This window comes from Alnus glutinosa, chromosome 13 (genome assembly GCF_958979055.1).
Source record: "Alnus glutinosa chromosome 13, dhAlnGlut1.1, whole genome shotgun sequence".
Taxonomy (NCBI): domain Eukaryota; kingdom Viridiplantae; phylum Streptophyta; class Magnoliopsida; order Fagales; family Betulaceae; genus Alnus; species Alnus glutinosa.
Genome location: NC_084898.1, coordinates 8,390,532 through 8,509,106, shown reverse-complemented (window position 1 = coordinate 8,509,106; position 118,575 = coordinate 8,390,532). Strand labels below are relative to the sequence as shown.

At 36.3% G+C, this 118,575-nt stretch overlaps 4 protein-coding genes and 2 pseudogenes across 6 annotated transcripts; 4 read left to right on the top strand and 2 right to left on the bottom strand.

The window, feature by feature from the left end:
- Positions 1 to 26,447: 26,447 nt before the first annotated feature.
- On the top strand, positions 26,448 to 30,477 carry LOC133854064 (LRR receptor-like serine/threonine-protein kinase RGI5). Its single transcript, XM_062290094.1, has 4 exons — positions 26,448 to 27,209; positions 28,067 to 28,327; positions 28,455 to 29,333; positions 29,686 to 30,477. Exons 1-4 carry the CDS (start codon positions 26,780 to 26,782, stop codon positions 30,165 to 30,167), a joined length of 2,052 nt encoding a protein of 683 aa, XP_062146078.1. The 5' UTR covers positions 26,448 to 26,779; the 3' UTR covers positions 30,168 to 30,477.
- A 2,158-nt stretch (positions 30,478 to 32,635) lies between these two features.
- Positions 32,636 to 37,128, bottom strand: LOC133854065 (putative transferase At4g12130, mitochondrial). Its single transcript, XM_062290095.1, has 5 exons — positions 36,389 to 37,128; positions 34,274 to 34,527; positions 34,024 to 34,122; positions 33,227 to 33,385; positions 32,636 to 33,124 (listed from the first exon to the last, which is right to left on the bottom strand). The coding sequence occupies exons 1-5, from the start codon at positions 36,835 to 36,837 to the stop codon at positions 32,877 to 32,879; spliced, it is 1,209 nt and encodes a 402-aa protein (XP_062146079.1). The 5' UTR covers positions 36,838 to 37,128; the 3' UTR covers positions 32,636 to 32,876.
- A 1,440-nt stretch (positions 37,129 to 38,568) lies between these two features.
- LOC133853870 (probable metal-nicotianamine transporter YSL7) lies at positions 38,569 to 51,308 on the top strand (annotated as a pseudogene).
- A 3,723-nt stretch (positions 51,309 to 55,031) lies between these two features.
- On the top strand, positions 55,032 to 57,491 carry LOC133853869 (uncharacterized; annotated as a pseudogene).
- A 14,350-nt stretch (positions 57,492 to 71,841) lies between these two features.
- On the top strand, positions 71,842 to 79,160 carry LOC133854735 (long chain acyl-CoA synthetase 4). The gene is made up of 19 exons (XM_062290998.1): positions 71,842 to 72,277; positions 73,052 to 73,115; positions 73,232 to 73,321; positions 73,427 to 73,483; positions 73,575 to 73,623; positions 73,875 to 73,951; positions 74,443 to 74,482; positions 74,563 to 74,657; positions 75,083 to 75,250; positions 75,440 to 75,550; positions 75,652 to 75,739; positions 75,992 to 76,058; positions 76,608 to 76,683; positions 76,802 to 76,919; positions 77,050 to 77,295; positions 77,389 to 77,528; positions 78,076 to 78,258; positions 78,359 to 78,478; positions 78,915 to 79,160. The coding sequence occupies exons 1-19, from the start codon at positions 72,126 to 72,128 to the stop codon at positions 78,954 to 78,956; spliced, it is 1,983 nt and encodes a 660-aa protein (XP_062146982.1). The 5' UTR covers positions 71,842 to 72,125; the 3' UTR covers positions 78,957 to 79,160.
- Positions 79,161 to 84,997: 5,837 nt separating this feature from the next.
- LOC133854736 (receptor-like protein 15) lies at positions 84,998 to 91,850 on the bottom strand. 3 transcript variants are annotated; one of them, XM_062291000.1, is made up of 6 exons: positions 91,532 to 91,850; positions 90,353 to 90,507; positions 90,033 to 90,250; positions 88,236 to 88,845; positions 86,200 to 86,709; positions 84,998 to 85,104 (listed from the first exon to the last, which is right to left on the bottom strand). In XM_062291000.1, exons 1-6 carry the CDS (start codon positions 91,699 to 91,701, stop codon positions 85,025 to 85,027), a joined length of 1,743 nt encoding a protein of 580 aa, XP_062146984.1. In that variant the 5' UTR covers positions 91,702 to 91,850; the 3' UTR covers positions 84,998 to 85,024. The 3 variants fall into 3 exon arrangements, with proteins under 3 accessions (XP_062146984.1, XP_062146983.1, XP_062146985.1); XM_062290999.1 differs by lacking the exon at positions 84,998 to 85,104 and adding an exon at positions 85,191 to 85,389 and having other exon boundaries at positions 91,532 to 91,848; XM_062291001.1 differs by lacking the exon at positions 84,998 to 85,104 and adding an exon at positions 85,191 to 85,389 and having other exon boundaries at positions 91,420 to 91,552.
- Positions 91,851 to 118,575: the final 26,725 nt, after the last annotated feature.

Genomic DNA, 118,575 nt, shown 5'->3' with positions numbered 1-118,575 from the left:
TGTTTCATCCAAAGGGCATTGCATGAGGCATTTGGCGTCGCATTTCACTTCAAGTGGTGCCTAAATAAACACTACTGGCGGCGGTTGTTTATTGGCGCATGGCTAGCGTCTAATCTCTTAGGGGGGACGTGCCATAAAAGCTTTCTATCATGCATTTAATGGGCGTCATGATGGTGCACTTCTTGGGATGGCAAGGTGCTCGTTGAGTTTGCCCTTGGGAGACGCGTGTCGAGCAAGCGATGGACTTATTTCGAATGTCTTTTATAAGGGAGTAGGGGTCGTGTGTGGCTCAAGGAAAATCTTTCTTGTCTGTTGTTGTCTTCCCCAAATTCTTTCTTGTTTCTTTTTGTCTTGCCCTAGAAGTTTCAGATGGCACGAGGTGGCTGTAGGGCTAATTTTCTGACCATTCATGGAAGTCCACAGTGAGGCCATCCAAACTAAGTAATCAACAGTTCCATCTCCATCTGGAGATGGAGATGTAGGTACCGCAAGCAAGGGAAGGGGAGTCTAGTTCTGTGGCCCCCACCAAAGTTTGTCTGACAATGCACATTCTTTCGGCTAGCTTTTGGCTTCCCATCCCTAGGGCCGCATGTGAAGTGCTCGCTTTTCTCAACTTGGCGCCATCTCTACTCACCCCCGGCTGAAGCTTTTCAAGGATGAGGACCAGCTGTAACTCCCTGAGGAATTAATTAACTTGCAATTAAATTTACGGTTCATCTCCCAATCCCATTCCACAAGGAATAAGATTCAAGGATTTACTACTTCTTAAGAAGATAATACTACGCAGCGAAAACATAGGATATTCTAGCAACAATAATTACAATAAGAGCATCTACCAAGAGTTATTACATTAACTAAAATCACACCATACATATCATCGATAAAAGATCAAAGCTAAACCTTAATATACAGTCGAACCTCAAATGCTAAGCCTAAAACGTCACCCAAAAGTACTGATTACCATGAGTGATCTTCAAAATCTATCAATCAATCCTCAAGCATAACCAAATCGATATCACTACGCCAAACTGTAGCAACTGTTATGAAGTCCAACTCGAATCTAACATCTAAAGGGTCCAACTATAAAACAACACATGTTTCATAGATGAAAAGATACAAGCATAAGTCCACGACTTAGTGAGTAATAATACACATGGTGACATATTATCATGTGGTAAACTCAGTTATTTATAAATCACATGCATCAATGTATAGTTATAATTCCTCATTTCACAAAATGGTCATGGATGCAATATAGATATAATATATGCAATAACAAAATAATCATGTCATAGTTCAATTTCATATGGTCTACCCAGGATTTTAACCATTTTCTGGCAGGGTTGGCGATGTCTAGAGTGTGACGACCCTTTATATATATCTATATATAGAATCATCACAGTGACATGACGATCCACCAAATTGTTAATTGTGCTACCTTTATTGGCAATGCTATTGCCTATTGGTTCTTGCAAATAATGTGAACCCTAAATTAATTTAAATGTAATTCAAAGATCTTACGATCTACCTACAAGGAGCAAATGTCACCTTATAAACTGATATATTTTTTAAATCAAAGAACTTTCTAGATATTAGTCACATTATTATTGTAATATTTGAATTTCCTACACATTACCACTACCTTCAACACATTATGGTAGTGGAGTCATGTTCTGGCCGATTTTTTGGCATGGGGTGAAACACTCAATTCAGTCATAAGTCATCATCAACCTAATACATCTCATAACATATGCATAATATATCAGAGATAAACCTGTAGCAACGGAACTCTATCATAAATATAAAGTAGAGAAATTACAACATCAGAACCATATACCTGTCTATCTGTTTAAGGCTTAATCAAATAATATTTACATCAAAAGAATGACTATACAAAAAATGTGTCACATGGGACACAAGCCATATACCAAATGTCTATACAAAAGGTAAACTATCCACAAGTTCAACAAGAAATGCCAAAATAGGAATAACACTTGATATTATTAGAAATGCCCAGAAAATCTCATATTCGTAAAGTAGAAAGATAGATGGACTACAATGTCACAGGGTCCTCATCAACGTATGTGGTACCTGTAGCCAAAGCATCAACATCTACACGGTCGTGGTGGTAGCCACGTCGGCATAGGTGAAAACATGAGTCCATAAATTCAGTAGTATAAAACTCATTAAGTTTTCACAATTAGCCAACTCTTTTATTTTCTACCTTACATTTACTATAACAGCTACTATTAGTGTGAATCTTCCTTTTAAAATGTTTTGTAGCTGATATGGTAAACATAGGCACTTTGTAAACATGAGAAATCTTACTACTTTATACACACATTTATACATATATCATATGACTGAGCCATACTCGTATCCAAACTTTCTAAACCTTTAGGAAATACAAGTATACGAATACGTTTAAGCAGAAAAAGAGCAGTATCATAACCCAGACATACAGAGACACAAGCATTTCCAAACCATCGGGAAATACGCGTTTCTAAGCACATCTAAGGATGAAAACTTGTAGAACATCATATGCACTCTCAACATGAAATATATAGAGAAATTTGAGAGGTTAAGCTCAAACTCTCAAACAATAAACCATAAATACAAGAAAAGCTAGGGTTTTCAAATATACCTCAAGCTTATCGATGAAAACAATGATTTCACGTCAAGGATCACGTTTCCAGTGTTGGATTCATGTTTGGAGGCTTCAAAATGCTAGAATCTAAGTTTTAGTATCAAACCCTAGGAGAGAGAGAGAGGAGAAAACCGTGAGAGAGAAAGAGAGGAAATGAGATAAATGAGTAGGAAATCGCGTCCAACAACGTAAGTCCCGCCTGTCCGAATGAGCAAGTGGCCCGTCCAGACACGCGTGTATGAAGTCGTACCAATCAACTCTCAGACAAAGCTGTCCGGAAACCAAATTGTCCTATTCGGACACTCGTGTAGCATTGTGGAAACACCTTCTTCAATAATGAATACAAATCCTTTGTCATGTAACAAAGCGATAAGGAATATTCTCCTTGATCTAGATTTAATGAGATTGATTATCCTAAAGCTCTGGGCCGAGTTCTTCAATGGTATTTACTCAAACTTTGTTTTGTGCAAGGTATAACATCCCGCTTTTACAAAAAACATAAGTGAAAATTTTTCGATTTCCACGTAACATTCCGACATCATCAGAGTTATAATATTGTAGCGGAATATATATATAATTATCTAACGGACTTGGAAATAAATAACACATCAGAGCTTCTAATTGAAATACTTCAAAATAGATAGATATAGTGTAACTAAATAATTACACATAAAGATAGTATTTGTGCCACATGTAGCATATACAATTTACAAACCAAAATAACTAGAATATTATAATTACACACCAATAGAAATATAAATGTCGTCCTAAAAATAATATAATATTGGACTAAAACATAATAGTCCACAAATAAGAGGCAAGCTAGCCTCAAACATTGCCATCAGAATCCACGTAAGAGTCTGAGTAATCCTAAAGTTCTTCTTCCTAATATCATGTATCAATATATTATATAAAGAGAAACAATAATACAAAAATACCTAAGCGAGTCCGTTGTTTCCAATAATATAATAAATGCTCATTTATTTAATAAATGCAACACAATGTAATATGGCCTCATAATCACATGTATACGCAATATATAGTCTACGGTTGCGAATCATAGACATAGATTGAATATTGTATACAAAGTTTTAAGCATAATCTTTTTTCACTCCTCTGTTGGCCTAGGCACGATTAGCGCCTTATTTCAAGTCTAAGACTTCCTCACATTTAACTTTTACTTATATTGTTTGAGAGTCTAGGCTCTTGGAAACCTGGGTCTTCCCTGACGATCTAGATCCGCCAGTTTTGTATTTATTATTTTCTTTTCGGGCATTTCCTCATTTACTGCACCTAGGCAACTAGTGAAGCCTCAAGTATCCATTGGTATCTAAAATCCCAGTTTGTTATTAAACAGATTACTAAATAATAAAATATGCAAAGTCACATGCACAAAGAAATAAATAAAGCAGTAATCACAATATTATGCGAAAAATCCACCAGCATCACTCTCAATAAGTATAAAGATACTTACAGTTCTCGCTCCAAAGATTATCTGTAAAAATTGCATAATTATATTTATGCAAAATAATAAATCAATAAAAAGTACTATACGAATATCTTTTGTTATTTTTGTATCTGAGCTTTACAATGGTTATAGTTGTTATATCAACCTCAATATAGTCTAAAAATCTTATTTATATATCTTGTATAAAATTGGACGGCATAATAGTGTTTTGAAAGTATTTTCCTTTTACAAACAAAACCAAGCGTATATGTATATTAACAATCAATTTAAATACATATATTTACCAATACTTGACTTATATATATATATATATATATTTTACAGGAAACCATCAATACTAATATCTCTTGGAAAATTAATTCAAAAGTTCAACATATATCATATATTTATATATTTGCAAACAAACCAAAGTATATATATACCTCATGTTCTTATGTCTTGGCAGGTTTATATATATATAACACAAAACCATACTCATACACTCGGGTTTTTCCTTTCCTATAAAAGTATATGCAAAAAATTATTTTGACAGCAAAGGAAAACAATTCTCGGGTCCCTCATGCAGAAAATCTTAAGCAAAAGCAATGCACTTTTGGACAAGAATAGACTCTCTTTTAACACATGTAGAAAATATTAAAGAACATATGCAGAAACTTTTTGATATATATATAGAACACTTGTTAAATTACATGCAGATTTCTTTTTAAGAGACATAAAGACAGCAAAAACACTACTCACACACATCCACGGCGGCACCTAATGTGTAACGCCCCGCTTTTAATGAAAGCGTAAGTGAATTTTTTTTTTTTTTTTTAATTTTATTTCCACGTGACGTTACGACATCATCAGAGTCATAATTGGTAGCGGAATGTATATTTATCCAACAGACTTGGAATTAAATAACACATCAGAGCTTCCAACTAAACTACCTCAAAATAGATATATAAAGTGTAACTAAATAATTATACATAAGATAGTATTCGTGCCCCACAAGACACATATAATTTAGAAGCCAAAATATATAGAGTATAGCTAATACATACCAACAGAAATATAGATATCGTTCTCAAGATAATATAATAAAAGACTAGAACGCGGCAGTCCACAAAATGGAGGCAAGCTAGCCTCAAGTATTGTTAACAGGATCCATCTAAGGATCTGGGTAATCCTGGTACTCCTCCTCCTCATATCCTGTAATAATATATAATATAAATAGGAAAACAGTAATACAAAATACCTAAGTGGGTCCGTTGTTTCCAATAATATAATGAATGCTGATTTATTTAATAAATGCAACATAATGCAAGTATGACTTCATAATCACATGTATATGCAATATATAGCCCATGGCCGCGAATTATAGACATAGATTGAATATATACACAATTATAAAGTAATAATATGACAGTTTTAGATGCAATGTCTTAATTATTTCCTCTCATAATGGAACCTACGGTCCGTATTAGCGTGTTGTAGGAACCAACGGTCCCTAGAACTTACGGTCTCCTCACTTAAAGCTTAATTATATGGGGTTAGGAACCTATGGTCCCACTGGCAATACCTTCACCCCCCACTGCATTCACCAGCTTTGTTATTAATCAGTTTAGTTAAAATATAAAATATGTAAATTTCACATGCACAAACAAATTAAATAAAGCAGTAAACACAATATTATGAAAAAATTCACCAGTTTCGTCTTCAGTAAGTATAAAGATACTTATTGTTTCTGCTTCAAAAGATGTCCACAAGAAATACAGAAGAGAAAGGGCGTGAGAGAGAAAGAAGGTGTCTTGGAGGTTTCCTCCTGCGACTCCTTCCTCTAATCTATACACCAGTTGAAAGCTACAACAGAGAAGAAGGAAATGCTTGCATCTACAACTATGGAGAATGGGTATGGCAAAAAGGGATAGGTATAACTACTAAAATTTGGTTCTTGATCATTTTGGGTTGTGTTTCCTTGGTTCTGATTGGTGGGAAATGGAGATTATTTTACTGGTTTTTCTTGCACTATGAGGGATGATTTGCAGAAAGCTTCTGCACTAGACTAGGAAGATTACTTAGAGACAAATTTGGGGAAGTTTTTATTTCTGATGGTGCAAAGTAACGGCGTGAAATCTACTATTTATAGAATCATGAACGGTTCGATCAAAACCAGGTGTTTTAGATCAAGGGTTGAAAATATCAAGCTTGTACGGACTACCGGCGGCTGCGGTAAAACATTTAGTCTGCAACTAAGTGCTATTCAGAACATCTAACTTCATCATTTTCCTCATTCATAAGAGCTGGGCCGGTTCTGCTAAGATGGAGGTGGACAATGATTTTTGTTTTAAATGTTGGGCTGTATTTTCTTTTTACGTGGGCTGTAATTTTCTTTACTTTAGGCGTGGGCTGTAATTAAAAAGGGAAGTGAATATAAGTTTTAGTAACCCACGTATGTTATTATATATATTTATAAAAACTAGTTCTCCCCCTTTTTTTTTAAGCCTTTGTAATATTTAGGAGCTAATTGTATCTCTACATAAATTAGAATCATCAATGGAGATGATGATTTGCTAAAATCATTAATAATTAAATTACCCAATATATATATATATATGTGTGTGTGTGTTATTATTATTATTTTCCAGGCGTTATATAATGATAGCTCATGCAAACTTTTTTCATGTGTCTTCACATACTCTTCACTTTAACTCACTCATTGACACTTGGTTTCTTTATCACAGCACCTATCACTTACACCAGTATATATATATATATATATATATATCACAGCAAACCACTTTTTTTTTTTTTAAAAAAAAAAAAAACATATGCAGATCACTTACACCCATGGCAACAACCATTTTATAGCAGGACTTCTATATGACAGCAACATTTCATTTTCACTTTGATTTCTACCTAACTGGTTCTATCCTTCAATATATATATATATATATATATATATATATATATATATTGGTGTTCTCAAATCATTCTATACTTACTAGTTTTTTTGTTGATGATTGGATTTTGGCCTCAAGGAAGACTCCTCTGCTTAAAACAAGAAGAGAAGTAGAGAATGTTATTTACATATACATATTTAGCAACTATATTTCAAAGAAGAGGAGAAGTGTAGAATGATGAATATTGGAAAGGATTACCCACCAAACTTTAGACAAAACAATCTAAAGAAGAGGGGAAGAGTTGTTCTCCAAAATAAAACACTTGATGGTGAATTATGATTGCTGATTTTTGGATAAAAAACAAGTGAAGTTTCTGATTTCTATTTTTGCTGTATTGTCGGGAAATGAGTGATGACTCAAGATCCCATTTCTAGTTTTACAAGTTCTGAAAAATGTAGGAAGAACACAAGAATTTCAACTACACAGTTCCTGCAATCTACTGAGAATGAACAAAGGAATTTCTTGTTGGAATTTGGTTTTCTTTACTGTAATTTTGGCCAATCAATTAGCTCTTTATATAGAACACTTGGAAGGTTAAGATTAAGCCAACAAAAACTTAATCTAATTGCTGGATTAATTGCAGGTGGAAGATTCGGATGGAGACTCGAGACTTGACTTCAAGGGTTTTTATCTATAACAAACCAGATTCGTTCCTCATCAACTAATGTTTAATTTGAACTAATGAGATGTAACTAAGCTTATTACTTCAGTTATGATCCTCTAAAACGCACACAAAAGCTGGGTTAATCGATTTTTAAGAATTTAAAACCACCTAGTTTCTCTAACACGGAACACTCATTTCACACCTTAGTTTCTAAGGTCGGTACCAATAAACCAGTTTCGGTTCTTATTTTAGTTTTGAACCCATACCTAGTACACTAACTTGCATCTTTGAATTATGAAGGGCTAAGATTTATCGTGAGCTAAAATGATCGAAGGATGGAAAGTTTGCATGTGAATGGTGGCTAAATGATGACTTATGTAGTAATCATGAGTTTAAAAATATCTTTTATCTCTTTCTAACAAGAGTTTTGATTCTAACTATACTAACTAGATTATAATTAATTGTTTTACTCTTTATAATTTACTTACATGTTCCAGCTAAGTGTTCATATATAGTTATTTATGCAACATCTATTCAACTATAATATCAATCATGAACACATACGCTTACACGATTATAGGTGCATTAGCATTTAAAGATTATTAACCTTTGTTTATTTTTATTTTCTAATTTTCTGGGCGTTACATCCCATTCCCCTTACAGAAATTTCGTCCTTGAAATTTGCAATTCTAATAAGCATGTTACTAACTAATAGCAATTAAGAAATAAAAATTTCCTTTTTTGTTATCTATTTGTTTTCAGTATTATTGAAGACACTCTCCAGTGGCGACGCAAGAATTTACCATATCATTCATGGATAAATTATTAGCTAAAGTCTACTCAAGCAATAAATATTCTTCCACAGGGTTATTCTGCCCCATAGGAAAAGGACCAAGCATCACTAGCTGTGGAATTGGTGGCTCCACAGGAACAGCAACTGGTACTGGTGGCATCAAAGGGATGTCTGGTGGCACTAGGTTACCCTGCGGGTCTATGCCTTAAAACAAATGTGGGTATTTGTTTCTCATGTCATGCTCAAGTTCCCAAGACGCCTCTTCAATATCATGATTTCGCCAAAGAACTTTAACTAAAGGAATGTTCTTTGTCCTAAGTTTCTGTTCTTTGCGATCCAGAATTTGAACTTGCAGTTCCTCGTATTTGAGATCTTCTTGAATTTGCAGAGGTTTGAAGTCAATGATATGCAATGGATCGTGTACAGGTTTCCTCAATGTTGATACATGAAACACATTATGTATCTCAGACAGAATGGGTGGTAGTTCAACTTTGTAAGCCACAGGTCCTACAACTTCTTTTACTTCAAAAGGGCCGACGTATCTCGAGCTAAGCTTCCCTTTCTTGCCAAACCACACCACTTCCTTCATTGGTGATACCTTTAAATATACAAGGTCACCAGTATTAAATTCCAGTTGGCGGCGATGTTTGTCTGCATAGCTCTTTTGTCGACTTTGAGCTGTCAACATCCTCTTCCAGATAATGGAGATTTTGTCTTTTCTGTCTTGTATCATTTTTGGCCCAATGAGATATTTTTCACCAACTTCATCCCAATATAAAGGAGATCTACATTTGCATCCATGTAGTGCTTCATATGGTGCCATACCAATAGTTGCCTGAAAATTATTGTGACAAGCAAATTCGACTAAAAGTAGATATTTAATCCATTTACCTTTAAATTCGAGCACGCAGAGTCTAAGCATATCTTCCAATATCTGGACGGTTCTCTCCGATTGCCAATCATTTTGGGGGTGGTAGGTAGTGCTAATGTTTAGCTTCGCTCCTAAGGGGTCTTGTAAGCATTTCTAGAATCGCGAAGTGAAACGGGAATCTCTGTCAAACACAATGGAAGCAGACACTCCATGTAATCTGACGATGTCTCTAATATACAACTCAGCTAGCTTGGGCATAGAATCAGTGATATGGAATGGAATGGAATGAAATGAGTACTTTTGGTGAGTCTGTTAATTACGACCCAAATGGTATCTTGGCCACCGGGTGCTTTTGGCAAACCTACCACAAAGTCCATAGCAATCTGATCCCACTTCCACTCGGGAATATTAAGAGGTTGAAGGAATCCTGCAAGTCTTTGATGTTCGGCCTTTACTTGTTGACACACATGACATTGAGCCACGTATTCAGCAACGTCTCGCTTCATGCCATGCCACCAGAACTTCTTCTTCAAGTCTTGATACATCTTGGTGCTTCTCGGGTGTATCGTATATCTAGACTTGTGAGCTTCATCAAGAATTTCTCTTCTTAGCCTTGCATCGTCTGGTATGACGGTTCTAGCATCTTATGTTCTCAGTAAATCGTCATTTGTGAAATAAAAGCTAGAAGCGTCGTTGTAGTTAGCCTTCTCTATAAGTTCTTGTAGCTTGAGATCATTCTTCTGAGCCACTTTGATTCTATCAAAAATCAAAGGATGAATAAATAAAGTTGATAGGGAAGCTTATTCCTCAGTTGGTGTAACATTCAGTTGAATCATCACCATTTGCTGAGCAAGTTGATCCGGAGTGGTCAGAGCATTTAGAACTTCACCTCGTGATTTTCTGCTTAATGCGATGGCTACAACATTTGCTTTACCTGAATGGTACAAGATATAGTAATTATAATCCTTTATAAGTTCCAGCCACCTACGTTGTCTCATGTTCAGTTCCTTTTGTGTGAAAATATACTTGAGGCTTTTGTGATCAATGTAAATCGACCGTTTCTTAGAATAAGTAATGCCTCCATATTTTCAAGGCCTAGATGATCGCTGCAAGCTCTAGGTCATGCATGGGGTAGTTCTTCTCATAGTCCTTCAATTGTCTAGATGCGTAGGCAATTACCTTGCCTTGCTGCATAAGCACGCAACCTAGTCCTTTGAGAGATGTATCGCTATAGATAACGAATTTTTTTGACTCCATGGGAAGTGTAAGGACAAGTGCAGACACTAATCTCTGCTTAAGCTCTTGAAAACTTTCTTAGCATTCATCACTCCAAGTGAAATGCGCATTCTTCTTCGTCAGGACAGTTAAAGGGCCTAAAACCTTAGGAAAGCCTTCAACAAATCTTCAGTAGTATCCAGCTAGTCCCAGAAAACTCCGAATCTCACGCACATTTGTGGGTCGTTCCTAATTCATCATTGCCTCTATCTTACTTAGGTCAACGTCTACTCCGTCTTTGGAAATTATGTGGCCTAAGAATTAGACTTTCTCCAACCAGAACCCCCACTTATTGAGCCTGGCAAAAAGCTTATTCTCTCTCAGAACACCCAGCACTTTCTTCAAGTGCTCTCTGTGATCTTCATGATTGATGGAATATACTAAATTTCATCTATAAACACAACCACAAACCAATCAAAGTACATGTGAAATACCCGATTCATTAAGTCCATGAATATAGAAGGTGCATTAGTCACTCCAAACGGCATAACCAGGAATTCATAATGGCCATATCGTGTACGTATCGCTATCTTGGGTATATCAGCTTCTTTCACCTTGAACTGATGATGTCTCGATCGTAGGTCGATCTTAGAGAAGATTATAGCTTCTTTAAGTTGATCAAAAAGGTCGTCAATCCTTGGCAATGGGTACTATTCTTGATCGTTACGTGATTCAGCTTGCGGTAATCTATGCACAAATGCAAAGATCCATCTTTCTTCTTTACAAACGACACTGGCGCTCCCCATGGTGAGACACTAGGACGAATAAAACCCCGGTCTACTAGGTCTTCAAGTTGCTTATTCAATTCTTTCAATTCAGATGGCGCCATACGGTAGGAGGCCTTGTGAATGGGTTGGGTTCCCGGCATCAGATCAATAGTGAATTCAATCTCCCAATCGGGCGGCAATCCTGATGTGATTTCAACAAAAACGTATGGATAGTCACACACTATAGGTATGTCTTCCAGCTTTCGTTCTCTCCTTCAGGTTCAGTCTTGATGTAAGCTAGAAATGCTGGTGCACCATTTCTAATGCTCTGTCTTGCTTGAATCGCAGAAAGAAGAGGTGGAGTGGCTCGTACCCGAGATCCACAAAATTTGAATTCTACATCACTTGGTGTGCGAAATATAACTTCTTTCTTTCTACAATCAATATTAGCATAGTATTTTGATAACTAGCCCATTCCTAGAATGATATCAAAACCTAGAATATGGAATATTGCTAAATTTGCTGGTAGGACTCTGTCTTCTATAATAATTGGACAGTCCTCAATGAATTTTCTACACGTTGCTACATCTCTAGCTGGTGTTGATATAGTTATATTTTGATTTAAAGATTGGGTGATCATGCTACACAATTTAACGTATATAGATGATATAAAGGAATGTGTAGCACCGGAGTCAAAGAGAGTGCACACTAAGTTACCGAATAAAGGGATGGTACCTGTCACCACGTCTGTGTATTCTTCTTCATCCAGGTGTGAGCGAATATACCAGTACTTGTGTTCCGCTTCCTTGAGGTCTTGCTCCTCCAGTGGCATTCATAGGGCAATCCTTCAGAAAATGTTTGGGCTTACCACATTTAAAACAAGTTGATGTTCCCAGCCTACAATCTTCTTCGTGTGTTCTTGAGCTTATTGCAGAAAGCTCTTTGATTTTTGGTTACTGGCGGAAAATTCTTACCCACGGTTGGTCTGGAACCACTTCATATGGCTAGCCTCTTGACTGGACGTGTCACCTGTTGCTTCGAGCGTTTCTTCAGATCATAAGTCGCTATTGACTCATGTATTCCTCTTTCAACAAGCAATGTAACTTCCACCAATTTGGCGTAGTCTTTTATCTCCAAGCAGATTACTCTCTTCTTGATGTGAGGATTGAGGCCGTTTTCAAATCATTCCGCTTTTAACTCTTCATCGGGAATAAGGTTGGCCGCAAACCTGGCTAATTCCATAAATCTAGCAAAATATTGTTCTACGGTCATATTACCTTGAACAAGATTTTGGCATTCTATTGTACGCAACTGCCTTTGGGCTCTAGGGAAAAAGTGCCAGTTGTATTCGACTTTGAACTGTTCCCAGAAGATCTCTGCTTCGTCGCTGAGCAGCACCTTTCTAGTAGTCCACCATCTTCCTGCTTCTCCTGTTAGTTTTAGTCCAATATATCGGACCCTCTGTTTATCCGTGCAGCCAAGAGTGTTGTACAACACATCTATATTCGTGAGCAATGCTTTTGCTGCGTTTGGCCCTTCAATACCTTCAAAAGAATGGAAATGATAGCTAGAGAAGTCGCAAAGAGAGCGGCTTGCGTATTCGACTCGTTCGATAGGTTGTTACATTCTTGACACAGCTTCAGCGAAGTGCCTGGTTGTATCGGCAAAATGCCTTGTTGTGTCGGACATAAATTGTGCTAGGGCCTTATGCACTCCATTGTTGAACGGTGGAGGGGGTGGCGGAGGTGGTAGCTCTTCGTCACTATTCTCGTGGTTAATGTCGTATAAAGGACAGTATCTAGGAGGCATGATTCTGTATTTAAAAAATGGTTATCCCACGTTCTTTTTAAAACAAAATTAGTGAATTATGAATATGAGTTAATTCTTTAGAAATCGGTTAAGCATTTCAACAAGCATATTAGTACTAAAACAAACAATAATATTAGCAAACAATTCATGTTGCAACCAATAATATTAGAATGCATATACACATATTTCAAACAACCAATATCTCTAGAATGCTTATACTTTTTAAAGTCATAACTCACTACTTCTTTATAGGTAGTAACATATAACTTTAATTTAGTAGCTTATAAATATAGTCAAACAAAAATATTTTTGTATCCTATAGCTCTTGTGTTATACTCACTTTCTATGCTAAAAGGTCAAGTCTAAGGGTTCTCAGAGCAAATCGCTCTAATACCATGCTATAATGCCCCGCTTTTATAAAAAGCGTAAGTGAAAATTTTCCGATTTCGACGTAACATTACGACATCATCAGAGTTATAATATGGTAGCGGAATATATATATATATATATATATATATATATATATATATATATATATATATATATATATATATATATATATATATATATATATATATATATATATATATATATATATATATATATATTTAACAGACTTGGAAATAAATAACACATCAAAACTTCTAACTGAAATACTTCAAAATAGATAGATAAAGTGTAACTGAATAATTACACATAAAGATAGTATTTGTGCCACATGTAGCACATATAATTTACAAACCAAAATAACTACAATATTATAATTACACACTAACAGAAATATAAATATCGTTCTAAAAATAATATAATATTGGACTAAAACATAATAGTCCACAAATGAGAGGCAAGCTAGCCTCAAACATTGCCATCAGAATCTACATAAGAGTTTGGGTAATCTTAAAGTTCTTTCTCTTCATATCTTGTATCAATATATAATATAAAGAGAAACAATAATACAAAAATACCTAAGCGAGTCCACTGTTTCCAATAATATAATGAATGCTCATTTATTTAATAAATGCAACACAATGTAATATGGCATCATAATCACATGTATACGCAATATATAGTCTACGGTCGCGAATCATAGACATAGATTGAATATAAACATAACCATAAAGCAGTTTTATGACAATATTGTATGCAAAGTTTTAAACATCATCTTTTTCCACTCCTTTGTTGGCCTAGGCACGGTTAGTATCTTATTTGAAGTCTAAGACTTCCTCACATTTAACTTTTAATTATATTGTTTAAGAGTCTAGACTCCTAGAAACCTGAGTCTTCCTTGTCGAACTAGATCCGCCAGTTTTATATTTATTATTCTCTTTTCGGGCATTTCCTCATTCACTGCACCTAAGCAACCAGTGAAACCTCAAGAACCCATTGGTATCTAAATTCCCAGTTTGTTATTAAACAGATTACTAAATAATAAAATATGCAAAGTCACATGCACAAAGAAATAAATAAAGCAGTAATTACAATATTATAAGAAAAATCTACTAGCATCACTCTCAGTAAGTATAAAGATACTTACAGTTCTTTCTCCAAAGATTATCCGTAAAAACTGCATAATTATATTCACATAAATCAATAAAAAGTGTTATACGAATATTTTTTGTTATTTTTTTATCTGAGGTTTACAACGGTTACAGTTGTTATATTAACCTCAATGTAGTCTAAAAATCTCATTTATAAATCTTGTATAAAATTGGATGGCATAACAGTGTTTTGAAAGTATTTTCCTTTTACAAACAAAACCAAATGTATATGTATATTAACAATCAATTTAAATACATAGACTTACCAATACTTGACTTATATATATATATAAATATATATATATATATATATATATATATATATATATATATATATATATATATATATATATATATATATATATATATATATATATATATATATATTTATTTATTTATTTATTTATTTATTTATTTATTTTACAGGAAACCATTAATACTAATATCTCTTGGAAAATCAATCCAAAAGTTCAACATATATCATATATTTGTATATTTGCAAACAAACCAAAGTATATATATACCTCATGTTCTTTTGTCTTGGCAGGTTTCATATATATATATATAACACAAAACCATGCTCATACACTCGGGTTTACCATTTCCTATAAAAGTATATGCAGAAAATTGTTTTGACAGCAAAAGGAAACAATTCTCGGGTCCCTCATGCAGAAAATCTTGAGCAAAAGCAATGCACTTTTGGACAAGAATAGACTCTCTTTTAACACATGCAGAAAATATTAAAGAACATATGCAGAAACTATTTGATAGTAAATGGAAACACACTCTCGGATCTTCCTTCAATAAATACTCACACGCGCGCGCGCGCGTACACACACACACACACACACATATATATATAGGAGACTTGTTAAATTACATGCAGATTTCTTTTTAAGAGACATAAAGATAGCAAAACACTACTCACACACATCCACGACAGAACCTAATGACAGCTCATGCCAACTTTTTTCATGTGTCTTCACTATAACTCACTCATTGACACTTGTTTCTTTATCACAACACCTATCACTTATACCAATATATATATATATATCTCACAGCAAACCATCTTTTTTTTTTTTTTTAAACATATGCAAATCACTTATACCCACGACAACAACCATTTTACAGCAGGACTTCTATATGACAACAACATTTCATTTTCACTTTGATTTCTACCTAACCGGTTCTATCCTTCAATATATATATATATATATATATATATATATATATATATATATATATATATATATATATATATATATATATATATATATATATACTGGTGTTCTCAAATCATTCTATAATTACTGGTTTTTTTGTTGATGATTGGATTTTGGCCTCAAGAAAGACTCATCTGCTTACAACAACAAGAGAAGTAGAGAATGTCATTTCCATATACATATTCAGAAACTATATTTCAAAGAAGATAAGAAGTGCAAAATCATGAATCAAAGGATGAAAAGATTCTGATTTTTGCGAAATATTGAAAGGGATTACCCACCAAACTTTAGACAAAACAATCCAAAGAAGAGGGAAATAGTTGTTGTCCAAAATAAAACATTTGATGGTGAATTATGATTGCTGATTTTTAAATCAAAAACAGGGGAAGATTCTGATTTCTGTTGTATTGTTGGGAAATGAGTGATGATTCAAGATCCCATTTATGGTTTTACAAGTGCTGGAAAATATAGGAAGAACATTCAACAACACAGTTCCTGCAATCTACCGAGAATGAACAAAGGAATTTATTGCTGGAATTTGGTTTTCTTTGTTGCAATTTTGGTTGATCAATTAGCTCTTTATATAGAACACTTGGAAGGTTAAGATTAAGCCAACAAAAACTTAATCTAATGATTGGATTAACTGTAGGTGGAAGATTCAGATGGAGACTCGAGACTTGACTTCAAGTGTTTTTATCTATAACAAACCAGATTCGCTCCTCATCAACTAATGTTTAATTTGAACTAATGTGATGTAACTAAGCTTATTACTTCAGTTATGATCCTTTGAAATGCATACAAAAGATGGGTTAGCAGATTTGTAAGAATTTAAAACCATTTAGTTTCTCTAACACAGAACACTCATTTCACACCTTAGTTTCTAAGTTCGGAACCAATAAACCAGTTTCAGTTCTTATTTTAGTTTTGAACCCATACCTGGTACAGTAACTTGCATCTTAGAACTATGAAGGGCTAAGAATTATCATGAGCTAAAATGATCAAATGATGGAAAGTTTGCATGTGAACGGTGGCTAAATGATGACTCATGTAGTAATCATGAGTTTAAAAATATCTTTTATCTCTTTCTAACAAGAGTTTTGATTCTAACTATACTAAATAGATTATAATTAATTATTTTAGTCTTTATAATTTACTTACATGTTTCAGTTAAAGTGTTCATATATAGTTATTTATGCAACAGTTATTCAACTATAATATCAATCATGAACACATACGCTTACCCGATTATAGGTGCATTAGCATTTAAAGATTATTAACCTTTGTGTATTTTTATTTTATGATTTTCTAGGCGTTACACAAGGTAATATGAAAAACTCACAAGGCATAAAAAAGATATGTTATATAATTAAATCAAGAGTATCAAGGAAAAAATGTAGTAAACTAAGTACCGATGTATTGACTTTGGTTCGACTACGGAATGATTCCATAGAGGGGTAATATGTAATAAATAAGTATGTCGCGGAGATTAATTCATTAATTTGAAAATATATACTAGAGTGCAGTCACATTTATTTTGTAGAATCAATTGTGATTAAATAGGTTCGTGTGATATTGTCACATGCCTATTTAAAGCTAATTGTATTTTTTCCTTTAGGTCACTCTTTAAGTTGATATAAATTGACCATTTACTATGAGCCTCGGTTATGTATTTATTTATTTTGGATTGTTTTATTTGAAAAAACATGGGCCAAAGGAATATAATTTCTAAGTGGCTCATGATAAGTGCTAAATATTACACATTCAAGCATCTTAATTCACATATGTTAATCTCTTGGTTTTGTTATAGTTTGATATTTTGTGTTGTTTTTGTGTTTTCTTGCATTTTGCAAGTTTTGGAAAAAAATCACTCAAAATCTATCAAGATCCAACTCCAAATCAATTCTGAATTTGTTTGTTGCAGAATGGAGAAGTCGGTAGACTTATTCTTGGAATGATCCAAATCCAATTCAATTGTGGATTTGTTTGCTGCAAAAAAGAGAAGTCAGTAAAATCTGTTATTTTTCGAAAGATTCCAGAATGAGCACGTCAACCACACGTCAACCATAACTTTTGGCTCAATGATTAGATTATAGTGAAATTAGCGACGTTGGACAACTAATACAAAAGGCAACAAATATCTTCGAAATAGGTTTTCCCTAATTCGGACGTTCACTATGCCAAAATTGCCCTGCAATATAGGACCGAAAATCTGGATAAATTTGGAAAGATTCTAATCATTGCTTGGATTGGGTTTTCAGTTTCCTACTTGAACTAGGAGACTGACTTTTGATTTTCTTAGGATTTTAGGGCTTCTAAAATTCTCCTAATCCCTATAAATAGACATCTAATTCATCCTTTAAGAGTATGCCACAATAGAGAATAGAAATCAATAGGATTAGTGGCTAGTTTTAGGGAGAGAAGTGCTTTAAAGTTCTAGTAGCTTCTTGGGATGAATTTCTCTCTGACAAAAACGATTTTCAGCAACTCCATGAGCGGGTAATTCATCCGTAGGGTATTGATGTAGCTCTTTCCAAGTAATTATGGTGTAATTCTATTTTTCTTTGAAAATTCTATGAACATGAATTATGGTTGTTTAATCTTGAAATTATGTTTATATTCAGTTTTAATCAACCTCTTATCTTGTCTTTAGAAGTTGTTTATTTCTATTGAACTCAACCTTCATATTTTCTGTGATTGTATGAAGGATGATTTTACAACGGTTTTAATGGACACAAAATCAATAGGGTTTGATAGGCCATGCCTAGGAATGATGAATTGCTCTACACCCTAATTAGTTTAATTTAGGTAGAATAAGTCATGCCTTGACAAAAGATGAGTTATGCTTATCCCTTGATTGCTTGTAAGCTAATTAAGAGGTTTGAAAATTCATACCAAGAGAAGACGGATCTATCACATCTTAGGGGTTAGGTGAATGATCCGTGCCAACCGAAGATAGGATATTCTTTTTTCTTAATAAATGAAATCTCTTGACGACATCGCTGAGTGCTTGACAAATACACACGAATCATATCATTCATGTAAGTGAAATTTTCATGTTAAATGCGATTTACTATTATTATGAGGTTAGTGATGAAATCAATTCCCTATATCTTCTCCAAACTATCTTACTTTTACTTTTATGTTTTTATTTAGTTTCAATTACAAAACAAAAATCAAATATCTTTTATGAATTAGATTATAGTTAATTTCAATAACTTAACAACAACCCACAATCCTTGAGGTTCGACACCCTCACATAGACCATATCTTACAAGGATTCGTACTATTGCGAGTGGTAATTTATTATGGATATATTTTTGCTTTAAAAAGATCACATCAGCTCATTACTTAGAAATGATTGGGCTTAATAATTAATTTCCTATGGACTTAAGCAATTAAATAGCTATGGGCTTAAGGAATTAACTTCTTCTGTGGGCTTAAGTATTTAAGAGGTATGGACTTTTGGAATTAATTCTAAAAGGCTTAAGAAGAGATTAAGGGGTATTGGGCCTGAGGGATAAAACCCAAGCCCATGCTGAAAAATTAGTAGCAATTGAGTTGAGATTAAAATCCTAATCCTAGATGCATGGATGGACGTGAGGTGCATGGCCAATGGGAGTGTTTCACTCCCACTTGGTCGTGCACCCTACTAGGAAGGAGAATGAATTTCATTCATCGTATGACTCCTATCCTATCTATGCTACCTAGATAGTAGGGATGCTACAACTCTATCTTATCTTCTAACCCTATCATAAGTGTAAATCCAAGTCTATAAATAGAGAGCCATAGTGAAATATTATTTAGGGTTGGCAATTTTTGACATTACCCGCGAATCCGACATGAACATGACACGAAGTTATAGGGTTTGAGTTTAGGCTAAACGAGTTCGGGTCATAAACGAGTTGACCCGTTTATGACACGTTTATAAACGGGTCTAACAGGTCAACTTGCGGGTTGACCCACCAACCCATTTTATGACCCGATGAGCTAAACGGGTTGACCCGACCAACTCGTTTAGCTAATCGTGTTAGGTTCGGGTTGGCGGGTCGACCCGAACCTGACACGATAACCCGTTTTGCCAACCCTAATATTATTGACCAATTCATTGCTTCAAGTTGTGGGTCCACACTCACGGTCATATTCAGTCATCAGAGAGAAGATCTTGAGGTTGAGTCAAGAACACGTTCTTCACCATTCAACATGCAAGGAGCAAATCAACCAAAGCCAACTGGGCCTAGTAGCCTAGGAGAGGCCAATTTTGATTGCAAGTATCTTAAACATGTTAATTTAATTAATCTATCCTTGTTTATCTTGAAGAAATTTTGTCTAGGATCGATGTTCCACTATGCATATTTTGATGAGCATGATCCCCAACAAAGACTTGTGATTAACCTCTAAAACCAAGCTAAACAAACCTTAAACCTTAAAAGCTCAAAATAGGCTTACTGGCCAAGGGTTGAATGTTTGGACAGAGAGGCCAAACATTCGGCCTTGACATTGAACGTTCTTCTAGTGAAGGATCGAATGTTCGGTGATGGGCAGAGTCCCATTTTCGAACCTAAAAGCCACAACACTACATCTAGGCAAGTCCTAAGGCCTTAATATGGTCCCTAACAGAGTCTTCAGCCACAATAATACCTCCATGCACTAAGTACGTCAAAGCTTATCAAAACACTAATATATCGCTAAACTAGTATTAAGGTCAAAACTAAGCAAAGATGTAAAACTAGCTAGAGATATTGCTTAAACAATAGGTAAGTAACATAATAAATCTACAAAAAAGAACTAGGCTAAGAAGGTTATCTCGTTGTGGTGAAAAGGGCTACTTCATTCTTCAAGAAATCACACACACACAGAAGTATTACTTTGAGCAAGAGATGGTGGAAATAGGCTAAAGGGACGTAGATGTGAGGTATTTATAGGTCTAGATGTCTGAAGATAAGGATGAGTTGTTCTTACACATTCTGCCAAATGTCGAACGTTCGGTCACTTTTATTGACCGTTCAGTTACTTTTGTCGAACGTTCGACGTACTGTTTTATCCAACAGTTTTAAGTTTTGTCGAATGTTCGGCACTTTGTGGTCGAATGTTCGATGTACTCTCTGACACAAAGCATGTTGCTTGAACAGTGACATACATCATAACATTGAATGTTCGTAATGAAAGCTTCAAACATTCAATGTATTGTCTTATCAAACGTTTGGTATCCCTCGTCGAATGTTCAGTCAGGACAAATAAAAAAAAAAATTTATTGTGGTTGGGATATTACATATGCTCCCACCCTGAGTGGAGTTTTATGATCTCTCCTACCTAAAATGAATTATTGTGGCATCTCCTACTTGAAAGAAGCTACACAAATCGTATTCTCGTCTCAAACCAACCTCAGGTATCCATCATAGTGCATTGCACCTCACTAGATATAAGTAATGTACTAATAGTCATGATCGTTAGAAATTAGCATATTATCTCTTGAACATAAATGGGAGACAAGTGATGGACTAACAGTAGATATGCAGTTGGAGGCTAATTGCATATGTATATATTTTGCGAGTATCCATGCAGTTTTATCATGATAGCTCTACCAGCAACTCATTGAAAAAAAAAAAAAAAATACATGGAAAGGGTAAGATGAAACATTAAACAATTTTGGCTAGTCCAAGCTCATGACTCCAAAGTTTACATCTAGTTCCGCCGCTGATTAGAGGGATAGATTTTTCTCAGGTACCTAACCCGACCCTAAAAATAAAGGTAAACCATTTTTTATTTTTTTATTTTTGATAAAAAAACTATTTTTAATGAACCTTGTAAACGGTGAAAGGCAGAAAATTAAGGGTCATAGATCTAGCAAATTTCAAAGAGAGAGAGAGAGAGAGAGAGAGAGAGAGAGGGGTCTTTTGTAACATTTGACTAATTAGGTTAAGTTAGATACCCATCATTCTCATCATCTCATACCAAGAATTCTAGAAGAAAAATTGAATACTAAAACACATCGGAATCTTTTTATTTATTTGAACTTGATCATTTATTAATTGAACCAAGGTCAACACAATCATAAAAATTAATTTTATTTTCCATTGGCCATCAGTTTGATTCCATTAATTGCCGCTCAATCATGTCAATATTCAATAAGGGTGGCCAGATTTTGAAGACCTACGTCATATTTCCATTGAATGCCATCATTTCTCAGAGCTTTTCAAATATTGTATCAGATAATTTAGATATCAGTGTAGCTTTATCTTCTTTTCATAGTTAGAATGCTATAAAACTGCGTCGCAGTGTCAATTTTAGAGCACATACTTTAATAAAATGAGTCGTTATCAATAATATTTTTGATAGCATTCCCACAAGTTTTCTTATTTTCTTTCATACGGATTCAGAGCAGTAAGAAAAGAAGAACCCTCTTATGTAAATTTTTTTTTTCTCATTTTATTTAATTTTTTTTTTTTTAAAAAAAAAAAAAAAGAGAATGCCATCATTTGTTAGTCATGAGTCATAAGGACCATTATTAATTTTCTCCTTTCTTTATTCCCAGCAGCATTCCTACTTTCCCCCTCTCTTTTTTATATTGCTAAAAGTTTAGGAAGCTTTGAAATGTCATTTTCGCTCAAACTTGGCCTCCCCTTTTCAAATTTGAAGTTGGCAACCTACTTTCTTGTGGACCATCATTGAGGATCCACTTAATGTCCTTTTTTTGCAAATTCGGATCTGATCGATCAACTTCGACGGTTGTGGCTTATTATAATGTTCCCACTAACCTTTTCTTTTTTCTTTTTCTTTTTTAATTGTTTTTTTTTTTTATCATTAATTAGTTAGATAAAACTGTGCATAATTTGTCCTTTTCTTCATGTTTATCTCGCTAATCAGGGAGAGCAAAATGACTTTAATAGACATTCCCATGTCCCCTTTCTTTACCTATAAAAGAAGAGAAAATAAGGAGGCCAGGTGTTGTTTCCGTCATGGCCCCATGAAATTCCTCTAGACAAAAACAAGGTGATCTGTCTGCTTTAAGAATCCACTATAAAAAAGTTATGGACTTTTTTATTATTATTATTTTATGAGGGAGAAAGTTATGGACTTTTTTATTATTATTATTTTATGAGGGAGAAAGTTATGGACTTAACAAGCAAAGAGTGCATGCATCCATGCATATCATAAAGAAAGTTAGAGCAGGATTTAAGTATAACACTTCAGTCTTATATCGAGAAAAGATTAGTGATTTATAAAAATACTTATAAATATTAAGTTTCACATTATTTAGTTACTAAGTGAGACTGAACTTTATAAGAGATTCTAAGAAAAACTTCAAATTGACTAGCCATTTTAGGGTAATAGTACAGATCTGATTGGTGTTTTTTCCCAATCGAATTACGATATTTAACTATAAAATTATTTATATACTCATATAACAGTTCATAATTAATAGAAATATACATAATTTTTGGACTAACATATCAATTTATAAATAATTTTATAATAAAAATTATAGTATCCAAACATTTTCGAGAAAATCAAATCCCATCATATGGCGATTGGGAGTGTTAGAAAAACACCTGGTGTACACCCGGTTTTTTTTGGCATTTTTCTGGTGATTGTGCCACTTTATATATTTGTGAAAGAGATATGATTCTCTACTAATTAAATATACAACTTTTTATCATCTTGTCACATAGATAAGATGATCTTCACTTTATTTTATTTTTTATTTTATTTTTTTAAAAAAAACTCTAAAATTAGTAAAGAATCACTTTACCATATACACAAAATAATAAAAAAAATTATATATTTACATAATGAAGAATCCTATCTCATTGTAAAAAGTTTTTGCAAATTTCTTCACGTAGATCGGGACAAATTTTTAGAGAGACCAAACGATCCTATTATCATAGATTTCTAGAGGCATGACAACATCATTACGTCATGAATGGCAGCTGGTAAGGAGGGGGTACGTACGTACCACAAGAGTTAGAGATAATGAAAAAATTAGAATAAAAGGGAATCCGAGAGAAAGAAAAGAGGGATATTTTCGTCCTACGCGCTACTTGAAAAAGTGTTGCTTATTATTTGTGGGACCAAGAATCATTTTCCATGAAGTTAAGTGAGGTTAAGTGAAGGTGCAGATATCGAGAATTGGTGGCAGATATAAAAGTTGCTCTTTTTAGTCGGTGAAGTTGATAAATCAGGCGTATCTGTAGAGCGGCAAATTTTAGGGTAAAACAAAGTATAGATAGAGTGTGAATTGAAGAAATTCTTAAAGGAATTCGTGATATTGTTATTTTAGAACAATCAGCTCTTGTTTTATAGAAATTTAGTCTCTTATTTGTTCCTAGAAGTTTTCTCTAGGTTATTTTCCTATTGGATTGAATGAATATCAAATTTTATGTAAAAAAATATATATATTTTGCATGAAGTTAAGTGAGGCTGTATTTGAGATTGTGATTTTGTATATAAATAATGTGATTTTAGACTAAATCATAAAAAATGAATCGTTTAGAATTGTATTTTTAAATAATTGTGATTTGAAAATGTAAAAAAAAATATGTATTTTCAAATCGCAAGCAATAAGTACTTTTTTGAAAACGCAGAATTTTAAAATGCTAAACTGTCATTTTAAAGGTCAAACTATAATTTTACCAAATATTTAACAGTATTTTTAAAAAATTACATTTTCAAATCCCCTTTTTTAAATCATAAACTCAAATGTTAAAAAAAAAAAAATCAATCTTGTCTTACATTGTTGCTTCAAGAATTTACCGGCCGACATCATAATGGAAAAGAAAAGCAAAAGAGAAGACTTTAAAACTTAAAAAAAACATATATATATATATATATATATATATATATATATATATATTAACAAAATTAAAAATTAAAAATTAAAGCAACATGACGATTATTTACCAAGAAAGTTTTCTTCTAAATGAATTTATCAAACTATCATGGGTCTAAAATACATGGTCAATTTACATATAAAAAAATTAATAAATTATTAACCTTTTTTTCTTTTTTTTGGTTATTAACCCAATTTAAAAATGGTGGAGGCCATCTTGTGGGTTTCAAAGTTAGGCTTCCCAGCATTGACCAAAGTAAGATATTCAATCTAGAGAAAGAATGTCGAGCTGCTAGATTGTCTTCATTCCAATAATCTATATATACTATATACTATGTATATACCAATTCCAAATTGAAATGTATTATTATAAAACAAAGCTGGAAACAAACAAAACTTAATACCACAATCTAAACCAATAATTCTCCATAAACAACTTCACATTTTAAGATTCTGAAGTATGTTAACATTAAGTATATAACAAACGAGACAGTATACAATAATATAAATTAATTCTCTTCTCATAATAAGTGAGACACAACACGTAAAATATTTAAAGTTCGTTTGAATTTTCGATTATAATGGGCATGTCATGTTAAAGTCTTAATTAAATGGTTAAATTTAAGAAAGCGTTCACGTAATCTCTCGAATTATCACTCAATTGATAATGTTTCTCAAACTATCGAAATTGTCAATGCCCCCTAAGGCTAACAAAAAAGACAAAAATGACCATAAAAATTTTCAATAAGGCAAAAATATTTGTATAATTTGGAAAAAAAAAAAAAGGAAAAAAAAAAAAGAAAAGAAAATAAGAAAATCTTTAGAATTTTTAAGAATTTCTTTTATATTTTTTTTTCTCTTTATTGAGGGTATTTTTGTTACGGGAGACATTGACAATTTTTGATAGTTTTGAAGGACACCGTCAATTGGGTGATAATTTATGTGAAGTATGTGAACTTTTCTTTTAAATTTAATTATTTTTAATTAGTTTAAAGTTTTAAAACAATTGGAAAGTAGGAGTCTTCAAGAAAAGGATTGGAAGGGACATTCAAAATCAACCATGAGGCCATTATCTCCCTTTCTCCATATTTGAATAATAAAATAAATAAGTAAACCACGAGGCCATTAACCATTAGTATTAGAGTAGGCACCCCATTTTTTAAATTTTTTGCTCAAATTTTCTTAGATGATTGTGGGAAACCACTTATGAAACCTATCTGATTGGATAACTGTTTGGGCAACCTAATTTTTATTTGGTCAAATAAATCTCATAAGTGGTTTCTCACAAATAACTACCCAAATTCTCTCAAATTCGGATAAAAAATTTGAAAAGATCCTAATCCATTCATTAATAAAGAGGATCAATCATAAAACTTTATGTTAAGACTTAATTATTGATCTCAAAATCTCATCATTGTTGTTAGCGTCATAATAATCTAAGGTGTGCTATTTTATTGTCACCGGCATGATAGTAGTTTTTTTTTCGGATCAGGATTTTCTCAAATTATTTGTTCGAATTAAAGAGATTTAATTTTAAACAGATGATTGTGAAAGACCACTTTTAAGACCTAATTGGATCAACTAAGTAATTGAACATCATAATTTTTATTGAGTAAGGGGGTCCCATAATTTGAACATATCCTGATCCTTAATGAATCCCATGTGAGTGACTCATATTGTCATATTGGAAGGCTTTGGATGGAATATGAATCCACCCCATTTCTTGAACACGAATTTAAAATCAAAGGAGCAGGTCGTTATCGGGTAGGACCGCTCAGCGCCATCATCCTTATTTCAAATCTACAATTGAAAATGCGTTCAATAGTCGCAGCAATCACAGCCAACTGTCATGCTTAAACATTTCTCCCACTGTGGCTCATCCCAAATCCAAATGTGAACAACAACATAAAGTTGTAGTGAAAGTCAAGTCACTGCAGCTTTTACTTTGAGAAATAAGGTAGGGAGAGGAGAAACAGTGTCAGTTAATGTCCGAATTTATTATGGGTTTCTGGGTGAAGGCCAAGAAGAGCTAGAATTTCAGGGGAGGAGAGAGTTTTGATGCAACAGCGGAAATGGGTTTGCCTCAGTTTCTCACTTGTCTGCTTCTTTTGCTCACATTTTACAGTCCACGACCTGTTCATGGAAATGCGGAGCTGAGAGCTCTCCTGGAGTTGAAGTCCTCGCTGGACCCTGAGAACAATTTGTTGATGTCGTGGACCGCTGAGGGTGATCCATGTGGTGGTTCATTTGAGGGCGTGGCATGCAACGAGCGCCGGAAAGTGGCCAACATTTCCTTGCAGGGAAAGGGTCTCTCAGGGAAGGTCTCAGGAGCAGTGGCTGAGCTGAAATGCTTGTCGGGGTTGTACTTGCACTACAACAACTTGTCCGGAGAGATACCCAAAGAGATTTCCAATCTGACTGAGCTGACTGATCTTTATCTTAATGTGAATAGTCTATCTGGTAGTATACCTCCTGAGATAGGGAGCATGGACAGTCTTCAAGGTTAGTGGATAGTTTTATGGGAAAAAATCAGTTTCGCTCAAGAATTTGTGCCTTTTGTTTCTTTGTTTTCTGATGATGTTCTTGTGCCATAACCTATGTGAATTGCATTTTTTTTTTCTTTCCTTTATCTTTTTCGGGGTAAGTTTTGATCTGTATGTTATATAGGCTTTTGTAATTTAGGGGCAAGTGGATGGCCTGTTTGCTAAATAGGAACTAGTATAATTGAGCTGCAATTATGCTTGCAAATTCAAGTTTTTACTTTTTCTAAATTGTAATTGGTTCACATTTATGACGTTTTTTGCTGAGAAAACTGAGGGAAGGAAGAGAAGGATGAAATTTTAAAATCTGGTTTGAAGTTTCCAGAAAAATGAAAGAATCACCTTTTACTGTGGTAAATGTGGTATTGGTGTGGCATTCTGAGTTGTTTACTTTCGGGGTGGGGCTTATTTAGTCTTCAATTATTCATCAGCTTGTCTTTAATTTGATCAAGTTGGCTCGTAATTGCTCAATGGCTAAATGCAATGGAGAGAAGCTTCAACTTTGCTTGTTCTGTGTCCGGCCTCCTTCAATTCACATTTTTTTCGCAGAGGCAAATGCACGAAAGCAAAGAACAGAGTTTGATCTGCGTCTTTTATGTTGTCTTTGTTCACAAATTCTGTACTTTCTGTTTGAAATTTACCTTTCTTTCATACCTTCCCTTTTTTTCCCCAATTTTCTCAGCAACTGAATGGGCCATGAGATTGGGAAGTCAGTGTTGTTTTGCCAAGTTTTCATAAAGAAATGGAATAAAAGATCTATAGTTTCGGACTTTTGTCCTTTAAACTCAGATTAATTCGAAAATTTCTTTGTTTTTGTAGTTTTACAGCTATGTTGTAACCAGCTGACGGGAAATGTTCCTACACAGATGGGTTCCTTGAAGAGGCTAACTGTTCTTGCTTTGCAATATAACAGACTACTGGGTGAAATTCCTGCAAGTTTAGGGAACTTGAGGATGCTAAGAAGGCTTGACTTGAGCTTTAATGGCTTCTCTGGTGGAATTCCTGCAAAACTGGCTGCTATTCCACAGATGGAAGTTCTAGATGTGCAAAACAACTCTCTCTCTGGGGTTGTCCCTTCTGGTATGTCTATTTCTTCCATCCTTGATTTTTTTTCCACAAAAGATTCTCTTTTTGGTAATTTCCCTTTCTTAATTGTTGTTTTGCATTGATCTATACTGAATATAATTTTTGATAAATGAAAATGAAGCTTTCAGGAGATTGAATGGAAGGTTCCAGTGTGGGAACAATCCACGTTTATGTGGAGTTGGGATTTCTGCAGTGAGGGTATGCAGTGAATTTGATAATGATAAAGTGAATGTTGATCCACTTGAACCTGTTGCACCACACACAAATAATACTGCTCCAATAGCCAACCCTGAGTCTGCAAATTTCCATGCTAATTGCAACCAAACCCATTGCTCAAAGTCAACAAGATTCCGAGAAGCTGCAGTTGTTGCAGGGGTTATTACAGTCACAGTCATACTGACAGGGACAATATTTGTGGCAATTATTTGGTACCGCCGGCGGAAACAAAAGATTGGGACTACATCTGATTCTACTGATAGTCAGCTTAGCACTGACCAGGCTAAGGAGTTCTACACGAGAAATGCCTCTCCACTTGTAAGTCTTGAGTACTCGAATGGATGGGACCCTTTTGCTGATCGTCAAAACGGCATTGGATCTGCTCAGGATTATCTAAATTACTTTAGATTCAACATGGAAGAGGTTGAGTCTGCAACTCAGCACTTTTCTGAGGTGAATTTATTGGGAAAGAGCAATTTCTCGGCTGTGTACAAAGGAGTTCTAAGAGATGGTTCTCTTGTAGCTGTTAGGAGCATTAATGTTACCAGCTGTAAGTCTGAGGAAGCTGAGTTTGTGAAGGGGTTGAACTTATTAGCCTCGCTGAGACATGAAAACCTCGTTAGGCTGAGAGGTTTCTGTTGCTCAACGGGCAGGGGTGAATGTTTTCTCGTATATGATTTTGCTCCAAATGGGAACCTGTCTCGCTATCTTGATTTAGAAGATGGAAGCAACCAAGTTCTTGACTGGTCCAAGAGGGTTTCTGTCATCACTGGCATTGCAAAAGGTCGGCAATTCCTATTAATCACGTCATTTTATTTAATTTCATTTTCTCGAATCAGCATGTTGATTGGAGGGTACCTTCTAGTCTAAGGAAATAAACATGTTAGATATGTTGTGAAAAATTTGTACAACCACAAAGTGTGTTGCAAAATTCAAATAATCATGCATGAGTTGAGTATATTTTTAAGGTTAGTTATAGTTTAGTTAATATTAGGTTGTTCTCACCCTTGAAAATGGAGTTTTATTTATGCTTAGTATAAGAAAATCATATGAACTGACATTATCTATTCGGGATTACAAGAAGCTAAAAATATACAGTTGGCTTGTTTTGATATTGGTTTTGCTTTTCCAAACAGGTATTGGGTATTTACATAGCAGCAAAGAAAACAAGGCTGCCATAATTCACCAAAACATATCGGTTGAGAAGATTCTCATTGACCAGCATTTCAATCCATTGATTTCGGATGCCGGCCTTCCTAAGCTTCTTGCTGATGACATTGTCTTCTCAGCTCTTAAAATGAGTGCTGCCATGGGATATCTAGCTCCTGAGTACATTACCACTGGTCGTTTCACTGAGAAGAGTGACATATATGCATTTGGAGTAATTATCCTCCTAGTTCTTTCTGGGAAGCGGAAACTCACCCACTCAATGCAATTCGGAGCTGAATCTTGTAGATTTCAAGATTTCATCGACACAAACCTGAAGGGGGAATTCTCTGAATCCGAGGCAGCTAAGCTGACAGAAATTGCACTGATGTGCACCCACGAGCTTCCCAGCCACAGGCCGAACATTGAGGCCATAATTAAGGAACTAAGCAGTTCTAGTGACACTTCTTGATACTTCTGTGTTCTATCTTTGGAGACTGATGATAGTGACCTCGATCTAGTCCTCTAATATACACACCGTTGTTGAAGTTAGTCCTCTTTATTGTCATATGTTGTCCCTTTGAGGAAACTAAGGCTTACTGGGAATGTGTAAAAGACTTCGTTTCCCGCAAATCTGTGGTGGAGAGCAGGATATCTTGGGAAGAGAGAGTCCCCTGTGATTTTTTTTTTTTTTTGAGCTTGAGTCCCCTGTGATTACTTGTAATAAAACATTTCTAACTCTGCGAGGATGAATAGGAAGAACCTCCTGATTATTTGTTCGACTTCTGAATGTAGTTTCTCATTACATTGACGTGATGCATTTGCAACCGCTGGCAGTATTCTACAGCAGCATCGGCAACCAGCTGTGTGAGTTGAAGATATTTATCAAGCTTTTCTCCGTGCATGTGATGTTGGCCAGTTTTCCTGTTACGGTCTCACAATTTCCTTCATTGTTCTCATCTTCTCTCTTTCCTTTTTACACCTTTTTCCACGGTTCAACAGCTCTGCCGGCTCCTCCTCCACCACTGTTCATCTTCGTTGCATCTCCACTGCAGTTTGTCCGGTTCCATCCGCTCCTAGCCTTGGCTCTGCCCCTTTTTTAAAGTTTTTGGATTTGGTTTTTTCAAAATCCAATCTATCAACTTCAGGAAGGTTCACCTTCAAACGCGCTACTCCACCTTGCTCCTGGGCCTCTCCACCGCCACCAGCCACATACGTCTCCGTCCGGCCAAATGCGTGTACAGCCCTACGCGGCACATGATGCCTCCGTTCCTCCCATCAAAACAAGTGGCTCACCATCAATTTTATTGTATCCGTCAAGCAACTGAGGCCCAGCATTGGGTATTGAAGGTTTTTTTATATTCACAATCTGTTCTCGTTTTAAAGAAATCAGCGTTGAAATTTCCTAAATGACGAAAACTGTGTTTGATTGTTTTTATAACACACAAAGGAGATCACCATTTCTTTTGTCCATCTCTCGCATAAGTAGCCTGATTTCTTATGTTAGTTTTGTCGGCATAATATAAATCAAATGCTAATTTAATAATGTAAGCAGCGGAATAATTGATTATAAATACTTCCAGTCATGCTTTGTTTAAACGTATGAAGAAAGATTCTGCAAAAAGAATTTTAGAAAGGTTCTTCTGATCTATGTCTACTAAACGCCGTACCGATGGAGTAGACAGGCTGAGTATTTAGATCACTCCAAATAGCTTATGTAACCAAAACTCACTTTATCTAATTTAGCTAATAGGTTTAAAAGGCACCATACATCCAATTATTTATACTTAACTCTATATTCTTTCTTTATTCTTTTTTATTACTTTTTTCACTATCGTATTTTTTGACTGTCTTTTTTTTTTTTTTTTTTTTTTTTTTTTTTTTAAACAGTCATATTTGTCGACAGTCGTTTTGTTAAAACGGTCATTTTTTCTCAAACAACTATTTTTTGAACAATCATATTTTTTAATGGTTGTTTTGTTAAATATGTATTTTCCTAACGCAATAATTTTTAAACGATCATTTTTCTAACGGTCATTAAGAGTTGATCCTATCATAATATCACATTAAATAAGACTTCTATGTAACCAAAACTAGTCGACCTAAACCAATCAACTACTGCATGTAGAACGTGGAGGGAAAAAGGAAGAAGAAAAGCGCAGAACATGGAGATAAACAATTAAAAAAAAAAATTAAAAAAAAAAAATAGATATGTGAACACTGCAACGCTACATGTAGAGTTGCACTGTTCATAAATCTAAGAAAAATGTATTACAACTTTTGTTTACATAATTCAATAGAGTGTGTTTTTAAACTTTTGTTTAACTACTTTAGCATAAAGTTGTAAATAGTTAAGTCATTGGAGGGATCCCTTCATTCAAAAAATTGAAGAGTGATGGCTGATTTTTCTCCTCCATCAAAGAGAAAAATTAGCACACTACCAAGATAAATGATTCTCATAATCTGCATGATCTCTCATAATCAGAATACAGTTAGAATATGTCATATTTACTGATGTGTTGATAGAGGAATATATGAAATTTCTAACAAGTTTTTGTTGCAAACAAACAATAATTGATTTAATAGAGCCAATTCTCTCCACCTCACCAGGTGCGATCTCCTTGAGCGTCCTACTCTTTGCAGTTAAATGTTCTTGTGTTTGAACTTTGAAGTGATCATTCGAATCATTAACCTTACCTCTAATTTCCGAAGCTAATATGAGTTGGCCAATCAGATATATTTTGTTTGTTAAACATTAGATAAAAGTAGATAAACTTTTACTACAATTCTCTTATAAATTTACGTCACATTTTATAAAAACAAGTACCACGTGAAGTTGTAAACTGTCACATAACACTTCATAATTTATTGGCAACCGTAAAGTGTCACATAAATTACGTCAATTTGTATATCATGTAATTGATAGCCGACATTTACTGGTTAACGTGTTAAATGTCACGTAAACTACCATATTATTTCGTAAAACTTATAATGAAAGCTATAATACAGGAATTAAATATAATCTAAAAGAACTTGTGGGGCCAAAATACAGAAAAGCATGGATATTATCCACCCTTCAATAAAAGAATTAAGAACGGCCACATTTTATTCCTTAAAAAAAAAAAAAAAAAGGGAAAAATGTAAAGACCAAAGTGGTATTGTTTTCCTCTGAACAAGCACTCTAAGCAACTGCAGTATGCTGCTGTTGATGCTCCAGAAACCATTCGGCAGGCCACCAATCTGGTCTAATAGCCTCCACCTTCACATTTTCCTGTCCTTGTATGCTCAATGTACCTGATCCTTTCAAGGCATCCTCCAACCGCAGAAGACCAAGCCCTCGACACCCAAGTGCAGTCGTCACGCTACCAACCTTCTTGTGGGAGACTCTGCCCATCACCACTGAGCCAGGAGCCACATTTTGCTCCATTTCTGAGCAACAGAAACAAAAGGCTTCGGAATCGGATATACCAAGACAAAGGAGAGGGAATAAAAAAAAAAAACAAAAATCAGATGAAGGGAAGAAAGATTTACCTTCTCCTCTATCATTGAGGAACCTTAAAGGAAGCAAACGCTTTCGGATCACACCCCGGTGATGCGTACGAGCTACAAACTCTTGGCCAACATAGCACCCTTTGTCAAAGCTTATTGCATTCAGACCCACAAGATTGTATTCAAGCGGAATCGCCTCACCTAGACATCATGATAATAATTCCATGGTTTACCCACAAATGAAAAGACAAACAAACATAACATTGTACCTACAAGACATACATGAAGTGAAAATTTTCATAATAAAAGAAAGGAAAAACCCTACGTTTTCATCTAATTTTGGATTTAGTCGTTGGATTTCCAATTTCAAGAATAAGGTCTTTAAGTTTAGTGTAAGTTTCAAATAGGTCCCTCACATTTGATAAGTCAATGTCCACATCAGCAGCCCAATGTGAATGCCGCATCAGTAAGTGCGGCATCATCCATTGAAAAAAAAAAAAGAAGAAGCAAAACACCATCTTTAGTACAAAAAGCCAATCAATCGGAGAAACAAAAACCTGAGAACATCTTTTGGCTTGAAACTTGAGAAACAAAACTTAAGGGCTAAATCTAAATAAGATAAAAACATAAAGGCTAAAAGTGATTTTTCCCTAAAAGAAAAGAGAACAAAAAAGGGAATAATCACATCACAAATACAGTTACAAAAAATGCAGACAAATTGGTGGGAAAAAAAAAAAGGGGGAATATTACAGTCAATTATATTGAATTCTGCAGCCTAAAATACATTCAGAAAAATACTGCAAAAATTGCGAGCATAACATTAAGGAGATAAAATCTACCTTTTGGAATCTCAGTCGACCCTTCTGCAACACCCTTTTGTAACCTCCAGAGCAAGTAATTTTGTTCATCTGTTTCTTTGTCAGCCTCAACCAAAGGTGCTGCAACAGTCATAAAAAGTAAATAATATTTGCAGCTTATCAGTGAGTGGGTCAGTCAGATGATCCATGATATAACCATAAGCCTCTGAAAACCTGGTGATGCTGTAAACATATATAGATCTTAGGACCAGTAAAAGCTTAGAAAACTCACGTGTTGTATCTGATGGGAAGATCCCTCTGAAACCTAGAGAATCTAATCTGGGATCCTTGAACCATTGCCATCCAAGATTAACTCCACGTGAAGCTGACATGGCAGAGCGATCAACACCAGCACCCCAGCCAACACTGGAAGCCTCTGGTTCTTCCGAAGACGAGGACTTTTCAGAGAGGTTCTGACCATAGCGCTGCCAGCAAGAGAAATCTTTTGCCACATTCTCAATCTCAACCTTAGACCTCAACCTGTATCTGCTGCCACAAAATTCAAAATTAAATAAAATAAAATGGAAGTTGCATAAATTTTAAAGCTTATATTGCCATAACAATTGCTCCCCCAAAAGAATCTTGCAGACTCGGTAATTCCAGAGAAAAGTAAATACAAAGCAGATAAAGAGCTAAAAAAACAAATGGTTTTTCACAAACTTGGCAAGACTCAGTAATTGGCCCACTGGTGCCTAGGTGGCTGGTTACATATTGTACAACGTCACATGCAAAAGTGGAACTGATTAATTCTTGCTATGAAACACAATTATACAAATTTAAGAACAAGACAGGAGGAAGGAAAATTCAAAAATTAAGCATGAATTGTCAAATTTCTAGCGAGATATGTGGTTGTAATCAGTAGATAACAAAAATCTACTTAACAAGCAGCGTCTATCATAATCTATCCATAAGCCCAAATAAATCTCTCAAATGGAGATAACTTATTTTTGTCACATAGCAATTTACCAAAGCAATGATTAGTGAATCCCTTTGTCTTCAAGTTAAGATTGGACTACTTACCTAATAAAATCAAGGTGACTGCTCAGTCAAACAGTGAACTTAATTATTCCAAAAAAAAAAAAAAGTGGCACCATATCTCAGAAAATCGATCAGGGTTGAATTGCCCTACCTAGGAAAAATAGCTGCGGGCATCTATGGTGAAGTAGCCAAGTTTCAGTGCTGCTTGAAGGAATCAGATATATCAACTAATGATAATTCACTGCTTGAAAAGGGTACACATAAAACCTTTCTCATATTTAAATCTTTAACAGATCACTGTCACTACTAAAGCAGGACATTGTATTTGCTCCTCTATAGCTAACCAGGTCATTCATCCAAAACTTCAACAATGTTCAACAAGCATCAGTCGTGACAAATTGTTCTCCAAACAAAGCTGCTAAAAGAAAAAACCATTGTTCAGGAACACATTATAAATGCAATGATTCTTTATTCCTGTTAGAATATTTAATTAAATGATTAAATTGCCATTCCCTATAAACTTAAGATTTTGGAACAATTGGTAGTTTAACAAGCAGAGGTTCTGAGTTGACTCTACAGTTAATCCCCAGTTAAATATTTCACGCGTTAGACCTCATTTGTTGAGGGGGAGTCCGAGCCCAAATGTAAAAGATGAGTGTTTTGGAATATTAATTAAATGATTAAATACTTAATTTCTATCAGCTTAACCTTTTAGGATAAATGGTTATTTAACAATCCCAAATGCCTAGCATTCCCCAAATGCCTAGCTTCACGATCTTACAGGAAGGTTGTTGTTTCCACATCTGAACAATAATAGCTCCCAGTATTTCATCCGAGGAGAACCAATATGTACTAGCACTCGCTGGAACATGCTTCATGATTCATATATAGAACACTCAACCGCCAAGGTTAGCAGAAAAATTCTGCAGTACAAAATGACACTAAACTGATCTACAACTTCTTATACTTATTTACCATCACAAGCAACCGTACAAATAAATTTTTGAAGAGAAAACTGAACTCTTTCTAATTCAAAAGAGAAATGTGTATCTGAGGGTTCATAAATTCAGGTGTAATCTATCTAAGTTTCTAACCTTTCTAATCTACTATACGATTTATGTTTGGCAGCCAAAAACCAAGCAAGCCAACACTTTGAATACAACATTTTTGTCTTTAAGGAACAAATGCTAGTATGAGAAATTATGGGTAAATTACTCTCGAGCCAAAAAAATCGAACTTAACAAAAAAAATTTAATTGAAGGTTCCAAATAGACACTACAACTTAGAAAGCTGACTTAGCATTCGCCAAACCCACTTGAGAAATAACCCAAACAACATAAAATAGAGTGATAATTGATTGAAAACTCACTTCTTGAAGGTCTCCAAGAGCTCATCCAATACAGTAGCATCCACATCCGCAAAGAGCTCCAACGACTCGTCCGAGTCGGGCCCGGGCCCTGACCCCGTCCTATCGAGCTTGGCCTCGGGCCTCGGCGGCCTGTACAAGAACAGGTCGTACAGGAACCTTCCCTGTGGGGTCAAGAGCGCGGCGTACATAGGAGGAACGGACAAGGTGGGCAAATTGGGTGTGGGCAAGGTCGAGGTTCTCTCACCCATTGGTTTACCGAACCTCCGTACATCGTTGGTCAGCAGGCCCTGGAGGAACTTCACCGTGTCCGGGCCTCGGAACCGGACCACGGACCGGGACTTGAGGAGTGAGGCCACGGGCCCAGCGGTTTCGAGGTGAGAAAACCGGCTTGATATGAAGTTGTACGCAGTGGGTTTGGGGATCCCAAGGGAGGATTTGAACCGGTGCATGGTGTTTTGGTTCTTTGCGTTCTGAGATGACGAAGAAGGGCTAATGGAAATGGAGCATTCCGAGCTATGGTGGTGGCGAAGTTGGGTGGGTGACACGTGTGTTCGGAGGCTTCTCGGTTTTTGCCACGTGTTGGGAGGGAAGTGAGGTTTGGCGTGCCAGGTGCTCGACGAAAGTTCTGATGCGAGACTTCGGCTCTCGAACAGCAGCGAAAAGAGTAAAGGCTTTTGGGTTTTTGCCACGTGATGGGAGGGAAGTGAGGTTTGGCGTGCCAGGTGATCGAAGAAAGTTCTAACTCGAGACTTCGCTCTCGAACTGGGGATCTAATAAAAGGCATCTTCAACGGACTTGTTACTTTAACTAAAATTGTTAAATTTGATTATTATTAACTTTTTCTCCTCTCCAGTAAAATAGTCACTCTAACTCTTTTTCTTAACATATGAACAATGAATAGGCAACACTGGTTATTCACTATTCAGCAATTACCGAATAAAATAATCAATTTCTCTCCCCTCATCACACTTTTTTGAGATATTCTAAAAGAAGCATTCCTGAATGAAAATGCTTGAGCTTCACAGGGAGAGAGCGGAGCAAGAGAGAGATGACGGAGCAAGAAAGCTAAGCGACAGAGCTGAGCGACGGAGCAGACGAGACAAAGCCAAGCGAGACCTTGGGTAAACGCATTGTTCCCTGTTTTGTTTAATTTGCTATTGTTTTGGTTGTTTTATACGCAATCTACCCCTAGTACAAGATTGAACCTTTTTTGTTCAACCGAAGTTAAGGAGTTCCATAGCACGAGGGAATGGGCTTTAATTCTCGGGTTGTTTTGTACACAATCCCCCACTGTGTTAGTAGCAGATTGTGTATTGTGATTGTCGTTTTTTTTTTTTTTTTTTTCTCTGTTTGCTACTGTGGTATTTTGCAAATTGTGTAATCTGCTCTTTTGGGTATTCTTTTCGGGGGTTTTTGTCCTTGTCTAGAATATGGAATCCAGTCTTTTTTGGAGTGTATTGACTCTTTGTTTGGGTTATAAAGGCTTTAATGCATCAAAAAAAAAAAAAAAAAAAAAAAGAAAAGAAAAGAAAAGAAAAAGATAGCTTCGTGATGCATGTGTACGTGTTGCATTGTGATATTGGGTTGGATTTCGATTAAGTTCCCTGTTTTGAGTGATAATTATATGTTCAATCAACCTTCGATTAAGGTCCCTATTTTGTTTAGTTTTATATTGTTTTGGTTGTTTTGTACGCAATCCACCAAAGCCCAACTTTTAATTATGCACAGCATTGTTCCTTGTCTAGGGACCTTTGCATCCAGTTTTAATTGGAGAGGGTTGTAAAATGCTTTGTTTATTCTATAAAGATTTGATTCATCTTTAAAAAAAAAAAAAAAAATCAAATAGAGTAGAATGCAAATGAGAAATTTCATTTTTGGGAATTGGCATTATTCGAGTAGAATTTATGCTAGAAAGCCCTTTGCATGCCTAAATGGATTAACTCCCCCTTTAATGTATTAAGTATAAAACCTTGTTGATCGGGAATGATTTATTGAATGGATTCTCAAGGGAAAGGAAACACATCTTTCATCAACCTCTTAAATCAGGATTATGATGAATCCATGGAATCTCCATATCTAAGTGTTGAAATTGATGAACCAAAATATGAGATTGCAACCAATCTTAGGAAACCCAGAGGTGGCAACTTTAGCATTGAAGAAGATGTTCTACTTGTAGAATCATGGATACTAGTGTTGATCCGGTGAATGGAAATGAGCAATCAAAGAAGAAATATTGTTGGAGAATTTGGGAGAAGTACCATGAACATAAGACCTTCAATACTAGTTGGAATGAGACATCTCTACTTAATAGATTGAGAGTAATTCATAAGACCGTAAATAAGTTTTATGGATGCTTAGCTCAGGTTGAATCAGCGCATCAAAGTGGGATCACTCAGCAAGACAATTATAATTTATATTGATTATTGTGTCAACGCATCAATCCACCAATTTTTATTAAGAGTATAATTATGTTCCTATTTCTTAATTTTGTAGATTACTGGGGCAAATGAATTGTACCGGAGTTTGGTTCGCATTCCATTTACTTATGAACATTGCTGGAATTTATTGGAAAATTGTCCAAAATAGAGTACTAACAATGATAAATAAGAAAAAGATCATTCGGAAATGCATCTTCTCCTTCTACTCACGATAAATGTAGGGGAAGATAATATCTCTACTAGTAACTTTGTAGATTTGGAGAGACCTGAAGGCAGGAAGGCCGCAAAAGAGCGATTGAATAAAAAAAAGAGCAATGATAACAGTGATGATATTGTTGTGGGGTTACTAACTCAGATGAACGAAAGAGCAATGATAGCAACTGAGAGGAAACTAAAGCTTATGGAAAAAACGAGTGCTTAAGAAAGGGAGAGAAAATTCGAGTTGAGGCAGAGAAAATTCGAGTTAAGGCAGAGAGGATTCAAATTGAGCAAGCTAAGTTACGAGTAGATGAGGACAAAATCATGCTCACGGATACAAGTGGCTTGTCTGAATCCCAAAGAGAATATATTCGTATGGAAATCCTTGAAAGTTGAAGGATGAAGTAAAGTATGCTGGAACTTTTGTTTAATAGTTTTTGTTGGTGTAGAAGTTTCAATGTTGATGGTGATCTATGGATTGTTTATGTTTTAAAGGGATGGTTTCTTTTTGTTCTCTTATGTTCCTGGATCTCGTGTACTGAATCTCATTTAAATTTGGATCTTTTGTACTGAATCTCATTTACTAAATCTCAATTGCTGCAATCTAAGAATATTGGTCAGTTGGTGAATTCATTAAGTTACTGGAAAATCTATACTTGTGTTTAAGAGTATTGGTGAGTTGGTGAATATATTGAGTGGTTGTGAATTCATTAAGTTGCTGGAAATTCTGCACTTGTGTTTAAGTATTGGTGTGTTGGTGAATATATTGAGTGGTTGTGAATTCATTAAGTTGCTGGAAATTCTGCTATATTTTAATGCTCATCAGGATTACAACTTCAGAATGTTAGAGACGAAACCAATTCATGGCTGGCCATGCATTCATGACCACCATTGCTTGGTTGGTTTCCTAAAAAATTATCATCAAAGTTGAGTGTTGACAGCTACTAATCTATGGAAAAACACCTGGAATGCTTTTTTTTCTTCATTATTCTAAAGGAAATTTCAACGCTTACATTGCAAATTAAAGATTCTTCAAATATTTTTCGTCTTGTCAGTTAGCATGCACCAAGAATTACATAAAATGTCTTCCTACAGAACTATCTATAAGCTTTGCCTCTCTTCATTCGTTAGGTCAGTTAGCTTGTGTTTAAGAGTATTGGTGAGTTGGTGAATAAATTGAGTGGTTGTGAATTTATCAAGTTGCTGGGAAATCTGCACTTGTGTTTAAGAGTATTGGTGAGTTGGTGAATACATTGCTTGCATTAAAGTCTGTGTATTAAAGTCTGCACTTCAATACACAGGCGGGTGAATTCATTAACATTCAGGAGCTTTTTTTTGTTTTGTGCTACCACTTCAATACACAAATACACTTCATCTACAACACAATATCTATTAATTCTATAAGAAAAATGCTCCTAGAAGACTCTAACTCTGAGAATGAGTTGGAACTACTTTTTGCAGTTGTTTTGGCACGCAGATATTTCAAAAGAAAGGGAGGATCTAGTTCACATTGTCATGGTTCTATTCCGGGATGTATGTTCATCGATCGTGATTCTTTGTAAGGCCACCAAAGGCTTTTTCTGGATTATTTTGCTGATTCACCAGTATATCCTCCAAAAATATTTCGTTGGAGGTTTTGAATGCATCATCATCTTTTTTGTTGTATTTTGTCTAAGGTAGAAGAGTACGATCTGTACTTTGTCCAAAGAAGAAATTATGCTGGAACAATTGGTTTGTCTTCCCCTCAAAAAGTGATTGCCGCATTTAGAATGCTCGCTTATGGAGTACCAGCTGACTATATTGATGAGTATGTGCGAATTAGAGAAACCACTGCAATAGAATCTCTTCAAAGGTGTGTTAGTGCGGTGGTTTCAATTTTTTCTAATGAATACTTAAGGTCTCCAAACAGCAATGATGTTGCTAGATTGTTAGAAGTTAGCGAAAGTCGTGGTTTTCCAGGGATGTTGGGTAGCATTAATTGCATGCACTGAACATGGAAGAATTGCCCAGCTGCATGGAAAGGTATGTTTACTGGCCATTGCCATGAACCAACAATGATTTTGGAAGCAGTGGCTTCACAAGATCTATGGATATGGCATGTGTTTTTTGGGTTACCGGGTTCTCACAATGACATCAATGTTCTAGAACGGTCTTCTGTGTTTTCCCATATCACTGAAGGGCGTGCTTCTCTAGCCAATTAGGCAATCAATGGCCATAACTACACAATAGGATACTATCTTGCTAATGGTATATATCCACAGTGGTCAACTATTGTAAAGACAATTTCATATTCACAAGGAAAAAAGGCAAAACTATTTGCTGCAGCCCAAAAGTCAGCAAGAAAGGACGTGGAACATGCATTTGGAGTGCTTCAAGCATGATTCGCAATCATTCGTGAACCTGCATGTGGTTGGAGCCGTGAATCGCTCACTTACATTATGAAACTGTTCATAATAATGCATAACATAATCATTGAAGACAAACGAAATACTGACGATGTTAGTGACATTGATTATGAGCAAATCGATAAAACTCCCTATGAACAAATTTCTCACAAACATACCCTTAGATTTTTGGAGTTCATTGAAGGCATGTGAACCTTAGAGATGGTCAAACTCATTCTCAGCTACAATCTGACCTTATCGAGCACCTATGGCAATTGCATGGTCAATCTTAAGAATTATTAGTCTTATTGTATGTTTATAGTTGCTTTGTTTTCCTTTTTGCATTGTTGTTTTTTGTTTTTTTTTTTGTTCTTAAAAAAAAAAATGTAAATGGAATTGCTTTACGTATTTGGTGCAATGTGGCTCAAAGAATGTGTGGAAATTCAATATTTTTTCTTTCATTAAGTGTTGGCAAAATAAAATAAAAAAATGAAAAATAATATTTAAATGCAAGTAGAGAGTTGAATAGTAAATTTGTTGAAGAGAATATAAGAAAAACAGTAGTTAAAGTAAAAATTTGTACTTTTTTAACAACTATTTATAACTTTCATTACTGGAGATGCTCTAAGGGTGGGGTCGAGTATATCGGTGTCGGAAACACCATTTCCGACATCCAACCGAAATTATCGGTAAAGTCAGGTAATTTCCCGACTTTTTTTCCATGGAACAATATTTTCAAAAAATTCAGATAATTAAAAAATTTTGAATAAATCGGTAATTGTTGATCGGGTAAATCGATAATTGCATAGAAAATAAATAGGTAAAAAGAAGGAATGAAATCATTATATGGAATCTAAGGGAGCAAAAAACGACCACTTTCCAAGAAATTAAAATCACATGAAAGATTCTAAAGCGCATCAAAGATCTAATAAGAAAGTAACCAAATTCAACAACACAGACAAGAGAATGAAGAGAGAGAGAGAGAGAGAGAGAGAGAGAGGAAGGAACCTTAGAATTGCAGGAGGGGATACATATTGATGTCAGAAGTGAGATAAAAAGAAGAAAAAAAAAATCCCAAAATCCAGAGACGTAGAAAAGCAAACCCCAAAGAAAGAGAGTGGATGAGTGAATAATTACTAAAAACTCGGCCACCCAACCACCTTGACCTGACCAGATGACCTTCACCATGCCCTAACTCCACAGACCACAGTGACTAAGGCGAGGGAGAGAGATAGAAAGAGAGAGAGAGAGAGAGAGAGAGAGAGAGAGAGAGAGAGACGGGCAGCTAGTGGGCTGGGTGTGGCCCGTAGGCGACTGAGCAAGGGAAAAAGCAAATAGGCGTGAGGCATGAGCGGCGGGGAGGGAGTGATCTAGGGTTAGGTTAATCGTCATCATGTGTGTGTGTGGACCTTCAACAGCAAATGATGAGGTTTGGGGAAAAAAAATCGAATGTATAGAGTACCCAAATTACGTCTTTTTGGTACTCAGGTCAGGTCGGTAACCCACGAAAAACAACTTCTTACCGATTACCGACCAACAACAATTTCGAAAATTATTTTTATTCCGATTTTCGAACTTTAAATTTTACGGTAGGCGGTTGAAGCCGGTTCAGTTGCGGTCGACAGGTTTTCGGTAGTCGATAATCAAATAATTTGCACACCCCTAGGATCTGGCCTCTCCACTTTTCTCTCTCTCTCTCTCTCTCTCTCTCTCTCTCTCTTAGCATGAACCTTGAATAGGGGATGGGAGGTTTCTGTTTTTTTGGCTTTGTTCGTAGGGCCTTCTTAAACGGCGTCAAAAAGAAAATTAACAAAACGTCTACTTCAACAATATTTGGTAAAACAAATGACAACATTTAAGTTAGTTTAAGTTTAGTTAAATCTGGGCTCTTAAATTGTTTAACAGCAAAAAACTACAGCACATAAGCCGGATCCACTCGAACAGGGATTGGGATCCTCTACAATTTCAAAAAAAAATTAGATACTCAAATTATATGAATTTAGGCCTTTTTTACATCAAACAACATGAAAAATGCTACATATTAAAGATATGACATGTTATCAAGGCAACCAAAAAAAAAATTCATTCGAAAAGGCTTTTTCTTCACTTTTAAAGAGACGCTTCTTATTTACTAAACCAAAACACAACTTTTTGCTCAAAGCTATTCTACGACATAAAGTGTAAGAACTTGATAAAAATATACTCAATTTTCATTGTTAACATGTTACATTTTTATTATGTAGCATTTTTCATGTCGTTCGATGTATGAAATTGCTTAAATTCACATAATTTGAAAACCTACAGTTTTAAAGAAATTGTATGGGATCTTGATCCCTCGAACAACAGCGAGAAGAGTAATGCTACGGAGCAACAAAGTTCCCGTAAAGCATCCGTAATTGATGAGCTGCGTGGTAAAAAGAGGGCCAAATTTCTTAGAAATGAAAGGCTCGATCACCACAGAAGTAATGTCAAGGATTTTTTTTTTTTTTTTTTATTTTTTAAGTTGACATGACTTTCAAAAATACTATTGAATCAAAATTCAATAGTAATCCATCTTAAATCTAGTAATAATTTTAAGAGTTACATCAATTTAAGAATATAAGATGAGAATAAAAGAATGGTCTCCAACATTATTCCTATCACGGATTATTCTTATAAATGCACAAAGAGAAAAGGGGGCCAAAGTTCAATTTTTTTATATTCAATGTCCTGCAAAAAATTGAATGAAACTACCTTAGCTTTGGCAGAAATCCAAGATTATGTAATAACTGATAGTGTATTATCATATTATTCAATAGTTAATTTTTTTTATTAAATAGTAATAATCTCTTTAAGGCTTTAATCCTATCTTCAATCTTAGAAACTCGTAAAAACTCATTATCAATTTTTATAATTCCTACCATGTGAACAATAAATCTATTAATTAGGTGAAAACTCCCTAATATATATGACTAAATATATGAACTAATATAAAAACTCATTATCAATTTTTCCTTTTAGGTCTTTTTGGATAAAATACAAATAAACTAAAATGAAATGATACTAAAATAAAAAAAATAAAAAATAAAAAATAAAAAATGTACAAGAACAGAGCCCAAAAAATTCAATGGACTTTCAAGAGTCCTCACAATCTTGAAAAGAACGACATTAAGGATTGCTCAAAACAAATGTGGGTGTGTACAAACAAGGTGCCCCACTGTAGTATGTGTATATTTTAAATAATTTAAATGAAGATGAAAGAGGATGTTTGTACTTTGTAGTGTGTCGCTGGATGATTTTTGGGACCTAAGAAGAGAGCACATATTTGCTTTAAGAACAAAAAAATGCCCCAAACAAAATGAGGTCCCTCAGCGCATGTCAAAGGGCCGGTAAAATAGGGGTCTACCTAGGCTACTATCAATAAACAAACCATTAGAATACTACTGATGCACAAGGCCGCTGGACGAACGCAATCCCACATAATAGCATTAACGAAAGCTTAAAGGATTGATTTTGCATGATAAAAAGGCTGTTAAATGGCCATGATCCCGCCAAACGATGCAAGCGGAGATCTACTACCCAATCAAAGTGTAATTTTTGAGAGCCCATGGTATAGGTAATCTATTACGACTACAAATCTACAAATTATGCTCACAAAACACTATTGTCGATAATTTATGACTCATATTGCATTGTGGTATTAACCAGTATATGGTTATGTACCCCATATTATATTAGGCAATTGGTCAATATATGGTCATGTACCTTGTATTGGATTGAGATATGATCTTTTGCCACTCCAAGACACAATTCTTGACCACTTTGTCCATGTGGCAAGGTGGTCCCCTAACTAGCTTTAGGGTCTTTTTTCTTAAAAAAAAATAAAAGTTACCGCATGGGCAAAAGTAATCAAAAGTTGTGTCTTGGGATGGCAATGTATCATATATCTCTATCAGATTATAATGGGCAATTGGCCAGTATATGACCATATACACAAAAACACATCTTGCTAGGTAACTGATCAAAGCAGAACAGACAGCCAGAACAAGACCATGAGTTTCGATTTCACGTTATCAAATGATCAGCTGCCCAATAATACAAAACAATGGAGATCATCAGTCCCTTAATGACCTAAGAGATTCAACGAACCAATCTTGGTGTCCAAAATCAACCATGCAATTACAATTGCCATGCTAAGCTAACGATTATGTCCATGATCCATCAATAAAGCAGGTGACATGAGGAGAACAATACATCGTAACTAGGCTCCATACTAGGCAGTCCAATTAAACCTAGGAGGCTTAGTACCACCTCTCCCCACCATTAAGAATAAATAAATAAAAAGCCCAAGCATAGCGGCTAATCAAGGTAGCCGCCTCCTAACAACCGAGAAGGCCCAATATCAGCCAAACATTGTGACTGCCCATTTTTTTTATACAAACAGATCATCACAGTGGCATGACGTTTAGCCATGAACCAACATAACATAAATACATCTCATAACATGTACCTAACACATCAGAGATAATACACATAGCAGAGGAAATTGTTTTCATTAACTAAAAAGAGTAATTACAACATCACAGCCATTTGACTATCTATGTATTAAAGCTTCTCATTGTATTAATTACATAACAAAAGAATAGCTATACAAAAGAGTGTCACATGCGACACATGCCATATATATCAAGTCTCTACAGAAGATGGACATCCACGAGCTCAACACCTACAACCATCGCGAAATGCTTCAATGTGTAATTTTTCTGAAAACAAAAACCACATAAAAGAGCATATAAATTGAATATGAGTTGGTTGAAAATTTGATTTTAATGACATGATTAAAGCATTCACTATATTTTTGAATCATGACAAATCAAATAAAATAAGCACTTGATATAAAGAGAGATGAGACGTTAAGGTAGCTAGTGAAGAGAGAGGAAAGGATGAAGTTGATGATCATGAATTAGCTAGTGAAGAGAAAGGAGATGTTGAAGTAGATGATCATAAAGTATCTAGTGAAGAGAGAGAAGACATTGAAGTAGCTAGTGAAGAAAGACGAGACGTTGAAGTTGATGATAATGAAGTAGCTATTGAAGAGAGAGGAGACATTGAGATAGCTAGTGAAGAGAGAGGAGACGTTGAAGTAGCTAGTACTGAAGAGAAAGGAGATCTGGTTGATTTTGATGATAATGAAGTAGCTGGCGAAATGTGAGAAGATCAGGTTGTTGATGAAGTAGCAGCCAGCGAAGTGAGAGGAGATCAGGTTGTTGATGAAGTAACAGCTAGTGAAGTGAGAGAAGATTAGGTTGGCAAGGATGGTAATGAAGCAGAGAGCAACTCTAGTGAAGACATCGTTGTAGAAATAAACGATGGAGACGTCGTGAGATAGTAGAAGTAGAAGAAGGAGACGTTGATGAAGTTGGTGATCAAATAATAGAAATAAACGAGGGAGACATTAATGATGTAGGAGGGAGAAACTCTAGGGAAGAGAGCGAGGTTGATGATGAAGTCACGTTGGAGAGCCTGTTTAAGGATACAGAGGTACTGCCATGGAAGAAGCAGATAACCATAAGGTCTTTGGTGACTAGCTTTGTTTTGAGCATTTTATTTAATTTCGTTGTGTGCAAGCTTAGCCTAACTCTTGAGCTGCTACCCTCAATGTCCATAAACATTTTGGGAGCTTTGTTGGGATTTAATGTTATAAAGGGCTATACAACACAACTACTGGATAGGTATAGTTTGTTGAAGCAACCTTTCACTAGGCAAAAGAACACTATCATCCAAACATGTCTTGTTGTGTCATCTAGAGTAGCATTTAACAATATGTTTTTCAATTTTTTATTTTTTTTTAATTTCATGCATGCAAGTTCTTTACATGTTGACTTTAAATCGTAATCTTATTGATTGTATAATAACTCATGATATGGAATTAGAAATGAATCTTAATTAATTATGATGGTTTTTATTATATTTCTGGTTGTGTAAGAACACTTTTTTCTCGATTCGCTTTTGCCAATTGTATGATTTGAGATTAATTTTATGGAAAAATGTGCATGGTTCAATTCATAGATGGATGTTGGTAGGTGAAGTGAAGAGAAAATGTGGTTAGTTTAGGAGCTATTTTTAGAAGGCCCCAAGCCACCCTCTGTCTTTCTCCTTCTCCCTCTTAGCGACACGTGAGGGCTCTTATTTTTAAGCTCAGAAGTGTAAGGGGCTCTCTTCTTCATTTTGCTACTTGTTTGGTCGACTCGTTGCATGGGCGTCTCGTGTTGTTGCTTGTAATGGCTGTTGCAATGGTAGGAAGGTGCAGCAGCTCTGTGAGGTTGTTACATGAGCAGCACAACATGCCTAGAAAGGAAAGAATATTACATGAGCAACACCACAAGCTTACAAAGGAAGGATACGTGCTCATAAAGCAAGAATCCTACTAGGAGAATAAAGCAGAATTTTAGGAGAGAAATAAGGGACTTGTTTCCCATTAGAATTAGGATTAATATTACGTATTTATATTGATCTCTTATGTACTCATCTCTATATAAGCCTAAAGAGTGATCAATAAAAATATCATAAGTTTATTATTCAACTCTAGAAGTTGATTGGGAGGTAAGGTGCCTTGAATACCCAATTATCTGTCACCATAGGTAAACTTAGGAAGCTATATTCTACGGCTTTGTCTATGTCCAAACCCCAAACACATTCTCAAGCACAAGCCCACAATAAAGGTCGAAGTAGAGTATTAGTAGGATTTATGGGAGATGGGCTCTGATTACAGTGGGTCTTCTGGCGGAGGTTAGCAAACAACTCGGAAGCCTAGGTGGGTGACAAAGCTCCAATTCCAATATTGTACGAGACACCCAGTTGTGCAGTACTACTTGGAAAGGACAAAGAATTCACCGGTTGAAAGAAGACAAAGAAGACAGTTAGGGGTACAAAGGTGGGAAGAATTCATTCCCCAGCAGCATGGAGACCTGGAGGACGATTAGAAACAAAGTTGTACCCAGTACCAACGTCAGGTTGCTGCGCACGTTTCTGGATGATGTAGGAAGGTAACACTCTTTTGGGTTAACTTTCTAGAGATCGTTCCTAACAGAGTCGGGTCAGGGGTGATGATAGGATGGGCTCAGAAAGTACCAAGTTTTAACAAGCCTTATGGAGAGCGTCTCTTCAAGGAGCATTGGACCTTCTTTCTACATCTTATATGTGGGCTTGGTGGGTCTTTTTCACAACTAACAAATTGAGCCCATAGATATGCTTAAGCCCATTTACAAAACAGAATATATTCACAGACTTTTTCAATACAAAACTTAAAACAAAGGCCTTTTGGAGACGACAGGGAGGTAGCGTCTCTTCAATGGGGCTTTGGTCTGAGATTGAGTTTAAAAAGAAAAAGTTTATATATTGAAAGACCTGACCTGATTGGAATAATATGGTCGAAATCCTAGTTGGTGTGGTAGGACAATTTTGGTTAGCTAGGGTGATGTTATTGTTTTCTTTGTTGCATATTGAACATATCTTTGGAATTTTATGAACCAAGTCTTGAGTTTTTTTGGATTATTATAACTTTTTGATAGCTTCAAATCTAACTGTATAAATCTTCTTTTTCTTTCTTTTTTGATGAATAAAACTATGTAAATCTTTTGTAAATGTATAAATATTTGTCATATAATTATTAGGTGGCACTACAAGCAATCTGCTAGGGATGGCTCCTATTGTAGCAAGCCAAGGAGATGAAGCGACCACACCAATCAACGTGAAGCTACTCTCTCTTGGTTGGATGATTGGTTTCCTTTTTCTTGTGAGCTTCGTTGGCTTATTCTCTGTTGTGTCACTAAGAAATGTTATTGCTGTTAACATAATATCTAATTAATCTAAGATAAATTAAAATCATTATCATTGCTTAACTAGTCTTATCTTCTCAAAATGAATATATGTCTTGCAAATGATGATCTTAAAGTACAAATTAACCTACCCCAGTGGGACTCTCACTGCACACATCATCAACCATTTTCACACACCCAGAGGAGCCAAGCTGGCAAAGTACTGAAAATTCACATAATATTTCCATTATTGTAATCTTTAATTTGTACGTATTAGCTTACCTCCTTGCTCGTCAAATGCCTTCATCTTCATGAATACAGAAAATGAGTTGATGCGGCTGCTAGAGTTTTCATCTTTAGCTTCGTAATTACCTTTTTCCAGTGGTTTTTCACTGGTGGCGATGGATGTGGCATTTTGAACGCCCCTACCATTGGTTTCCAAGCCTATGAACATAGGTAAAGTTTTTTCCAATTACTTAAAAAGACCTTGGTCATTGTGTGCCATGTCAAATAAATGTTGTTAGCGCACTAACTTTGTTTGTAAGTTAGAAAGATCGTTATCTTAAATCTTAACTCTCTCGCAAGTTCTACTTTGATTTCTCCTCACCATGTATTGGTGCTAGAATGATTTATCTTTACATGGTAAATATATATTTGCTGGTTGGAGCCTTAATCTCGTGGGCAATTATGTGGCCATTGATTGAGCACAAGAAAGGTGACTAGTACAGCGCTAAACTATTTGCAAACGATCTCCACGGCATTCAAGGATATAGGGTGCTCTCTCACACTACTGTTTTTTTTTTTTTTTTTTAATGAAACAGTACTCTTATATTATAAGTTGTCATTTCTCTCTCCTGTTCATCTTGATAGGTTTTTATTGCTATTGCCATGATGTTGGGTGACGGTCTTTTCCTCATTGTCTTTATGCTAATCAAAACTGAAAGGAGTCTTGCAGCACATAAAAAACAATCATCTTTAGATATTCCTGAGATTGTTGTAAACTACGATGAGCAACGATGGACAAAGTTTTTCTTAAAAAACCAAATTCTCATTTGGATAGTTTTGCTTGGTTATTTTCTCCTCACACTCATGTCCACTATTTCAATCCCCTTCATCTTTCCCCAACTAAAATGGTATACCATGTAATGGTGGCTTATTGCATTGCACCAATTTTGGGTTTATGCAATGCCTATGTGTGTGGTCTTAGCGATTGGTCTCTTGCCTCCAATTATGGCAAAATTGATATCCTAATATTCAGTTATTGGATTGGCCTTGAAAATGGAGGATTTATTGCCGGTCTTGCTTCTTGTGGTGTCATGATGAGCATTTTTTCTACGGCTTCTGATACCATGAAGGACTTTAAAACTGGATATTTAACTTTGAAATCTCCTCGGTCTATGTTTGTTGGTCAAACTGTTGGTACAACAATGTATTGTGTCATGTCGCCTTTAATATTTTAATTGTTTTACAAAATGTACTATGTTGGCAACCCGAATAGATCCTATCTTGCGCCTAACGCCTTCCTATACCGTGGGATTGCACTTCTTGGAGTTGAGGGTATCAATTCCCCTCCCAAAAATTGCCTCAAACTTGCTTTAAGATTTTTCTGTGCTGCTATCATCATAAATATGCTCAAGGAGCATCTAAAGTCTTATGAAACAAAGCATGGGATCTATAGATTTGTTCCAAGCGTAATGTGCTTCGCCATTCCGTTTTATCTTGATGGATTTTTTGCGGTTGACAGCTTGATTCTTATCGTATGGAGGATGAAGAACAAGCAATTAGCTGATGATTTAGTATCTACCATGGAATCCGGCCTTATATACGATGATTCTTTGTGGGGAATTCCGGTGATTATACTCTCCTTTGCCCATGTTAAAACTCCTTATTGTGACAAGTATTTTCATGTTTCTATGAATCACAAGATGTAAGAATTTTGAGAGAAGATTAACGTTTTTTTTTTTTTTTTTTGATGGAATTAGCGTATTGTCTCTTAAGTACTTACCTGTGGCCATTTCTAGCTATGTTGGTCGAATGGCTTCCTGTCTATTTAAAGATGATCTATTTCAACTCTCTTAAATTCAGAATTTCTTCCTGTATGTTTTGGAATCTTGTATATATGAAAACATAAACCCATTTATCCTCTTCAATAAGCCCAAACTCTGGGTCATTATACGTCGCGACCCTAATTGGAATTCCGGCTAAGAGGATGATTACGAAAAGAGTCATCTGAAAAGTTTACAGGGGATCGAAAGGGGTAAGTAACAGAACATAACAATAGCAGTATAACCATTAAAATTGGATAGAACTCAAACCTTACAGATAAAGAATTTATTAGATCAAATAAAGAAGAATATAATTATTATTCCTTTAGCATGTATGTTTTAATCCCTTTGACCTAACTTTGTTTTTAACCATGAGCGGCGCATGTTTGGCTTGTCCCAAAGGACCCATATAGGCTCATCCTGTCATTACAAGGGAGAGCTTTACCGGGATGGGGGTTTCCCTATCCCATTATGACTATCTTCTATGAAGAAGCAAGGACTCTAAACTAGTTTACAATTGAAAAACTAAGTGAATAGATTACATAAACCAAAGAAACTTGTTTAAAAGAACAATATAGTACTTTATTAGAAAATATCAAAAAAGGGGCAGTATAGGACTCTCATTAGTTAAGTTGGGTAGAATCATTGTAGTAACAATGTAACTCTCCATTTTAAAGAAGATTATAGGTCTAGATACACAACTTTACACCAACAATTACAATCTAAAACAACAAGTAATTTAGAGGGAAAAAGATGGAGTCCACACAACATGCTAGAATATCTCTTTATAAACAACGGAACCATTCACAAAGATAATAATCCCCAATATTCAAAAATTGCAAACTATTTAAGAATGTGTTAGGTAAATAATCTAAGCACTTTCTCTATAGATGATAGATGAATACAACATGTAAATGCATTAGTCTATAGCTTAGCCTCATTTATACTCATTAAAAAAATAACACATGGATTTGATCTGTATAAAATCGTAATAAGCACAAAGTTTTAAGAAAAATCTCCTGCCAACAAGATCATGACTATAATATTCACCCAAAACAAAACACCAACAGGCCATCACTAAAAAATATATTAAGAACACTCGCCATTCAGCCATCCTAAAATAGCCCCAAAAACCACTCTAATGTCGGCTAGCCAATACACAACATCAAAAACAACCCAACCAATATACTTCAATCAAAATCACAACAAAAGAATCTGTCAACAACAAAAATCCACCAAGTAAAATACCCCCAAATTTGACCACAACATAGAACCTGAATTATTATCAACAACTCATCTCCAACAATCTACAAACACCCACGATCAAGACCTCACAATAGCCATGAATCAACACAAAACACCCAAAAACACTCACTGGTTTCGGTCACCCAAGAACCCTTTGATCATCCACAACAACCCAAAGAAGTAAGGACACAACAAACCCTCAAGAATTAAGCTCAAGCTTAGGAGTTTAAAATAAGAATAAAGACTAATGTTTAAACACACTATAAATGCAGTGATAAACCAGAGTTAAAGAGTTTCACCCAGTAGTATAAGCAGAGACAATAAGTATAAAACTTACTGAGCTTGAACTACAAATATTTTGTAAATGCATATTTGTGATAATGAGTCAAGATGTTTTATAATTGTGCTTGACATGTTTTAAATAGAACGTATAGATCAGGTAGAACGTCATCTACCATAAAGTTAGGGTTTTTAATGAAAAAGTTTACTCCTTTTTCATTCCTACCCTATTTTCAACATACACACACATACTCACAGGGGCGGAGGCACGTTGGAGGGTGGGGGGGCCATGGCCCCCCCAAAAAAAAAAATTGACTTCTAAATTTATTTATTTTTTTTTATTAATGCACTAATGGCCCCTGCAAAAAATGAATTCAACCCCCCCTAATTTTTTTTTTCTTAAAAAAAAAAAAAAAAAATTATCTCAAGCCGGTAGTTCTGGCTTATTAAAAATAATGTCTGATTAAAAATAATGTCTTAAAAATAATGTCTGATTATTATTATCATAATAATAATAATTAAAAAAAAAAAAAAAAAACCAACAGCAGCAACAGACCATACCAAAAACAAGGAAAAAAAAAAAAAAAAAAAAAAAAAAAAAAAAAAAAACCACAGCTACGCAGCAGATAGGTCCTAGGGAAAAAAAATAATCAGACATGAGACAGCAATCAACCTCTCCACACGGCAAATGTGTAATCACTGAAATGTCAATCAAAAAAAAATTCACACTGCACAAGAGAAAAGGGGGCAAACCAAATTGCTCTTCAATTTCTAACTTCCTCAAATTTTTCTCACCAACTCTCTGTCAAAAGTATCACCCAAACCCCAAAAAAAGGAAAAAAAAAAGTTGTGGTGCAGTCCTAAAAATACCGAGGCTTAGAGGGGAGAGAACTGAGATCTGAGACTGAGAGCCTGCGCCCCACCACCACCAGCGTCCAGCGCGCGGTCCAGGGCCTCCAAGTTGTCCATCTAGCCTCGAGACACTGTCTTCTATCACTGTGAAACACTGAGACGTCACAAACGTGAGTTATCTGCTCTAGCCTCTAGTATTTATGCCATTTTTTTTCTATGCTGTGTTTGAGAGAGGCGTGAGATGAGAAAATATTGTGTTTGACAGTTTTAGAGTCTGAGACTTTGAGGGAGGCGTTAGGCGTAGGAAAGAAATGAAAGTGAGGAAATGACTCAAATGAGGAATAATGATTTGTCTTTTGTGGAAGCCAGAAGGATCCAGAAGGATAGAGTTTAAAAAAAACCACTTGAGTCTTTGACCGAATGATTTCAAATTTTCAATGCTCTGATGAGTCATGCGTGGCCGTGGGACTATCAAACCAATGAAACCATTAAGGCATTAAGTCATTAACCATGGTGGGACCGTGACTGTGAGGATTGGGGAGAAATCAGACATGGAGAGATTTTTTCAAAAAGCCCAATAATTTTTTTTCAAAAATGACCAATAGCTTTGTTAGACACTTTTTTTTTTTTTGTTTTTTTTTTGAACTTTGTTAGACACTTAGACGTTCTGGAAGGTCTGATTTTATATATGAGATTTTTTTTTTTTTTTATTTCTTTAGGAATCAAATGATTAAAATTTCAAATATGATTATGTATTTATGTGATTAATGTAAAAAAAATAATCAATAAATCAAATATGGTTTGTTAATATTTATCTTTGAATGATAAAAAATATATATATTTGTTTTTATTATTTAATTTGTTTTTTTTTTTCAATATTTAGCCTAGATAGAATTCTTAAGAAGCTTACAAAATAAATACACAAAAAAAAAAAGAAAATTACGTATGCCATTTTCTTTTTTTCTTTTTTATTGTGTTCCATAATTAATTTTCTAATTTATTTATTTTTATTATTATTGGTTTGCAGCATTCAGCTAGCACATTATTGTCTTTGATTTGTTTTTAAGAAACTCCTTAAGCTCAAGATAACATTGCTTCACTGAAAGGTACTCATTTTTCTTGGACCCTATTAATTGTGCTTAGTTTATTTGACAAGTAGTTTATATTTTTTTTGTATTTGTTATTTTGGCTAAATTAAGATTTTTAATAGTTACTTTGATTATTGATTTTTTTTTCCTTATAATTTGATGGGTTTTTTGATTTAGTTAATTTTTTGTTGCTTTTTTGGTTGTTAATGCTAATAAGAACTATTATAAGTAAAAAAAATTCTAATAAAAATCTTATATTTCTAGGTACTTTTTGGTTGATTTATTAATCTATAAATTTTTCTTACAGCTTAGAAAAATATGAGCAGACCAAAAACAATCGATTCATTCTTTAAGAAAAAATGTGCGAGTCATTCAGAGGTTAATAGTGATACACCTTTAAATAGACCGTTAGCAACGGATCTTAATGCTTCAGTGACTAATGAACGGCCTTCCAAATGTCCAAGAATCCTTCCTGAAGAAATTGATGCCACCTCTCTGCAACGTGATCCAGGAAAACGTCCGCAAATATGGGAATTTCCTGTAAACTTACAAGATGAAATGCGACGTGCTTATCTTAGAGCTGGCCCATGTCAACCTATTCTTAAACCTACAGAATATCCAGTTTCAGGACCGGAGAATCATCGTCGTCGATTTCAAGCTTCTTGGTTTCAGACATACTCAACTTGGTTGGAATATTCGGAATCAAAGGATGCTATCTTTTGTCATCCATGTTACATTTTTGCTAAGAAATCAACAGGCCGTCCAGGATCAGATGCATTTACAGTGAAAGGTTTTAAGAATTGGAAAAAGGTGAACGATGGAATGCATTGTCCTTTAATGGGGCATGTGGGGACAGATCCCAATTCACCACATAAAATTGCTGTGAAATGTTGTGAAGATCTGAAGAATTATTCACGGCATATTGGCAAGTTAATTGAAAAACAGTCATCACAAGAAATAGAGAATAATCGATTGCGGCTCAAAACCTCAATAGATAGTGTTCGATGGCTAGCATTTCAAGCATGTGCATTCAGAGGTCATGATGAAAGCTCCGACTCAAAAAATCAAGGTAACTTCATTGAGTTGATAAAGTTTTTAGCAACTTTTAATGATAAAGTTGATGGAGTTGTGTTGACAAATGCTCCACGGAATGCCAAATATACATCACCCCAAATTCAAAAAGAAATTTTGCATATCTTTGCAACTAAAGTACGAGATGTGATTCGTAAAGAAATTGGGGATGCTAAATTTTGCATTCTTGTTGATGAAGCTCGTGATGAGTCAAAAAGGGAGCAAATGGCAATCATTTTGAGATTTGTTGATAAAGATGGTTTTATTTGAGAGAGATTCTTTCATATTGTCCATGTCAAAGATACTACTGCATTAACTTTAAAAAAGAAGATATGTGATGTCCTTTCTTGTAACGACCTCAAAATTCAGAATATTCGAGGTCAGGGATATGATGGAGGTAGTAATATGCGTGGAGAATGGAATGGGCTACAAGCTTTATTTCTTAGAGAATGTCCATATGCATATTATGTGCATTGCTTTGCTCATAAGCTACAATTAGCTTTGGTTGCAGCATCTAGAGAAGCAAAATCTGTTCATCAATTCTTTGAGAATTTGAATTTTATTATCAACATTGTTGTTGGTTCTTCAAAACGCAATGATGAATTGCAATCTGCTCAAGTTGCTGAGATTGAAAGTATGATTGCTTCTAATGAAATTGAGACTGGAAGGGGGGCCAACCAAATTGGTACTTTGCAACGACCTGGAGATACTCGATGGTCTTCTCATTTTAATTCTGTTTGTAGCTTGATAAGAATGTTCCATGCTACTTGTTCAGTTCTCGACACTATCTCAAAGGATGGAACCAACTATTCTCAGCGCGGTGATGCTGAAGCGGCTTATATGGTATTAACATCATTTGAATTTATTTTGATATTACATTTGATGAAAGAGATTATGGGATTTACTAATTGTCTTTGTCAAGCTTTGCAACAAAATTCTCAAGACATTTTAAATGCCATGAAATTGGTTTCAACTACAAAATCACTTCTTCAGAATTTGAGAAATGAAAAGTGGGAGCATTTCCTTGATACTGTTAAATCATTTTGTGAAAAAAATGAAATTGATGTTCCTGATATGAATGCTCGTTACACTAGAGCTCGAGGTAGATCATGTCGCCAAAATGAAGAATCTTTCATGACAATGGAGCATCATTTTAGAATTGATGTATTTATTGCTGCAATAGACTTCCAATTGCAAGAACTGGATAATAGATTTAGTGAGCATGCAGTGGAACTTCTTCGTCTTAGTGCCGCTTTAAGCCCTCAAGATGCATACAAATCATTTAAGATCGATGATATATGCAGCTTAGTTGAGAAGTTCTATCCTCAAGATTTTACCGAGCAAGAGAAAATCATTTTGAGATTTCAATTGGATCATTATAAGCTTGATGTGCCAAAACATTCAGATTTTCAGAATATGTCCACTTTATCTGAGTTGTGCAGAGGATTAGCAATTTCAGGAAAATCAAAGATTTATAATTTGATTGACAGGTTGATTCGTCTAGTGTTGACTCTCCCTGTTTCTACCGCTACTACTGAACGAGCATTTTCTGCCATGAAACTTGTAAAAACTAGATTGCGTAGCAGAATGGAAGATGAGTTTCTAGCGGATAATTTGGTGGTTTATATCGAGAAAGAAATTGCTAAGGATTTCACTACAGAGATGATAATGGATGAGTTTTATTCCATGAAAGACCGTCGACGTTGAGCACAATTCGAAGGAGATGTGAAGTTTTTTTTTTGATTTTTTTTGTACATGTCTATAGCAAACTAGAACGCTTTTGTATTCGGATGAAAAGTTATTTTTAAATATAATTTTATAGACATGTAACTTTTGTATACAGTTATAACTTATGGTTTACTATGAAGTTAAGTTTAACTGTTTATTAAGACTTGTTTTTTTTATTATTATTTTACAAGCGGGCGCACATTGGACTATATTTATTTATTTACGTTCGGCCCCCCCTTAAACTAATTCCTGGCTCCGCCCCTGCATACTCATATGTTATTAACCCTACTAAAATATAAAGGCAGTAAGTTTATAGACTATATAACTAAACTAAACGTCAGGGGTTACTTCTTGGTGCCCTTGGAGTTCCAAAATCTCCAAGAAAACTTTCCCTTTCCTTCTTCCTTCTCTCTCTCTCTCTCTCTCTCTCTCTCTCTCTGTGTGATGGCTCTAGACGACAAAATGGTCGCTAGGGTTTTGAAAATTGGTTTAAATAACTCTTCCTTCCACTTCTAAAACTTAGACTTATCTTAATTGCATACAGTTTGTCACCTTTAGAACAATGCTTGTGCCGTTTGATCGCTAGGATTTTTCAATTTATCATACGTGGCCTTACGCTATACCATTCGAATGATTACTTTATATTGTCTAAATGATAATACGATTAGCATGGAATCTCCCCACCGTTACAACGGTCGCAAACATATTTCACTAAGTGTTTCATGGACCCATTTTTCCTATTTGCATCTCGTTCATTACCCTTATTATTCTCTCTTAATGTAACACCTCATATTTAATTAATTAGAATAATTAACTTGGAGAGTTACTAGCAATACTTCTAAAAAAACTACCTTATAACACCTAATAGAGTGAAGAAAATAGCGAAAATAATTATTTGACCTACAATTAATACCTCATAACAACTCTTAAATAAATTAAAAACCAAAATCTATAGAATAGAACCACATCCAACTAACCACAAAATATATCACCAATAAACATCAATACTAAAATACAACAAAGTGCCTATGGCTGTTGCTCCATATCTCAAGCTTGATGAAAAAATCTAAGCTCCAATTCGATCTAGTACCTATTAAACTGTGAAACAAATAAATGTTTCATAGATGGAAATGTATCAATTGTGTAAGTCAATGACTTAGTAAGTAAACATCATATAGAAGTAAATCATGAAATAAGCCCTTTGTGATAGACTAAAAATGACTTTTATGATACCATGCCCTTTAAAAGGTTTTCACAAAATGTTTTAAAAATATTTAATTGTAAAGCAAAGTGGAAATTTTATAAAACGTGGCATGATTCATGAATCATGACAATTTCACTTTAAGGTAGAAAAACATTTGAATTTAAAACATAACATATTTTCACATATCATTTACTTTATCACCATGATTATCGTCTCATCACACCATATCCTTACTTTAAGACACGATCATAACTGTGTATATATATATATATTACCTTTATACAGTAGAGATTATCTTACCATATCTTGACCCTATTACAAGTGATCCGTAACATACCGGTACAAGAGGCACAATAATAACCTGTACTTTAACCCTCGTACAATGGAGGTAGCATATTGTATTGAATCCTTATATAGGTAATCTATAACATATCGATACCATTGCTACAAGGCACCGTAACATACCAACTATGTCATCATACGCCACTCCATTTGAAGTAACTATAGCTCATACCGAAGACCCGTAATCGAGTGACCGTAACTTATATTGACACCTCATTACAAAGGTAGGCGTAACTAATATCGAAAAGCCCGTCGCCAAGTAATCTATAACGCATACCGACTCCCCCTTCAAGGTAATCATAACTCATATTGGGACATTCATTGGGTAACCATAAATCTCATACCGACTCCCTATTCAGGGTAGTCATAAATCTTATTTGCATACCTCTTAACATTTCCATTGATAAAACATGATTGGTAAATTAGAACATAATTTAGCAATTTAAATGCATTTAGGGCTCACATCATGTTTAAAAATAAGATTTTTTTTCATGCTTTGAGAATATATCTAGTTTTAATTTACAATCTCATGAAAGAATATTTTTATTTACCTCAAATGCTTAGATCCAATCCCAAATTGCTGGAAGATCTAATTTCTGCTATGCAATTTCTAACCCTCATATTAGCCGAACACTAATCACATACCCTAAAACACACTTAGAAAACTAAAACGCACTTTGAAACCCCTAATTTAGGTATCTTGTAACACCTTGAAAAATAAAATCCTAACGGAGATTCTTGCATCACCAAAGAACTACAATGAATCTGATAGTAACCCCACAGAAAACAATTCCACCCCGAATGATATTGGACACATTGATCGCGCTAGCGCACTTGGTCATTGCTCCTAAAAGTGAGCCATGCAAAGGATTATCAAATTTGGGGCCACAATTCAGCACTCAAATGTAGATCTAGATCCTTAAAGATCAGTCTAGAGAGCTTGTCCATAGCTGGCCTCCTGCCCAGATCCCCAACCATCCTTAAAAGAATCAACAGCTATATAACATAAATGTTTTATAGGTGGAAAAGATAAAGTGTAACTCCAAGCCTTAATGAGTAGGATACACAAGGATTACATGTTATCATGTTTGTGAACTTAGTTTATATAAAAGGATCATTAAATCCACAAGTAATATAATGCAGCATTGTTCCTTTGGATTATAAATCATGCAAATGCAATATAGATATAAGATACGTGATAATTGAGTGAACATATCATTGTGCACTCCATATGGTCTATCCAAGTTTTTAACCCCTTTTTGGAATGACGCTGTCTCAAGGAACCTTTAGCATAACACTAATGGCCCGATTTTTTAGCATACCGACATCGTTAGTAGTCAGACCGGATTTAAACCTCGAGTGATTCACACCATTAACGATACCATCATTGTGACCACCAATCAAACATGGTTGCATCGGTCACATATAAAACCATTGGATCCAAGATCGAACAATAAATATAAATTTCTAGACTACAGGGATTAGCCCGTATAATAGCAGCTCATGGTCTTCATCCATACATGAAACACCATGTCATACAATGCAAATTAACATTGTCTTTTATATGTATGCATTTACAAACTGCCATAAATTCCACATTAATTATTCATCTCATACTTTCACAAAAATATAGTTCATATTGTTCTAAAATATATTTTATGTGAGTTGTAAATATGCACGTTTATCATATAAAGTAATCATGTTATGAAGTAATTGGAAATAACATGTATCCGTGTGAGTTTACTCAACGGGATCACAAGACTCTTTCAAATAAACTTCGAGAGACTCACCACCCTCAAAATCTGTGAAAGAATGGCCTATGAATGAGGCTTCACAAAAGGTGAGATGGAGTAGCTCTAGGAGCCATGAGATTTTGGCATCACAATGTGCAGTAAAAATGATGGAATTGCATTGGAACTTATAGTTTTTATACATGCTCTGGCGCACACTCTTTCAAAGTTATAGTGACTTTAAAAGAAGCCCAAATTTTGTACAAGCCAACTAAGAATTTCCATCACATTTCTTTTTACACATCTCCTTTTTCTTCTTTCTTTTTTTTCCTTTGTCAATGAAATGCACACAAGTTGAGGTAAAAAGCCTCTCATATTCAAACTTTTTTTGTTTCTTCACGAAGATCAATGGCCAAAAAGACAAACTGGTATTTTTTATATAGATTTTTATATTATCCTCAAGATTGCAAAAGCAATGAGTTAAGAAGTCTGACAATATCTTCTCAATAGTAGTTTTATTAAACAAATATGATTGTTGCCAAGAATTAATCTAAATAAAGTGTCAAATGCTACAAGTAAACACATGGGAAAGTAGAGCATGAACTTATTTCGTATTTTTATGATGGCAAAACCGATTTGGTGTGCATGAACACAGATCCGATACCATCAACTGTGGATCTACTATAAGCAAACATAGATTTGTGTAGATCCACTATGGATGAGTCTACATCCGTATATCCGATGAAGGCCAACACTAATTTGGAGTAGTTGGACGTAAATTTATGACAGTCAAATGCATATCTGAGATATATGAGTATAAGTCTGTACATATATGCTACAAATGAGTGTCGGTCTGTATATGACTAAAAGCTTGGAGAAGGAAACACATCAAAAGTCCTAGCCATGCTTTTAGGAAGATGACAAACCATTGTTTCTCATAGATGGTGTCAAATTGGCTAGACCGGTGATGGGTTGCCTGCAAAATAAAGAAAGTCATCATTAATATGGTTCTTAGGAGGATTGGGGATACTCCGATGCTTAAGTTAGCATGCTTGTTTGGAGTGAAAATAAAGTAATGAGATTGGGTTTTTGGGAGACCCGGAGTCCCATTTACATGATGCATTGTGTCCCTTTTATAGGATTTTTAATAGCTGATTCCTTGTAGAACTATGTGTTGTAGGGGAGATCAAATATCAATTGTTAGTGGAGTCCTTGATCTCTTGAGATCTGTATTTCTCCTCAAAGGGGATTCTGCAATTATTATACGTATAGTATTTGTATTGGATTTGGATTCTCTCTCTCTCTCTCTCTCTCTCTATATATATATATATATATCATGTTAATTGCTATATTAATATTTTGTTTCCATGTGGAGAAGTTCATAATTTTTTCTTTTTTGACTGCTTGATTATCTTCCATGTAGGGGCAGATTGAGTAGGACCCACGAGAAATTTATTCCCAACACTTATAATTACCAATGGAACTATAATTACTGTTTTTAATAAAGTCATGATTATCATTACTAATGCAACTAAATATAATAACTATTGATTGCAGTCAATGGGCATTCTTATCTTATTGGATTTCGGGCTTGAGTCTTTTGTAGGACTATAGCACCCCATTAGACGCTAGCTTCCTCAATGGGCATGAGTTTCAAGCTTGACTAATTCTCTAACAAACTCAAGCCCAAAAGGGTTGTCCACCCGATTTCTAACCCTTACATAACAATCAAAAAAGTGCTCCAACATAGTGCAAACTTAGTACCTTTTTTTTCTTTTTTTAAATGGCTTAAAAGCTGCAAGATCAGTGTCAAGATGGCAATGTAATTAAGTTACACCCACTAACAATCGAAGAAAGGATTTGAAAACTTAAAAGGTCCATTATTGAATTAACACATTAAGTTATTTGAAAATTTAATAGATTTTTAGCGCCTTATAATTATTAAACCTATGGGGTGGGCATTCATTTCTTTTAAAAGAAACTAAAAATTCTTAAAGCCAAGGAAATATGGATTCCGACCTCCCTAGAAGGGAACCATATTCCTAGTAAAAAGGGGTTGGGAGGGAATTCACATTCCCTTGATATGTGGATTCCCTCCACTTAAATACAACGAATCAGGATAATCTTTTAGAATTCTCAAATCCTAAAAGATAATCAAATGCCCCATATTAAAATGGGTCATTGTTATGTAATAAGGAAAGTGCAAAGGTTCCATAAACGTGGCCACATGAACATTACTAATGGAATTAGCTTCCTCTCTAGTCTAGAAAGGTTTGAAATTAAACGTTTTGAAAGATTAGCAGTCTTGCCACTGGTATTCAAAATGATAGGATTGTGGTTTGAAAATGAGGTGGAGGTGAACAATAATAGCCTTAAGCAGTGGTAAGGGCAGAGTGAGGGGGGTCCCCCCCCCCCCCCCCCAAAAAAAAAAAAAAAAAAAACCCCAAAATTTTCCTTACCTAGGTAGAAAATCCACCTAATGCCCTGATTGCCCACCCTCAGCCACGCATCAGGGGCAATCGACACTCATTCATCATACATCAAGGGCAAACAACTTAAGCAGCGTTGGAACATTTTTGAATTTTTTATTTTTTTGCCATAGTTTCAACCTTTCATGCTTTTAGGTTTATGTTATAGGAACTCACGATAACCCTTTATTAAATGCAACGTTTAAATAAGTTTTGTTATTTGACTGTTTGTGGACTACACGCACGCTAACTTAAGCAAGCAAAAAAAAGCATGCAGTTTTGTAGTTTGATTGTTTGTGGGCCACAGTTTTTAACTTAAGCCTGCACTACACACTATCTTTCTTTCTTTTAACGCGTTAATGGGTCAGTGGGTTTGGTTGAGAGGCCTAATTTCAAAGGCCTTCCAAAGTCCAAACTTAAGGCAACTTCAAAAACTAAAGCCTAAAGTATAATAAGGTCTCAAACAAGAAGGAAAGGCTGAGCAAGACACAAAGGGCTAAGGTGTGTTCGTTCGGTTTGCCCTTTTTTTTCTTTTTTTTCTTCTTCAAGCCGTTCAACAATTTAAATCAATTGTTTTTTTGACAATTTTTCTTTTTTAAAAAGTTTTAGGTACATAATTAAACTTTTATATTTTAATTGTATGAAATATATAGTTATAGTTACCTGAGACTATAGAGAATAAAAACAATGCTCCATTGACAAATCTGTGAGTAGATCCTTGCTTAAGAAAAAAAAAAAAAAACAAAACAAAATTCTCATTATCATCCTAGTGATAATGACCAAATTTGAAGACAATTGAATAAACTTACTTTAGGCGTAACAAAATAAATATAAGTTACATTTATATGTTTCAAACGATAATTAAATTTTGTTGAATTCTTTACCTAATTCGTTAGTTATTTTTTTTTAATATTTTTAATCAATTTTTGTTCAATTTTTTGTTTTTAATTCATTTAAAAAAAAAAAAAAAATCTTAGCCTCCCTGAATCAAAATTTTGACTCTGCCACAGGATGGACGTGTATTAATTGCAGCCACAACCTGAATGATTCTCTTCATGAAAATTCTTGTGCATTCTTTTCAACTTTGGATAGAGATGGAGTTAATATCACCAAGGGTGAGGACTAGTAAACGAATTTGCAAGACAATTAAAAAAAAAAAAATCATAATATTTTGAAGAAAAAAAAATATTCCTTACAATTCTTCTTTTGACTTTTTTCTTTGCCCATTTTTTTTTTTTTATGGTTTAAATCCAAACCCGCCGCAACCCGTAGCTAATTTGAATTGACTTTGTAACGCTGATTGCTTGGCATTGGAGATAGTTGAATGAGAGGCACAATAAATGTTATTCTAGAAAATGGACCAATTTAATAACTCTTCTGTCTAAATTAGGATCGTTTACAATTTTTTTTAAAAAAAAAATTAAATTCTCAAATTATGTGAATTCAGGCCATATTTTACATTAAAGAGCATATTAAAGATATGATACGTTTTCAAAACAACCAAAAAAAATAAATCATTCCAAAAATAAATTTTTTCACTTTTGAACAAACGCTTCTTATTTACTAAATTAAAAAATTAATTTTTGCTCAAAATGTTTATACGATATAAATTATAAGAACTTAATAAAAATAAACTCAATTCTTATTATTATGTCATATTTTTAAAACGTAGCATTTATGATTTTTAACAAAAAAAAAAATTGTAAAAGATGGTAATTTCCAGTTGGGTCTCCTTTCTTCATTTTCTTTTGGTGGTCCATGGCTAATGGCTCATTGGCAAACGGCAGACGTACGACAACCTTTTTTTTAAAAAAAAAGTAACGTACGGCTACAATTAATACAACATTACGACTCTCACCAAAAATAAATAAATGATAACACAGGATTGGACCTCGTCGCCAGTTATGATACCATCTACTACGGCAACATTTAATACAACCATATCAGGACTCTTTCTCCCAAATAATAATAATAATAATAATGATAATAATAATAATACAAGCGGACAGAAATTTTGGGTTATCGAAAGATTCTTTCAACTCAATCTCTAACATATTATGTATTTTTAACATGCGATAAATATATATTTTTTAGAAGTTAAAATTTTATTTATAAGTCTTGATTTTTTAATATTTTTGCAATTAAATACTTAAAACTTTAAAAAGTATTAATTTAAGGAATTCATCTTTTCATTTTTCTCAATTTCAACCGTCTATTAAAATTTTTCACTAAAACCTATCAAAATTCTCAAAATATTCGGTGCTTTTTTTTTTAAAAAAAAATTGTTAAAAAAAAAAAATCAAAGATTTAAACATGGGTTTTTTTTTTCCCTAAAAAAAAAAGAAAAAAAAAAAAAAAAAGAATGGACATTTTGAAAATTTTGACGGGATTTAATGAAAAATTCTAACAAAGGGTTGAAATTGAAAAAAATTAAAAGATAAATACTCTAAATTGACATTTTTTTTTAAGTATTTCTCACATGTTAAAAAAGTTGACACTTTATTAATATTTTTTTTATTAATTTTTCTTTTTTTAATAACGTGTACTTTTTACGTATTTTTTTTAATAATATTAATAAAAAAAAATATATGTACTTTCTTATATGCTCAACGAATACATAACATGCATAAAAATTAAATTAAAAGTATTTGTACCGTCTAATTAATAAAAATTTATATCGGAATCAATACACATCTTCATTTCACGATCCACCTCACTGGAAGGATAATGATGATAGAGACAATACTGGGGGGGCGGTGGAGCATTTAGTAGTTGTAAAAAGGAGTCATGCACATATTGTGCGAGTATAACATATTTTATGCCACCAATAAAAAAATAAAAATAAAAATTATGCCCACTAGACGTGCAATCTTGGACCATTGATTCTTTAAAATTGATTTGACTCGCACATTTTGTTAAATTGAAGCTGCATAAAAAGGTAATTCATTTTCTCAAAAAAAAAAAAGAAAAAAAAAAAGAAAAAAAGAGGTAATTCATAGATAAATATGGTTGGCATTACCAACAATTAAAGGTGATGAGCAATTAATAAACCAATTATAATCAAACAAATAAGGGCAAAAAATAAGTGTCACCAAGCTTTTAAGAAGAAGAAGAAGGTCGCATTTATGAGGATAGCTTTCCTTTTTCTTTTTTCTTTTTTCTTTTTTCTTTTTTTTTTTAAAAAAAAAAGCAAAATAGGGAGAAACTAATTTATAACATAGTATAATTTATAGATCTATTTAGTATTTTTTTTTTTTTTATCGCGATATGCTACTTTATATTCTCTTGTTCTTATCCTATCATTTTTTGTTAACGTAACATTGTCAATCCACATTTAAATTAATTTTAAAAAAAAATTACAGTTTAGCCCCTCAAATTACCATTCGTTTTTGCGTTTAGCCCCACAAACTGTCAACACTCTGACTTTGGCCCCCAGACTACCAAAACCTTTGAAAAATATCCCGTTTGGCAAAATATTCCTATATTACCCCTGCCACGTGTCATTTTTTAATTAAAAAATATTTTTTAAAAAAATACAAAAAAGTAAACCAAAAAAAATCTTTTTTTGTCAAAAAAACAAAAAATAAGGAAAATGAGGTGACCTACGAGCCACCACCGGAAATGGCGCCACCTTGGGGTGGCTTTCAAGCCACCGCAAATGGATTTCGAGATGGCCCCAAAGCCATCCTTAGGGCTCAGGGGGTGGCGCACGGCCACCCTTGGGGCCGGGGTGGCTGCGCGCCACCAACCGAGCCCTAAGGGTAGCTTTCAGGCCACCCCGAAAAGCCATTTTTAGGGCTCAGTGGGTTGCGCGCGGCCACCCCCGGTCACTGGGGGTAGCTGCGCAGTCACCCCCGACCCCAGGGGTGGCTCGACAACCACCCCAAAACTCCATATTTTCTATTTTTTTTAATAAATAAATAAAAATTTAGTTTTTTAAATTTTTTTTTTTTAGTTTTTTTTTTTATTTTTTAATTGAAAAATGACACGTGATAGGGGTAATACGGAGATATTTCACCAAATGCGACATTTTTTAAAGGTTTTAGTAGTTTGGTAGGCCAGAGTCGGAATGTTGGCAGTTTGTGGGGCTAAACGCAAAATAGGTGGTAATTTGGGGGGCTAAAATGATATTTTCCCCAAAAAGAAAAAAGAAAAGAAAAAACTAATTGTGAATTAATAATGCTACATCAGCGAAGAATAAGGATGAAAGAATGACAAGAGAATACAATGTAACAATCATCTTCTTCCATCTTTCTCCTATCTTTACTTTTTGAAAAGAGAAATGCTACTTTGTATTATCTTTTCCATTTTCCATCATTCTCCGTTGATGTAGCATTCTCAATTCACTGTTGATTTTTTTTAAAAAAAAAAAAAAAAAAAAAAAATTAAAATTGATGTAAAGATAGATTGACAATACCACGTAAGCAGAGAATGATATGAAACAGACCAAAAAATGATGTATAGCACATATTTTTTGTAAATTAACCATTGAATTTGTATGACTCACATCTTGACTTATGTGGGTCTTACAAATTCATTGATTGATTTTAAAAAATGTGGATGAAGAATGACAAAAGAACACTAAATAACATTTTCAATTGTATATATGTTTTAACAAGGTGAATAATATATTGTCACGTCATTTAAAATTTTTAAATAACGTAACACTATATACATGATTAAATGTAACAAAACAAAATATAAATACCATAAATTAATTATAGTATATTTTATTTATGCTCCATTTGTTTTGACGTAAAATGTTTTTACATCGTAAAATTTTTCAACGAAATCATTTTTCTGAAAAAAATGATTTTCCTAAAAATAATTTCCGGTGTTTGGCCTGTACGAAAAAATTATTGGCAACGAGATTCTGCCACTGACCGATAGGATTCCGGTCACTTTTACCAAATTTTAGCTACTATTGTTAGATTCCGGCCAGTTTAGCCGAAATTCGACGACAATGGTCAGATTCCGGCAATGGCTAGATTTCGGCACCGGCTGGATTCTGGCGATAGGATACCAAAATTCAGGGACCTTCGATTGTAGATTCGGGTTACCAACAAACTTCAATTTCTAGTGGTAGCGGATTCCTACAAACATGCTTGCAAAAATAAAGAATTTAAATCCGAAGAACGATTTAGGGTTTTTAAAACTGTAAATCATTTTTCTAAAATTAAAGAGGCTTTTACAGTTAAACTAAAAATGATTTTCGTTGATTATCATATTTGGTTGCATCAAACACTAAAAAATATAAAAAATAATTTTTAAAAAAATATTTTATGCCTAAACAAACAAACATTAAAATAAAATGGACGGTATCCCTTTCCTTCCACTAGTCAAGATTATGCTTGCCCACTTTTATGTATTTAAACCAATGACATATAGAATCGTGATTGTTAATGATTTTGTTAATAAAAACAGGATATTAGTTCCCCCTACCTTGGGATTACCGATTTAGCCAGAAGAGAAAATCCTAAAAGTCAAATATCATTTTGATTAAATTTTTATTAAATAAATCAAAAGTCAACTGTTTGTACGTAGGGTATAGTCACGATCTTGTTGTTGTTGTTTTTATTTTTATTTTTTGTGATTACTAGTTAGGATCATGTTAGTAATAAATAATCAAGACTCTATAAAAGCATACATTTGTGAGATCACCGCTTTAATATTCTATACACTCAGTACTATTTTTTAAAATAATAATAATAATAATATCTTTTATCTTTATTTGTCCGTCTCCAATAACGTTTAAAAATCAATCATTATGGTCGGCTCTTACAAATTTAATATTTGACCTTCAAAAATGTTGAATGGAAAAAGAACGAGAGAATACAAAATTACATTAATCAATTTTTAAACATCACTATCAGATCATGATATAATTGTGAGAATAACATTTCTCTAGTTAATACCAACAAAGATAATGTTGTTTTTTTTTTTTTTTTTTTTTGAAGAAACAAAGATAATGTTGTTAATGCATTATTTATGTCTCGCAATTTTTATTTTATTTTATAGTAGAGGAATTTGTTATGACAGCTACACTATTTTTTATTTTTATTTTTATTTTTTTTTAGTTTTTAAGTATTTTGGCATCCTTTAGGATTTAACAAAATAATTTAAGAAATTTGTGGTATTGTAAATTTTTTAAAGTTTGATACATTAAATCGAAAGTTTTTTTGACTTTATAAAACGAATTAAGGGTCTGTTTGAGTTTGCGATTTTAAAGACCAAACTGCGATTTAAAAATAGCGATTTTAAAATATGCAATTTAAAAAAGTGATTTTTAAAAACGCAGTTAAGTGTTTGTCAAAATCGCAGTTTGGCCTTTAAAATCATAAGCTAGCCTTTTAAAATACTACGTTTTTAAAAAAACACTTCATTGCTTGCGATTTGAATAAGCATTTTTCTGCGTTTTTAAATCGCAATTTTTTAAAAACGCAATTTTCAAACGGTTCATTTTTTGCGATTTAGTTTAAAATCACACTTTTTCTCTAAGAAATTACAATTTCAAACGCACCCTAAAAAAAATAAAAATTGAAGAGAATAAAGCGAATTTGTTTATTCAATGATTTCCGGCCATAATCATTGACCAACGTTCCTAATCTGTGAATGGCAAATCGGCAATAACACGGTGAAGAATCATTCCTGTATATCCGACTTTCTATTTTATAGAAAACATGTAAATATTAGATATTTAAATTGTAGACCCCAAGCTCCATATCCGAAACGCGTCTTCTTCAACTAATAGAATTATATATCGATTTATAATATATATATATAAATAAATCAACTATATATTTATAATTTATAAGCTCCAAGCAACTGTCTACTTTTTATTTGATTTATCAATAGATAGTTCTAATACAATCATATATTATAATAGATGAGATCGATGTCTCATATGTAAATAAATAGATAAGCATATATATATATATATATATATATATATATATATATATATATATATATATATATATATATATATATATATATAGTAGATGAGGATTCATATATGTTGAGTTAGGTTTACTTAGGCTACAACAATTTTTACTATAAAATTATTTATAAATTTATGTGATAGTTTGTTTGAACAATTTTCGGTATGGTGTGAACACAGCTCTTCCTTCTAAATTATTCGGCTTTTCTCCAAGAATTCTGCAAAAGAACAAACCTAATTAAGAGACCCTTTCTGGGGGTCCACTGTGATGCCTAAGTTAGCTTCTGCTAAAAAGAATCTGCTTAAGTGCCAAAATTCAGTATTTTTCCTTACCTGGAGCCTAAGCCTATTTATAGGCTTTTTGATGTTGTTAGGGAGCGTCGTGGATCCCGGATCTCTCGAGATCCACGATCTCCTCTCCGAACCTCTCGGAGTTCCCTCATTCTTATCCTCCAAGCGCGTCTTTCCTGAAAATTCGGGACTTATCTTCAATCCTAGATTTTCAGGGGCTGGGCACGATCTCTAAGCCATGACGTCCACCCTTAGATCGTGGCTTCTCATCCGGATTTCTTGGAGTGCAGTTGAGCTCTCTGAACATGCTTGTCCCGAGCCTTCACTGGCTAAATTGAACCTCGGTCGCAGAATGCTTGTATTCCTAGGACCTAATCTGATTACACCTCATGCCTTACATTCTCGAGAATAGCTACTCGGTGTCTACCTCTCGGAATTGGACTATCCCGAGAGTCTTGCTATTTTGGCTTCTCGGGTCGGTATTGAACCGAAGGCTAGTCTAATGGAAATATTTCCAACAGTTACTCCCCAATTCTCTTATTCGAGGCTTCGGGTACAGGGAATTCTGGGTCTCGGAATATTTAAGCCTTGGCAGTTGGCACCTTCAAAAAAGCAGTTATCTCCTTGTTTTTAATAGGGTTGTCTCCCTACCTTCCTGTCTCTCTAGATGGGACTACCCAAGAACCTAGCTTGTAAGAATCCTACAAAACCAAGGGTTAAATCCGACCCGAGGGTAAAATCCAATCCCCCGAACCTTCTTGTTTTCTTTGCAGGGTTTTCTTCCTGGCTCTTGGTGTAGGACTAACTGAAAAGTCTTGCTTGCTGAAAACCTGCAAGACCGAGAGTAAAATTCGATCCGAGGGTAAAATCTGACCTCCCGAACCTTCATGTTTTTTCTTCAAGGTTTTCTTCCTGGCTCTTGGTGTAGGACTAACTGAGAGTCTTGCCTGTTGAAAAATTACAAGACTAAGGGTAAAATTCGACCCCTCGAACCTTCATTTTTTTCTTCAGGGTTTTCTCCCTGGCTCTCGGTGTAGGAGTAACCGAGAGTCTTGCCTGCTGAAAACCTGCAAGACCGAGGGTAAAATCCTACCCGGCGAACCTTCATGTTTTTTCTTCAGGGTCTCCCTGGCTCCTGTTGTAGGACTAACAGAAAGTTTTACCTTGTTTTAAGGAGAAGATTAACATAATTAATAATTTAAGAAACATTAACAATAAAATAATAGTTTGAGGGGTCAATTTTTCATTCTATTCTTAAAGAACACGCATCCTTTTAATAGAAATTTTTTGTCCATATAAAAATGAGATAGAAAATAAAATCTGGATCTCCCCGAGTCCTTCAAGATATGAAGTTCAACAATATTGCTTTTGTCAGTTGACCAAACGTAATCACTTAAAGGCTTTCTCAGTTTGTCGCATTCGTCTTTCCGACGACAAGTTGGAAGCAGCGTTTTAGCCTCATATAAACGTAATCGCATTTTACCAATTTCGCCACTTCGGCCACCCATAGCCACCTAATTTCTTATTTTTCTCGCTCACCGTTTCTCTCGATCAATAAAAAGCCTTCAGATTTGTCGGAGAGCGAGCGATCGATCAGATTGTTGAGATTTGGTGCTTCGCGCAGCGAGAGAGTTGAGAATGCCGAAGAAGACGTTCTTAGTGGAGGTGGAGAAGGCCAAGGAGGCCAGGGACGGGAGGCCGTCGGCCGGACCAGTTTACCGGAGTGTTTTCGCGAAGGATGGGTTTCCGAAGCCGATTGAAGGAATGGACAGTTGCTGGGATGTGTTCCGGTACGGATTCTTGTTTATGTCTTTGTTTGGTTGCTGAGAGAGCCTTTGAGTTTCTCTCTGTGTTTGTCTTTGTTGTTTGTGGTTTTGAAATAGGAAAAGTTGAGTGCATGTGTTTGTTTTTTTATTAGGATTTAAGTAACGACGAATCTAAAACGAAAACGGTTGATTTCTTTGTTCTTTCCAATTTCAGTATGCCTTAGAATTTTGATTTCGAGTTGGATTTATCCTAATTTTGTTGTTGTAGAGTACGTGCTTTTGCGAATTTTTAGGTACTAGTATCAGAATTTAATGGTTGAAAATTTAGCACATCAATGGTTCTTCTGAGAAAATTCTGAGGATTTCAATTGCATAGTCGATGAACGTTTCTATTTTTTATTATTATTTATTATTATTTTTTATTTTATGAATGAACTTTTCTATTTTTTTTTTAATTGTGAATTAAGGATTTCAGGGACTTTAATTTGTAGTAGAACCGGATCAAAGTGTTGGAAATTAAAAAAAGAGCTAAAATGAGCTGTTTGTTTGTGCTGTGCTTAGCTTTTGTGAATATTTTCCAAAGCGCTTAATTTTCTTGAAGATACACAGTTCTGAATTTTGCTTGTTTCAGAACCTTGCTGAGTTTTATGGCCCTGGACAAGTATTTATTTTGTTTCATTTTTATTTCCATAAGAGACTGCAACAGGTGCTATTAGTACTGAAAAATTGAAAGAGAAATGGATTCCCTTTTTTTAGAGAAATGATAGGCCCTTGCATTTTTTCGTGTACCTTTTACAGTATGACTGTGGAGAGATGTCCTGGGAATCCGATGCTTGGTCGTCGTGAAATTGTGAATGGGAAGGTAAATAGATCTTGGAAATAGTTTCTGGGTTTGACTCTCGGTGGGTTACCTTTGCTGGCTATACGACCTGTTTTGACGTCGAGCTAAACTGTAATATGTGGCTCATGTCTTTGCAGCCTGGTAAATATGTGTGGCAAACTTATAAAGAAGTATATGACTTGGTGATTAAAGTGGGAAATGCAATGCGAAGTTGTGGTTTTGGGGAAGTAAGTTTACTAGCTTTTGTCAGTGCAATTTTACCTTTTGCCCTACACTTTGTTTGAAGTATCATCCACTTATTTGTGTTAACTTTATTCATTGCTGGATTGTAGGGAGCAAAATGTGGTATTTATGGTGCCAATTGCCCAGAGTGGATAATAAGCATGCAGGTGCCTTTTTTTTTTCCTTTGATTTCATTTTCCCTAGAATAGTTTGCTTTTTCTCTGGAGATTTTTTATGAACTCTGAAAAACTAATGCAGGCCTGCAATGCTCATGCGATCTATTGTGTTCCTTTATATGACACTTTAGGTATGCATATCTACTTCTACAGCTTGGTTATTCATTAGTATGCAATTAACTTAACTAAAACACAGGCCCATGTACTTTCTATGGATACTATGGATTTTTATAGCTAGTATATGTGGCTGATTGTCTGTTTTGTATAAGGTGTTTAACATTCTTTCCAAAGTTGAACCATGTATATGCATTAACCTAAATCTGAAGCATCACCTCAAATATAGTGTTGATGACTGTTTGATCTCTTCTGATTTGTTGATCAGGTGCTGGTGCTATTGAATTTGTTATAAACCATGCAGAGGTTTCAATTGCTTTTGCTGAAGAGAAAAAAGTTCCTGAGGTACACTTGTTTATGTTTACTTTGTGTTTCTGACTAAGGGTCGTTTGGGTTTGCGATATCAAAAACTACAATTTAAAAATAACGATTTTAAAATATGCGATTTAGAAGTTATTTTTAAAACGCAGTTAAGCGTTTGACAAAAACCGTAGTTTGGCCTTTAAAATCGTAGGTTAGCTTTTAAAATTTTGCGTTTTCAAAAAAGCAATTAATTGCCTGTGATTTGAAAATGAGATTTTTGCGTTTTCAAATCGCAATTCCCAAACGATTCATTTTCTGCGATTTAGTTTAAAATCATGCTTTTTGTTTATGAAATCGCATTCCCAAACGCACCCTAAAGTTATTATGGGTGGATCTCAGTAGGATACTGCTTGAAAAGGTCACCTTTTAGTCTATGATCACTTTAGTGAACATTTGTGGCATTTTGGGAGTTCTTACCATTTTTATAGGTTAAGATTTTTTCTTTCTTATTAGCTTGTACATTGCCCTTTCAGGTGTTGAAAACATTTCCTAACACAGCAAAGTACCTCAAAAGTAAGTGAGACTTGTCTTCTAGATTTCTTTATTTATGCATATTGCAATAAGAGAAACTTATATATATTTTTACTATGTAGCACTTGTGAGCTTTGGCAAGGTTACACCTGAACAAAGGGAGGAAGTTGAGAAATTTGGATTGACAATATATTCATGGGATGAGTTTTTGCAACTGGTAGGCTATTTAATTTGACTATAATGCTTCTTTTGTTTCGTTGTTTTGTTAATAGTTGTGAATTTCAGATTCAAGAAAATGCGCCTCTCTTGTGTAACGGTGAATGTTTTCCATAAATAATCATGTTATGGAGAATATTGTTTGTATGACTATCTATATTTAATTACAAACTGTTGGACGTGTTATAATTACTGGGCCAAAAATGAATTCTAATATTCAAGGCAAAGATTCAAGCTGGAAATGGCATGTCCTATGAATAGTTTGGTTATATGTCTATAAATTTTTGAATGTGAGATTGTTTGACTTATTTGCCTAATGGTCATTGTTATTCATGAACCTGGGGAAAATGATATTTGTTCTATGCCCTTGCTATTTGGATATAGTACCTAGTTCTGATACAAGTTTTTGATGCCTGTTTCTGGCAGGGTGATGGTAAACAATTTGATCTTCCAGTGAAAAAGAAAAGTGATGTGTGTACTATAATGTATACCAGTGGAACCACTGGTGATCCCAAGGGTGTAATGATATCCAATGATAGCATTATTGATCTTTTAGCTGGGGTGAAATGCCTGCTAGAGAGTGTTAACGAAACGGTGATTTCCTTCCCATTTTAACTTTTCTTTTAGGTAAACATGAATAAAAACAATCATCTAAAAATGTAGCAAGTAGAAATTTATTTGTTCTTTACACGAGACACTGACCGATATGGTCATCTAATTTGATTAGTCCTTTTATCTTACAATACTGACTTCTCACATACATTTTCTTTTTCTTATGAATAGTTGGAAGAGAAGGATGTATATCTTTCATATCTTCCTCTTGCGCACATCTTTGATCGAGTAATTGAGGAGCTATTTATTTTATGTGGTGCCTCAATAGGGTTCTGGCGTGGGGTGAGTGTGATTGCTAATTATTTTATCACCCTATGAAAGTTCAATATACTTATCAAAAAAAAAAGGTTCAATATCATATTTGCTTATTTTCATTTCTGCAGGATGTCAAACTATTGCTTGAGGACATTGCGGAGCTAAAACCAACTATTTTCTGTGCTGTCCCCCGTGTATTAGATAGAATTTACTCAGGTAAACTTCCTATTTTGGCTGAGTGTGCTAATGAGTTTGATTTATTTGCGTCTTTTTGTCCATGTGGGAAGTAATCAAGAACTTGACATTTCAGTAAGGAAAATGCCCTTTTGCTGTGTGCATCATTTTAGCTGGGGCACTGAACTGGACTTTTTACTTTCTTACTCTAATGCATTTTTACTGTGAAAAAAATGCATGAGAAAATTTGCATCTCCAACTATAAGGTATCATAACTGCTCTGCCAAATTTCAGGTTTGAATCAGAAGATTTCCTCCGGAGGCTTCTTGAAAAAGACGGTGTTCAATTTTGCATACTCATAGTAAGTTCTATTCAAATTCTCCAATTACCTTGTGTAAAATAAGAAAAAAATGAGTTTTGCTTGTAAATATCTTTCTTTATTCAGATATAAAGCAACATACATTTGATTGACTCCATTGAATTTACTTGAGATCAATAAAAAATATGTTACACTTGCATTCTTGCGGATAAATAATATTATTCCTTGTAAAATATATTTATTAATAATATCCCCCACCCCCAAAATGTGATTTGTCATAATAGTAATTCATGATATAACTCTACTTCATTGAGATAATTAACCAATTGACTTCTCTTAATACATCCCACTTGTTAATTTCATTTTGTGACAATCATTAATTCTGCTAATATTTTCATCTATTTTATTTCTATGCATGGATTGTCACTTGCTTTGAGTCGACAGCTAAATTTAGCCAACTACATTTAGTTGGTTTTAAGTATTTATGGAGTTTATTTTAGTTGTATTTAATGCTTTTAGTACCTGGTTGATCACTTTGTTATTGTTTCTTAATCTGATTATGACCTTTTTCAATAATTTTGATTGCTGCAGCAAGTTGCATAACATGCGGAAGGGGAGTAAACATGAAGAGGCATCTCAAATTTGTGATAAAATCGTCTTTAGTCAGGTGGTGGAAATATACATTCGTGTCTTCCTGTGCTCCCCTCTATAGACATTATTAACACTGGCTGTATCTTCACCCTCTTTACTTTTTGAATCTCATTGGTTTTTTGTGACATCCGCAGGTGAAGCAAGGGTTGGGGGGTAGGGTACGCCTTATTTTGTCTGGAGCAGCACCTCTTTCCACTCATGTAGAAGAATTCCTACGAGTGGTGGCATGTGCTCATGTTATACAAGGATATGGTATGCCAATCTTTAGAAGTTACTGCTTACTAGATGCCTTCTTTTTCTTTTTGGGCTTGCATTAAATGCCTATGTGTTGCTATTACAAGATGATCATGGATCATGTTATTCTTTGTCAATGCTAATGTAGGTCTGACCGAAACTTGTGCGGGGACATTCGTCTCGCTACCAAATGAACTGTCAATGCTTGGTACAGTTGGCCCTCCGGTGCCCAATGTGGATGTCTGCCTAGAATCTGTTCCTGAAATGGGATATGATGCCGTTTCAAAAACACCCCGGGGAGAAGTATGTATAAGAGGAAAGACATTGTTTTCAGGGTACTACAAACGAGAAGACCTCACCAAAGAGGTCATGATTGATGGGTGGTTTCATACAGGTTTGCCATATCATGGTCTTGTTTGATTTAAATTTAGTCCGAATTATTAATTGGCTTCTCGCTTAACCTTGCTGATGATGATCTTTGCATCAGGGGACGTTGGTGAGTGGCAACCAGATGGAAGCTTGAAAATCATTGACCGAAAGAAGAATATATTCAAGCTTTCTCAAGGAGAATATGTTGCTGTTGAAAACTTGGAGAACATTTATTCTCTTGTAACTGCTATAGATTCGGTATGCCTTTCAGTGAACAAACTATGCTTTTGTTTTTCTCTTTCTTCTGTTATACGTAGGTAGCATGGATACTTATACACATACTGTGACACTGTCATTTATGGCCATAGCCCTTCACACCTGCACAAATCTAACTAGCACAGCTGCTTTTGAACACAGAAAAAATGGTTAACACTACGGAGAATATGCAGTGTCAGCATGTTCATATGATGATGTTTTACTTGTGATGCCCATGTCCATGCTACATTGATCCACATCACACATACATGTCTACGTGCAAGATTTCTGTGTCTTTACCTGTGTAGAAGTATGATATAATACTAGCAGGCTCAATATGGTCACCTCTTCTGTGCAGACAGTTCAGAAGAGGTGACAAAATTCTTCTAGCAACTTAATTGTATGGTTATTCTTTTCTTATGAAGGACATATGATTTCAAAGGTTTAGTTTAGTTTGCATGGGATGTCTCAGTTTGTTTATTGCAGCTTTGATCCACACAGAAAAATCTCACGCTAGTTTGACACACTGTAATTATCCTTTCAATTTTAGATATGGGTCTATGGAAACAGCTTCGAGTCCTTCCTTGTCGCTGTTGTGAACCCGAACAAGCAAGCACTTGAGCGTTGGGCTGAAGAAAACGGTGTCACTGGGGATTTCAATTCTCTCTGTGAAAATCCTAGGGCAAAGGAGTACATCATTGGGGAGCTCGCAAAGATTGCTAAAGAAAAGAAGGTTACTGCTTGCTTTCTTTGAGAACCTGGTCAATGAATAGATTTCTGACTTATGACGACTGACTAAGCTCTTTGTGATCTTATCCTTTTGTTCTTGGCAGTTGAAAGGTTTTGAGTTTATTAAAGCTATTCACTTTGATCCTGAGCCATTTGACATAGAACGTGACCTTATCACTCCAACCTATAAGAAGAAGAGGCCCCAGTTGCTTAAATATTATCAGGTCTCTCTCTCTCTCCCCAATTATGATCATCTTATTTACACTGACAACACATCAGAATTGCTGTCCATTATCTTTTCCAACATGGACGCGGGCCTCTAATAATGATGACTTTTAAAATTATCATTTGATTAAAATTTAATAATGATCAATCACAAGTTCAATGGTGATTTTAAAAGCCACATCATTATTAGAAGGACATGGGAATGACGCCTAGAATTGCTGATATGCATTGAGTCTTGAATGTATACGTCAATTCATTATCCGTTTACCCCAAGCATCACTTCTTTAACCTATGTATATTTGCCAATTCACTATTAAGAAGTGTTTATTGATGAGATCTTTTTTTTTTTTTTTTTTTTTTTTTTTTTTTTTTTTTTATCAACAATAGAAGATATATTTTTGTGAAACCTACTGACTCGATGTCCTTGTTGCACAGAATGTGATTGACAAAATGTACAAGAGCGCAAACAAGCGCTGAGCGTGATTGGAATTTACTTGTGGAGCTTTAGTTTTCCGCCTACCCATTTTATTCTCGACTGTATATTCGCTTACACATAAACCAGCTGATTTATTTAAATTGAAGTTTCTATTCGCCGTTTCTTTAAGGGGGGTGACTTAGACGAAGACAAACATGCTCGTGTATCTTTTATAGTTTCTTATACCAATTACATCTTTCTTGATACGTTATGTGCACTGGATTTGGGTGGGGATGGGTTGATAGTGGTGGTGATGTTGATAAACCTAGTGTTGGAAGAGTTATGGGCACCACGGTGGAAAGTCAAACTGGGTGGTGGCAGTGTATTTTATGGAGTTATGCTTTACATGACAAAATGTTTAATGCGTACCCTGCATACAAAGATGAGTAATGTTAAAGAGAAATGCTATACTTTTTATTTCTTTTCTCCAAAAGTTTGGTTCCAAGTAATGTGTCATCATCCTGGAGTCCCGCACAATAACGCCGAGTCCCGTCTCTCTTCTTTGAATACTAGGCGGAGTTTATTTTAAAAGTTCTTGGGGGTGGCGGTTACCACCGGACTGTTGCAATTGGTCCCTAGACTACAACTATCTCCCCTTCAACCACATCTTTCTCCATGGCTGATTTGTAGTCTGCGAGGAAAGTAGAAGTTGAAAGAAGCATTGTGTTGGGGTGGATGAACCGTCTCCCGTGGACCACTTGGTTAAGCTAAACCAAATTCTGCGGGCCACCTTTGCATGCAAAATTTCACTTCCTCGGTTGGTCACCTCTCAAACATATACTCTAATACCTCTGCAAAGGTAGTTCCGCCTACCCAACTTTTCTGTATTTTTTTCCCGCACGCCTCCAGACATCCGAAGCTGACATGTCGGACTATCTCCTTTGCTGAAAGGTAGAATAAAATCGAGGGATCAAGAATGATACATCTCTTCTGCAAACTGTCTTTTGTGGGGAGAATATTGTGGCAAGCTCTCCATGTAAACATCTTCACTGGATTGGGGACATGCATCCCCCAAATCAGCCTCCATAGGTTTTGCAAATCAGAATTGTGAGAGCTCTCCCTGCTGTGCGAACTGTAAATTCACCTGTGGAAGACCCCCTCCATATCCTCAATTCCTGTTGGGCATATTTGTTAAGAGGGATGGCAGTAATTATCTCAGCTTCCTCCTTGCATAATATTGAATGGATGAGAGGCTCATTCCACCATTTTGTGTCGAGGTCAATGAGGGATTATGGAGAAGCCGCCAACCCTGCTTGGCTAACAAGGCTATGTTGAAACACTGCAAATCTTGGAACCCAGACCCCCCTTAGATTTCGAGAATCCTGACTTTTCCAACTCATCCAATGGATCTTGAATTCATTTTTTGTGTCCCTACCTTAATTTTTGCATCATGGAGTTTATTTTTCCATACTTAACCCCATAGGAAGAGGGAAAACGCTCATGGTGTACGTTGGTATGGCATGTATCATTTCCTTAAGAAGAATCTCCTTACCAGCTTGAGACAGAAATTTCGTTTGCCAATCATGCAGCCTCTTCCATATCCTGTCCTTGATACTCTTAAACTCACTCATCCGAGATTTACCCACAAGGGCAAGTAGACCCAAATATTTGTCACATCTCTACGTACTAGGAACACCTGATAGCTAGAGAATGCAGTTGCGGGCCTCTTGGCTTGTGTTGCGGCTAAAGAAAATAGAAGTTTTTTCTTTATTGAGCTGTTGACATGAATGCTTTTCATAGTGCTCTAGGAGTTGGGACAGTTGCCCCCAATCTCTCGAAGTAGCCCTACAAAATAACAAACTATCATTCGCAAAAAACAGGTGGTGCAACCTAGGTCCCTTAGGAGAAGAAGGGACCCCCGTGAGCCAACCCAAGTTTTCAGCCTGATATAGCAAGGTGCTAAGGGCTTCAACACAAATAATAAAAAGGTATGGGGAGAGGGGATCCCCTTGTCGAATGCCTCTAGAAGGTTGAAATCTGTCCATTTGTTGCCCATTAATGAGTATGCAGAACTTGACTGATTTGAGACATTGCATAATCAAATCCCGCCATTTTTGTGCAAAACTCATCCTCCTCATAACCGCATCTAAGAAACTCCATTCAACCCTGTTATAAGCCTTATTCATATCAAGCTTCACAACGACATAACCTGTTTTCCCTCAATGACATGTTTGCATATAATGCAATGTCTCATAGGCCGCAAGAATATTATTAGAAATCAAACGCCCTGGGATAAAGGCACTTTGATTCGCTAAAATAATGAAAGGAAGAACTTCTTTGAGCCGATTAACCAACACCTTAGAAGTGATCTTGTAAATCACATTACAAAGGTTAATAAGTCTAAAATCGGTGACCGATAGAGGTTGTGCTTTTTTTGGAACTAACACAATATTGGTGGCATTAATCTCCTTGTCCATATATCCCAACGTAAAGAAATTAGTAATAGCACGACAAACCTCATCTCCAATGTTCGCCAATTGTGTTGATAAAAAGCAGCCAAGAAACTATTTGAGCCTGCAGCTTTAAATGGCCCCATGTGTTGTAAAGCTAGGCTGACCTCCTCAGTTGTGCACGGCTTCAACAAATTCCCATTCATCTCAGCAATAACCCTGTCTTCCATACCCGATAAACACTCCTCCACACCCTCCCCTCCAATCGACTGGACCAGAATAACTCCTTATAGTAGCTCAAGAAAGCATCTTTTATTGCTCCCTAGTCAATGCACATCACCCCGGCTCCATTTCGGATTTGCTTGATCAAGTTTGTCTTTCTTGTTTGGTTCACACAAGCATGGAAGTACTTAGAATTCTTATCACCATATTGAAGCCAATTTTGTTGGGCCCTTTGCTGCCATTTGAGCTCCTCCATCTCGATCAAATCATTGACCTCCCCTTGCAGTTGGTTTATTTGCTCCAATTCAGAGTCATCACCCACCCCCTGAAGCTCGCCAAGCTGGGTAGTTTTCTGCAGGATCAGTTGGTCGGTAGGGTTAGCATGCACCTTACGCCATTGCAGACATGCATGTTTACTCTTATAAATTTCTGCCTTCAGTATTCACCACGGTTCTCGGCTTCTGGGTTTTTCCTTCCACACTTGTTTAACCACGTGTTGGAAACCTGGCTTCTTCTGCCACCAAACCTCATAGCGAAACAACCCCAGTTGACTTCTCTGTCTGCCAATATGCGGATGTAAGGAAACATGCAATGGTACGTGCATGGTCCGAGCTCCTCGCAACTAGGACATCTACTGATAATTGAGGAGACCATTGGGCAAAGAGGATATTTGCCACTGCTCTGTCCAAGCGCTTTTTAGTAAACATCCTATCCTACCTCCGGCCGGTTCGACCACGTGAAACGTGGGCCAAAGAAGTCCATACCACTCAGATGGCAGTGGTCCAAAGCATGCTGAAACTCCGCCATTTGTGCCCGAGGTTGTCTCACTCCCCCCTCTGTTTTTCACAATCATCAAGAACTTCATTGAAGTCGCCAGTACAAAGTCATGCACATGGAGAGAACGTAGCCAAGTGTCTTTATAAAGCCCAGGATTCCTTCCTCTTACTCATATCCGGGTGGCCATAGAGCCCCGTGAATTTCCAAGTGAGGTCATGTTCTTCAGAGTAAACCATCGCGTTAATATGCCTCATACTATAATTTGTATCATCACCTAAAACTCCTCTTTCCAAAACAAAGCCAGCCCCTCACTCGGGCCTCTACTATCCACCACAAATAAACATTCCATTCCTAGTTTTGGTTTTAGAAATTCTAACCGGGCAGCTTGTAACTTGGTTTCCACGATGAAAACATATCGGCCCTCATTTCCTTTACAAGTCGACAAAGGTCCCTAACTGTCCGGGGGTTCCCAAGCATCCGGCAGTTCCAGCTTAGTAGACTTATGGGGATCGGCGGGGCTGATGATCAGCCTCCGCCCTTGAGTTTTCTGGAATTACTATTGTCGATTGTCCTTTCTTCACTGAATCAACGTCTGGCTCTGGCGCTCCATTGCAATGCTTCTGACCCTGTTTTCCTCAGTCTCCAGGGGCTGTTGTTATCACAGGAAGTGATTCCTTCCCTGCACCAGCTTTCCTTTTCCATTTAGACACCGTTCCTGGGGAATTATTGCTTCACGTAACTGTTAATGCTGCACCAGACGGAAGGAGCGAGGCCGAAACAAGCGGGCCTATCCTCCTGGGTAATGGGTATGTCCACCCAATCCTTAGATATCAAATAAGCTGGGCCACCTTGGCCTTGAATCACAAATGGGCCCCTGATCTTCTGTTGGGCTTCTAGGCCTGGTCCATCAATGGCGCATACAGCGCCCACATAATCGCCTTTATTTCTGCCAAAACGTTCTCCCTGCATTAAAGTTACCTTAGCCGTTTTCTCCCCCTCACGCGGACATAACGGCTCATGCATCATCACGTCGCCTTTTTTCTCGCCCTGAATTTCCGCCGGTTCTATGGCACCTTCCTCTGCGACATAACGGCATCCTCCTAGGACCGTCGTCTCGACCGAGACCTGCCGGCCTTCTTCGCTCCATGCTAGGAAATTGGGAAGGATAGCGTTACTTACAGAGAGCCCATCATCCTCCGCGCTATGTACATCACTTCTGATAGCCTTCCCGACGTGGCTTCCAGATGCCGTCCCCTGGGCATGAGTGGGAGGTGGGCCATCAGCATCCCTTTCAGTCCATCCACACCATAACCGAGACATCTCTGTACGTCGGAGAGGCTCGAAGCAAGTGCCAAATTGCACCCTCGCGTTCACTCCCTGAGTAGCATGCCTTTGTCTGCCTAGACATCCCGACGTACCATGGCGGATAACACCACATTGGAAACAAAACTTGGGAAGTCTTTCATACTGAAAAGCAATCCAAGTAGGTTCACCATTAATATTCAGGACCTGTCCCCGCGCCAGGGGCTTGGAGAGATCCAAGCATATCTAGACTCTGAGGTACTCCCCCCCCACCCTATTCCATCTTCTTCTGTCTTGACCTCTTCCACCAATCTCACAGAGCTTCCAATTTGAACCCCCATGGTTTCACACATGCACGCTAGAGGCAGGTGAAACATACGGACCCCAAAGGACGCATTCTCAAATGCCATTTTTGCCAGGGCTATAGACCCATTGAAGTCCTCAACAGAGAATAAGTTCCCTTCAAAAACCCAGGGTTTACCTTCTAGCACTCAAGACTTATCCCACACGTTTGAACTCCACCAAAAAAATGTTCTCGCCCAACGCCTTGAACACAGTTGTCCTCGTGGGTTTCCAGCTCCCGCATTAGGGTGGATTTGATGGCATCTTTGCCGATTATACGATCGGTAGTCAGCTTCCCCACCAAACATGATTTTCCTTGGTTAGCAATACCAGTCGTTCCTTGGTCCGTTGCTTTTGGCTCTCCTCCTCCAAGAAAGAAAAATTTCGCCATAGATTCGAGAGGTCCTCCGCTGTTGCTCACCACCAACAAGATACCTCCAGTGACTATTACCACGGAATAAGACTAATATCTTCTTCACAATCCCTAAGCAGGAATAGAAAAAACTGCTTTCTCCTCTAGGTTTCGGTGTTGCCCAGAGGTAAAAGAGTTTCTTTCACAACTTGTTAACTAATGTTAATCCTAACTAATCTCTGGACTAGTAGTCTTTATTAAAAAAAAAAAAAATACAAAAAAATATCTAAAAATTGATTAAAACTATCACATCAACATTGTACGTAAAATAATAATGAAATAAAAATATGATTTATAACATTTCTCGCACAACGATATATTAAGCAACTGTAAAACTAGTGGGATTTAAACTACAAGGGAAAAGTAGAGAAAATTTTAAGTGACATTCAACAATATTTGAGATCCACCATTTAGGGTCCATTTGAGTTTGCGATTTCAAAATGTGCGATTTAAAAATAATGATTTTAAAATATGTGATTTAAAAAATAAATTTTAAAAACATAGCTAAGCTTTTAACAAAATCACAATTTGGCCTCTTAAAATTGCATATTAGCCTTTAAAATTTTGCGTTTTCAAAAAACCACCCCCTTTAAAAAAAAAAAAAAAAAAAAAAAAAAAATCCCGATTAATCAAATGCAAATGAAATTTGTGCCATACACCCAACAAACTCTTTGGCGCGATTTTTAGCTCCATGTTCCTCATCACCTAAATGGGAATAAAATTGAAGATGTTTTGTTAGAGCCATTACTCTCATCCTCCTCAATTTCATTTTCCCTAGTAACACAAGAATCTAAAGGAAAAGAAAAACAGCTATCATTACATATATAAATCACAGACAGTTACAACATGGAACGGAAAGATTTTAAAGCATCCCTGGTTAATTCACGTCCTCCTGGGAACTTGTAATGCCTCTATCAAGAGGAGATACAAGATACACAGACGAATACTGCAGTTCAAGTAGCTCCTCTCTGCTATATTTCAACCTTTGATCTATTTCAAAACAATTGGAAAAATATAGAAAACCCCCCTCAACTAACCGTCGATTTTAAAATAGCCCTATAAATTTTCAAGTGTGCTAAAGTAACTCATCTAATTACCAAGGTGTGGAAAAAATGCAACTTTTTCCAATAAGACCCTTATTCTCTTAAAAACTAAAATACAAATTAATAAAAAAAAATAATCTAAAAAGTTAGAGAAAGTAAAAACTTTAAAAACTATTTTATATATATATATATATATATATATATATATTAAAAAAAAAAAAAAAAAAAAAAAACCAAGGGCCACGCTCAGCATGAACTAATTTTGCTTTTTTTTTTTTTTTTTTTTTTACTAAGAGTAATACATGTCATCATTTTATTGGTACTGACATGGACACCTAACAAAATCTATAAAGTATTTTAACTGCAGAAATTAAATTGTTATTTTCCCCTACCCTAATGACATCTGAATTATTTTTATGCTACAGAGTTAATTGTAATTTAGGCCAATTACAAGGAATGATTTTGCATTTATTCTAATTTTTCTCTTTTTTTTTTTTTAAATAGTTTTTTTAATTAATATTTTATTTTAATTTTTAACAGAATAAGGGTATTATCGGGAAAAAAATGGTTTTATTAGGACACCTTGATAGTTAGATGGATCATTTTAGCGTACTTGAAAATTTATGGGGCTATTTTAAAATCGACCGTTAGTTGAAGGAGCTTTTTAATATTTTTCCTCAAAACAATTGAGAATGAAAGTTAGGGACAGCAACAATAAGATGCTGCAGCTGGGAAAATATCAAATACAAAGTCTTACCTACAAAATATGAAGAGAGGGGTATGTTCCCATGCTGCTTCTGGTTCACCGGAAAGGTCCTCGAAGTTAATCGTGATGGAGATGGACGACTAGAGCCAATTTTGTCTATTGGAGGGATATGTACAAGTTCATGCCTTACTTCAATTTGAGGATGATTTCTACAGAACGACAAAATAGCATCCCTAGTCAGGAGCCAACAACCTCTCAGATCCAGCAATTTTAAAGTGGCTGAGGGATTGAATGAAATGAGCCCACAGTTTGTCAACACAGCATCACGAAATCTAAGATTTATCAGCTTTGGGAGAGATGACAAGTAGTCCAGGGAGACATCTGTAAGGGAAGTACTTCTGAGAGAGAGAGATCTCAACTCTTGGAAGCTTGATAAAGGTTTTAGTGCTGCATCCCTGACACGAGTCTCCTCGATATTCAACTTTTCCAAATGATTGAGACTTTCTAGTGCTTGTAGTGAGAGAACTGAGTCCGGCTCAGCGCCTACCAGGTGAATGAAACCTGAGTCAAGAAAGAACTTTTACATGGTTACCATTATGACAAACTGAAATAAATATTAAGTTATACAAGAACATGAGAAAGAACTTGAGATGACATTATCAGAAAAAAAATAAAATAAAATAAAATAAAATTCAAAGCTCATGAATTTATATAATTTGTTACATTCCACATAATTGGCATATATTGAGAGTTTTAATTGGAAGGACCTCCTACAAGTCTCCCAGCCAAAAAAAGGAATCCTTAATTCATTGGACATTGATTATCATAAAAACGAGGAAGCTTGAGAATTGCTGGTAGATTACAAGGCAGGTAGTATGCATGGTGAGAGGGAGTAGACATGGGTATATATATATTATTCATTGTTATTGTCTATGTCATACAAATTGTCTATCCATCAAGGAACTTGTCAAGACTCAGGAAAGGCATTAACTATATCTGCACTATTACTCCAAAAAGATTAAACAAATTATAATTGGAGCTCTTTAGAATTACTTATAAAACCCAATTTCACCTGACAAAAAATCAAAGTGAGACTTGGCACCCATAAGCACCTTCATACTCCACCCACCCAATTTGATACTAACATTTTGGGTTGTAACAAAACTGGCAAAGAAACAATGGCATAGAGACAATCCAACCCAAAACAAAGCAAGCTTTGGCATGTGTATATAGGAGAACAATAAGCAATTGAAATGCATTGTTTCTTTCTTTCAGGCCCTGCCATGGGAAAGCAAGGGGGTCAAGAGTGAATTTGAAAGGTGGGGGGGATACAAAGGTTTTTTGCTTGCACACATGGTTTATTATTCAATAAGAACACTAACAGCAGCTTCTTTAAAACTCTTTCTCTTCTCTAAATGTAGGGAGAACTCCTAAAAACCCTTTGAAACAGATTCCCTAAACCAGAGGAACCACAAGTGCTACCCTAAATCTAGGGTACCACTTTTGCTACCCTAAACATTAATTTAATATAAAAAGGCTTTCTCTCTCTTCTCTTTCCTTTCTCTTTTCTCTATCATCTATTTGAAATAATATTTAAATGACTCTCTCTTTCCTCTAGCATTTATTTAAAAGAATATTTAAATGGTATAGAGAAAGGATAAGGGAATCTATTTTAGAGTTTATTTGAATAAGGAAGCAAAAAGTAGTTTAGTTCCATAAATTTAAGGAAAATCAAAGGGGCTACTGCTAGTTCTCTAAGCAAGGGAAGGGAGGCTGAAAAGATTTTCAGATGACACTGAACATCATATGATAAAGGAACCATGTTATGATTTTATTAAGTAAGCTATATGATAAAGGAACCATGATATAAAGGTATAAGCATCATGCTGATATGAACGCCTACAAAATCATACTCTTGTCTAAAAAAATTTCAGTGGCAGCTGCTCACTCCAGCAGAACGTTAGCCATCATTTACACGATAGTTCAGGCCCTGACCTCCTTTCAGTCACGAATACTAACATCAGAGACCAAAAGTTAACAAATGCACCAATTCTTCTCTATAAAAAAGTGCATTAAATAATTTATACCTTTAACATTGGTATTGCTTATGTTGACAACCTTCACTGAAGGCAGTTTGCTTATAGACAAGACGGCAACATCATCAACTGGTGTGCAGGATAATGATAGAATTTCCAGATTGGGAACATGTCCAACTAAAATCTCAAATCCAGCAGAGCTGACTCTTGTGTTGCTGAGATTTAGATATCTCAAATCCGCTCCTATACATGCAACGTGCTCGACTAAATCATCTCTCATCGTGCTAGAGCTGAGATCCAAATGTTTCAGTGCTTTCATAAAAGGTAAGAAGCAGAATCTTTGAAGGGAAGAGTTGGATACATCCAAAAAGGATAGGAAACTTGTCTCACAATATAGTAAGGCCTCAGCCTCATTTATGAATGTAGCTCCAGAGAAGATAAGTTTTGTTAAAGGAGCTTTAACTCCATCCCCTTCAAGTATTGTGTTAATGGTACAATTACTCATGTTTAGGCATTCAAGAGATGGCAAATTTGGTAACTCTGTGATGTTGGTCCAAGCTACATTAAGGGAGCTCAGCTTGGAGAACTTTTGAAGAACAGCAGCACCATTGTTAGATACTTTACTCCCCCAAAGATCAAGGTACTGTAGTTTCGTGAGTACCTAAAAAGACAAAAACAATTTAATTGTGTTTGTATAAATAATTCAAGCAATCAAAATGAAGCATTTAGATTGAAAGTTAAATTTTCATTATTTGGATGAGTAGATTTAAAATTTTAAAAATTAGAGCAAATTAAGAAATTAGAGTATTATTGGTAGTGACAATGATGGTAATAATGGTGGTAACAAGTTATGATGGTTGGATGGAGATAATGATAGTGGTGGTGGCAAAGGTGAAGGTGGTAGCAATGTCTGCACGAAGGTGGCGGCAACAACGGTATTGGTTAGCATGAAAGTAATGGTGGTGATATAAGAATGGTGATGACGGTGATGTTCGTAATGTTGGTAATAGTGGCAAAGGATGGGAATACAGCAACAACAATGGCAGTTGCAGTGTGAAAGGTATCAGCGGTTGCATGAGAATGGTGATATTCATCATAGTGGTTAATCGATTTTCATAAGTTGGATTTGCACTATTACACCTCCACCCATAAAATTTGAACTAGGGATTTAAATGAAGAAAACACCAAGGAAAAAATTTCAGAAAATTATTGAAATTTCTTTTGTTGAACCAAACAAGGGAATCGATGTTTAAAATTCATAAATCCTATCTTTAAGTGAAATTCCAGCTTAAAATCCCGCATCCAAACATCTCATTACAGTTGTTCAAAGTTGAGAAATGTGCATTGCAAGTGAAAATTGATACTGGAATTTCAATGACCTAAACACGTTTGAACTATCTCAAATATCAGCACCAATTTAAACCAAATTAAATGTGCAAAGACAAGGATGAGAAAATGCTTAAGATGAAAGTAATCCACCAATCAAATAATCATGCCCAGAGATCCATCCAGTGTTGACTCAGAAAAATTGGAATAGCATAGTGATTTCAGAATGCATTAATCACGTCCCATCAGCTCCTTGTAGAAGAAAACCATGGTTTACTACAGTTCATATTCATGCATTTATATCAAGGATCTTAGATGTTCATATTGGCATTTAGGCTGAACAAAAACATGGCGTGTTAAACTACCAATCCCCACCGCTTAGCATGGTAGAGGGGAAATAGAACTAGGGTAAGTGGCACAGTCATTGTCCAAAAGGAAGAAAAGACACGAGACACACAAATATATTTATCATGTAATTTATTCAAAAAAAAAAAAATTCACAATTAAAACAAATCGAAGTACCTGGAGTGAATACAGTGCCTGATCAGTGACAGGTAAACCACCCAAGTCCAAGATAGACAAGTTTTTAAGTGAAGAGAGAAGCGGAATCCCATTAACAGTAAGACCGGTTTCTGATATGCATAACTTTTCCAATGTTGAAATGGTTATAACATGCCTAATGCCAGCATCAGTAACCTTCAAGCATCTAGAAAGATCCAACTCCTTTAAACTAGCCATCCCTAAACCCAGAGAAAACATTAGGCAAATGTAAGAAGTTCTTTGCAACTTCATTTTTTTTTTAAAAATAGAAAAATCCTCATAATTGTATGATATTACAATACCTATCATAGCCCAAAGGGCTGAACTAGTGACTCTATGGCAATCTGCAACATTCAATGAGCGCAAGTTACGAAAGGCTCCCAAGTATGCCATCCATTCCGCATCCACAGAATTCTCACCTCTGAGATCAATCTCCTCTGCACTACGTTTGAAAACTCTGCAAGAACAAATCTAGTTTAGCAAAGACTACGCTCATACACAGAAAAAGAAAAGAATAAAAAATAAAAAAAAATAAAATAAAAAAAGGATCCTTTTTGGCATGTAGTCCTAGGAAAAAGATAGTACAACTAAACAAAAGAGGAAAAAAACGGGTCCTACAGGATTCTATGCATTTCCTGTAGTGTCAAAGCGAGTTAGGATCAGTCTCACTTTTCTGAAAAGAGAATTAGAAAAGACTAAGCTTAAACGGAAACTGGCTAATAATTCTCAAAAGTATTAATTGAGTATAAAACTTCTAAAAATATTGAAGTTGTAGTCTCACTTTTCTTTCATTTCCCCTGATTCTCAGAAACCAAATTGAGATATTGCCACACAGGCTATAATTTGATCAAATATCTCACATTGATTGATCATTTCGGCAAATCTCAAACCTGCTTCTAAGCAAATTACATCAGTTAGCTGCAATAATTTCATTAACAATTCTTCAATATCTGGTACATGAAAAGTCAACCACTGTAAGTCACTCTCCGTTTGGTTGCTAAGAAAGCGTGGGAAAATAAACTGATGCTATTGTAAATCGTAAAGTTTATTCTCTCGACTCAACTGAGCTAATACAGCCATTTAGCATAATCGAGCTCAATTTTTCAAAATTTCACGTATAATTAAGGAATTTTCGATATCTTCGAACTAAATAGAACTCGAAGAACTAGCTAGATTCCGATAGACGCACATCAAAATAAAAGTTCAAGCTTATAGTTCCTTCAGTGCGATTCAAATATTCCGATTTCCTTTTTACTTTCCTACATTTAGCTTAATCAAGCCACTGCAAATTTCACGCGTAATAAATGATTCTCAATCATCTTCAAACTAAATAGAATTCAAAGAACTAATTAAGTTCAGATAAACGCACATCAAAATAGAAAATCAAGCATATGATCAATTCCCTCAGCGCGATTCAAAGATTCCGATTGATTTTCCTACTTTTCCGAGAACCAAACAGGAAATGAATTGATTGAACGTACTCGAGCAAGGACGGGAAGAGGAGGCGACGAGCGAGGAGGCGGCGGAGGAGAGCGTCGGCGAGCTGTGAGGGCAAGCGCTCGAGGGTTCGCCTCTGCCCCCGCCACTTCTCCACGCTCTCTTTGCTCCGGCATGCCGCTTCGATGCAAAGCCCAACCAGTTCGCTCTCCATTCTCTCTCTCTCTCAGGGCTTTGACTTCCTCCTGCATTTAAATAGTCTCTTTGAACTGCTTGTGCTTTTCTTCACCGAATCAGCTACGGCTTTAAACAACTCAAGAAAAAACTATTAGTAATAGTAAAGGAAATCGGATTGAGTCTTTCGTAGGGACAACTTCCTCGGTATCTTTTTCTATTGAGTGCAACTTCTATCGTGTCTATCCATTTTCTGCCCTCCAATAATAACATTGCCACGTCATTTTAGTACACCATTACACATTAAAATACCATAGGCTGAAAATAGGGGTGAAAATAATCGTCCGCTAACCGCTAACCATCCATAACCGTTAACCGGATAACCGGATAACCGTTAAAACCGCCTAAAAACCGGTAACCGGTAATCGCTAACTGCCTTAAAAAGGCAGTTAGCGGTTTTAGGAAAGCCGGTTACCGGTTATAACCGGTAACCAGCTTTTCTATTATATATATATATATATATATTTTTTTTTTTTTAAAAAAAAAAAAAATTTATATATAAAACGACGTCGTTTCGGTGTTTAACACCAAAACAGCGTCGTTTCATTCAGTCTCAGTCCACGCATTAAGCAAAGCAAACCCTACTGCTGGACCTCTCATTCTCCTTTCTCCCAACTCTCACTGGGCCGCCTCACGGCTCACTCCTCAGCCCTCAATCTCTCCGAATCTCCCTTCTCGCAACACTCCGCCACTTGCCGACCTCTCTCCGCTACTCGCCGGCCTCTCTCTCTCTCCGCCCAGAAGCTCCAACGCCACCATCGGCCTCTATCCGCCACTCTCCGTCCTCTCTATCTCGCTCTTTATGACTTTGCTAATTGCTAGTAAGTTTTCTTTCTTCTTCTTTCTTCTTCTGTCATTAGACTTGTTTTGGGTTTCTGTTATGGTTTTTTGTTTGATTTGTTTGATTTATTTTAGTTTTGATTTGTTTGATTTGTTTTAGTTTTGATTTGTATTTTGTAGAGAAATACAAAATAATGTATTTTATATCTCTTTTTAAAATACAAAATACAAAATACGGATTTGTATTTTGCAAATCCGTCCTTTTATACTCTGTTACTCTCTTTAATTACCATCAGGGAAGATTAACATTAATCCTAAATCAGTGAATCTAATCTCTCCTCCGCCTAGAAGATCCTACTTCGGTCCCACTATCTTCAAATGCATGACTATTTTCACAGATCGATGAACTCCCAATACGTCACACATGCACTGATAATAGATCGATTTTTATAAAGTTAATGACACCAAAGTAGACCACTGAGATTAGAGGAGGAAATTTGATCACCACTCTTTCGTAGTTGCTGCCTTTTCAAACCAAACAAGTTGTTGGCAAATGACTTTGCTCATCAAGCCACTCATATATAATTCTAAATTTATATTAAATTAATAAATAAAATCAACAACCTCAAACATAATTGAGCCAAAAACTTAGAAGGATGTAAAATTCAATGTCCTAAATGTCCTACATTGCTTAAGTGAAATTTTATAAAAAGGGTAGGGGATTAGTGAGGTTAATTGTTTAAAGAAATTTGATGGTTTGGTTAACTGTGAAGAAGGAATTGTAAATTGATCTTTGTTGTGTGTTATAAATCATGGACAATTGGGGATGATTGCTTAAGGTTATTCATGTTGACATGTTGGACTAAGGTATTATAGATAGGTGTTTATTTGGGTTGGCTGTTGTGTTAATGACCGAATGGCCAATATGTAATTTAGTCTTGGAAGGCCCAATATTTTGTAATTAGATCAATGAAGAGTTATATTTTTTAGCTTTTTATTTGAGATGATATTTCTTTTGTTTTGAGGTGTGATTCCTCTTTCTTTTGGTTGTTAAATAAATTTTATTGTTTATCTAATAACAGATGGTAGACACTTTGAGTGATGCAACCACCCCTATTATGGTAGATGACAATTCTGAAACACCTTCCACTGCAAATATTGAAAGCCCCACACCTTCCCAACAGTCACAATGTAAAAAACAACCTGTGAATCAATCCATTGTGTGGAAGCACTTTAAAAAAGTGGAACCGATCGATAAGGAAAACCCTAAAGCTATGTGCAGTCAATGCAATAGGTTAATAGGGTGTCACTATAAGAGGAATGGCACTTCAGCCATGATGCACCACCTTACCTATAATTGCCCAGACTCTCCACTTAGGAAATCAAAAGATTCAACACTACCCAAAAACCAAACAATGTTGCAAATGTCATTCAAGAAACCGGTAGAAGGTGGTAGTGGTAACCAAATTGGATTCATGAAGTATGATTCAAACAATATAAGAAATTTGATTGTTCGGTATTTCATCAAAAGTGAGCTGCCTTTTAGGCATGTGGAGAGTGATGGGTTTAGGGAATTGATAAATGGAATTGAACCTAGGTTCAAAGTGCCATGTCGTATCACTTTACAAAAAAATTGTTTGAAACTGTATGAAGAAGAAAAGCTTAGGTTGAGGGCTTTTTTGAGCGGTAAAAGGGTATGCATCACTACCGATACATGGACATCCCTGCAAAATAACTACATATGTGTTACTGCTAGCTTCATAGACTCTGATTGGACGATTCATAAAAAAATTCTCAAGTTTAACCAAATTCCCAATCATATGGGTGAAACTATTGAAAAAATGATAGAGAGTGCATTGACCCAATGGGGGATTGATAGTGTGTTCACTATTACAGTTGATAATGCCTCAGCCAATGATGTGGGGATTGAGTATATGAGAAAGAGGATGAAGAACAAGAGTCATACTGTTTTAGGAGGAGATTTTCTTCACATGCGTTGTGCCGCTCATATTTTAAACCTTGTTGTGCATGAAGGCTTGAAAGACTTAGGTGACTGTGTTACTAATATAAGGAATGCAGTGAGATATGTGAGGTCTTCATCGGAGAGGATGTCAAAGTTTAAAGATTGTATAGAGCGGGAAAAAATTAAATGTAAAAACATGGTGTGTCTAGATGTTCCAACTAGATGGAACTCTACATATTTGATGTTGACCACTGCTGAGAAGTACGAAAGAGCTTTTGACCTATTGGGGGAGGATGAGCATAACCATTTTGTTGTTCCTCAACCTATTGATTGGAAAAATGTTAGGGCATTTGCGACATTTTTGCAAACTTTTTATGAAGCTACATTGAAGTTCTCTGGTTCAACTCATGTCACCTCCAATTCATATTTTTTGCAACTTTGTATTATTCAAAATACCTTGAATGATGGTTGTCTCAGTGAAGATCAGGTCTTGAGTTCTATGAGTTTTAGTATGAAACAAAAATATGAAAAGTATTGGGGGACTATGGATGTAATCAATTTAATGTTGTATGTTGGTTTTGTTCTTGATCCACGCAACAAGATAAAGGCATTGGTGTTTTGGTTGAGAAAATGTAATGGGCCTATGTGGGCGGATCAATAGAGGCAAAAGTGAGATACCTCCTGAATTGTTTAATTGAGCAATACAATAAGTTTCATGGGAGGGGAGTAGGGGAGTCATCTAACATTGTTGAAGATACAAGAAGAGTAGATGTCAATCCTATTTGTGGTGATGAAGATAAAGAGACACAATATAGGAATATGTTTTCCCAACATCTTGTCGCAGAGAATGACTTGGAATGTAGGTCGGAGGTGGATCAATATTTGTTGGATGGGTGTGAAGCAAATATTATAGATTTTGACATCTTAAATTGGTGGAAGGTTAATACACCAAAATATCCTACTCTCGCAGCGATAGCTCGTGATGTATTGGCCATCCATATTTCCACCGTTGCCTCTGAGTCCACCTTTAGCAACAGAGGACGTGTATTGGATACCTTTAGGAGTTCATTGTCTCTGCTTACCGTTGAGGCCTTGATATGCACACAAGACTGGTTAAAGAACCGCCCAATGATCTATGAGGAAGTGTTTCAGGACTTTATGGAAAGCTATGATGAACCTGGTAAATTTTTATGAATTAGTTATTTATAAATTCATTTCATTTACTTTTCATTATTTATTTATTTAACTCAAACTTTTTCTATTGTAGATAGGCCTAAGAATCAACATTCTCATTCAATGACGACTGACACATCTTATTCCTAGAGGAAGGTTATCATTTTTTGACTTGTCATTATATTTATATTACAATGCAATTGCTTAGTTTGTCAATTTTTTAAGTTTATAATATTTATTGTTGTTATCTCCACAGGATTTTGCTAGAAGACCGAATAGGAGTCGTGTTGTTATTTCCACAAGATTTTTTTTATGTTGAGTGTAGACTTATGGACTATGGATATGGTTTGATAATTGATGGGTGTGGGTGTGTGGACTTATGGACTATTTGGATATGGTTGGTTTTTTTGATGTTGTGAATCAAACAATGTTGTGAGTGTGGGTGAGTGGACTTGTGGACTACGGACTATGGACTATGGATTATTTGAATATGGTTTGATTTTTTGATGTTGTGAATCAAACCATATTGTGAGTGTGGGTGTGTGGACTTGTAGACTATGAACTATTTGAATATGGTTTGATTTTTTTATATTGTGAATGTAGGGGTCTAAGAGGTGTGTTGATAGTTGACTTGTGTTTTGAATATGGTGTGTTCACTTGTGTTTTGAATTTTTGATTTTATGTAAACGCATAATTGCTTGCAAATTAGCAAGCATTTGGTTTCTAATTGGAAGAAGATCGCGGTTGTTCACTGATTTGGCCATTTGATTATGCTTGCCAACATGGTTGTTCACTGATTTCAGATTTGGCCATTTGATTATTTTTCTAATTACAAGATTTGTAATTTTGTTTTTTAAACTAGGCAATAGCCTAATTTAACAAATTGCATAATAGAAAACTAGTAAAAAAAAAAAAAGGTTCAAAACAAAACAGGTCCAATAGCTAAAAAAGAAAACAAAAGAACCAAAAAAAAAAACCTGTTCCCGGTTGGCGGTGGTTGGCGGTTATTTGAAAACTGCCAACCGGCGGTTATTTGAAAACCGCCAACCGGTGGTTATTTGAAAACCGCCAACCGCCTAGAGGCGGTTAGCAATTTTTGCTAACTGCCCAGCCGGTAACCGTAACCGGGTTTTCATCCCTAGCTGAAAACACCCGATCACACCAAATTCATGAAAAAAAAAAAAAAAAAAAAAAAACTTAAGCTCTCCAACCCGTTAAATCTCACTATCAGCCGCACTGCCTCTTCCCCGTTGCCGAACGGCCGGTCCTCCAGCCATAGAGTCTTAGTGACCACCGGTGAGCCTCCAAATCCCCTTCCCCACGACCTCCCAATACCGTCGACAAAGATCCAGCCTAAGCCTCGTCCTCTCCCGGGATCTCTCCCTCTCGCCGGTCGTTCTCCCCTCTTTTGCCCCTCTGGTGGTTTTCGATGATCAGATCTAGTTGGTGATCACATCTGGTCCGGTGATTTGGGGCTCTCGGCATTCTGGTTCAACCAGAGATGGTGAACAGCGATGTGGTCAAGGTCGGCCACGTGGTGGCACGGCTTCCACCTGGGCTACGCCAGGTTTGGTTGTCTAGGTCGAGGTTGGGTTTCCGACGTGAAGACACCCATCTCTCTCCCTCGATCTCTTCATTTCACTACAAAGAAATCGAGTGTTTTGCATCTATTTGATTTTCTTGCTTCAGGTTAACGTGTCAACTTCTCATTGGTAAGCAAAAAAAACCTAGTTTCTGCCACAACTAAATTGAAGTTATCCCATTTTCTATTTCATAAAGCATGTTAAATTGATGACAAATGCTTCTTCTTCTTCTTCTTCTTCTTCTTCTTTTTTTTTTTTTTAAAAAAAAGTAAAATCAAACATGTGGTTGGCATAATTTACAAATTGTTCCCTGTGATATAAAAAATAATTCACAGGTCTCTGTAGTAGGCAAAAATAACAACTTACTCCTCGAAGTCAATTTTCATCCACTAACTTAACAGAATTTGTTGGATTGTCACATTAGGCCCAATAAAAGCGCGACACATGTTATATTTTAATTATGAATTTTGGAAAACACAACTTGACTTTTTCACGTCATTTTAGTAGCTATCTAGGACACACACGTCAAGTGCAAACAGTAAATTTCACCTAACCCTATCCCCATATTTTACCATGCTCATTCACTGCCCGCCTCTCATCCCTTCTTTCTCTTCTTCCTCAGGCCTCTCACCTTCCTCATGCCGCTCACCTTCCATCTTCAAGCAACAAACTTGAGTTCGAAACATGGCTAAAATCGCCGCTGGAGAAGTCGTTTTCCGAGCTCCGCCGAGAATCGACACTATTCACTCATGTTTGGAGCACCACCGAAATCAACACGCGGTAAGTCACATTCATTTCTTTGCGCTTGCTTAAATCATCCTCTAGTAATGAAACTGCCATTTGTGAGTTTTGATTGGTATGGGATCAGCCATTAAGTGTTAAATGGAGGTTGGAGATAGTGGATTCAAAAAGTGTGTTGACAGTTCATTTTAAAAAGTGGGCTCTTTTTCAGATCTGCAATTGGTTTTTCTTTTGTGGGGCTTGTTTTGCCCTTTTGTTTGTCTGCCTGTGTAGGATGGCGGGGCATGTTTTGCCCCTTTGTTTGCCTGCATGTGTAGGATGGGGCAAGCTAGATAACACCTTAAATATAGAGTGATAGTTGATCATAAACGGTTATGATCAAATAATTTCTGTTGAGTTTCGGATCTAAACTCGTGTATGCGGCCAAGGTTGTCCCCAAGTTGGTTCTTATGACCGAGTGTAATCATACATCCTGATGCTTTGCTGCCAAAAACATCATAATCGTGGGTGTCATCAGCCAAACTAGTTTTCCACAAAGTTATTGTGTTAGTGGGGGTGGGCGCCTTCAATTTCTAATAAACTTGGTCAAGGCATGTTGTTTCCCACTCAAAATTGTGTTTTGTGGCATTTGGCTTGAATTGATTTTTAATCAGCTTATTGTTTTCTCGATGGGCTAATTAGTGTCATACGAAATGCAAAATGTTCTGTCTTATGCTAAAAAATCTATGTTTTTGGTTTGGCAACTTATTGATTATATAGTGTGTTTCTAAATTTATTGAATGCATTAAAAATGTTGGCTTTAGTATGTTATTGTAGTGCGTAAACATGAAGTGTGGTAGGTCAACATATTGTAGTGTGTAAATTTTTTGGCTTATTGATACATATATACATACTACAGGAATCACATATTGTCTTTGTTAATTTGAAATCATTTGTGTCTGTTAATTTAAATGTCATCAAGGTGGTCATCCTTGGGAAATGACAAGGAAGAGTCGCGGGAATTCTACCGATAAGCGCTGCACATTCAAGCCCCTTAACTCACATATGTTAATTTCGTAGTTTCATTATAATATAAGTTTGTGTGTTGTTATCATTTTTTTTAGTATTTTCAAGTTTTTAGGAAAAACGCAAGCAACTCCATTAATCTCGGTCTTAGGACGCATCTTAGTGAGCTGGTGAAGGAAAAAGGCCCGAGCGCATGACAAAAGGCATCAAGCACAAAAGGGCTCGAGCGCATCTAAAAATGGATCGAGCACACCAAAGGGCTCAAGCACATTCAGGCGCACACCTCAAACAATAACAGCTGAGACAAACAAGGAAAGAACTCTAGTCTCCTAATTTGAGTAGATTACGGAATAGAAGTGTTTTTAAGCTTACAAGTTCACTAGGGTTTCTGTTTTACCCTATATATATATGACATATACTTGGCTAGAGAAGGGGGTGTGCTTCACATCGAAAATTGGAGAATATATTCTTGACGGAAGAGTAAGATGACAAAAAAGATGTATTCTGCAGAAGATAATTACAGCACCTGCATGAGCAACTAACCTTTTCATAGGGTGTTAATGTAGTCCTATACAAGTAACAATGGCTTTATTGTGTTTTATCTTTGGGATTTTTTGCATACTTATGATGATTGTATAACCAGAGAATTGCAACTCTTGTAATTGGTTTTAATGTTTATATTCAATTTTCATGAAATCCTTATATTGTCTTAGAAAACCTTTTATCTTGATTGAACTCAAATCGTTCTTATTTTCTGCAATTATGAAAATGATGGTTATGCAATGGTTTTCTTTAATATGCAATCAAGAGAGTTTGATAGGCCATGCCTATGGAAGACGAGTCGTACTACACCTTAATTTAGTGTAATGTAGGTAGACGATTCGTGCTAACTAAAGATAATTTATGCTTATTCATTTATTGTGCGTAGTCGACTTAAGAGGTTTGATAGTTCATGCCTAGGAAAAATGGATCGTAATGCATTTTAATAGTTAAGTATAAAGATAGATTATACTTATTTCTTAAAGATAGTGTTTTCTTAATGACACCGATGTGTGCTTGTAGCCACACGAGTCATATCATGCATAGAATGAAAATTCCTTTGTTAAATACGATGAGCCATTGAGGTTAGTTGTGAAATCAATTCCCTATCCTTTATTCCATTCTATTTGAACTATGTTTTTCACAATGATATTTCACCATTTAATTTCAAAAGCAAAAACAAACAATTCATCTTTCTTTTGAATTAAAAAACCAACACAATCCTTGAGGTTCGACACCCTATGTATAGTCATATTCTACAAAGATTCGTACTATTGCGAGTGGTATTTATTATTGATATACTTAAGCAAACCACATCAATTTTTGGTGATGTTGTGGGGATTACTAAACGATTGCGTTATCAAGGTTTTTGTAGATTGAATCTAATTTGACTCCTTTTTGTTTTTGTTTTTTCCTCTTCTTTTTTTTTTTTTTTTTTTTTTTTTTTTTTTTTCTTTCTTTCTTTTTGGTTCAAGTTCATCACTGTCAAAAAGAGCTCGAGCGCATATGAAAGGGCTCGAGCGCATTAAAGAGCTTGAGCTTACCTGATAAGGGTTCGAGCGCACTTGCCCAAAGCAGACAGGTGACGCCTTTCAGCAACTGAAGCTAATGCAATTTCTTTTCAAAAGCTTAAACCTCTAGACCTTCTGTGAGTTTTTAAATATATTTTCTTGTGATTCTTGCATATACATTGTTAATTGTGTTTAATCCATTTATGTTTCATTGCCGTTCTTTATCACTTCCATTAAATCTTTGCGATCTTGAACTTGAACATAGGAAATTGGTGAGCAAAGCTTGGAAAAAAGTATCCCAAGTAGGAAATTAGCTAGCTTCATCCGTATCTTGGAACCAAACCAACACCTCACTTTCCATGTGGAAAGAAGCCATGTAGATGCATTGATAAAGAGGTATCTGATAGTAATCGAAAAATTGATTCACCTTGTATGTCCAAGCCAAAGGATTTTCGCCATCAAATCTGGGGAAACGAGGCACAAGGTCCTGGTAAGTATTTGTAATTCACCTTTTTGAATGTTACAAATCTCATCCTCTTGATACCACCTTTCTTCCTTGTCATCTCTTCGTTTTGGGTGATGGTTTATTTTGTCTTCTCATTCCTCCCTTCTCTTTGGGTCATGGGACACCTGTCTTCTCGTTTTGGAAATAAAGGAAGATGATAACTACATTCTCTTCTGTTAAGTGGGTGGTTGAGAGGTTGATGAGTCTGGTTGGTTATTACTAGGGTGTAAACTGAAGCCGATTCCCGGTTATTGGCCAATAACCGGGAACCAGCTATGGGGTCCCTAGTTATTGAATTTCAATAACCTTCTCTAGAACCGGGTACCCCGGTTATTCGGGTGAAACCGGTTATCTGAACCGGGTAGTGAAATTTTTTTAAAAAAAAAAAAAAAACTTTTTGGGCCTATTTTTTTGGACTTCATTTAAACTTTTTTAAGCTTTATTTAAACGGTTTTAGCTATTTTTTAAAGTGTTGGGCCTAATTCAATTAAGAAATTAAATTAGGGATGTAAAATCCTTAAATCTCAAAGGAAACTAATTTTTTTTTTTTTGGATGAATCAAATTCTTTATAAAGCTTAAACACAAGAAAATATACACTCTAGAAAATTGGATCACGCCACCTAAACAGTAAACAGTAGCAATAATTAAACATTCAGCTATTCACAAATAGCAACAAACTAAAACAACAAAACAATCAAATTGCAAAAATAGAGCATCAAACTCAACCAGGAAGTCCTTATACACAGGGCAAACCCCAAAAAACCAAACGAACACCACTGCAATGCACAGAAGCATCAACCTACAAAACACAGCAACTACAAACTGCAATGAACAGAGCAGCAAGCACTCACAAAACCATTAACCCTTAATCAATTTCTGTAAATTCCAATGTTGAACAAGTCAAACCTCTAGAAACCTGATATTTAATGATTAAGAGCAAGTCTACTAAAATTCAACCACAATTTTTAAACAAACCAACAACCAAAAGTTCATAAACATATTAAAAAAGTTCAAACCCAAACATTCATAAACATATTTAAAAAGTTCATAAACATATTAAACATATCCAAGCATGGTCCGATTTCTGGCTTTCTATAGCTCTGCTCTCAATCATCTATAACTACAATAGAAGGAAAAAAAGAAAAATGAGAATGAGTTAAATAAATAAATAACTAAAATGAATTAATATAATGAAAAGTAAAATGAATTTATAATAATTTTACATTTACCATGCTCATCAAAGATTTCAATAATCTTCTCATTCTCCAAGTCTTAATTGCTCTTTAACCAGTCTTGTGTGCAAATCAAGGCCTCAACTGTCAATGAAAATAATGAACTCCTAAAGGGATCCAATATACGTCCTCCGTTCCTGAATGCAGACTCAGATGCAATTGTGAAAATATGAATGGTTAATATATCACGGGCTATCTCTATGAAAATATGATATTTGGGTACATTAACCTTTCACTAAAGTAAAATGTCAAAATCTTTTGTTGTTGCTTCACACCCAACCAAAAAATAACGATCCACCTCCGTCATACGCTCCAAGTTGTTCACTTCCTCAATGTGTTGGGTGAACTGGATCCAATATTCTGTCTCTATAAGTGTATCCTCAATGTTATCACCACTAACATCTATTAAAGTAACAGTTGAACTTTCCACACCCGCATCCGAGTAAGACAAAGGCCCCCCACATAACTTATTGTATTGCTCCCACAAACGGTTCAAGAGGTCTTTCACATTTCTCTCGATTTGTTTCGCCCACTCAGGGTCACTGCATTTTACCAAGTAATATTGTAACGCCTTTAACTTGGTAAGCGGGTTAAGAACATGAGCGACATACAATAATAAGTTAATCTTATCCATAGTCCCCCAATACTTTTCATACTTCTTTATCATATCCAAACTCACTGCACTACGGATATGATTAGAACTCATACATCCATCAGTCAATGTCTTTTGAATAATACAAAGTTAAATGAAATATGAGTTGGCGGTGACATGAGTTGAACGAGAAAACTTCAATGTGCCTTCATAAAAAGGTTTCAAAAACTTCACAAATTCCCTAGCATTTTCCCACTCAGTATAATTAGGAACAACAAAAAGATTACCATCTTCCTCCCTAAGTCGAGTAAAAGCTTTTTGGTACTTCTCTCAGCCGCACTCAACATTAAGTACGTATAATTCCATCTTTTTTGAACATCTAAAGACATCGTCTTCGTACATTGAAATTTTTTCACACTTTATACATTCTTTAAACCTTATCATTATATGCGGTGAAAACCTTACAAATTTCACTGCGTTCCTAATATTAGAAACACAATCACTCAATCCTTTCAAGCCTTCATTTATAACAAGATTTAATATATGAGCGGCACACTGCATGTGAAGGAATTCACCTTCCAAAATAGTATCTCTTTTGTCCTTCACCTTCCTTCTCATATAATCAATCGCCACATCATTGACTGTAGCATTATCAGCTATAATAGTGAACACTGATTCAATCTCTCATTCTATCAATGTATTCTCCAACATTCTTCCAATATTGTCACCCCTATGACTTGAAATTAAGTTAAACCTGATTATTTTCTCATGCATTCTTTAATCAAAATCTATGCAGCTAGCGGTAACAACCATGTAGTTCAAATTTTGAAGAGATGTCCATGTATCGGTAGTGATGCAAATTCTTTTACCCCTAAAAAAAAAACCTTCAAATTAAGTTTTTCTTCCTCATATAGTTTCATGCAATCTTTTTGTAGAGTTATGCGACATGGTAAATTGAACCTTGGTTCAATTCCATTCATCAATTCTCTAAACCCACCACTCTCCACATGCCTAAAAGGCAACTCCTCATTGATGAAATATTGAACAACCAACTTCCTACTTTAATCGGATCATACTTTACAAATCCCAGTTGGTTGGTATCGCTACTAGCACCCTTTGACATTTTCTTAAATGATTGTTGCCACAGAGTTTGACCTTTGGATACTTTGGATTTTCCTAATTTTCTAAGTGGAGAGGTTGGACAGTTAGAGATAAGGTGGGTCATCAAAGCTGAGTTGTCATTTTTCTAGTGACACCCTAAGATCTTATTGCAATAATTGCATGTTGCCTTAGGGTTTTCCTTGTCAATTGGTTCCACTTTTGTATAGTGTGACCATACAACTAACTGATTCACAGCTTTTAATTTTTTTTTTAGGGATCCAATTTTGTTTGCAAGGCGATGGGGTTTCAACATTTGTAGATGGTGTTGCAGGCTTGTCATGTGACTCATTGACATTTTCCATAATAGCCTAGTTGTGACTCACCCCTATAATATAACACACTAATTGTTCAAATCCGGAAAAAATAAGCAAGAAAAGAAATCCAACAAAACAATGCACTTGCAGCACCACAAACAAGGATGTAACACATGTAATGCCGTTTGACAACAACTCTATTTGAATAAGAGCTTCTAAGCTTTTAATCATTGTGAAACACATTTAAAAATAAACATTCGTGTAACAATGTGCTTTTTCCTTGTAATTTTTTTTTTTAAAAAAATTATTGTGGTTTTCTTGTAACATGTAGTTGCTGGAAGTGAGGATTCAAATGTCACCAAAACAAAAGATTTAAAGAACAAATCTAAAAATGAACCAGATTTAAAGAACGAAAATGAACTAGATCTAACCTAATGGTCTGCTTTTTTTGCTCATTCTGCTTCAAAAATTACCAGATTTGTAGAGAAAGAGAGAAAGACGAAGTCAGTAAAGGTGATTCGGTCGAAGGAGAAGAAGAATTAAAAAGGTGTATACCGTGTAAGGCAGAAGAATTAGATGTGTGATAATGGAGAGCGTGACAGTGGAGAGCGTCAGAAGAAGAACTAACGGTCTTTCAGACTTTTAGTTCTTTCTTTGTGAAGAAGAAGAAGAAGCATGCGGTGAATAGGGTAAAGGGTAAGGGACAACAATGACAAAAGAAATTAAGAAAATGTGGAAAATGGAAATAGAAAAGGGTTAAGGGGTGTTACGGGTGTAGCATTAGGGTAAAGGGTATGGGTAATTTTTTAATTTTTTTAAATATATTATACACCCGGAGTTGATTACCCAGTTATAACTGGGTGTCTAGAAAATTAATATCCAGCTTCGACTCCAGTACTCGGCTATAAATAACCGGGTACCAAATCGGTTTCTGGGTTTTCTGGTTGCCTAGAGCTGGTTAGTGCTAGGAGCCAGTTTCCTGGCCGGTTATAACCGGTCTGGAATTACACCCCTAGTTATTACAATGTGCAACAGCACAATGAGCTCCGAAAGTTTTTGCTCAACGTTGGTATTGACGACCTACTGCTAGGTCCAGTCATCTTGACATTCCTTCATAAACTCAGTCAGCTGAAACAAGCCGGTGCCTTCAACCATGGAGAGGTAAGATAAAAAGAATCGTAGGCTCTGGATACCAATTGTAAACGCTTTTTGTGGTGTTTGTTTAATATTCATGAGTTATGGTGGATTTGAATAGTGAATGTGCAAAAAAGCTTAGATTATAAATGGGGAAGATGATGGAAATACTGGAATACTTATACTGAAATGATAAGAGCAGCTTCGAGAGGCTTAATCTTCAGGACAACAATTCATTTAGGATATTCTTTCCTTTGCCCTCCTAACCATTGCAACCCTTGATTCCCTTCCCCAAAATGCATAAAAAAGAGAACTAAACACAAGCATAACAGGGATACTAAACGCCAAGCATTCCAACATAAAACGCGAAAGTAAAAGAAATACAGAACACATAAAGATTGCAAGTCAGGATTGGGTTTTGTATGCCTTTGGTTGACTAAACAACTTCTCAAGTGGGTTCATGCCTAAAATAGCAATCCCTTCGTCGCCCATCTTCCATCTCTGCCATAACCAAGCCATCCCACATTTACCCAGAACAAAATCATGATAACCCTTGAAACATAGAACTGCAGTTCAACTACCTAATATAAAGAATCAAACGGGTGTCTCAAAAAAATCAAGAGAAGTTCAAGATTTACCTTACTTAAGCTTCCATTTTCTCCTTTAATTGTCGAAAACTACAATCCAAAATTTCTATTCTCTCCCTCTCTCTCTCACTTGGATTAAAGCACTTGCTTTGTTTTGTTGTGTTGAGAAGAAGGGGCTAAGTGCCCTTCATATAAATGAGTAATTGGTCCGTAGTATTTCTGGAATTGATGACGTGTCAGGGCTAAGTGACCTTAATTACCTAAAAAAAATAAATTTGAGATGTTATGTGTGTTTTAGGTTAGGGTTCATGTTATTTTCCTAAATTGAATATAATACAAAATTCATATTTGGATGATTGTAGTTCCCCCCCCCCCCCCCCCCCCGCGGGAAATCAAGGCAATCAATGGGTCATGATGTGCAATGTCTTTTTTATTTTTTATTTTTATTTTTTGGAAGTGTGCTTTGCAATGTCAAATCGATTAAAAAGGTTGATTACATTTGAGTAGATTCCATGCTTCACATTGTGGAGGAAGAGTCTACGAGAATGGTCATGATTTGGTCTTAATTGTCAAACAGATTAAATTGAATGGTTGGATTTCACATCGTTTTATCTAATGGTTTCAAATTGTTTGGTGTAGCACGTGTTGCAAGAGCTAAAAAACATCCCAATCATATTTTTTTACGCATGGATGCATAATCTTGTTTATTGTGCATATTGAAATTATGCCTAAGCTTTTCATATTGGTTTTGGGGAAAAAATAGTATGCGGTTGGAATTCTCGGGAAACTCAGGTTTTACAAAACCGGTGGGTCAACCAATCGGGTTGGACTGATAAAATAAAAGAGATGAATTCAGCCTTAAACCAGCCAAACATAAATCCTGAAAAAAGAATTGAATTGAGTTGGATTTTTGGGTTCTCTTCCTCTCCCATGCTGCTTTCCCCCTCCTCACCTTCGGCCTTTGCCCATGGCGCTACTCACGCCACCACTGACGACGCTCCGTCACTAGGTCGGTCTCTGCCCACTACCGGCGACGCTATCGGGGTTTGCCTTTCATGCTTCTCCAGTAACTTTCCGGTGACTTTTCCAATCTTGCATATACATGTATCTCTCTTCTTCTTATTCTTCTTCTTCTTCATATCTTGATTTGAGAATTGAATTTATAATGTTTTTGTTTGGATGCCGAGAAAATAATGTAGGATTTAAGGCAAACTCAAATCCTTTCCGTAAAATGTTTATTGAAATTATATTCTTATATTTTTGTATATCTTCTTCTTCTTCTTCTTATTCTTGTTTTTGTTTGGATGCCGAGAAAATAATGTAGGATTTAAGGCAAACTTAAATCCTTTCCATAAAATGTTTATTGAAATTACATTCTTATATTTTTGTATATCTTCTTCTTCTTCTTCATATCTTGATTCGAGAATTGAATTTATGATATTTTTGTTTGGATGCCGAGAAAATAATGTAAGATTTAAGGCTAACTCAAATCATTTCCGTAAAATGTTTATTGAAATTACATTCTTATATTTTTGTTTGAGTTAAATATTATTTAGCTCCCTAAACTAACATCAATTTTTTATTAAGCACCATGAACTGACAAATGTCATGATTTGACCATTCAAACTGCCAATCTGTTATTATTTAGCCTCCTTCGTCAGTCTTGACTGTTATGTTGGATGGAAAATCTAATCTAACCAAAATGTTTTGAAAATACCCTTATTTTGACAATTGAAAAATCAAAATTACCTTTTTTGTTTATTAATTAGTGATAAGGATTACAACAATAACTTTGTATTAAGAGCACTAGCAGGAGATATTGAAATAGAGTTACAAGAATTCAAACGTCGAACAATAAATCATCATAATCTAAAGAGAGGTGTAGCACGATAAGTAGAAGAGATGGGTAACGTTGGTAGTCATTAATGTAGAAGTAAAATTTAATTTAATTTTCCTATATTTCGCAGCTTAAGTAAAAATGAAAATGAAAACCTAATAACTCCTAGAGGGGGGACTGTTCCAAAGCTGCACTCATTGCACAGAAACCGGCCATCACTACATAAACCCAAACCCAAATCATAAACAAGCATCACTCCACAATCCCACCCAAATTAAAACGAAAACCAACACGAACTCATTTAGGCAATTAAATCACAAACAACAAAAAATCTAATCTTCAAATGTAAATATGTATACATACCTCCTTCAACTCAGTGGCTTTGACGTGGGTGGTAGCGTGGGAGGTTGAGCTGGTTAAGTGACTAGTCTGCATAAGAAACATTATGCAAGCTTCGTTACGTGATACTTCCAACTTCTTATACTTTTTTTTTTCTTTTTTTTTTGAAATATATATATAATTTACAAAAATGCCCTTCTTTATTCCCTTATTTACGACTTTGTCCCCAAAATATCTTTCTAGCATATTGCTAAGATACTTTCTTTCCTTTACTTATTCCAAATATACAATTTTGGTTTTTTATTCAACCATCTTTTTATAAATATTTTAGATTCAACCAATCATAAATAATTTTTATTCTTTAATCTCAATCAAGACCAGTTAATTAATCAAACTTTACCCTTAATTATTCAAAATGCTTGTGTTGTCCTCATAATTTTCTTAAACCTCTAATATTTTTAGAATCATTCTTGAAAAATTAGAAGCCTATTCAAAATCATAGATCAATAAAACTAAAAATCCTTAATTCTCAAAATTAAAATGTCACTAAAGCTATATGGGGGTAAAAATCGGGGTATTACAAAACAGCCCTCAAAGTATCTAGAGATCCCATCTTTTCCAAATTGCCAGGCACCACAAAGGTCTTAGAGGGCTTCCCAAACTCAAAACCTGACTGACTTGCGGCCTTGGTAATCGGCAAAAACAAAGAAGTACCACCTGCCTCATTAGATTATGAAGGAGACCTATCAAGCCAGTACCACCTACCCTATTAGATGTTGAAGGAGACCTATCAAGCCAGACTACAACACTATCACTCGTAGGGATGAGGACAACCGCAAGTAATGGCTAAACTAAGTGACAGGCATGATCACCACTATGTCTGCTTCCATCGCCAAAGTCGACACTAAGTGTTGAGCAGCTAGCAAGAAAAACAAAAATCCACCGGCAACATCTGACCATTGGAGAGGACCCAAACTGTTGGACGTTAAGTCGACACTAAGTGTTGCTACGGGCTCCAGTGAAGGCATCGAAGAAACATAACTCAGGAGCTTGACATGGACACTGACTCTATCTATAGCGCCCGAATTTTAAGACATAAAATATAACGTCTTAAATAGAAATTTAAGACCTAATAATAATACAAAAGGGTCTATGAATATTTATGAGAATAAATATTCATTAATATTTAATATGAATATTTATTGGATTAAATATCTGTTGATAGTCGAGACACATTTATAGTTCTAATTGACTAAATTAGATTATGAGACTATAAAACTATAGAAGGTTGAATTTAGAAATACCCGCGAGGACACTTGATCCCTATAAAGTAGTGATCAATCAACATTATGATCGATCCCCACAAGTAGATGATCGATATCCAGCAGCTATGATCGATCGACCTAACGATTGATCCACACAAGTCGACGCTCGATTGACACAACGCTCGATCGCCATACCTGTCACTCGATCGACATTCTTCAGCAGAGAGCATATTCACGCACCAGTTGTCCCTAATATTTTCTAAAGTTGTTGGTACAGTTTCCGGTATGGTGACGTGTCGCCTGGTGATTCGCTGCTGGGTTCTGATCAACTACTTCAATCCTGCAAAAAGAACAAACAACTCGTCGGGGGTGCCGACTACGCCCACTCTGATGCCTAAGTCAGTTCAAATCAATCTTCTGAAGAGTATTTTCAATCTCAATCTCAAGAGCTCAGAGAATTCGTAGTCTCATACCTGGTGTGACGGTCTTATTTATAGGCCAGACTTGCGGTCTTACCAGACTTTCTTAACGCCTAGTTGGATTAGGAGTTTGAGTCCTAGCTTGGTTGAACTTTAACCATATCTTCAGGGAATTCGAATGGGATTGTAGAGTCCGAAGTTGATTGCGTTTGTACCTCTTTAAACTTGATTCCGTATCAATAACTACCTTATCCCATTAATTATGGAATTGTGGTTTTATCCCTGATCTTCTGGGATTCTATCTTTATAGCATTCTAAGACGAATGTGGTACACTTCAGCCAACCTCCGAGGTGATGATACCCGAGATATGTTCGCTCCGACTTGGAGATCTCGGGATATTGCCGCACCATAACAGGGTTGTGTAAGGTCGAGATGTTGTTACTCCAAGATGTTGTCGCACCGACTTGATATCACACCGAGGCGTTATTACCCCGAGGCGTTATTACTCCGAGACTCAAATATCCGAGATATGTTCGCTCCGATCAGACTAGGAGATCTCGGAATATTTTATATATTGTAGCCTGGAATGTTAAGACCGAGACGTCTTTATACCTAGACGATCTTTTCTTTGCTGGGTCGGAACGAGTGTCCGAGACTTAACTCCGAGATGTTTCTGAATCCATGTGTCTCTAGGGTTAATTTTATCCCTATCAGTTACCCCCCTAATTCTCTAATTTCATAAATAAATGGAAATAAGAGAATTATTCAAACCTGCCAACATGTACCTGCTACTGCGAAGGGCGCGTCTTTTCAACAGTTCAAACATTTAAACCTTGCTGCTTCTTTTTCCAATGACGACGTCAGCTCTGAACCGCCATCCTTTGTCATCATGAAATGGTACTATCGAGGTAGCGCATTTAATTCTTGAATACGGAACGCGCGCCTTTTCAACTTCGGAGATCTTGAAATGATGGCGCCTTTTGATATTTTGGACACGTAGGGGAGGGGGTATTTAAAGTTTTGAACACTTTCACTGTTCATTCCTCGTCATTTACTTATTCTCTCTCTCGATCCTCCATTGTTGCCTTCTTCTTAAACTCTTTTCTTTCTCTGTATCCTATGTTTCTACCTTTCTTCTTTTTTCCATGGCTCCTAAGAAGGCTGCTTCGACTGTTCCTCCTACGTCTCGGGCTCAGACAAAAAGGTCCGACGGCTTCGTGGATCTCTCTCCCCTGGAGAGTAGGGTGGAAACCGCCCTTTTTGCGAAGCATGAGGGTGTTCTTCATCTGAACTACGAAATTCCTCCAACAGTGAGGATGTTCTATCAAGCACCTGGAGCTCGGCTTATTGATGGCGGCGACATCACCTTGTTTGAAAGGATGTTTCTTGCTGGACTCCGGTTGCCATTTCCGGAGATCGCTCGGGATTTCGTCCTTTTTCTGATGGTTGCAACCAGTCAGATCATGCCTAATGCCTGGAGGTATTTGTTCTCTTCGTACATCCTTTGGAGGCTCGTGCTGAAGAAGGAGATGGATATCCTGCAGTTTTTCAACATCTACAGACCGAGGCAAACTTCAGAGGGGATGATTGAACTGTGTGTTCGTCACCCGTCTGTCTTCATCAAGCTCAAGAGTGGGCTAACAAACAACAAATTCTAGGAAATGCAATTTTTCAGAGTTTCTGGGGAGTGGGAATGCCCTGAAGGTACTCTTCTGCCCGAGAACCGTAGGATGCCTCGGACCTAGCAATTGCTACGAACTGACCGAAGCGACCCCCCTTCACTCAGCGTATCCGACCAGGAGGATGTCAAGAAGATAAGTGGGTGGTCCGCAGTTAGGGTCAAGGCTGACAAATTTGAGGAAGTTGATTTTGACAATCTTGTCACCAAGGAGAACTTAAGGCTATTTCTCGGATACGACATCCCGAGAGACAAACAGCTTATTACCAAGAGAGGGGCTATTAAGAAGAGGAATGATACCCCTCCATCTCCGAGGCCTGTTACTAAGAAGAGGCCATTTAAAAGTTCTGAAGAAGTTCCCGAAGATGTCCCTTTGCGGAAGAAACAGAACATTCCTCTAGCTGCCCTGGGTGTAAGGAGAACTCCCCCTTCGGTACCGTCATCTGGAGTAAACGTTGAAGAGGGATCTGCAAGTTTTCGGGGTTTCGTTCCAGAAGTTTCTCCTACACCAGAAGCTAGTGCTGCTCCTTCCTTTGTTTTAAGGGATGAGTCTGGCTCCGAGGCATCGTATCAGGGTGAGCAGGGTGCAGAAACTTCTTTTGAGGAACCTCCTCTCGGAACTTCGACAGTGATTGCCCCGGAACCAGAGAGATCTGGAGAAGGAGATGAGATGGTTCCTGAGGCCCGAGACATACAAGCCATGTGCAGGGTAAAACATCCGACCAGAAAGCGGAAGTTCACAGCCCAGGACCGAATTGCTGAAAAGATCTTGGAGGCCGAGCGGATGTGGGGCAAGGCGGTTATAAGGCCTTCTGATGCCGAGGAGGTGCGTCAAGAGCCCGCTGCTTCAGGTGGTGAATCTCTTGAAGAGAGGGATGAAGAAGCTGGCACCCCCCGAGATGAGCCTTTTATTGAAGAGTTTGAAGCCGAAGGTACTCCTCGGACTCCTTCCTCGGAACGTCCAGGAACTCCATCACCTCCCGAGGAAAACCGTGAAACGGGGCATGCCACCCCCCAAGCTCCATGTTCTACACCTGTACAACTTGAATCATACTGGAGCACCTGAGGTTGAAAATATCGAAGAGCCTAGAACTTCTCGGGAAGCGGTTGATCAGGATATGCCGGGCGCCGCTTCTGAAGTACAGGGTGCAAGTCAACCCGAAGTAACTCCCCATCTCGGAGTGCCTGAAGGGTCTCGGATCGACTCCGAGAACATCATTCCTGAGGTAGGTGTGCTTCCCGAGTCTTCTACTAGGAGCGGGTCTCGTGTTGAGGCCAGCCCTTCTAGATTAAGGTCTGACGGGTCTGATGCGGCTCCAAGTACAGGGGCTGTACCTCCTGTGGGTCCTAGCTCCTCTTCTAGGGTCTCAGCCGGTTTTGAAGTTTTGGGCAGAGGCCTTCTGGGTCATCCAATGGAGGCCATAAAGAACCTAATTCCTGAGGGGTATCTGGGAAATGCAGGGGTGTCTTCTCCCGAGAAGATTGCTCAAGGCATTCTTATCTCTCATTATCAGGTAAGTTTTTGAAACCAGGCCTTTTCATTCTATCCACTTTTCGGTTCTTGATTCTAAATTTGCTTACTTTTCTCTTTATAGCTTCTTGTGAAGATGACAGCTCTTTGGTAGAAGTACGAAAATCATCCGGCGCCCCCTCCTGTTCCTGCCCCCGAAGTGCAAGCTCGCATCTCGGGCTTGGAGAACGAAGTTGCGGCACTGAAGGTCCTTCTTCAATCTAAGGATGAGGAACTCGCATCTCGGGATTCGACTATATCCGAGATGCGTTCTGCCAATGCTCTTTTGAAGAAAGAAGTACTGGAGGCCAATGATCGGTACACACGTTCTGTTGCAAGCCTTTCTACCGAGCTGGACCGTACAGACCAGTTGTCCATTCGTTTGTCGGCCGTGCAAAACGAATGCTCCGAAGCGTACAAAAACGCTCTGAATGTCGAAGCCGAAAAGGATAAACTAAAAGCTGAAGTTGAACGTCTTGAGGCCGAGAGAAATAAAGCTGTTAAGGAGTAGGACCATTCGGAGAGCCTCTTACTTAGGCTCAGGGCTAGATATGACACGGATCGGGCAAAGCTCAAGCGTTATCTGAAACAATTGAGCTATGTACCATTCCTTCGGGACCAGAGTTGGGCTCGGGGGTGCAATTGGGGTTTCAAAATTTTTTGAACTTTGGTAACGAATCCCCAGTGTAAATTCAATCCCGAGACGGTTGGGCCGCTGCTTGTTGGTTTTCCTGAAGAAGCCATCTTAGAGATGGAAGAGTTCGGGAAGGACTTTATGCCCGATGTTCCGAGTTGGGGTGATGACGTACCTAATCCTCGAGAGGATCCTCTTGACGATCCTGCAAGCTAGAAGTTGTCCCTGGCCTGAATCTTTCTTTTTCTTTTTATCAACCTGTAAAGGACTTCAAATATGAAATGAAATCTTTTGAATGAAACTCTTACCTTTTGAATCTTTCTTCTTTGATCTTGAGTAATCATAGCATTCGGAGAAGCCTTTTACTTTGATCTTCTTTCTGTAGTCTCTTCAAGTCATCTGAGGAATAGACTATCTTGAATGCTCTTTTCCTTTAGATCTTCTAACTTTGTCGTGGTATCCTTTCCATAACCCTTTCGGGTCGTCTGAGGAAAGGATTTGAACCAGTTCTTAATCTTATCCCTTCGAAAACCCCCAACCGAGAGGTTTCTTCCCATTGAATCCTTTCCATGACCCTTTCGGGTTGTTCGAGGAAAGGATTCGGGCGGATTCTAATCGGGATATCCATCATCTTATCCTTCGAAAACCTCCAACTAGGAGGTTTCAACCCTTTGTATCCTTTCCCTGACCCTTTCGGGCTGTTCGAGGAAAGGATTCAGGTGGATTCTTCTTTGGATATCCTTAGCCTTATCCTTCGGAAACCCCCAACCGAGGGGTTTCAACCCTTTGTATCCTTTCCATAACCCTTTCGGGTTGTTCGAGGAAAGGATTCGGGCGGATTCTTGTCCTCATCCTTCGGAAACCTCTAACCGGGAGGTTTCAACCCTTTGTATCCTTTCCCTGACCTTTTCAGGTTGTTCGAGGAAAGGATTCGGGCGGATTTCTTTCCCGAGCATCCCCACCATAACTCTTTCGAGTCGTTCGAGGTGGGGAGTCAGATGGACGCTGATGTAGCTTGATCATCTTTGGGGAAGTTTGATGAAGAAGTGCTTCCATGCTATCCCAGACTGCTGCTCATAGATTGATCAAATCTAGGAGACTCTCTGTTCTTTCTTGTTCTCGGTGTTGGACTAACCGAGAAGCTTCGGATATTCTCAGTCTTCCCGTAACCCCTAATCGAGGGATTTCTTTCTATTGCATCCTTTCCATGACCCTCTCGGGTTGTTCGAGGAAAGGATGCAAGTGCATTCTTTTCTAAGTATAACTCAGATTGATTCTCAGATTTCTACAATTGCTAATATGTACTGGAAGTAGACATTCTTTATTGAATATGAAATTGTTTGGAAAAAGCAATAAATTACATAAAATATTTCTTCAGGTGCTCGGCATTCCATGATCTCGGGAGTATCTTCCCTGTCTCGGTCATTAAGCGATAAGCTCCATTCTGATGACTTCCTACTACCTTATAGGGACCTTCCCATCCGGGTCCCATTTTGCCTTCCGCTGGATCTTTCGTCATTAAGCTCACCTTCCTGAGTACCCAATCTCCGAGCTGGAACTTTCTGGGCACCACCTGTTTGTTAAAGTACCGAGCCGTTCGATTCTGATATGCTGCCCATGTGACCTGAGCATCGTCTCTTTTCTCCTGCAAAAGATCCAGGTGTACCTTAGCTTTTTCGTCGTTGAGTCCTGGATTGTAGTGAGCTACACGGAAGCTTGGAGATCCTACTTCGACTGGTATCACCGCCTCGGTTCCATACGTAAGTGAGAATGGTGTCTCGCCTGTTGGAGTTCTTCTTGTGGTTCGGTACGACCACAGCACCTCCGGAACATATTCAACCCATGCTCCTTTCTTCTTATCAAGCTTTTTCTTCAGAGTCTTTACCAGGGTCTTATTCGTCGCCTCTACTTGACCGTTTGCCTTTGGGTATAGTACCGAAGCATAATGGTTTCGGATACGGAGCTCCGAACACCACTTCCGAAATGGTTCACAGTCAAACTGCTTCCCATTATCCGTGACGAAAGCATGAGGAATCCCAAACCGGCACACCACCGACTTCCAGAGGAAAGTTATGATATTCGCTGTGGTTATAGCTGCTAATGCTTCTGCTTCGGCCCATTTAGTAAAATAGTCTACAGCTATAACTAAGAACTTCCGTCCACCTTTCCCTACCGGCATTGGGCCTACTATATCCACCCCCTATTTCGCAAATGGCCATGGAGAAGTGAGGGGGGTGAGCTTCTCGGGACTTGCTTTCATGATTCTTGAGAACCTCTGGCACTTGTCACAGGTTTTGACGAGAAGAGCCGAATCTTTCTTGATCGTAGGCCAATAGTAGCCTGCTTGGATGGTTTTTTGTGCCAACATCCTTCCTCCTGAGTGGTCTCTGCACACACCTTCATAGATTTCCCTAAGAACATAATTCGACTCGGCCTTGGAGAGGCATTTGAGCAGGGTTTCGGAATATCCTCTTTTGTACAGTATCTCCCCGAGAAGGCAAAACCGTGCTGCTTGTATCTTCACCCTCCGACCCACGACCTTGTCTTCGGGCAGCAACCCATTTCTGAGGAACTGGATAATGTCCCTTGCCCATTCTGGTTCATCTGGTGCTGAGTCTGCTTCCATAACCTTGGTCCTCGGGGCTATCGACGGCTCGATCAGAACAATAATTTGCCTCCTTGATGCTTCAATCTCTTCTTTTGTTCCCGATGCAATTCGAGAACTCATCGGCTCGGATGTTTTCCTCCCGAGGTATCTTTGTGATGACGAACCTTTCGAAATAGGATTGGAATCGCCGTACCTCTTCCAAATACCTGGCCATTCGGTCTTCTTGTGCTTCGAATTGTCCTTGGACTTGGCCTACGACCACCTGAGAGTCACTCCGGATTTCGACATTAGTTGCCCCCATCTCTCGGGATAAAGCCAAACCCGCTATCACCGCTTCATACTCAGCTTCATTGTTCGTCGTAACTAAGTCCATTTTTACAGCAAAACCGAACTCTTGTCCTTCGGGATTCCTGAGGAGGACTCCTACTCCGCTTCTGCCCTGTGTGGAAGAGCCATCTACAAAAACAACCCAGGTTGACTCCTTAGGGAGTTCTTCTGCTTCAGGAATGTTGCAGAATTCTACCAGGAAATCTGCCAGAATCTATCCTTTGATAGCCGTCCGAGGATGAAACTCGATATCAAATTGTCCGAGTTCCATCGCCCAGTTGACTAATCTTCCCGAGAGGTCAGGCTTTTGCAACACCTTCTTCATCGGATACTCGGTTAGAACTCTGATAGCGTGAGCCTGAAAGTATGGCCTCAATCTTCTGGCTGAAATAATCAAAGCGAACGCCAACTTCTTGATCCGAGGATACCTTTCTTTCGCGCCATGCAGCGCTTTACTTGTAAAGTAAACTGGTTTCTGAACTCCTGAATCTTCTCGGACTAGCGCCGAGCTTACTGCTGAGGGAGATACTGCCAGATAGAGATAAAGTATCTCCCCTTCGGTTGGGCGACTCAACAGTGGTGGGTTGGCTAGGTATTCTTTCAACTTCCCGAAAGCCTCCTCACATTCCTCACTCCACATAAATGCTTTTCGTAAAATTTTAAAGAAAGGAAGGCACTTATCTGTTGACCTTGATATGAACCGATTCAAAGCCGCAATCCTTCCTGTCAGCCGTTGGAGTTGCTTTGTTGTTCTCGGGGCTTCCATCTCAAAGACGGCCCTGACCTTCTCTGGATTAGCTTCAATGCCCCTCTGCGACACCATGAACCCCAGAAACTTGCCTGAAGAAACTCCGAAGGCACACTTTGTGGGGTTGAGCTTCATGTTGTATTTTTTTAGAGTCCGAAAAGTCTCTCGGAGGTCTTCTATATGTCTGTTTGCCCGAATACTTTTAACCAGCAGGTCATCTACGTATACTTCAACGTTTTGGCCAATTTGACTTTGAAACATCCGGTTCACAAGTCGTTGATACGTGGCTCCCGCATTCTTCAGCCCGAAGGGCATCATCTTATAGCAGTAAAGTCCTCGGTCTGTGATGAAAGCAGTTTTTTCCTGTTCTGCTTCTTCCATGTAGATCTGATTGTATCCCGAGAATGAATCCATGAAGCTTAAGAGCTCGTGTCCGGCCGTCGAATCAACCAATAAATCTATCCGAGGCAGAGGAAAGCTATCCTTCGGACATGTTTTATTCAGGTCGGTGAAATCTACGCACATCCTCCACTTGCCGTTAGACTTCTTTACAAGCACCACATTGGCCAGCCACTCGGGATAATCCACCTCTCGGATGAATCCAGCTTTCAGCAACTTCTCTACTTCTTCCGCAACAGCCATGTTTCGTTCGGCGGCAAAAGCCTTCCTTCTCTGTTTCACAGGGCGATAATTTGGGTCCACATTTAGCTTATGGACAATAACCGAGGGATCAATCCCCGGCATATCTTCATGGCTCTAGGCAAATACATCATTGTTGCGCCTCAAGAACGCCACCAAATCTTCCTTCATAGGTTGAGGGAGTTGTGAGCCTATATGAACTTTCTTTCCTGAGTCACCTATTTCGAACTCCTCCAAGGCTTCCACAGGTTCCCCCAACGGTGATTGCTATTTTCCATCTTCCTTAGTTTTCTCCCCCCGACTGTGCTGTCTCGGGGTGTCTTTTAAGGACAGATTGTAGCATTGCCTAGCTTCCCTCTGGTCTCCCTTCACCTCTCCAACTCCTTCTTCTGTTGGAAACTTCATGCTGAGATGTGGTGTTGAAGTCACAGCTTTGAAGTCGTTGAGAGCTGTCCGTCCTATAATGGCATTGTAGGCCGAGACTTAGTCAACTATCAGGAACTTTACCATAATGACTTTCTGCCTCGGATAAGTCCCTGCCATCACAGGTAGATCAATAGAACTGAGAGGCAACACCTTTTCTCCAGT

Bases quoted from the DNA above. Each gene is read 5' to 3' on its own strand.
- LOC133854065 (XM_062290095.1), bottom strand. From the start codon at position 36,837: ATGCACCGGTTCAAATCCTCCCTTGGGATCCCCAAACCCACTGCGTAC. The intron at 34,528-36,388 runs GTGAGTTTTCAA...TTGTGGCAGCAG, and splicing joins CTCTTGGAGACCTTCAAGAA to ATACAGGTTGAGGTCTAAGG. The intron at 34,123-34,273 runs GTGAGTTTTCTA...TGACTGTTGCAG, and splicing joins CTTCCCATCAGATACAACAC to CACCTTTGGTTGAGGCTGAC.
- LOC133854064 (XM_062290094.1), top strand. From the start codon at position 26,780: ATGGGTTTGCCTCAGTTTCTCACTTGTCTGCTTCTTTTGCTCACATTT. The intron at 28,328-28,454 runs GTATGTCTATTT...ATGAAAATGAAG, and splicing joins CTCTGGGGTTGTCCCTTCTG to CTTTCAGGAGATTGAATGGA. The intron at 29,334-29,685 runs GTCGGCAATTCC...TTTTCCAAACAG, and splicing joins CATCACTGGCATTGCAAAAG to GTATTGGGTATTTACATAGC.
- LOC133854735 (XM_062290998.1), top strand. From the start codon at position 72,126: ATGCCGAAGAAGACGTTCTTAGTGGAGGTGGAGAAGGCCAAGGAGGCC. The intron at 73,322-73,426 runs GTAAGTTTACTA...GCTGGATTGTAG, and splicing joins GAAGTTGTGGTTTTGGGGAA to GGAGCAAAATGTGGTATTTA. The intron at 73,952-74,442 runs GTACACTTGTTT...TTGCCCTTTCAG, and splicing joins AAGAGAAAAAAGTTCCTGAG to GTGTTGAAAACATTTCCTAA.
- LOC133854736 (XM_062290999.1), bottom strand. From the start codon at position 91,701: ATGGAGAGCGAACTGGTTGGGCTTTGCATCGAAGCGGCATGCCGGAGC. The intron at 90,251-90,352 runs GTATTGTAATAT...CTCTGGGTTTAG, and splicing joins AGCCCTTTGGGCTATGATAG to GGATGGCTAGTTTAAAGGAG. The intron at 88,846-90,032 runs GTACTTCGATTT...TTGTCTTTTTAG, and splicing joins AGGCACTGTATTCACTCCAG to GTACTCACGAAACTACAGTA.